Here is a 120,755-nt window from a genome sequence, read left to right on the forward strand (position 1 = left end):
CGGTGCCCACAGCTCAGTCCGGTCAAGGTAAGAATGCCGGAAGAAATGTATTAATAACAGAAACAAAAATATGAACTACAAAAGTATTTTTGAAACTTTTTATTAATTATTTTTGCAGTTATTTATTTTATTGAAGTCTCAGTAAACGTGATAGGAGCAACACAGGATGAGCAGGACATTATTGACTGGGTATGTGAATATAAATTACTCACATAAAAAAATATGAGAAATATTGTTGTGAAGTAATATTAATGTCATATTTCTCTCTTTAGCTTCAGCCAGTCTTCCAAAACGATCTACAAACTTGTAGTCCCTCTGTCTTTACTACAACTTCTGAACCCACTATTTCAACAAGTACATTTACAGCAAATACGACAATATTAACTACATCACAAACAAACACAACAAATACAGGCACGGCAAGTCACACAACTGCAAATGTTACTACAAGTATTCCTATAACAAGTACGAGTGCCAGTACTACTACTACTACTAATTCTACTACAACTCAAAGCTCAACTTCCACTACTGCTGTTAGTACTGCTACTACTCAGAATTTTACAACAACTCTTACTACACCTACAAGTACAAGTACAAGTACTGTTACTCCAAATACAACTGCAAGTACTGTTACTCCAAGTACAAGTGCAAGTACTGTTACTCCAAATACAACTGCAAGTACTGTTACTCCAAGTACAAGTGCAAGTACTGTTACTCCAAATACAACTGCAAGTACTGTTGCTCCAAGTACAAGTGCAAGTACTGTCACACCAAGTACAAGTGCAAGTACTGTTACTACAAGTACAACTACAAGTACTGTAACTCCAAGTGCAAGTACTGTCACACCAAGTACAGGTGCAAGTACTGTTACTACAAGTACAACTACTGTAACTCCAAGTACAACTGCAAGTACTGTTACTCCAAGTACAAGTGCAAGTACTGTTACTCCAAGTACAACTACAAGAACTGTTACTCCAAGTACAACTGCAAGTACTGTTACTACTCTGATGACTATTACTACCAGTACTACACCTCCAACTACTACAAGTCAAACTGCCACATTAACGACACCCAAAACACAACCCACAGCTGCAACAAATGTGAAACCAACAAAAACCAATTCCACCCCTGGAAAAAACCCACGCAAAGCTCGAGAAATAAGGAATAGGTCTGTCATGCTTCTTGTTTATTATTCAATTATTTCTTGGCTAGTGCTTTGTAATTATGACACACCTGTTTTTCTGTCTCACACAGTGTGAAAGCAACTGGAATTTTCACAGTAAGAACTTTTTTTTTTAAAATAAATTGCATATCGACAGCTCCATTAAAGTGTTTTATTTGTAGGGTTTTGAAGTTTCCTGTGTGGACAAAACTTCAATAAGGTAAGATTTCTCCGACACTATGTGAAGCGCTTTGGGTGACTTGAGTCATGTGAAAAGCGCTATACAAATAAGCTTTCATTCCATTTGAGTACACAGACTGTGCCAGTATTCTAGATTCAAACAAACCAAATGTAATATTTTCTTACTGCAGACAGACCACTTGCTTTGTGACTCTGACGCTGAAGGAGAGCGTGAATCCATGCTGCATCTTGAGGACTCTCTGCACGGCCAGTAAATCGTCCTCAAGCATCACTGTGACGGGAAAGAGAGCAGAAAGAGCAGGTGAATATACACAGAGGTTACAAAATTCAATTTTCTTTAAAGGGGCTAGATGCAAGTTGGCCATTTTATACTCACTACTGCCACCTCAGGTCATACGTGTAACTGCACCTTCTTAAGCTTGTGCATGACGGCAATTCGGAACCGAAGTAACATTTTTTGAGTGACAGTGCAGGATTTTAGAGGCAGTTGTGGTGAATAGGTCTGGGCTCATTCTACACATTAGGACATTGCAGGAACATGTAGGGGGAGGGACATTTTTAAACCCCGTATAGTCCCTTTAAATACATTTTTGCACACATTAGTGAAGTTATATTTTTTTTCACAAAAGTATTGACTATAATGCATTCACAATATTCAACTTAATCCATACTTTGTTTGATGATAATGATCTATAAAGCTGATCTCTTCTGTGCCAGGCCAACTCCAGCATGATGCCACTCAATGCGTTAATCCTTTAGAAGATGTCTGTGTTTATACAGGACCAACAGGCTCAACTTGGTAAGTTTCAATGTCCTGACTTCTCCGAACTTCTTCTTGAATGCAATTTTGTGATAATAGCTTTATGTTTTTAACAGTATTGAGTCAGGAACCGACTACTCAATTTCTACAAGTAACTCAACACAATGTGGTACAGGTAAGGGATAAGTGCCATTTTAAGGTTTTATTAAAAATCTCTTTTTAATTTCATGTAAATAACGGCTGTATTATTTCAGAGAACAAATGCAATTGCGCAACGTTCTGCAGTGAAACTGGTTGGTCTGTTTTTTTAACTACAGTCGAATAAGACAAAACTATGTAATGACCAACAACTGTCTATGTTCTTCAGATGCATATTACACCTTCAATATAACAACGGACAATCCCCTGATAACTGCAACACAGCTCACATCCCTGGTAAACATCTCAATGTTGTGTCTTTACAGTATGTCAAGGCACACAATAAGTAAAGTTCTTCTTTTATTCAGCTTTCTAACATAAACAGTGCATCGGACTGTCCTAGCTGTCCATCATCTGACATTGCATCGAAATACAAGGTTAGATTATTCAATATAGAGAATATTCAATAAAGCATAAAGTTACTATCTCATAACTTTTACACTGTAATGATTTCATTTTAGAGCAACAGCATATTCTGCACCAATAACTCGTAAGTTAAAAGATATCATTGCTTAAATGTGTGGTCGAATTACCCTGTCTACCCTTCCTATTTTCTTACAGACCTCTGACTTGCACAGTGGTTGTTGTGTTTACTGAGGGGGTTCCTATCTGTGGCTTGTCAGATTTACTTCTAACATTGCTGCATGCTCAAACCATCAATATGACGGGACAATTGACTCGGGCCGGTATGTGAGTGTTAAGTTACTGTAACTTGTGTTAAACTGAGTAAATGTCTAAAATGTATTTCTGTGTCACATAGCAATTTGTGGAAACACAGTGGAAAATATTGGTCTGCACACACTTGTTGATGTAAATCTAAACCCTGATCGGTTCTGCACGGCCACCCAGGAGATAAACCCATTCAGCTGGTTTGTTGTCCAATAGTCGACTCTGCTCAGTAGCTATACTAGAATGTACAAAGTGAACTAAATCTTTTTTCCTTTCATAGTCAACCCGAAGAAAGTGTCATTGTAATGCTGAATGAACGGTGTCATTTAGCAACAACAACGGTCACTCCAAATATGACCACTTTATTCCCCAACACTACTCAATCAGCGGACCCTTTAAATATGACCACTTTACAATCCAACACCACTCAATCAGCGGTCCCTTTAAATATGACCACTTTACAATCCAACACCACTCAATCAGCGGTCCCTTTAAATATGACCACTTTACAATCCAACACCACTCAATCAGCGGACCCTTTAAATATGACCACTTCTTTACAACCCAACACCACACTATCAGCAAATGAGACCATGACAGCTACGACGATGCTGAACACCACCTCCACTCCTGCGAATGACACTACGACGGAAGGTTTGTTATCCGTCTATCCTTGAAATCTTTATTCCATTTCATACACACAATGTATTTTAACTAACAACATTTCAGGTTAGTTTAAAGCAGTACTAAGTCACTTTTTTACCTTATCAAATCATTTTTGTAGTCCCTCTGGGGGTAATACAAGTGTTAATGGGATGATTGAGGGGTCTTTCATCTTCCCCTGGTGTCTCTGGCCAGAAAACCACACTTGCAATTTCACTGCCAACGGGTCAGGGCACCAGTACACACTAATGGAATCACGAAGAAGAAGCTAACAGGCTAGCGGGCAAAGCTAACTGCAGGCTAGCACCACTTAAACAGTATTTAAAGCCAAGTTTGAGTGAAAAAAAAAAAAATTCCATTGTGTAATTGGATGTACAATCACCCGCTCTCCCTCTGTCTTTTCTGTCAGCGTAGTAATTACTCTCAGGGACAATTAATGAGCAAAAAACCGTAACATGATACGACACCTGCAGTGGCGCTTATGGCCTCTAGGGGCACGAGTTACTTAGTACTGATTTAAGACCGCTAACTAACATTCCTGTACAACTACAATATTTTCACTACATGATCGTTCCATTATGGTCAAAAGTTCTTAAGCTGTCATTTGAGTCTACGGCTAAAACAATTGTACAGAGGACGGCTCAAGAACTTTTGTGCACGATTATTTTCATTGTGTTTAAGAGTTTTCAATTAAAATGAACTATGACAATGGTATACAACCTTCATGTCATGTTGTAGGGAACAGCTTGGAACAGGCTAATGCACTGCTGGAAATGACCAAAGATGCTTCTCAGCTGAACTCCAGCCAAGTGGAGCAACTGGTGTCAACGTTGGAAAATCTTTTGTCAGGCCCCTCTGTCAGTCTGGCTTTAGGAAACATCAGCATACAAATTGTCGGCAATCTTCTTAGCGCATCCCCTGAGGCATTGGCCAGTTCTTCAAACAGGTTGATCTATAATTAAGACACACACTGGCTGTAATTTCTACTTCACTGACATCTGTGCTGATGTTTATTTCACTTTTAGGATCATAGGAATAACTGACACAGTTGGTGATAAATTGGTCCTCACCAGCACTAAGTCCATCCTCAGTTCTCAGACCATCCTCACTCCTGATTTGGCTCTTGCTGTCCAACTGGCAGATGGGACAAACTTTAAGGAGACATCTTTCACCATCACAGATCCAAACAATGTGCAGGTACGTCCAAAAACCAATAACCTATAATAGAGTTCGGGAATGTGATGTCATATCGCTAAGCATTATGGGATTAGTAGCAATTGTAAACTAATGGAGATTTTAAAAAGGTCAAATACTGGAGTTATTGTTCACATTAAAACACTTGAACACCACGGTGTGTTAGAAGTATTTACCAGCAGTAACTCAGCAGCTAACGGAGTTGTTCCACAGCTTTTTTCTCCACTTTTTATACTATTTTTAGCTAATGTTAGTCAATGGAAATGTGTGCTAACGGCTACAAAGATGGCAGATCTCCATGGTAACTGTGGAATTTCCCGAACTCTTACAACTTGTTAGGTACATAATAAAATACAAATTATTTTCATTAATGAAGTGAAAAGGAAAGTCAAAAGTTAACAGCCATTAGCAAACCAAGCTAACCAACACAAAACACAAAACAAATGCAGGTAAAAGTTAGCTATCGCGACAGTACGCTACATAAAAAAGAGAGGGGAAAAAAACAAACAAAAAAAACGACTCACTAAGATCTCACTAAAGATCATAGATATAATAATTAGGGAAAACCTGCACTTTCTAATTAATAAGCCTAATCGCATTTGCCTATCGCCGTTCCTCATTTACTTCCGTCATTAGTGTCACATGACTGATATGAGCACCTGTCTTATCCACTGCAGATCGGGAGCTCCAGGGCCAGACGGGCAGTGAGAGAGGGGCCCTCTGTCCCACAGGGCTCTATCACACTACCCCCTACTTTAACTGAAAACCTCTCAGCTGAGCAACAACAGATGGTCTCCAGGGTCCAGTTCAACTTCTACCAGAAGAGCAGCCTATTTCAGGTTTACTGTTTCACTGCTGTTATTCCAAATAGGCTACTGGGGGATTTGTAATATAGTATAACAGTCCTCAAACTTTTTGCACAAGCACATAATGTGGGTAAATGTAAGGTATCAGATTCAATAAACAGTAAGTAAGTAAGTAAAAATAATGCACTAAATCAGATAAAAATACAGTCGTGCGTATTGTAATGCTTTCTTTTTTATATATCTACAGGACAAGGCTCTGGGAAATAAGTCACTTAACAGTGGAATACTAGGAGCAAGTGTCTCCAACATAACCATAACTGATCTAGTGGATGATGTTATTATTTACCTAAGAAACATACAGCCTGTTTCAGTAAGTGATTCTTTTATTATAATTATTATTTTGTCTCTACTGTTTGCAATACTATGATATTTGGCACCAGTTATAATCTCTCTGTAGTTTTACTTTATAAATAGCACACAAGTGACAGTCTGCCATGTTTACGCAATAGTTGCTTGCTGCTCAAATACATAAGCCTCTTTGGTAAACTTTGGTAGCCTATGTGTGTGTGTGGCGTTTGCGTATTATACACGAATTAATGCACTCATGTTTGTCATCTTATTTTTAGGCAAATCAAGTGGCTACATGCGTTTTTTGGGATTTCACATCGAATGGTAAAGTTTTAAGTTTACAGAGCATCAGTGGGCATACAAATACTGAAGAACATGATTTTTTTTTAATATATATTTTTGCCAGATGGATCAGGTGGCTGGAATCCAAAGGGATGCCATGTCCAAAACACCACAGACCACGAGACAATTTGTGGCTGCAACCATTTAACAAGTTTTGGAATACTTCTTGTAAGTTCAATCACACACAGTACATATAAGATTCTAAGTGAAATATATTAACACACATCTTTTTGTCTTAGGATCTCTCCAGGGAGCCCATTACCAGTCGTATCCAAGCCACTATCCTGACATTTATTACATACATTGGCTGTGGAGTCTCATCAATCTTCCTTGCTCTTACACTCCTCACATACATTGCCTTTGGGTGAGTGATATTTTCTTTTCTTTTCTTTTTTTAATATTAGAGTCTGACAATAACAGAACTAATTTTGTAATAAGCATATTCACATTGCATTATGATAAAAACTGGCCTCTGATGTTTGTTTTTTTTGCTCCACTTTGCAGGAAACTACGTAAAGACACCCCATCTAAAATCTTGATCCACTTGTGCTTTGCTTTACTTCTTCTGAATTTCGTCTTCCTCGTGGACGCTTGGCTGGCCCTCTACCCTGATGCCGTGGGGCTCTGTATCTCCACTGCTTGGTTCCTGCACTATTTCCTGCTGGTGGCCTTCACTTGGATGGGACTGGAGGCAGTTCACATGTACATCGCCCTTGTTAAAGTCTTCAACAGCCACATATCCCACTACATGCTCAAGTTTTCACTGGCTGGCTGGGGAATTCCTATGATTGTGGTCATTATTGTCATTGCAATTGACAAAGACAATTATGGCCTTGTGTCCTATGGAAAGTTTTCAGATGGCACTACAGATGAATTGTAAGTCTTTTGTAAAAAAAAAAATATATATATATATTTCGGCTATAATGGCATTTATAGATAAGTGGAATCATATAATTCGTTGACAAAAAACAAAGAGACAACTTAAATATGTCAAGTAAAAGATTAAACCTGTAATATGTATGCTCTTCTTTTTTTCTTTCTGTATTTCACAGCTGCTGGATAAAGAATGACGTGGCCTTCTATGTGGCTGTGGTGGCATATTTTTGCGCCATTTTCCTCTTCAACATGGTCATGTTCATTGTAGTGTTGGTGCAGCTGCGTCGATTGAAGAAGCAGAACCCACACAATCTACAGCATCGGTCAACCCTCCAGGACATCCGGAGTGTGTTGGGAATAACCCTACTACTCGGCCTAACGTGGGGCTTTGCATTTTTTGCTTGGGGCCCTCTTAATCTTCCATTTATGTACCTCTTTGCAATCTTTAACTCTTTGCAAGGTGAGTGCATTTAAAGTAAGCTTATTCTAATAATCTATTTTGACAATCTTATTTATCATTGCAAATGTTCTCTGGGTTGGATGGATTTGGATCCATATTCCAGGGGGAAAAAAGGGAATAAAGTTCAAGGCAGAAATTGAGATTGCTAAACAAGTTGTTTGCAATGCACTGATCACTATAAAAAAGTGCAGTGAGGCAGGACATCTAACAAACATTGTGTAACATATTGCTTACTGGTTTTGCTTTCCTGCAGGCTTCTTTATATTTATCTTTCACTGCGCTGTAAAAGAAAATGTGCGGAGACAGTGGAGGACCTATCTGTGCTGCGGACGAATGAGACTGGCAGAAAATTCAGGTGAGGATGGAATCATATGAGGAGACTCCATTTAACCTACCTCCATTTAACCTACCTCACAGACAGGACGTTCATGGTAAGTGTGGATACCTGGTCCTCTAAGGTCCATAGAATTACATGTGGTGTGCCCCAGGGTTCAATTTTAGGCCCAGTGCTTTTTAACCTGTATATGCTCCCTCTTGGTGATGTCATCAGGAGACACGGAGTCAACTTTCACAGTTATGCTGATGATACACAGCTATACATCTCCATGTCTCCTGATGACACCAGGCCAATAGATGCACTTTTTAACTGCATTTTAGATATCAATTTCTGGATGGCAGAAAACTTTCTCCAGCTTAACCAGGACAACACTGAAATGTTAATCATCAGCCCTGAGAGAGAGACTTCTACCCAAACTACAGTCACTGTCTATTAATCCTTCCTCGCAGGTGAAAAACCTGGGCGTGATTTTTGACTGAGCTGGAGTTTATTCCACACATTAAGAACATCACAAAGAAGTCCGCCCCATTCTCTCTCAGGCCAACACAGAGACGCTAATGCATGCTTTTATCACCAGTCGTATCGACTACTGTAATGCCCTGCTTTATGGTCTTCCCAAAAAGAGGATCTCAGGTTTACAACTATTACAAATTTCAGAAGCTTGTGTCCTGACGAAGACCAGGAGGCGGGACCACATTACACCAGTTTTAGAATCGCTGCATTGGCTCCCCGTGTGTTTCAGGATCAACTTTAAAGTTCTTTTATTGGTTTTTAAATGTCTTAATGGTCTTGGTCCTTCTTATCTTTCAGAACTGCTTTTACCTTATGAACCTTCACGGCCCCTTCCCTCCTCCTAGTTATTCCTAAAGTCATCAAAAAGACAATATTACGGCTGGAACGACCTACCGGAGGAGCTCAGGGCTGCAGAGAACGTTCATGTTTTTAAGAGCAGGCTCAATACCCACCTTTTAAGATTAGCTTTTAACTGACTAATCTATTTATTTAATCCTAATATATAAAACATATGTAAGGGAGGTTGTGCCAGGCGTATTGTTTTAAATGTTATAATCTGTAAAGCACTTTGTGATACCTTTCGGTATGAAAAGCGCTTTATAAATAAAGTTGGATTGATTGATTGATTAACCTAGTTATTTACATTGTCATTTCATTATTTCTTGCTCAGAGTGGAGCCGTACTGCAACACAGAAAACAACGAAAAAGTCTTCTGTGACCAGAATTACGTCCCTTCAGTCATCAAAATCCAACAATTCATCAAGTTCCTCCTCATATCTTGTTAGTGAGTCCTCTGACCAGACGAATGGCTTTGGTGAGTAAGGATTTCTGGTCCATCGATTGTGTTATACAAATTGTATTTCAAGATGTGGAAATGGGCTGTTGACAGTCGGACATCTGAACACCCTTTCACAGCTATTATGTGGATAAAATAGCTACGAGATTCTGTATTTGTGTAACATTCAAATGTTTAGATCAAGATTAAAACATCACCAGTATTTGCACCACAGTGCAACTAATGCTATTGTGTTTCAGGAAGTCCATTTTCTGACCGTATAATTACAGCTGATGAAGACCCCAGTACGGACGTGATACTCAATGAACTCAACAGTCAATACAGACGCCTCTAGGGTCGTTGCAAAATGTACAGCCTGTATATGGAAATAAATATTATTTTTGTACAATTTCATAAACAAATGTTTAACACTGAAATCACTTCATTAGGATGCACTTTAGTTTCATAAAAGAAAAGACATTTTGTTCATATTGAATAACATGATTAAATGTAATTTATTTTGATTTAAGTTGATTTTTATGTTTTCTTATGTTAAATATCAAGGTACAGATCTATTTATAATTATCTTATATTTATATTTTATTGACTCTTACATAGGCTATTGGACAACACTAACACTAATTTTTCATCACAACCGATGCTTACCAACAGGGTCAAATATGAGGATTACACATAATTTGCTAATGATTCAGTTTAAAATATTTCAAACTATTTTTCTACTTATTGTCAACAGATGGAGCAATTGTAACGTGCAAATCACAAAGGGCTGTGTTCAGCAACTCGGTCATGTGACTCCAAACTGCAGCCTTAAAATACACAGTTGGAAGGCTAGAAAGTGAAGCACTATTATGCTGTCAAACAACATAGTCTGCCAAATATGTGCAAACTTGTGTGATTCAAGGGCCACAAACTTTGGTGTTTACTCTTTTTACTTATTTTACTTTTAGCCAATGTATCGACTTTATTAGTGGTCATTTTCAGAGCTGAACAAGGCTAGTTTTTGTGGCCGGATTACAGCAATTACCTATTCATATTCTCCAACGTTCAGCAAATATCTACATTTACTATGACTAACAGTAGTTTTTTTTTTTTTTTTTAGATCAATACATATTGATATAAAAAAATAAAAAAATAAAAATAAAAAAAATACAACTGTTTCTCCCTCAAAATAGACTTTAATAGGCAATGGCCACTAAAGTGGGACAGACAACTTTTGGTGAAATCAGAAATAAATAAGATTATGTCCCACAAGGTTCATCATAATTGTGTCATGTTCTGTAGATGCCGCTACATTCACCGTCCTTTACATGCATCAATACAACCTTTAAAAAAAAAAAAAAAAAAAAAAAGAAAAACTAAAGGAGAAAAAGGTGCTCTTCAAATAAACATAAAACAGGACAAACACAAAGGTGGCTTTAAAGTGTGGAAACATTTCCCTTTTAAAACACATTCGAACATCAGTCTTTTTGGGCATTCTCATTTCTTCATCACTAGCAATCCCATGAGCACCTGTGACAACAGCTTAAAAGCCCACATCCCCTGGGTTAAAGGTTGCCCTATCAGACAACTCAGTCTTTTTTTTTTTTATAAGAAGCAATAAGTAAAAAAGTTAACACTGAGATGAGCTACATCGGTATCTTATCAGTGTTTATATGCAAGAGTACGTGTACATGCAAACGGACATTCGTTTATCATTGTAACAAAGTAAGCCAATAAGCTGCATCAAAATAAAATGACTAAAAACAAAGCAATAATGTTGGAAGCGTAATCCATACTGCATAAAAAGGATGACGGAGAGAGTCTAATTAAACTCCTTTAGCTTTCAAGGTGTGCTCAGACTGATTCAAAACTGACTTCTTCAGTGAACTAAAAAAACTAAATTGATTGTTGGGAATTCAGGAGTGCATTTCTTATTACCAATCTGCTGTTGAGTTTAGAGTAAATCTAGTTATGCATAAAACTCATAAAAGGGTTTACAACAGATGTTGCAAGATCAGTCTTTGGCAGTCTGAACATGCCTTTTCGATACAGCAGAAACAGGAACTTTCACATTTCAGCAACGGGGATTCAGGCAGATAAAATATTATTTCTTCCACACGGTGTAAAAAACCCATCTGAAGCACGCATTAAGGAAAACAATAGAACAGCTAATATGACTCTGTTTTCACAATCATATTCATGTTATTGAAAAGGATACAGCTCCAAGTATGAGGGCACACACACAACCTCTTTAGAGAAACCCACAGGACATGAGAGCTTCTCGAGCTGCTCCTCGTACAGATTCAGTGCTTCTGTCAGATTCACACTGTTACCCTGTTTAATAGATAGAGCACCATTTTATGAGGTGAACTTGAAACAAATACTTAACAGTTTGAGTAACGGGTTTGCTGATGACAAAGGTGACCTGTGTGAAATATTTTCCTGTGGGACGCAGGACTTTTATTGACAGATCTAAAATGAGACGCAGAAACTCCCATGTCGAATCTGCAGAAAACACGGCAAGTTGAAATATGTCAACATAAAAAGAATAAAAAAGTGAAAGCAATAGATGCAAACCTTCCTCTGGCTGTGTGGATATTGGAACTGCAGTAAGATCATTGATCACATAGTCAAATGTTTTTCCATCCTGCACATACTTCTTCAGCACAGGTACACAATCCTCTACTAATATCTGTAGGAAGAAAACAAATAACTTATAATATGATACACTCACACATAACGTATGCATATATAAATATACACACGCACAAGTCTAAATACAAAAGCCTGTAAGGCTGACCAAAATTACATGCCAAAATAAGTACTTACTTGGTAACAGTCTCCCTTCAAGTTGTCAAGAATATTGCCACAAGTCTTCCTCATGTGCATTTTGCACCCATCTATCACTTTCTGGTCAATGTTAATTTGATTAAGAAAAAAATAAGGTGAACACAGTATTAATTGCTTCAATAGAGCGGTTTGTTTGAGCTGAGCTGTCATTTAAAGGATATCTCAACCATTGTGACCATCTTTGGCTTTTGTTTCACTACTTCAGCAAGAATTCCCCCATCACCACCTCCTAAAATTAGCACCTCTTTTCCAGCATATTTCTCTTTTCCACTGCCCATAATGGCTTGGGTATATGCCAAATCGCTCTCGGCCAAGTCTGCAAGAAAAAATAAATACAACAATGAACAAACTATGGGGTAGATGTTAGCTTGGGGGCCCAAGTTAATGAGTCGGACGGCCGAGATATTTAAGTCGGGGGCATGAGACAGTCATCCTGCATTGGCACAACCTGTTGTACCCCAATCACCAGATTGGTGAGCCAATTAAGCTCTATTTCAACATTGGACTCTATTACAAGGACATTAAACGTTTGCTTACTTTTCAGCACAGTTATATAATTTCAGAAAGTTGCCATATTTGCAGGTGGATCACTGTTTGCTACACAAGTTCAGCCCGTGCCACAGATTTTAAGTTTAGTTTATTTAAATTATTTGACAGGGACCATGTACTGGAGCATTAATCAGCTTATGAAAAGATGCTTTGTACCAGACATTACTTTTCATGGAGCTAATTTCCATCTCCAGTCAGGCTCCCGACTCAGAGTTTTTGTCTCATGCCCCGACTTAGTGAATTGGGATCCTGACATTATTACCCCCTTTTTTAAATCTCACTCATGTCCCTTCCTGGGCTCCGTAACAAACAAACCAAACATAAAACATAGAAATAAATCTCATAGAGACAATATTAGCATTTAAAATGCACTTACTAACATCACCATTGAGGACCAGGATATTCCCAAACTGTTGTGAGTGTAGTATCTTTATGTTTTGGTACGGAGAATCCTCTTCATATATCACTCTGTCAATGTCATACTCTATGAGCCTGCCATCAGCAGTGGGCCAGTACCTGTCGACCTTTGCTCCTCGGATCAGGGGAGGGAGTCTTTAAGAAGTACAGCCTTATTAACACACCAAATATTTAACTCAGTCAAAGTGCTCTTCACGGGCTTACCTTTTAATTCTTTTAATATTTCCATCTAATAGAACCTTGAGTTTCTTTTCCAGTGCATTTAAAAGCTGCAGAGAAACATTGTCTTATATGACACTGTATAATAATAAAAAAGGTGCAATCAGACTGACGATACACTTACATTGTCTAGTTGCACAATGTTATCATCTTCATAACACTGCAGATCAATGGTGACCAAGCCTTGGGGGTGCACACGAAGTACGATAACTCTGCAGCAATGAAACAAATAAAACAAAATGTTAGTTATCTATTGCTGCTTGCTACAGTACTGTGTATTGATATAACAAAACTGTAACACTGTGCCCTTCATCGTCTTTCATTTTCAACAACAAAAATGACTCACCTGCCATTTTTCCCCACAAAAGTGGCGAGATAGCCATGTCCATCTGTGTCATGAACAGTTTCTGTCATTTCCTGCTCATGAAATATGGATAGGAGGCCGCAGACTGTGGAGGCACAGTCAACTGGGGGAAAGAAGACAAATGTGCATTATCTCGTGCTGTTACAGGTAAATGACACAAACGTCACAGTGACAACTGATTTCTGTTACATTAAACCAATATGATTAACTGAATTGCAAAAACAAAAGCAATAAGAAAACAGGCAAAGCCCCTATATAAAGCTGTGAGGTGCACATGTATTAACCTCGACTGAGACCGTAGTGTAACCATGACCTGCTGGGCTCTGCTACAGTAGGATGGTGGTGGTAGGATGTTGTCATAGTGTGGCCATCGTTGCTCCTCACAAAAAAGGACGCATTTTTATTTGTCATAGTTCTAAGGCCTAACGATAGATCCTTTTGACGTGCAATGCACTTAGCCGATCTATCAATACAACGATTTTGTTTTGAAGGACAGTGACACACTAGCATGTTATTAGCAGGCTAGTTAGCTTGTTAGCATGCTGTCCTGATGCAGCTCCTGTCTGCGGTCCTCAAATGTCCTACCTGGCGTGGAGAGACAGACGTCGAGCGTGTAGTGTCGCAGTGCCATTTCTGTGTGGAGCCGTCATCCATGCCTGGGACACACGGGCCGGGGAAAATGACTGGAGTCGTCCCTGAGGTGAGTTTGCCTCGCCTTTGAATGAACGAAGCCTAGGCGACTGCAGCAGGGGGCGGTGACAAAAACCCTGCAGTGAAACCCGAGCAGCAACAACAGCCTATCCACGCGCTGACAAGTGTCAGGAAGTCCCGTCACATCCACCACAAAGTCAATCCATTCATTTGGAAGTTCATTGAACAAATCCGTTTCCCCCTCGGGGTTTAAAACCAGTCCACTGACTAAACAAAACAAAAGAAAATAAGAGAACCGGGGAAATGAAGGAAATGTTCTCAAAGGCTGTAAATAAAGTGAAGGTGGGTTTATTTTTTATTTTATTTTCAAAGCCATTGCTGTAATTGCAATGCATTTTCCCAAGTGTGATCTCCAATTATTATCTTCCACTAAAAAGAGTAAATAGTGTTGATACTTTCTGTTAAAACGACATCATGAAGCCAACTACTTTGAACATTCAGTCCAGACAACACCAAATTAATTTTGTTACATCATGAGACTCAGCCTTAATTATATCAACCAGTGTGGCACTAAAAACTCAAAACTCACAAACAGAAAAGTTAAGAGGCCTGACCACTCACCGAATCTTGACTTAAGATCAAGTGAAGATTACTTTTCAACCTTGGTCATAAAATAGAGAAAAAACATTTTGGCTAGATCAAACTTGTAAACTACTGCATTCTCCCAACAAATTAGTGTTGGATAATTTTTAAAGTAGCCCAAAAGGCAAAAATTTGCTGATATCAAATCTTGAAACAATTCAGTAACAGTCCTTTAAACATACACAGCACAGGTGTCTCTATACTAAAATAAAACAAAAAGATAAAGCTAAATAGATGATAGAAAGATAAATATTGAAAAGATATTGAAGAAATTAAGCAAATAAATTGAAAGAAAAGTTCCCTGGGAAGGACTCACGGTTGATACCCACTGAACATAGTTCTGCGACCGACTTTTGGGTCCCGACCCACTATTTGAGAACCATTGGGCTCGAATAGCAAGTGACATTTAAACATCAATTGTATTTTAAACATTTAATAGGTTAGTAAAATGCCACAACAAATAGAAAGCCCTTATATTTAAAGTGAAATGTAAATGAAATACAAATCATCACATCACTAGAAAGTAAAACCCCCACAATCAAAGGCATCAAAGTCTGAATCAGTCATCTCAAAGTCGAAGCTGTTATAGTGTGGAGAGTCAAGTCCTGGGCTGCTGGAGGGGTACGTCCCGGTTGGGCCTATGCCAGAGAAATCTGAGTTGGGTGGCAAATCGGGAACTTGGGCCTCCAGATTAGAGGGGGAGCACGTGCCAAGGTAACCTAAAGCTGAGGAGGCAGCAGCCCCTCCCATCAGCAAATACACAGCCTTCATGGCCTGGGCATTGTTGATGGTGCCGTGACGCAGACACCCCACTGGATGGACTCCTCTGTACTGCTGAAAGCGGGGCACATTCCTCACTGTAACAAGAACAGCAATACTATTAAATCAAATTTGGAAAAGATAAAAAAGAAAAATCTGTTGACCCCACCTCCTTCTCTGGAGGATCCACCTGTGCCTGCTGCCGAGGAGGTGGCCTCAGTGTTGGGAGGACTCAGTGGACCTTTGTCTGGTATCTGCTCTGGAATCAGATCTTTGAGTGTGATGCGTGGTGGCACCTGATGTCTCATACAAGGAATTATAGTTGATGGCACACTCTGCAGGGAAAACAATAAGAGTTTAATATGAGTGTTCATTTATATTAGACAAGACAACTGGGCCTACCTGTTTCACTTTTTTCAATATATTCAACCATTGGCTTAAAGAGAGAAAAAACTTATGTTATTTAAGAAATAAACCTTTAAAAAAATATATATCACACATCAAGTGATACCTGCAATCTTCAGCCGAGTCTGCTAGGAGTAGCAGATATTTGTTCTGTGTGAGGATGAGAGCAAAACAGCAGCTCCGGCTTCCCCCTGGAGGTAACTTGGGCAAATCAAGAATGTCTTTGCCCTCTGCAATGGCCTCACAGTCATTTTGCAGGGACACCAGCTGATCAGGGGCAGACGTGGCATTGTGAGAGACCAGCAGGCTCCCCTCAGGGGTAAGGAGGAGAAACCTTTTCTTCCACTGCTTGAAGATGAAGCCACCTGAATGCCAAAACAATTTTTTAATTTATAGAGATAAAAGTGTCATCCTCAAACATCATTTATCGGAGCACATGGATTAGAAAGCAAACACTGAGCTATTCTATCATCCCCAAAGATTAAAGGCAGTCAGATGGATTGAAGATTAGATATGGGACTCGAGTAATGACACTGCGTAGTTCCATTCACACGTCTACATCTGCACACAAACTTTATACATTTTCATAAAATAAAATAAAAAACAGGGAAATATTAAAAACATGTAGGAAGAGGGATGTTCAATTTCTCTTATAGCAACGACATGCAAACCTTTTAGCAATATACTATATTACTTCCAAAAAATTCTACAATTCGTAATTCTGTTGGAATAAGTATGCTGTTTGCTATATAATGCTATATAATTTGCTATAGATCATAATAACTACACGTTCACTATAAAGTTGTAAATAAACAGATCATATTTTTATGAATTATGCCTTTAAATTTGTATTTCAATTTGAATAAATGGCCATAAAACTCACCATACATTCGGAGCATCCCCTGTTGTATCCCTATCGCGTTCATGCCTGCGGTGATACTCGAGTGGAGCGTGACAGTCAGAGTGAGCAAAACAGCACATGAGGCTCAATGTGAGTTTTAATGCCCGGTCTTAATCCTCATTTAGCTGGGATGTTCTACGGAAGCCACAGTTTAGCTGCTTGATACTATAAAAAATGGGTTAGAATAGTATTGTAGCTGGAATAGTGGTTTATGAATCATCTATATGCAGAATGCAGGAGATACAGTTAAACAATTAAATCTGGAAATCTTACATCGATATCTAGCGTGCAATACTGCATATCCCAATGATGACAATATAACTAAAAGCAAGTGAAGAATTAATATATGGGGTTGTTACCAAGTTTTGTCATCATTAAAGTCACTGACAGTTTTTTAATAAGTAACATTATTCACATAACCTTGATTGAATTCTTGATCTTACTCTAGTTATACAGTACAGTGGAAAGGACAGATGAAGGCGTTTTGTTAATACTATTTGTCTAAATGGTATAGGCCTGTTCTTGCTTTGAGGCAACTGCAGTAACAGGTTTAACAAGTAAAACGTATAAAACTTTATCTATTGCATCTAAAATGGGTTGAACTTTGCATCTAGTTGAGTAATAGCAGACTCAATTTTCAAAGTTACATTTATTCTCATACATTAATGATAGACATAAATTAATACATAACCTCTCTTTCTAAAACAGTTGGGGAAGTCCTGAATAAATAAAGTGGACTGACAAAACACATACAACTACAGATAGTGAGACAACAAGGCTATACTTATAGAAACTTAACTTTTGTCTCAAGAGTGTATTGACAATGTACAATCAAAGCCCATGACTGATACATTTATTATAGTATATGTGAAGAATCTATGTTTTCATGATGATGGGTTTGAAAATTTGAGGTGAATTCTTGATACAAAAAGGCCAGGAATGATGAACCAGTAAAACAAGTTTATCTCTAAAAAGTACCATCCGTCCGACTAAGAAAGCTGATCTTCATATTGTTTTCTGAAACAGTCTCCAGCAGGAAAGAAGTCCCAGCATCGCTCCTGGTACATCTTCCACACGTACGACTCCTTTAATACACAAATACACATAATATGGATTTCAGAGATGTAGATTAATAACAAAACAAAGTAGTTGGATTGAATATCATTTATAAATGAGACACAGCGGGTGATACTAATTTTCAAGTTTGGGCCGGTTTGGGTTCTTAACTTACAGACTTTCACATGGAAAGAAATGATCAAATGTAGAATATACATTGCGAGCTGTTTTTCTTTTCTTTCTTCCATACATTGATGTGGGAAGTTGTAACTTCAAAGGCAGTTGGACTGGTGTGATAAAACTGGAAGTGGGGGATAGTTAGTTTGTATCTTTATTTCTTCTATTTGTTTATTTAGCCATTTATTGAGCTTTCGACCTCCATAACAAGACAAAAATTAATTTGACACATATTTTATTCAGAAACTGGAGAGTTATTTAACAAATCCCATCATGAAAAAAATCTGTGTATCTATTTGGATAAAATTGCATTAAACAAATGCAAGTGCAATTTTTCCAACTAAAAATTCCTAATTTCCGTGTTAAAACATTAAGTTATATTTATGATGACGATATTTATGTCAGTAATCCAAAGCAAAAGTTTAACATCCATAAATCTAAATTTGTTTTTTCTCCAGCGAAAGACATTGAGACTCCTGCCTGATATTCATTTTCTTTCTCTGGGTTCTCTTAGGTTAATTCTACAACACATATCTCTATATTATTTTTTTAGATTATTCATATTATCCTACAGTGTCTCGCATTAAATCTGACTGACCTGGCCAGTGTGCTCCGTCTCGTCTTTGTTGATGAGGTACATTAAGAAAAACCTGTCAAAATAGAAATATAAAAACAATAAGTGCATAAACATACACCACATTTGCAACAAGAACAGTTGACTCACATGTAATTAGCCAGGTTGTGTTCATCAAAAGTGTGGGTTTCAAACCCGTGTGGCGTTGTGTCAAAATAGTCACTCCCAATGCCACATATAAAGCATTTTGTCTACCAAAAGAAACATAATATATGTTTTTGTGTGTACTACATAACATCATTTTAAGCAAGGATTATATACATTCTCATAAGGTTTTACCTCCATATCTTCTTTGACTTGCTCCTGCTGGTCTCTCAACTCTCCAAAAGCATCAATGATCAAACCTACAGTAATTGAAAAAAAGTGTATAAACGCATGCATTTATGGAAGTATAAATGTTTCTTCAGTCATCATTATTCGTGCTCTTACCTTGAATAATGGCCAACAGAATGACAATAACAAAGAAGAAGAAGGTGATATCAAAGACCACTCTGTACAACTCATATTCGTCTCCAGCAGGGTCCTCGATCTCATCCCCGATGCCGCCTCCAGCTCGCACCCCCACATACATGTGAAACAGGTAACACTGGAACAGACGGAGCACAGGAGGTTGCATTCAAATGAAGATACAGCAAAATATTTTCAAATAAACTGGGTTTGGGTTTCTAGAACTATAAAGGTACCTTTCATCTACTGCATTGTAAGTATGCATGATTTTTATTCATATGAAATCACTCACTGTCATCATGTCATCACATTTCATATCGGGCTCGTCTTCATCTTCACTTTTGTTGTAAAACTTTCTGAAGAAGTTGAAAGCGACCACTGTGTAAAGGTAGACAACTACGGCCAGTAAACCCACTGTCATCATGAGCTGTTCAAATACAGTAGATAACACAAGTTAGCAATGGCGTACATCATAATATAAGACGACCCTATTTTCAAGTGGTACCTGTTTGCCATTGTGTGTGACTGAAGACAGGATAGTACGCAGTGTTTTGACGCCCATTGCAATATCCAACAGGTGGCAGGCGAAAAAAAAGTTGTTGTAATGTCCAAGCAAAGACATCACCAGGTACCAGCAGAGGTAAAGAAAAGTCTAAAAGGGCAAACGACAAAATACTTTATCAATATTATAATTATTTTTATATAGACTTAGACATAGACTGTGCTTACCCCATCTGTGAATACTACACCGAATTTCCAAACCTGGTACTTGAGGTCAACAGAAGTCATCCTGAAATAATAAAAGACCAGTATTTAGTCATAGTGGTCAAAGAGACAGTATTCTGTATTATTAAAAAAAAAAAAAAAAAAAACAGTACCATGCGAAGACAGAGTTATCTGGTTCTTCTTGTTTCTTCCCATGTTGCTGACTCACATCAAGAGAAGCAAGATCTACTCCCAGGAGCTCAGCAATCCTCTCTCGGCCATAAATATCTCCATACTTGTCCAGGACCTTGATTTAAACAGAAGGTCTGAATACATTATACCCATAAGCCTAGAGTGCGATTGTAATTTCCATATATTTAATGCGGTTTTAGCACCACTGTGCTCCTCTAATGAACCAGACCAACCCCCATCATGGTTTTGTCATTAAAATTAGGCATTTTTACAAATATTTTTTCTACATTATAAATAACAATAAATAAAATAATAAAAGGACATAATATTATATCCTTAAAAATGATTATATCTTTCATATTAAAGTGTGTGTACTCTCTGAATATGCATGACCTCGCTCCATGGCTAAAACTGATAATCCGTAGCACGAGCAGTGACCTGCTCCATCTCTCGCCACAGACACAATAATCTGTGTCTAAGTCATCCCATACAGATAGCATTGTATCATTGTACAGGTGCTCGTCATACAATTAGAATATCATGAAAAATGTCATTTATTTCTGTAATTCAACTTAAAATGTGAAACTAATTTTAAAAATGTTTAATTTTAATTTTTTAATTTGGGTTTTTTTTACAAACTGAGCCATAATAATCCAAATTATAACAAATAAAGGCTATACATATCTCACTTTGCATGTAATCAGTCTATCTTATATTAGTTTCAAAGTTTAAGTTGAGTTACAGAAGTGAATGCACTTTTTCATGATATTGTACAGTAATTATATGACGAGCAGCTATGTTGTATATCAGTACTGCTCAATCTCGTCACTACTCACAATAAAACAGCAGATCACTTTTTATCTTTTTTGCGAATTGGCTTGTAAAATTTGTTCCGGTGGCCAAGTAAGATAAGCCTTTATTGATCTCACAATGGAGAAATTCACTTATAAAATCAGCTCTCAAGAAACACTCAAGGTGTGCAAAAAAGACAGGAGATGTGCAATCAATTAAATAGTAGATAGTGGTATCTTATATACAATGAATTTAAAAAAAAGCTTTAAGGGGGAAAAAGTACAAATAATAAAAATTAAGTTAGAGCAGACCACAAAAAAACTTTCAGTTTCAGTTCTAGTGCAGGTGGTTGATAAAGAGAAGTATCTATATTATGACATCAGATTTTTTGTGTCATTTCATTATAAGTCTTCCCAAAACCTTGGTCCTTCAAACATGGAAAATATCTTCTTCTAAAACCCATAGAACATGACTACACCAGATTCGTCGTCACTAAAGGCAAAGCATGAACACTGCAACAGAGCCCTTGGAGAAATCAAATAGCTTGAATACCTTTCGCTTGACAAACTTGTCCCAGTAATTGTTTGGGAAGGAGCTGAAAGATACAAATCCACATTATGAGTGTTTACACCATAGCTAATACGGGACAGAAGCTGATTCGAGTTGAGTGAGAACATACGGTGTGTTTAGAACCAGTCGGTCCCACTGGCCTTTGATGTCATCGTCCTCCGGCTGCTCTGTTATGTACAGACCATCAAACTCCAGCTTTCGGGCAAGTTCCTTCTCTCTTTTAAAAATCACCAGTGGAATCTGAAGGCATTTTTAAATCTATTTTAGTTCATAATTCCTGCGGTCAGTCCCAATAAATTAAAATGTGGGTGAAGCGTCTTCATTATTTTGCATGTACCTTGAGACAGTTGTATCCAATAATGCAGATGAAAGAGATAACAGTGTGCAGAATAGCGAGAAAGGACAGAGTGGGCTGCATGTAGCCGGTGCTCTCCTCTAAATAGAAATAAACTGGAACATCTTCCTCATCTTCTTCTCCATCACCCAATCCCGATCCCTCCATGTCATCTCCGGACCCCTCAAACAGCTCGGACCCTTCGAATAGACCGCTGCCCTCAGAGAACCCAGAGCCCTCCATATCCTCTCCATCGGGGGGACTTTCAGACACCTGCGAAATACAATCTTATTAAGACTAATGTGGGGCCAAAATGCAACTTGTCCAAGCAGTTAATATTAACCTTGTAGAAAAGAAGGATGAAGTTCAGTGCAAATGCAATAAAGAGAGCCAAGAAGCGAAGATTGTAGAAATTTCTCGACAGGTAGTTCTGCAGACAGAGAAAAATAATATTAATTTGTTTACAATTGTGTTGACAGCATTATGGCGTGACTAAATCCCAAACCATAAACTTGTTTCTCTGATTTTCCAGTTCACTCCAAATCTGAAAACCACTTCCTCGTTTTGTTTTCTTGTCTTTTTTGGCAGCATGTTTCTTTGGCTCTACAGGTTGTATTTCCTCCTTAACCGGAGTTTCCTTTTCTGCTTTTTCACCACTTTCAGCACTAAAATAAAGGAAAACAAAGTACAATAAGACCCACACATTTAAAAAACATGCAAATAGTTCTCATAGTGCGTCTTACTCAGCCTTTTCGGGCTCCGGAGGGGGCTCCTCGATTCGAGCAGGTTCGGGAGGTTTCTGACCACCATCCGCCTCCTCTGGTTGCTGAAAATAATATGGCAATATCTAACGTATTGTTTTTCAATCAAACAATAATCATATTCCATTGATTTGATTGTCATTCCATGGAAAGACTTACCATTTTCCTCTTGGTTATGGGGGTGCCTTCAGGTGTAGGGGGCTCCACTGTGGCCTCAATGCCCATATCTCCCAGCCCACCGGGAGCATCCATACCGGGGATCCTGCCACCTTCGTTCTCTTGAGTATCCTCCTCTTCTTCCTCTCCACTCCCCGTCTCCCCGGTGTCTGTAACCCCACCCGTGTCCTGCTCCTCTCCTGGACGCAGCTCTCCTGGACCGTCCCCGTGCACATCGTCCTGAGTCGGGTCTGGCATACTCGCAAGGATCTCAGTCACTGTGATATTTTTGGCTCCTTCGACAAGCCCGCCCCCGAACAGAGTTTGCCAGATGATCATGAAGATGCCTTTGCACACGCTGTAGATGAAGAGGAGGATACTCATGAGGATGGTCCAGAAGAAGACTGTCAGAGCCACCACAATCTCCTTTAGGGTCATTTTTCTGATCCTGCGATACTGACGCCGGAGGTTGCGGAAAGTGAAAATGCTCAAGAAGCTTAAAGTGCTGTTGATGAAGTCGGCAAAAGCGGAGCTGGACTCGGGCGGCGCCTCCTCTCCATTGCTCTCCTCTTCTCCGCCCCCGGCTCCTCCGCCCTGCCCTACCTCCGCCCCACCTTCCTCAAGCTCGTCATCCTCCTCACCCTTCTCCTCCTCCTCTTGCTCTGAGATCTGTGACGCGATGTTCATTTCAAAGATGGTGTCCTCGCAGAAGTTCACAAACATCTCCATCTTCTCGGACTCGCCGCCCTCGTTTACCACATCAAAGATGAACTGCCGCTTGGACTCTCGCACCTGTGGCATCTCCCACTGCTTACGGTTGACCTCGCTGATCTCAAAGTAGATGCGCTCAATCTTTCTGCTCGCTCCCATGATCTCAATACGGCCCAGAAAAGGCCTGAAATAGTTGAGCACGCTTTCAGCCTGCTCTAGGAAGTTCTGCAGTCTTGTGTCATGGGGAACGTGCTCGGACAGGTTGGTCAGCAAAACTGCGATGTTGAAGCCAATATCCTTTGCGGGCTCTTGGAAGCGGCTGGCAAACTCCTCGTAGTTGATCATATCGTTCTCATCTGCCTCTGAGCAGGACAAGAGGAACTGGATCTCTGAGGGGGAGTACTGCTTCTGACTGTCCATAGCTTTCTGGAAGTCCTTTTTGGATATGAGCCCACGTGGGTCGGTCACATAATCGCGGAAAGCGTCTGAAGCCACAATGTCTTTGAGTTTGAGGAACATGTCAAAGAACTTGAGGATCATCTCTACATTACTAGATGACTCGACCAGCATGTCCACCATCTGACGGGCTATTGTGCCATTCACCACATTTCCTGAAAAATAACTTATAGTTGAACGTTGAAAACAGCAAAATAGCTAAAATAGTTTAAATCAAACTTGTACCTTCTAACAGTGAGAGCAACATGACGACCATGTCTTTTTGAAGATCAAGAAGTTCCTTGAGCAAACCAATCTGACTTGAATCCTAATGAGAGAAAATCCCCTTATAGTGCATTCCAATACAAATAAAAAATTAAGAGAACTCTCATAAAGATGCAGTGGTCATTGGTCACATGGGATCGAGACTGTCGGGAAGTTGTGGTTATTACACCCTCATTTCAGCAAAAAAAAAAAAAAAAATCAATACAACATTTAATAGTTGATTTAGGATGTTGTGCTCAGGAAAAAACATTCACATTTAGGACAAGGGAGGATTTCAAATTCATGCTGGAAATACACCTGGAAAGCTTAAGTTTATTTAGAGCCTATAAAATAATAATAACAGAGAAACCTTTAAAGAATTTGAATGTGTACATATTTTGTGAAATAATATGGTAGTGCATCATCATGCACTGAGCATTCAGAGACGTTAAAGCACTTAACATGCTTTATTCTTATCCCTGTTACAACTGTGCAAAATGTTGTCTATGTTTATCTTATACTTTGGTTTTAAATGTGTGCAATATACATTACACTGGCACATTTATATAGTGTATACTACATCTAAAGCATCAGGCCATAAACAATCCACTACAAACAAAAGCACATTCATCGGCATTCGGTATTAGTCAAAGCTTAGTGAAGAGTAACTTAAGTTAAACACAGGGTGGTGTCAAATAATATTGTATTAAAGTGTTTACTCCAACTGACAGTGGAAGTTAAAAGTCAAACCCTTTCTCAGGGAGTTTTTCAGTCACCTGCTTCAGCTTCAAAGAAACTAATGGATATACTCAAAAAAACAACACAATTTAGGTGCTATTGTATTTGCTCAAGCTGTAGACAACTGTATATTTTCCTACAACATGTCAAAATATCAAATAATATAAAACCACTGCATCACTAAATCAATTACATGTTGGTTGCACGATGAGTGACACAAAAAGGATGCTCCTGACAACGTACGTTAAGTGCATCTTTCCAGCATAAAGCGCCATTTGATGAAGCAGGTGAGTTAAAACAGCCTGATAAGAGAAACCAACACTGGACTAGTAAACACATTATCACATCAATAGATAGTGAAATAGATACATACTTTACCCTGCAATGACCATGTGGAAGACAGTTTAGATAATTATTATTCAGCTTTTGAACATACATTTGAACATACAATTACCTTAATGACTAAATTTGTATATGACCTATGGTGTAAAGTGTGAACAGGTGGCGCTGGCTGAACTGTAGGCGTTGTGTTAGGCGTTTCTTGTGTTAAGAGTTTGCTGAGCGTGGGACTCTGGGATGCAGTAATGCTGCGCGCTACACTGTACACGGTTATACATGCAATACACGGAATCAGGCCTCAGTCATCCTGAAGAATGACTTCAGTCATGAGATACCCTCAAAGTATTTTTAACCTTTTATTTGTAACATGTTTCACCACATGGTCTGCAGTGGTTCCACACTTTTATATTGTATTTCTTCCCCTTAAGAAAACAATATAACATCATATACTAATTCAGTATTCATTTGTTCATTGTGTTTTTTAAAGGCTGTTCATTAAATATTAAAACAATAAAATGTGGAAGCACTTTTAAACCATACTGGCGGTACAAATAAACTGTGTGAATACTTCGTGGGATAAAGATGTGACCTTGTTCTGTCAGTAAGTATTTTGAATTCAATAAGAAGATTATATGCAAGTACACACATGTACTTTTTATTATTATTTAGAAAATATACTTGAGAAACCTGTCTGCTCTGTTCAAGCTGTGACTATAACCCTGTCCTTGCAAATAGGTCAACACTGAGATTATTACGTAAGAGATTTATTCTGCCAATACTCTATATTATCAAGATTATGTAATACTTGAGCACAGTCCTAACAGTGACCAAAGTAATTATAGAGGTTTTTATTTTTTATTTTAAAGCCACTCTATGTAACCTCAGTATGCATTCATTACCACTGTGGGATGTAAGCACATTAATGCTGCTGCAGCAGTCCGCTCATACTTAATACTTTACATTTAGTATTACTAAGCACCAGTAATTGAGTAGTAATCTGTTACCTTAATCTGTGGATCTATTTAGCTATTTATTTTTAAGTAGAAAAACAGTTAAAATAATGGTTTCTTTATTTATTTTTAAGATATTCATTGAAGCTTGATAAATGTTAAAATTCTCTTATGCTTAATAACGTAATGCTTTTTGTAACAGGACGACACATTGAATTTAGTTTACCAAAGGCCTAAACCTTTATGAATGTTAAACAGCACAAATATGATTGTGTGCAATGGAATGGGTCTGCAGTGGTAAATGGTTATTTTTAATAATGTTTGATTCCGAGTTATGAGTGTAGAATCTTTATTCATAGAAAATAAATGTACATGATTTGTATCAGCTTGCTGCATAATAAAACATAGAAGTAAAAATGGTCTGAAAACTTTCTGAAGCCACTGTATATTCATACAAACAAAAGGCAAAACAATGTAACTATGTCCTTACCTGAGCGAGCTTCATCATCATGTGAGCAAAAACATGAAGGAAGCCAACAATTGCATCCCAAAGTCTGCTGTGAGCCAGGGACTGCTGGTTGCCAGTGCACGGACCCTAAAACAACAGACTGTTAAAGCAGGACCAACATACAACGAACAAAAATGACAGTAATTCTCCTCAGACTCACCTGTATGTATTCTGTGAGGCTGTTGAAAATCTGTTTGGCCACAGTCATGGCTTTCGAGAAGTTCTTCTTTCCTGGTTCATCAATGACGTCTTTGCCAGAATAATACCAGTAGAAATCGCTGATGGACTCCTGAGAAAAGTTTTAGGTACAAAGATCGTGCCTTCATTCACACTAATAAAACATAGATCTCTGTTAAGTTAAAGGGGCTAGATGCAAGTTTGTGATTGTATACTCACTACTGCCATCTCAGGCCTTATGCGTAACTGCAGCTTCTATATTAAACTCGTGCATGACGGCATTTCGGACCCGAATTAACACCTTTTGAGTGACAGTGCAGGATTTTAGAGGCAGTTGTGGCTAATAGGTCTGGGCTCATTCTACACATTAGGACATGGCTGGAACATGTAGGGGGAGGAAAATACATAATTTTAACATTTTTAAACTCCGTATAGTCCCTTTAAGTTAAGATACACTTAGTTTGGTTCCAAAAGTGAAATGTGTTTTCTGGATATGACCTGTTCTGCCCTATACAGGGTCAATGTCAGGACTAAACAAAATCTCTGAATGCATGAAATTGATGGTAAATACTCAAGAACTGAATCATTTTGAAATGAAGAGCTTTGACACACTGGGAAGACGAGCTAAGTTAAGTATGCTTGAGGGTATCAGAATAATCTACAGAGGGCCCATTGTTTACCTTTCTGTAGTATAACTATGATTTTTTTTTTAATAATGCCAAACTAAACAACAATTGATGAAAAAAAACTTAACCTGCAGTCGAAGAAGGTAATCCACTGTGCAGATGATGATGTTGATTGTTGTTGTGCTGCCCGTTTGTGTCCGCAAATAGTTTTGAAAATCTGTAATGGCATAATGCAGACTTTTACTTGTTTTAATGCAGTTAAATGCTTAATTGACTTTTTTTTTGTGGACATTATTGCACCCACCATTATTATGACCCTCACAAAGCAACTGCAAAAAGCGGAAGAGGTCGCATGTGAATTCATCGTCAGCCATGACTTTTTCATCTAAAAAGAAAAGGAGAAAACTTTATATTCCCACTGAATTAGGTTAACACACTCTTACAAACAGTTCATGTTAATACGTGTAAATGAGTAATTGTGAGAAATGTAATTAAAAAAACAAAACATGAACTGTATAACTTACCATGAAATCTGATTGAGGTTTAGTAGTATGTGACACTGCAAACCCACACACCAGACCAAATGTATCTCATGAAAAGAAAATGATAAAATGAGTAACAATAGTTAGTATGTAATATTTCGGCAAGAAAAAAATGGAATGATATTTTAAAAAATTGTCATTATTTTGAAAGGTCTTCAAGTGAGTGTGTTCTTTTTCCTTTCTCTACTACTACTACTACTACTACTACTACTACTACTACTACTACTACTACTACTACTACTACTACTACTACTACTACTACTACTACTATCTCTCTGGATTGGAATACTGCGCTTTACAAGCCTGTATTGCCAATTTTCTCAAAGCGCTACACTGTCGTCATTATTCATTCACTCCATACTCGGTGGTGGTAAGCTACTGTTGTACTGTCACAGCTGCCCTTGGGGGAGACTGATGGAAGCGAGGCTACAAGTCTGTGCCATCGGCCCCTATGATCATCACCAGCCGCTCACTCACTGCATTCACCCAGGCTTCCTGATGTTCCCAAACAGTCTCGCATCCAAGTACAGACCAGGCCCTTCCTGCTTAGCTTCTGAGATCTGACAGGATCGGGCAGAGCGAAGGCGGTATGGCAAAACAGCAAAATAAATGTTAATATAAGTTGATCTAATATTAAAGTTTAAATCTAAAAATATGTAGCAACAATTTTAAAATATGTTGCACCTTGTTGCACAACTTCTATTCCTTTTTAAGGTGGTCATCTTACTCTAAGATTCAAAGTGCTCCATGATTGTAGTTAGCTCATGGAAAACATTGCATCCAAATTACGCTCACTTGAAGACTTCCAGACATTGTGAATGAAAAGAGAACTTGGACTATTGTGTACTCAGAAGTACAATTTTAAAATGATCATTCTCATGACTTCACGGACACACTTTTCATCAGAAACACCATGCACAAAAGACACTGATAGGACATGGCAACAGATATAAAATACAATACACAAATACTAAAAAGCAGAATGCACAGTTGTAGACATTTATACTGACACAGTGAACCTGGACAACTAGTCAAAGCAACTAGTCTAACCATTTCATGTGCATTAACAGCACACAGTATCTTCCAGGATCAATTTTTGCTTTTTGACCCTAACCAACGGCTGAGTAGGCAAAATGCATGCACAACCAAGATGATAAGAGAGACTGGGTCAGTGTCCATCAAACCATGATACATGACTAATTCATATCAGATCGAGTCACTGTGAAATCGTTGGTCACACAGTTTGATCTCGCTAGACTTAAAATGAGTGCACAGGAGTAAAAAAAAAAAAAAGAACAAAAAGAAGGTAAAACACCACCCATGGTTTTAGTGTTTTTAAATGAAATTAGACTATATTTTGTTTTTATCTTATTAAAAATGAAAGACGACAGGTTTTGCAGAAATGGAGATGAGAGATGGACAAGTGAGCCAGTCCTCTTTTGGCGTAACTAAAGTGTTAGAGCATATAGTGTAGAAGGAAGAAAATGGCAACATAGGGACAGCGGCCAGTGACAGAAAGAGAGACAGGTGGATAGAAATGTGATTTACCGCGCTCTCGGTTCATGTCTGAGGACCATGAAAGGTGGGACAAGGGAGAGGTGGCAGTGATCATGGGGAAGGGAGAGAGGATCAGTTTGTTGACAACAGAAGACGACTTGAGATGAGGACGAGGATTAACATCATTCCATGGAAATTTAAAAGAATTATCAATGGGCCTCCACAATTAGGTGACAAAATGGTTGATCAAGTTCGATCGAATCATATTTAGCTACAGTGTACAACAAAGCAAGCTATTACAGTGTTTTACTCTATGTTAATAGTATTTAAGGTTAGGAAACTTGACATTCAATTAAAACAATCCGTACCCGGTAAATATGACTATTATCAGTCCCTTGTTTTCTCAGTAATGGGTGATAGAAATCATTAAGCATATCTGAACCTCAGTCTACATCTTAAAGTGTGTACTGTACAATCAATAATGCAGTACTTCCTATCTTGTATAGTTCAACATCCAGCATCAGTGAAAAAATGTTGGATATAGAAACTGTTGCTTGGGTAAATTATTGCAGTCTGTGATTTTTTTTGTATGATCTAATGACCATATACTGTTTAGATAACTCGATAACGACATATAATCAGAAAGATGAAAAAGTATGGGGTATTGCAACTTACTGGTGCCTTCCTCTGAAACCATGCCGAGCCCCTCAGCCTTATTCTGTCTTTCAAAGGCATTTAGATCCAATACACTGCAAGAAAGCATTGAATGAAATACGGCAGATAGAGGTGTGCGTGTCAAAATAAAGCAAATGCAGAGCAAGAAAAAACAAATGAGGAGAAATTCTGCCATCTGCTATTTGACAATCATTATAATTTGTTCTGACACACTTTCTGTATGGAACAAAAACGATGCAAGAGCAACAACCTCAACAGATATGATACAATTAGTCTGTTGTAGAACTCACCAGCATGTCTGCATCAGAGACTGGACACTCAAAAAGAAGCCCACATCCTTCTTGTCTTTCAAGTACTCCAACATTTTCTATAAGGTAAGAAAAGTCTCAAAGGCACTTTCAATTATTTTCCAATTTCTAAGTGATGTAACTTAGAGACTTACTCGTTGAACTTCACAGTTACCTCCGTTCAGGATAGAAATACCTAACTTTAGAGTTGTTGATACCATCGGACCGGTTTCACCTAATTAAAATATGAATACACGTTCTATAACAAAAGTGTGAAAGATTAGATAGAGCAACAAAACGGCAGAAATCCAACCTTTGCAGGCACTGATCATCTGAAGGACCATCTCCGCTGCTCCACGGTTGTGAAGTCTTGACTGCTGATAAAGCAGCCTCTGTTTCTCCATTTCTTTTTCCTGAAGAGTGTGAACATAATATATATGAACATTTAACTCACGTAGAACCAAATTAAATATTAACACTTCTATTGCATACACAGACATCCAAAATGTTCAAATGTTTGCTGTATCTGAGACATAATCAAGTTACACAAATATCGTCCTTGTAGAGATTACTTACCTCGTCCAGCCCTGCAATGTAGTTAATATTTACACAGCAATCGCTACTCTTTCACACATTCAGCCCACTACCTTAGTTAATATGAAGTGTTTAGACTACTTTTCCACATTTGCTAAATCTAGCAAACGTTAGACTACAGAAAACGCCGCCAGCTAATGATCACTTATAATAATACACTTATGCATGATTCATACAGTATGTAGAAGACTTATAGTGTAATAAAAAGCTCATTCACTTCCCCATTCAGACACCCCACCTCCCACACCACCCAGCCTCCCTCCACCCACATAAGCCTGGCTGTGGTCTACCCGCTATGTGTGGTGCGCAGGGCTTCAGGCCTAACCTGTTAAACCTCTTCTTTCAGACTCATGTAGTGTATGCAGCACACGTATAGTACATGTAATGTGTGCGACTCTATATTTGTGGGGAGAACAGTTTATGTGCTATTCTGACTTTCTTCTCTGTAGTCTGTCAGTGGTGAGTGAAGAGAGACACTGAACAGTCCATGCCGTTATTTAACACTGTTATGATGGTGTAAGAAATGACATGGAAAGATGGAGAGAAAGACAGCTTAAACTGGGAGAAGGAATGGTACTTTTAATTTTATCTATTACACTGTGTTCCATTGAATATATTTAGGATTCACATGTCCAACTCCCAGTTTGATATAAATCCTTGGACGTGACTGAGGTTTTAATTATAACAGACAAGACAGTGGTGATAAACCGCTTTAGTACACTACCCTCAACTAAATTAATATACTGCCCTCCAAGTTGGTATGCTATCCTCCATGTCGAAGTATAGTAAATGCTAACAAGCCTTGCAACTTGCAGCATTGTGTGTCAACACAATCTGGGAGGGAATGGATCAAAGGCATGTGCCAACTAGAAATGGTAGCTTAGTGTCATAAAGTAACACACCCATAACTGTATTAACTGCAGAACACTCAAGAGTATTGGGATGTTCTATATATTATTCAAGCTGCAACCTAAGCTGATGCCTTTTTAGATATGTGTTTTTACTATTTATAAAACTTTTTTATGACTTGACCTGCTCTAAAGAAATGCACAAAAAATCCAATGTGCTTGTACTGTTTTGTACATGTGCAAATGGCTATAAATTCTATTCCATGAAAGTCTAAACCTGGCTTTATTGAGTGGGGCGTAAACGATTGTAAGTAGATTGTTTTGTTGTTAGTTTCTGTATTTAGTTATAATGCAAATATCATTCAGTTGGATCCAATCCAAGTTACTTCTGAGTTTAAATAAATATTTTTAAACTTTTGTAAAGATCTATATGACTGAAATTGTGGTATTAATCAGAATCACTACACATTTTTCAATATATATATTTACTATATTAACTGGATTGGACCAAATAATGCAAACAAAGACAAACGGAGGAAAAAGAGAAGGAGAGATGTGATTGTGAAGTGATGTCTGATGATGGATCACTCGTGCGTCGAGAGCTACCGCTGTGTCCTTGTCCCAGCCCCTCGCCGCCCATTACCAGTTCTGACTGTCGCACCTCAAAGGACATCTCATCCTCTGCACCTTCCATATCCTCTCCCCCTTCTTCTTCTTCGTCAATATGGCAACTCTATAAAAGTAAACAAAAACTGAGCAGCACATTTTTTGCTACATCTTACTCGACTGCAATCTTTATTCTAAAAGTGTGACTTACCTTTGCCATAATATCTGCATATGCCATGTAAAGATAGTCTGTGTCTAGTTTGCTGTAGCGCAAGAACAAAAAGATGAGATCGAATTACTAAAATGAATTCTTTGCCCATTGTGACAAAATGCATTTCCATAAACAACTTGGAACCTCTTTTCTGTTAAAGCAGTGCGACTGAAATGCAAAATGAGTTGATGAAGAGGATCAGGCTTCGACTCTCTTTCTTCCTCCTCTTCTACTTCTACTTCTTGCTCCAAAGCTTTCTGTAAAGAGGAAATATTAACAAAGGCAAATGGAATAACACAGACATATAAATGACTAAGATGGTGACACTCACGGACAAGTCATCGATCATTCGATCTTCAAAGGCATAACCTTCGGTGAAAAGCCAATTGCGCTTGTAGCCTTCAAGGAACATATTTGAAGCTCTGTGTCTTTAAGTGCACAAACAGTCAGTTCAATTTGCATATGTTTAAATGATAATTATCAGTTGTGCCTCCAGCGTAAATACCTTGGAATGTTGTACAAAGGCGTCATCCTGAAGCATGCAACAACAGCCCTGCGCCTCTGCTTGGACAGGAGCTTGTGCCACACCATCTTCTTTGACTTAAAGGGGTGCTCTGTCTATTTACAAGGTTTGAAAAAACACTTTTCAGTAACCCTGCAAATAATATAATAATACATAATAGACACTTACCAATTCGAGATGGTACAGGACAGCAGAAACCTCCTGTACTCTCTTCACAACTTTTACAGGAGCGTCTGCGTCTTCTGCCTTTCCTGCCATCTCTTTGTACAGGGCCATCTGCCAGCGCATGGAAGGATTGTCCACCTTTTTAAAAACATAGACACAAATCTGAAAACAACGCACTCTCGATTAGACGATTTACTTTTTTCAAATTTGATCATGCACCTTGCCCTGAAGATGGAGATTGTTCTGTAGAAATTCCCTCACTTCCTCATCTGTGTCCCTCTACAAAATACAGCAGTGCCAGGTTGAAATAATAAAGTAAGCATTGCATTAAAGTTGAAACATTTTTCTAAATTCTACCAGTGAGTATCGGATCTTGGCCAGGTTTATTAGCTCCTGGTCAGCGGGGGAGCACATATTGAGTCCAATGGGCAGCATCTTTTTGAGAGCAGCCACAATGAGGGACGTCTGCACAGAGTAGCGATCTCCTCGCTTCTTCTTCTTGGTTCGCTCTGCATCGGAGCCACCACCCTGAAATGCAGAGAGATGATCTAAAGAGCATTCAAGCTATCTCGTAATGTGCCAAAGAGGTGATACCAAGACCAACATTTTTTTTTTTTTTATCCGTTGAGAATGTGACAGAAAGCCAGGTAGTCACTGGGACAAATGTACAGCCCTTTTGCTGAACCTCTACACCCAGTTGACTAAAAACTGTCAGAATAACCCACTTATTGCGGGGTTTGCCTAAAGCTTACACTGCCATGGTTTAAGTTTATTACAGGAATAGGAAAAGGCCATGTTATGAGGGAATAACAGGAAACAGAATATTGAGGAAAGGAACAGGTTCAAAGGACAAAAGGCATGCAACACATATTTTTCAATCAAGTCGTTCACATAGCAAACACACTGAAGCAGTTTTGTAAAAAGTAAATCCATTTGTCTTAGGCAACTTATAGTGAGTACTAGTGATACTACTTCAGCATTAGCTGCATTACTTCTAATAATGAGGATGTTAATGCCAGCAAGCGACGGTATATGCTTTAAGTCCTCCTGTTATCTGCTCTTTCTATAGTCCTCCGAAATTAGCATGAACCATACACATGTCATACAGTGTATTTTAATTAAGTTAATGCAAGCAAGAAAACAATGCATATAAAATGTGTAAGGACAGCTATTGCATCAAGGATACAAGATATTTATAGACAACAAGTTTGTCACCTTATAATGTAAATTATATGTATTTTCTTACAATAAAAAAAATAGAGTAAATATTTTTGATAATATAACAATGGGAAAGTGAAAATATAGAAGTGTACAAGTGTAATTTCTTGGAATCTTGATGCCAGGTGTGTTTGTGTGATAGACAAAACAAGACATTTAGGGGATCATTTGTGTTTCACGACAAATCAATGTCTTGGTTAGATTTAGCAAATCTGAGCTGAAGAGGGAAATTAGCAAAGGTTATCTTACATATAAATGTTAGTGGGTGTGTTTATCAGGAACTTTGTAGGAAACTAAACCATGTTGAGCCATGGCATTTCCAGGGAGGAAAGAAGAAAGAGCACAGAGAAGACTAACATCACCCCCTAAAGGCAAAAAGCTGCATTACAAAAGCTACATTTCATCCAACCTTGGATAAGAAAAATACACAAGACATATTGAAAGAAAGACTCCGGCTATGTTCAAAAAAGAGCAAACTCAGTGTCTCTGGGTGATGGCACGGTGCTCTTGTGGCAGCAGATTGTCCAGCCTTGAACCCAGTGCCATGAGCCCAACTTTAGCTGAGTACTTTCATCAAGCGCCTCCAGACTCCCCCCCTTGCACACTGGCAGGACAGAGCAGCGGCCTCAGGGGGCAGCCCTCTGTCCACTTACGATATGTGTGTAATGTGGGGATGTTGGCTGTAGTATTAACTTCTGTGCTCAGCACAGGACAAGATAGTGGAGCACTAATGCCAGTGTAAGTGGATACAAACTGCATCTGCTGCTTCTCCGAAGTAAGGCTTGACTAGGATTTTTATCTTCTATTTATATATCTAAGAATAACACGATATACATATACAGCAATGGCACATTCTTAACTAGGCTTTTAGAGTTCATGACTAAGCAGATACACCTCTAAAAGGTTGTACTCAGTAAAAGCACTAAATTATCTCAAGTTTAAGCATGTGCCAATTATTTGAGTTATTTGCAATATGTGGATCAGTTGTGCCAGTGTGCTGGAGAGGTTGATGAAAAGCTCCCCCAAAGTGAGGTGCCATGCGATCAGCACAGCGGACGTGCAGAAACAAAGTCTAACCTCTGAGTCCCCGCCCTGGAAACCCAACAGAAGAGACAAGGGACAGTCAAAGAGAACATCATGTTAACACCCACTTCAACAGGTTTTAGCCTAAGTTAAAACATTTATACACACAGGGGGAAATATTTTTGTGACAATACACAAACAATAAGCAGAGATTTCACATTATAAAAACAAATAACAAACTGAATCTATTTTTGAAATGTAAAAAAAAACAAAGAAACAAAAAGACGAGTGGACGGACATAGAGCCTGTGATAAACTGACCTTGCTCATTTTGCTCTTGCTGTCAGCCGTCAGAAAAGACATGTTGTTGATCTCATTCATCACCACAAAGTTCTGCTCTTCTCTCTTGAAGTTCTGCACACACAGAGATCCACACATAAAAATGCAGTAAATTAATGACTGTATGCTAAAAAAAAAAAAAAAAAGTTCAAACTTACATGAGACTTAGACCAGAAGATGAAGACTTCTCCAACCATTCTGAAGAGCTCCTCCGCATCGGGGTCTGGACAGGTCAGCCACCTCGCTCTGAAAACGCAATATGACAAATATTTAGCTTAAACACAACCACCACTACCACTAATACTAAGATGATGTCTCACCTGTTGTTGTCCACATATCGGATAAGCAGAGGGTACAGAGCATATAGATCTCTACAGAGGACGGCAAACTCATCTCGTATGGTGCCATCTTCCTCGTCTCCCTCCGACTTTCCCTCCATTCTCAAATGGTCTTCCTCAGCCACTACTTTTGAAGTGCGTTTCTTCAGCTTTTCCATTGTTGGAATAAAGTGGGATTTGAGCATTTCCGGCTTCGCTCTGCTCACAATCGGCTGAGAAAACACTAAAAGAAAACATTAATTTCAAGGTTTATAGAGGCAAGTCAAATTTAAGCTTTTAAATGCAAACAATACATGTCTTGATCAGAATCAGAATCAGAAAAGTTTTTATTGCCATTGTTTGTAAACAGGTTCACAAGCAAGGATTTTTTCTCGGTGAGAGGTGCAATATTAAACATAGAAACATATAACACAGAGTTTAGATAAAAATAAGCTATACAACTTTAAACTATACGGCTTTAGGGGCATGCATAAGAATATTAAAATAAATAAGATCAAATATAAGAGGTAAAATATGGTAGACGACAACAATTGACATAGAACAACAACGGGATTGGATTTACATATTGTGAAGGTGTATAAAGTGATAAAGTGATATAAAGTGATACAGTTATAAGTGATAGCAGTGGATCTAAGTGCGGACATACCACATAGTGCAATAGAGCAGATTACAGTATATACTGAGTTATTAGTACAGTTATAAGACTTGCAACATTTCAAACAGAGGAAAGATAATTGGTATGGACAAAACGGGCAACTTTTAGGCAATAGAAAAAGGTCAATTTCAGACAGAAATGCAACAGAATATGTTCAGATAACATAATTTTGGTATTTCTAATCAACTTATACAGTAAAAATACTTGAGCAAAGTCATAATTTGCCAAGAAGTTTAGTAGAGTTAATGCCACCTTGAATCCAGTTTAATGCTTTAATGGCATGGCTTTGATTTTGGCACAATTAATTTCATGACTTTTAAACCCTAATTTTGAATTTGACGTCTTTTTACATGTAAGTCCAGTTGTTTTTGTTTGAATTTACATGATTGAATCAGCCACCTGGATGTCTGAGAATTTCTATTTAGTTTAATTTCATATTTTATAACTTAAAACAGCACTAAGTAACTCATGCCCCTAGAGGCCATAAGTGCCACTGCAGGTGTCGTAGCATGTTGCGTGTTTTACTTATTAATTGTCCGTGAGAGTAAATACTACGCTGACAGAAAAGATAAAGGGAGAGATGGATATTGTACATCCAATTACACACTGGAGATCATTTTTTTCATTCAAACTTGGCTGTAAATACTGTTTAAGTGGCACTAGCCCGCAGTTAGCTTTGCCCGTTAGCCTGTTAGCTTCTTCTTCGTGATGCTATTAATGTGTATTGCACCTCCAACCTGGAGGCAGCGAAGTTGCAATTGTGGTTTTCTGGCTAGAGACATCAGGGGGAGATGAAAGACTCCCCAATCATTCCATTAACACTTGTATTAGCCCCAGAGGGACTACGAAATGGATTTATTGAGGTTGTCATGTATTATGCTCATATACATGAGAACTGATCTTCAGCTTCCAAAGAGGGAGTGAAGAAGTTTGAATAAGGCTAAAAACAATGACTTTCTGCTAGCAAGTCAGGCTTTGTAAATGAGCCAGAGCAAGTCTGGTATTTTTTATTACAACATTATAACAAAGTTAAAGTACAGCCTGTGAAATTCCTACTCACCAGCCAGTCTCTTCATCCAAGAGGCCTCATCAATGCCTAGATTGTTAACGACTATTTTCATGATGCTTCCCAGCAGTTGGTTGAGATGCTCTGATGTAACGTCAGTGCAGATCTGGCCCTCCATCTCTGGGAAGTTTTCGGGACCCCTTTCCCACCAGCGCGGCAGGTAGTTACACAACATGGGCAACGTGATTTCGATCACGTGGGGCATCTCAGTGTACCGCGCGCCTGATTCTGCCAAGTCTCCGATCTCCTTCAATAAGGTGTCCAGTTCTGGGATGTCAGGGCACAGTTCTTGGACCTCATTTGGCAATCCCAAAACTTAACAAAAAGAGAAATGATTGTAGATATTTCTCAACCTTTATTATATCGTGCATTGGATCGTGTGAATGCTTACTGGCTCTTTCCCTTGGCGTTTTTGTGGTGTAGACAGAGAATGTATTGAACTCATTTAGGTGTGGCTCTAAATAGGCCACTGGCATAGCATTAGCGAGGTGGGCCAGACACTCCCCAAGAGCAGGCCTCTGTCTGTACATGCCGATTAAAAGCAAAGCAGTTAGCATTGGCATAGACAACTGTATATACACTCTGAATCAATTTAATAAGAAATAACAGTGACAATTCTGTATTAAAGGGATATTTCAGGATTTTTGACATAGGGCCTCATTTCCTAGTCCTTTTCTAGAGTGTTGTTGATTTCTGGAGATATTTGGCTAGTGCTAGGCTAGAATAAGTTATTTTAAATGCAAAATGGTTATATTAAAAAAAAAAAAATCAGTCAACACAGACATTTATATTGGCAGTCTGGTGTTAAAAGTGATTTTCCTTAGGTGCACTGTGCTTGGGTCAGATTTTTTTTATTGCAGGCTACTAGTTACCATCGACATACACTAGCCTAGCACTAGCCTAGCACCAACCACTAAACTCTTCAAATATAAGGACTGCATGAATTAACAATTTTTTTTATTTTAAATCTCCAGAAATCAACAACACTCTGGATGAATTGGAAATTAGGCCCTATGTCAAAAATCCTGAAATATCCCTTTAACTATAAATAATAACTATAGCCATTGACCAAACACCTGGAAAACATTACCTCTCAACATGAGGATTCTTCACTGTCCCCAAAGAGTAAATGCTGCACATAATACGATAACATGACATCTGCAGATCATCCACTGCAAACAACAAAACAGGGAGGTCATGCTGACTATATTAATCTCAATAGCATTTTAAATCGAACTTACACATAACATCATCCCCAAAACCATGTTGAGCGATGTGGTCGAACAGGGATGTGAGGACTGGCAACAGGGCGATGGTGGTGTAGTTGATGTTCTGGGACACGCCTTTCACTTGCTTTGAGGGAAAAATGTAAAGTAGGACTAGTTTACATGTCATACTCTTGGAAAACTATTAAGGCTTGGCAACTGTACTTACTTGGTTTCCTTTAGATACTTTTCCCAGTTTTAGATTCTCTACCATTTTCTCGATGTCATCAGCTGCGCTCTCGAAGAACGATCGCAACCCCGCCTTCACAATCTCTGGTCCCGATTTCATCACAGTCCTGAAAAACAAAACAATGAGAAAAGAACCAAGAGGGTTTGTACTAAACAAGCATTATTACCTTGCATCCAGTGACCGTGCCAGAATGTGAAGACAGTTGACAATGGCAGAGGCATCAGTGCCTGGCAATTTATGTATGTTTTAGCAAAAAGTCACAGCTAACACTTAATAATACATGAATAAATATCTTACCAAAGAGAGAGACTCTGTGTCTCACAAGTGCAGCCATTTTACAGAATATGCTGTAATTATAAAAAAAAGTGGACAAATTATTACATTAATTATTATGCTCCATAAGAAAATGTGTAAATTGTTACCTTGCAATCATTTCCTTTTCTTTGTTTGATGAGTGTCCACCACTGCCAAGTACCTTTGCAGGTGTGGACAAGAAGTAGAGGCAGTGGTTTTTGAAATACTGATTAATCAAAGGCATCAAGATCTGGCAAAGAAAGAATTAAGAGTTTACACAAACACACAAAATCACTGAGCTGCATGCGCCTATGTCTGCACAAAAAGCTTTACCTTGGCAAAGAACTTAATTTCTTGTTCATGAGGAGACTTCTCTACACGTCCACTGCTCACGACGGCCTCTGCATAAATACAAAACAACCTATAAACATTCAACTTATACTTGAAATGTAAAATGGTACAACAGGAGCGTTGGGTACCCAAATGTGCAATAAATTCCTGAGCAATTTCCATCCATTTCAGGAGCTTTTGCAGGAAACCATATGCAAATCTCTTCTCAATAGATGAAATATCAGACTCCATGTCTTTCAGACCCCTGGAACAAAATAGAGTCACATTGGCTTCACAAAGTTACACATCTTCAGTTTTGTATAAGTAATTCATAGTTGAACCTTGTGACAGCATATCCGTTGAGCTGCAGAAACTTCAGTAGTTCATAAGCCTTTTCTCTGTCTCGTGCTTTCTCCTTTGCAGTCAGAGTATCATAGGGCACCAGCAAAGGATGGGTTCCACCTCCTATAAAATACACACCGAAGCAAATTCAAATCTGAATTAATTAATCAACTACTTTGTCTTGATGTAGTAATGTGTTTTTTTTATCAGTTCTCTCAAACCTTTAGACTGTAGTTCCAGCTTCTTCTTTCGTCCCCATGTGTTGTGATAGTTCTCAGCCAGTTGCTCTGCCATCGACTGTGAATGCCGTATACTTTTGCTTAGTACAGTACAATAGGTTTCTTTGTGCTACAGACCCGTAAACATTCACTCATAAAATTGAGGTTGTTTTATGGTACCTGCAGATCTCTTGAGAGGGCCATGTGTGTGATGTCAATAGGCTGTGGGCTGTAGCCGTGGCTAGGGTCATATGTTGCCTAAAAAGAGAGAATTACTCACAAAGGTAACACACAACATACTAACGTTTTATACTTTTCATACCTGAGCAGTCTGGGAGATCTTGCGAGATGCGGCCTTCTTTTTCTCTGACTCTTCCTCTTCTCTTGCTTTGTCGATGGTCCACTCCCACGCGAGCATGGCTTTAACGGATTCCTTTATCGGCCAGCGGTAGATCTCTTTGTCCTGGTAAAAAACATGTCATGAAGTAAGCCGAAAACAAGCAAACATGCAGAAAACTGTTTTAAAGAATTGGATTACCTTTTCAGAGAATGTTTTATAAGGTCGAAGCATTGGGTGACTTTTTGCGTTTTCATCCAGCACCTCTCCATATGACCAGTTATTCTGAATCTACAGCACAGAAAAATGCAATGCAGTATTGTAGCATAACCTCAAAACACATGTAACACAATAGTACACACAAAGATGCTGTACCTTTTCAAAGGCCCACTTGTCATGTGTATATTCAGCATACTTGTTGATAAAAGCATCCAGACGCTCAGGGATTATAGTGCTATATTCAAAAACACATACATTTACAACATGGTAGGATGAGTAAGTACATCTCTGAGACATATTCTCACTTTGTGGTCTCCACTGGTTTGGGATCAAAGTTGCCTTCTGCATCCACTGAAGCTTTCTTCTCTGTTTTGGAAGAGTAGCTTGCATCAACATAGTCTGGGGGGATGGCCCCGGCTATGGCACAGATACAGGGCATAGAAATCTTGAAAATCTCAGCATCAAACTTCTGAAATGTACACAAAAAAAGACACATCAGCATTTAAATGGTACATTAACAAGACAGAATACAGGTGAAAAGTGTGTTTATTTCTGTAATTCAACTCAAAGTAACATATGCCCAGTGTTGGACAAGTTGCTTAAACATTTTAATATATTCTATATTAGTGATTAGCTTTAAAAATGTAATATGTTTGTATTACATAATATTACATAATACTGTTTCAATAATGTAGCTGAGTTACACTACTTTGAGTTACTTTTGGCAAAATATAAACTGAAAATAGTAATAAAGCTGCCGAGCAAAAGTGCAGTCAAAGATTTCCCTTTCCTTCACTTTCCCCCATTCTCTCATGTTTTGTTTTGATGACATTAATTACAGACTACAGATCTTACACCCCAGTTTCCAACTTGATTTGTTATGCTGCATTATATATTTGGTGGGATTTTGGCTTTTTTTTACATTACATACATTTATATGCACTTGTAACTCAAGTTACTTGAAATGTAATGACTAATATATTCCCATATTTTGTTTAAGTAATATGTTAAATTCCTTAGATACTGAAGAAAGTAATATATTTTTGTAACTCCTTACTTTTGTAATTCATTACCCCCAACACTGCATACGTCAAGCCTTTGTTTGTTATAATTTTGATGATTATGGCTTACAGTCCAGAGATTTTAAATTTGGGGTTTTTACAAGCTGAACCATAAAAATAAAAATTAGAACATATAAAGGCCAAACATATCTCACTTTGTTTGCAATGAGTCTATCATATATCAGTTTCACAGTTCAAGCCGAACTACAGAAACCGATGCACTTTTTAATAATATTCTAATTTTCCGAGTGTCACCTGTATGTAAAAAATCAAGTTCCATACCTTATGCTCCAAGGACTCAAAGATGCCCCAGAAGAGTTTGCGGGTCAGATGCAGCTCCTCCTCTGAAGCCACTCCGAAATTGGCCCAGCCATTGGGAAGGCAGTAATATTTCCAACAACGCTCATAGTGATTGGTCAAAAGCTGCATAAAAACATAACAAGGAAATTAAGTATTTCATATGTACTAACAGATAAACAACATTAACATAAGTTTTTTTTTTCACCTTGAGTGGCATTTTTGCGTACTCATTGAGTATGGGCACATCAAAAACAAGCCGCCTGAGCAGGTGCTGAAGCATTGACGGACGCAGATGTCTATAATTAAAAAATAAATTATCAGTCAACTTTTGAAACCCCATGTGAAACCACAGAAACTGTTTAATCTGACTCTGAACTGACTTGCATAACGCCATGAGACACTCTTCAATAATGTCTCTTTGGGCCTTGGTGAAAGCGCGGCCGCGGGACAGACGGTAGATCGTGTGCAACATGGAATCAATCATTATGGCTCTGTGGTCACTGCCAGCAAAGAGCGGGGCGCACTTGGTGATAAGAGGCAACACTGCAGAACAGAGGTAGCGGTTCAAAGCCAAGGCCATCTCTGTCGTGCTGAAGGCAGCCTATAAGATGAACAGCAATTTGTCTGTTGAGCCAGTGGGAAAATATTATGGATACATAGTTTACTGGTGTGCTGAAGACGTACTGTGTCCAGGGAGGCAGCAGCTCTCATGTCAGGCAGAAAGCCCACTTCAAGAACATGGAGCAGGAAGTCCTGATTGTCAATACCATACACTCTGTCCAAGAAGAGCACCATTGGGGCTTTGTGATCAGGGACAAAACTGGCTGACATCTTTGGTTCGATGATGCTGTTATCTAAAAACATTGCAGTAAATAGATGAAGAGATACTGGCAAAAGGTTCAATAATGGATGGATGGATGGATATTTAGCTACCTTTTCCAAAAGTGGGAATCTGAACAGGAAGGCTAACGACCCCGACAAGGTCTTCAATGGGCACCAACGACCTGAGGATGGCCCTGATACGGAGAGCCTCGCCTTTCCCGGCTTGAATCAGCTGTGGAAAGTAAATGATTGTTTCAGTATTTTTTGTCCATTTTCAGATTAATAGTTTATGGGTTTTTTTTGCTGTAAAGGAACTGTTCGACTTGCATGCATCTCAGGAGCACAGCGTCCCAACAAGTCAATGAGGGCAGAGTAGAAGGACATGATAGCGTTCCCAAGATGCACCCTGTTCTCCTCGTGTTGCTCCTCGCCCCCAAACCTACCACACAATCAAAATCTACTCTTAGTCGGGCGCAAACTAGAATCACTGAGCATTTGTGAATGATCAAAAGTGCTTACATTTGAAAGCGCCTGTCTTTCTTTACAGACGGCCCATCTCTCGCAGGATCCTCGGATATCTTGATGGCTTCTTCAATTGCAGCCAGTAAACCATTACCACCTTCCCCTCTCAGCGCTGGGCCAAAGCATTCAGGTCTTCGGATTAGCAAACGCACCACCACATTTGCATTCTCCTCCACGCTTTCCCCTAAGAGTTGAAACAGAAATATATATTTTTCAGACTATAAGTTGCACTTTATGTCATAGTTTGGGGGTGCGACTTATACTCAGAAGTGACTTATATATCAAAATATACCATTTCACATGTTTGCTATTTTCACACAGATAGCCGCGAGAGGGCGCTCTAGGATGTGTACCAGCATCTGCTACTCCTGTCCACTGAAGATTTACAGTATAAAACGGTAATCGAGCAGCAGAAAGAAAGTTTGGAGAGAGCAAGACATTTGTGAGGGACTGGCGAAAAGTGGAGGTTACTCTTACTGCAATGAAGAAAACAAAAAGAGCTAGATGGCCACAGCAAGAGGAACGAGTTTGCAAATGAGAGCTTGAACAATGTGATGCCGCAAGTGCAGTTACGCCTCCATGCCCAGGTAGTTGCCAAGGCTGGTGCGACTTATACTCCTAAGCGACTTATATATGTTTTTTTTCTTCTTCATTATGCATTTTTTGGCTGGTGCGACATATACTCCGGAGACTTATAGTCCGGAAAATACAGTATATAGTATATTTTTCCTACATGGCATAAATAGTCTGATTTTATGTTCAAAACTTGCACAAACCATTGACAAACACAGCAAATCGAAGGAAGTCGAGGTACTTCTCTCCACCGCAAGGATTCCAGCCAATATCTGGATACCCTTTAGCCAGAAGCATCGGGCAGCTTTGAAGTCCACATCCGGCCAAGTACTTCACCACCTGGAAAAAAACACGTGTTGGATTAACGCTTTATTTGAGGTTTTTGCGTTTCATGTCTCCTTTTTTACCATTTCTAAATCTTGTTCTTGCAACGCCAAAGCTAACTCGTTATTGTCAATGCAGGAAGCAGCAGCCACATCCAAGGGCGTCGATCCTCTCATTCCTGGCACAAATAAGGGTGGTAGAATTAGTGATTTCATTCCACTTATGCAGTAGGTTTACTTTAAGATACAGATATCACACTCACCGAGGCCTATGCCGCTGTTTTGTAAGAGATAGCTGAGATGATCGAACATGGATCTTTGGTTCTGGCGACTGATGCGGCAGAAGTAGCAAAGGAAGCGGCAGCAGTTTGTCACCACACGAGGGAATCTGATCTCCTGTTTGCGATGATAAAATGATGGAATATAAATCCTTGTAACGGTGACACAATGTGGTCGGATCTCAACGCATTACCTTTGAATCGCCACCACCGAGAACATTGACCATGACTTCCATCACCGTCTCATGCATGCCCAAAGCTCGCATCAGGTTTGGGTGTTGATAGAAGACCTTGTTACTCATGATGTTCCTATGTGTCAAGTCAAACAGTGTCAGGACCACTCTAGTCATTAGATTTTCTATTGTGACACGTCAATACAAACCCGATGCTTTGAATCATAAGCCGTTCCTCCTCTGGGCCCATCTGAACAATGAGCAGTGACCGTATCTGGCCCAAACACTCTAAAAGATCCATCGTGTCCCGAATCGACACTGCATTGATCGTGTAGGCCTTGGGCAGGGCGCGCATGAGCTCCCCCAGCCCGTCATATTGTCTGTGCAGGAGGCTGAACATCATCCGCACCAGCTCTGGGTTCTGGATAAAAGACTCCTGAGCCCAGTGGATCATGGTGTGAGAAATCAGCTCCTGGAGCGTGCCTGAGTAACGATGTACACCAAAGTTGAAATCGACAAACAAGGCAAAAAGATAGCAGCAGGTTTGTGACACCCACTTGGTTTTTTGTCTTCCTGTGGCTCAGGTTCTTTCTCCTCCTTTTTTTCGCGAATCCTTTTCACCTTCTCCACCAGACGAAACAGTCGACCTCTAAGGGAATTGTCCACTGCTTCCTCCTCTCCTTCCTCCTCAATATGTACACCTAACAAAGGATATTTTACTTCCCATGATATATCTGCCTTTCTACGCATACTGTATATATATTGACTTGTGTTCTGAATAGAAACTGACCACAGTGTGCAAGAACAGCACGGTGAAACATGCTCATGGCCTCTCGAACCACATCTGGGACAGGGGAATCCTCTTCTTCAGTGCAGTTTTTAAAGTTCATCAGCATGTTAACCTACCAAACATAATCACGTTGTTTTCCCCGCACAGTGCAATATTTCTATAATTCTTGTCTACCTGTTCCTGTGGTGGTGACCGAAATTCCCGGGTCTTGCGAGCGGTCTCGGCAGCACTCATGGTAAATGCCTGCATGAGGTCATTGTAGCGCTGCCTCTGATTGGACTGGATCTGATTCACAAACTGGTCTGAAAAGGCAATGATGGCTTCCACTCTGTGACGAAGCTCACAGTCACAGAAATACTGCAGCAGGGTACACATCTAAAGGACAAAGAGTATAATATTGTTACACATTGCACAACAGGAGGTTATTATGGTGGTATGCAGGATATTAAATGTATTAGTTAGTTACTTTGTAGCAGAAGGAGATCATTTTATATGTCACTGCAATCAAAATGTAAAATAGACAAATACAGTAATGTGGTATAATAAGGGGAAGGAGGAAATTAGTTGTAGTAAAATAAGTAAAGAAAAATCTTGTCAAAACTGTTGTGTGTAAAAATTAAGAAAGACTAAACAATCACTAAATAGTGGATGAATAACGGTCAATATAACATGTAAAACAACACGTTTTCATGTTTACATACAAAATGGATAACACTTCAGTCAGGCTGAAGGCAACAGCATTACTGCCATATTTTACTTTCTTTATATGCGGATGGTGTGTTTGCCCTATATTGCAATTACAATAATTTAACAATTTATTATGCATCTCGGAAACATTGTCGGACCAAACCTGTAATTTAACAGACTCCGGGAGCGTCATCTGGAAAAGCCCTTGTTCGAGCCCTTGTTCCACCTTATTTTCACTCTCTCCAGGTTTTGCCTCTTTCTCTGTTTCTTCTGCCCCTTTCTCTCCATTCACAGGCTCCGTCTCCTGCACCACCTCCGGCACAGGCTCTGGCTCCTCGACCTCCTCCTCTTCCTCATACTCCTCTTCTTCCTCACCGAGTCCATCATCTTCATATTCCTCCTCCTCCTCCACAGTTTCCTGCTGAGGTTCTGTCGCTGGTTTCGGAGGGGTTTTTTCTTCCTCTTTTTCCTTGGCATCATCTTCAACAGCCTCCTCCACTTTCTTGCCACTAAAGACCACGGGTTCAAGCATCCTCAAAATATGAGTGACATCTTCATCGTCAAACACGCCCATGATGAGGAGGGTGCTGATGAGCTTCAAAATGGGCACGAAATGAAACTCCACGCTGCCCCCTACGGGATCTCTCATGGCTTGACCGCCGTCTTGCACGGCCTCAGTCAACATGGTCAAAGCCTTGTTTTTTAATGCCTATTAGGAGAACAAAAGAAAAAAGTGTTATTACTGACAGACTACTAAATAGGTGATACTTAATTTAAATAACTCTAGTAATTCTAGTAATGAGGAACCTGTTAATAATTTCACAGTACTATGTTTATTGCCAGTGATTCTCAAACTGTGGTCCACTGCAATTTTAAACTTATTTAAACTTTATTGTAAGAAGATACAGTTGCTGCTGGTTGAATTCATTTCATGCTTTACTACCGCATCTAACTTGAGTATTTTCTTTTTTTTTAAACATGGTTTACGCCCAGTCAGTCATATTTTAGTCCAAATCAAGTATATTTTAACCCTCTTTTCAGCCGAGATTTTGTCATGGTCTGGTCTTGGGAGTAGAAAGCCAAATATTTATTGAGGTAATAGGCTTAATGCAGTAGTAGTAAAATAAATAATTAAAAACGCACCTCTAAAGGTATCACCGGGCTTAAGGTGTAGATGTCCTGATTCGTCCCTACAAACCCAATAGAGGAAAAATGCAGTTTGGGACGCAGGCAGGTAGTAAGGCCCACTCCGGGAAGAGTATTGGACTTGTCGAGATACAAGATGATACTGCGCGTCTCATCGGTCATAGGAACTATGAACTCCTTGTTGGTTCCCAGTCGGTTCCTCTTTGCCGACTCCAGGTGCATGCTGATGAGGAGGTCATAAGAGCCGCTTCTGATTGGTCCAGGGAGGTAGGTGTTTTCGATGGCGTAGAAGAGCTGGGATTCGTCCACGTGGCTGCAGAGGGCGTGAGCGACACGGTTGTTCCCCAGTGCACACACAGAGCCATAAAGCTTCAGCGTGTGATAGTGAAACTTCAGGAGGTCCATCCGCTCTGATAACTCCAGGACGTCAATGCACCTAAACAGCAAAGACAAATTTAATTGCTGTACTCAGACATTTTTAGACCATTTTTAGGAACCATATATTTCCAAAAATCACGCAGTTGCTGAAAGAATTAAGTAATTTTCCATGTGAATTATTTAATTCACACAGCTCCAGTCTTAAAGGCAGGGTCTTTTTAAAGGGACTAGACGGAGTTTAAAAATGTTAAAATGTATTTTCCTCCCCCTACATGTTACCACCAGTAATGTTCTAATGTGTAGAATGAGCTCAGACTGTTCACCACAACTGCCTCTAAAATCCTGCACTGTCACTCAAAAAGGTGTTAATTCGGGTTTGAATTGCTGTCATGCACGAGCTTAATGTAGAACTGTAGTTACACGTAAGACCTGCGGTGGCAGTAGCGAGTATGAAAAAGACCAACTTGCATCCAGTCCCTTTAAACCATGAAAAGGCGTTCCTTTTTTTTTGGTCTAATACAATAAGAATGTCCTTTTCATTGAGTCATAAAAATCATTATATTTCATAATAGACTTAACTAAACATAATATTTGTTCTTTTGGTAGAATGATACTGTATGTGTATCTTAAACCACCCCTGAACTGGAGTTTTTGACCAACTACTGAACTTTTATGAAAAAAATTTGAATCCTGAAAAAGAATACAAATGTAGTAATAAACGTATCCAACCTGCTTTCCTCTGGGATATGGAGCGCCATCATCGTGAGGGGCTCCTGACACTGCACCATCCACCCCATTCGCTCACTGACTCTTTTTGTCTCCGGAGCCAGGAAGTCGTTGGGCATGCGGCTCCAAATGACAGGGGTCAACATCTGGATGTCCAGTCGGGGCGGGCACTGGGGCACCGGGTTCTTGCGTTCACTCCGAAACATGGCGGCTGAGATTGGCATTATGTTCTGTAACAAAATAGTACGTACAATTAACATTAGCATTGGCAACGATTGACAGCAATAGGTGAGACTCTGACGTTTTCAATTCCAAAAAGTTATTTTTTCTTAATTTTTCCATGAAAACTTTTTAAAATTTCTATCCTTAAAGTCAGATATAGCCAACAGATAATACATTTCTATGATTTCAGTAACCCATCCATTGCGTCATAATACTATACAACCTAAACTAATAGAGATTTGAATGATGTTAATATCTTGTACCTTGAGTTTGCCGAGTTCAAACTGAATCATATTTTGACTTGAAGGGAGAACAAAAGCAGCAGGGAACAGTTTTGTGTTTGGCTCCACCTAAACAAAGCAGTTGCCGTTATTGACCAATCTAACAATTGTGTTAATTCCTGCACTATAAATTAAACATGTAATTTCTGACCTGATAAAAAGTGTTAATTTCTTTCCCGTTGGCGGTGAAGGTCATGAGCCCTGTGTCCAAATCGACCAGGCAGCCAATGATAAAGTCCTCCTGACTCACTCGCGTTTGCTGGGAGCTGCTGAACTCCCCTCCACAAACCATGTAGCAGTTACTCCGTTTTATACTGAGACAAATAAAACAAATGTCATTATTGCTATTTATGGATTTAGAGAAGTTGAGTAACATATTACATCGTCAGCGCACCTGTCGTGTATGTTGCCTTTGTCATCTCCCACCGTGACGGTAACGTTCCTCACTTTGTTCAGATCAAAATGGCCGTCATACTGGTGATAGTCAGGCGTGATCCATCCAACCCACACCCCGCCAAGCTCCTGGCCCGCAACAACTCGGACAGAGTAGTAATACTAAAGAAAACACAATAAAAATTCACTGCACATTCATCGTTTGAAATTGTTGCTTTGGTGTTATCATACTGTGGTGGTGTTGAGAATAATATCCACGTCATCACGATCGTCTGGCACCACGTCTTCAACGAGTCGAGGCATCGTAGGAACAACAGGCGGAGGTGTGATTAACGCAGCTTTCTTTGCTTTGAAGAGGAATCTGTACATGCAAAAACAATTGATCAGAAAATATCAACATGATTTCCCTTTTTAGATTTTTTTATTTGATACAATACCCTTTCTTCTTGCTTTTCTCAGTCGAAGCGTCCTTCTCATTTTCCCCATTTTTAACTGCAGGGGTTTCTTTGGGCACTGACGCCTCTTTTTTGTCTTCTTCCTGTTCTTTGCGCGAAGCCGACTTCTTAAGTATTTCAAAGTCTGAATCTGGGTCCACCTCGATCACCTCGTCTTCTGGGATGGTCAAGGCCCGTGTGAGGAGCGTGGTACCGGCAGGGACTTTGAATGTCTCATGGAATTCAATGGGCATGCTCAGTCGGAAGAACAGCAGGTCTGTGTTGGCGTTTTGAGATCCGTACGTCTTGTGGGTCACTTTCAGGCAAGGGGCACTGTCCACTGTCCCATCCACTCGGGACACCTAAAGGACAGAGGAGGGTATATGTATGTATCGAATAAGACTGGAACTGAGAATGATTTGAAGTAATTATTTGATTGAAGAAACAATGTATGAAAGCTGTTGCTGTGTGTTATCTCTAAACTACAAAACTAGGTTCATATTAATATGTTCATATCCAACAGTCCCGCGGTTACAGATGTGAAGTAGTGTTATAAATTGGCTATCTTTCCATGGAATTATGTTTTGGTCAATATGTTGCTGTGCACTCGAGCAACTTCAAAAGACTGACTAGTTAGGCAGTATTTTAGCAAACCATGAAATATCTTGTCTCCATTGTTGCATCTTCAAGCGGAACTAAGTAACTCATGCCCCTAGAGGCCATAAGCGCCACTGCCGGTGTCGTAGCAGGTTTCGTTTTTTTACTCATTAATTGTCCGTGAGAGTAAATACTACGCTGACAGGAAAGACAAAGGGAGAGAGGGATATTATACATCCAATTACACCATGGAGATAGTTTTTTTCACTAAAACTTGGCTGTAAATACTGTTTAAGTGGCGCTAGCCCACAGCTAGCTTTGCCCATTAGCCGGCTAGCTTCTTCTTCGTGATTCTATTAGTGTGTATTGTGGCCTCCGACCTGTAGGCAGCAATGTTGCAAGTGTGGTTTTCTGACTTTAATACCTTTAAAACCTACAAACCAATTTAATGTTTCCATTATGAAAGAAATGGAGTAGAAAGTAATAATACCTACAAACATATTTGAAAATGGAGTTTAGCCATTCATATTTCGGTCTTCTCTGTTAATGCTAATGCTCCTGAACATATTAACAATGTGAACAGCAAACTGAATCTTGATTTGGAACATATTTTAACTAATTCAATTAGCGTCCCCATAGGTGTCAGAAAAATCTCACATAGATACTTTACCAAAATCCAATGGTGCCTTGCCCCGTACATATAAAAGCTTAACATACCAAAAATGGCACCATCGTCCGAGGATTTCACGTACCTCAATATGGGGGTGGTCCGTTGGCACAGCGATGTACTGGGGTAAGCTCTTGCTGAACCACATAGTGATGTCTCTTTTCATGTTAATGGCAAAGGGTTCGAATCCCTCTTGCAGGCCACAGATGGTGAAGAATTTGAGGCTGCTGACGTTCTGACCGAGGTTTATTCGGCCAACCTGGGACATGCCCAGACTGCATACCGGTATAAAGCCTGTTTGAAAAGATTAGGCCAAAATCATAAGTTGATATAAGTGCTAAGTGCATATTAATAATGAACCTCACCCTCTCCTATCTCTATATCCTTGAAGGCCATCTCTGAGCCCGAGTCGCTGATAAGCATCTCTCCATTGAGTGTAAACAAGATGTTCATCTCAGTGAGGTCGATCATGCAGCCCACAACATCCCCCGACTGCCACTGACGGCCAAACGACTCATTACCGATGTGCCAACGCTGGGCCTGCAATACCAAAACCGCTAGTTTAGAGATTTGACAATCTGTGAAAATACAAATACTCAAATAAGATTTTCATGCACCTTGAATCCATTGAAGACATAAGCCAACTCATCTGCGCCAAGTTCAGTGTCAGCTCGAACACAGGGTCTCGCCCAACCCACTCTCATCTCCCCGACAGTCATCGCCTCGAACTCGAAGTACCACTTTCCCTGTGTCACTGCGTAGGATTTTTCCGCTCTGAACACTCGGATCTTGTCTCCGCGAGAAGATCCAGGTCCATCCCCACCTGAAAATGGAACAAGGCGATGATGCGTCTTTGCTCAACAACATTATAAATGCAGAAAGAGAAACAATGAATGACAAAAGTGAAGAACTTTCATTGTAATTTTGCATACAGTATCTTGTCAACAATTATTTCAATGTTATTAGGAAGATCATATATTGGCTCATCTCTATATTAAAAACTTCGACTTACTGCTTTCCTGATCAGGGGGTTCAATGTTGTATCCATAACCGATGAGTGTGCGGACAGCTGCGCAAACGCTGTCTCGGTTTGTCTTTTTTGTTTTTTCATCCAATAAGTTGTAAGGAACCAAACGTGGATTACGCTTGTTCAAAATATCCTAAAACAAGAAATCATAACCATTACGTACAAATTATCTAAAACAAAAAATATTTAGAAGGATTTGTTTGTCTCAAGGGACAAACCTGTATTAATAAAGGGGGGGGAATGCGAATAAAAGAGATGAATCATGGTAAAGTACCTGCACGATACTGTAAGTCCAGCCCTGGCGAACACGATCTCGGGCCCAAACGTTGTGCCCATTTTCTGCCAGTCTTTCCACCAGTGTGTTCTGGTTGGGAGTCAACTTCACGTGGTTCAGGTCCAAAGGGGCTGGTTTGTATCCATTACACTGAGTGTATCTGAGGACCAGTTAATAAAGAGATTTCAGTCATTTACTTGAGTTTTATTGACATTTATCACTCAACAATAATGTAATAATAATAAAAGTCAGCTACGTCTTGGGGAGCTTCATTTTCTTGAGATTCTCTTCAGCCTTTTCATCTCCCATTCCAACATGACAGCCGAGAGCCAGGAGAGTCCTTCCAAACAGAATACAGCATTATTATAATTCACTTGCAAAGTAACAACTAAAGCATAAGTTTACTCAGTTCTCTGACATACTTGAGTGTCTCTCCAGACATGGCTAAATTGTAGTTTTTCTCTGGTTCAGGTAGACTTTGGAAGTCCACAAGGCAAGGGTGCAACTTCTTGTTGTCATCACGAAACTTGAAATGAAAGAGTTGGAAATCATCAAATGCAAAAACAATGTTTGTATAATATTGTAAACTGTCAAACTACTCACTGCTCCAAAGGTCCAGCCTTGTTCAATACGTGTTACAGCCCATAACTCGTGGCTATTTTCAGCAAGCTTTTCTCGAATGCGCTCCAAATGAGGTGGAAGAACAATCTAAAATCATAAATCCGCATCATAAGTAATACATTTTAATAAAAAATGATAAATGTAATAAATACTGTGCGTAATTTTACCTGAATGGTGTCCACAGGGCAGGGAGTAAAAGCTGTATGCGACAAAGACACTGTGGGACCCAACAGGTTTCGAATGCCGTCAAAATCATGTTTATACTCTTTGATGGGCTCAATCCTTAAACGATCCCTTGGGAGCACGGCCTCGTAACACGGAGCGTATCCAGGAGGAGGAAGGAATTTGAAATCCCCATGGCGACCTCCCAGGAGAAATCGAAACCTTAGAAAAGAGAGAAAGTTCATAGTAGGCTTCTGATAAGTTTACTCTATGACGCTGTTTCATGTTTTCTTACTTGACACCGGCAGAAAAACTGACAACAGGGAAGAACAGGCCGTCCAGGTTGAAGTTTTCAAACATGCCCTGAACCGGGTGTCCATTGATTCGGAAAGAGATACTGGGAACGCTCAAGTCGAGGCAGCAGCTGACTACGTCCTCCGCGTTCAGGACATGCTGATTAGGCGTGGCCACGTGACGGGAAACACGTCCTGCAGAGAAATGTAAAGATAACAGATCTACAAAGCAGAGCATTTTTTTACTGCATTGTCCTGTATCTAGAGTAAATAAACTTCTCCTTAACACACAAACTGTCTTTTCATGTGCTTCAAAAACTTCCACGAAAGAGCTGATTTTAATGAGTAATATGCTTCCCGCACCTGACCACAGATGAAGCCCGTCAAAGGCGTAGGAGTAGAGGTCATCCCCGACCCCGTTGGCCCCCCAGCCCTCGCCTCCTCCGGGGTACGGACTGTAGCCCTCGGTCAGAGCCCAGCCCACGCGCAGGTGATAGGGCTGAGCGGTGAGGAACGGCTCCACATGGTCCACCATCACTTCAAAGTACCACTTCTTATACTGAGTCGAGCCTTCACACGTCCCCAGGAAAATGTTGGGTCTCATACTAAATAAGGACACACGAAAACATTACCTAACTTTTCTGCAAGCTGCATTTGTGGTTTATGTGTTCTACATTGTTTTACTGGATACTTTTGTACGTCTTTGTACAGAAGTATCCATAATGGTCCTGAAGAAAGCAGCTTTTTAAAAGTAAACAAAAAGCTGGCTTATCAGCAAAACCCATTTGAGACCTACAAATTTCCCCAAGAGCTCCCCCCACCCCCTGCAGCACAGTGGAGGTGTCGCAAGAGGCACTACAGGAAACAAGGAAGGGACAAATGAGGAGGTGTCCGGGCGAGACTCAACACATGCCTTCTATTGTTCTGTCTAATAGACATTAACTGGACAATAAAACAGATTAACTGCTAAGCTCTCTAAGAAGATGGTGAAAGACTGCACTGGAGGAAGAGGAAGGAAGAGGTGGAGGAGCTGACCAGTGCAGGACACCCTGCTCTGAAACAGTGGCTGAGGACTAACACCTGAACACTATTTCGTTGTACGGTTCTACAATGACAAATAAAGCACTTACTTACATACAATTCTAAGTTTTAACTATATACAGACTGTAAATGATCAGGAAACAACTAGTATTTGCCTTATAATAAAATGGCAGGGCATCCCTATTACTCCATGTTACCTCGCTATTTCCATCCCATTACAATGTCACTGCTGTGGTTTTAAGCCCACCGACAAAATTTCAAATGAACAACCTTGTTACATAGTTGATAATGTTGGTCTGCAGTAGGAGGTCACGTCCAGGAAGTAGATTCTCTGTGATGAGATTCTGGTTGGATCTTACAGCGACGCCATTGCACACACACAGTGAACAGAGCACATCCAAGACCTAATAATCATAATAAAAGGATGAATGAAATAACAACAGTGTGATATACATAAGGCACTGTCTCTTCATGGCATTTTCTTGCACCTTGTGATTGCGACCATGTTTGTCCAAAAGTGAGATGATGGATTTAATGTGGTTTTCCTGGATAATATTCAGCACCTCTGGACTTTCAATAAGGACACAGTACAGTACTTCCAGGATTCCTGTAAAATGAATGACAAAATGGATGTCACTCTGAAAGCTAACATAAGTGCTGTATTGTAACAGAAAGATCACATTTTTGACGCTCTTTTGCCACTTTTTATCTTTTAGATTTGGGTAGTGCCAAACAGGAATGGACTCAGTTCATGTTGGGGTTAAGAGGTTAAACTACCAAGTCCAGTTGACAGCTTGAGATTTGGCTGCATAAAAATAGCGTTTGTCTTCTACAGTTGAATTACCTGATGAAGCTTCCAAACGGTCCAGTTTACTGACGAGCCAGTCCAGGTTATCACAGAAGAGAGCACAGTTGGCGCGGTTACCTCTGATGAGAGAGGCTGCATAACAATATTAGGAAAAGTTACAATAGCAGGCTGTCCCAGTGGAATAAAAAAAAGACAACTTACCCAATAATTCATACAACAAATTAACAATTTCTTTCCACGAATCAGCCGCTTCTTCCCCGGCATACTCTGAGAAGTGAGCTGCTGTGTTGTAGACATTCAGTCGATCAACACAGTCCAGAACAAGTGTAATCATTCCCTATTTGAAAACAAAAAACAAACTTAATCAGCAATAAATAACCGGCTCACTTTGTTCTTTTCGGTGAGCACTGACCTCCTCCTGGAAGAGGTTTTGCCTGTTTTTCAGTGAACGAAGCTTGAACTGCTTGTCCTCGTGCTCCAGCTCGTCCTCCGGGGGGCGGAAATAAAAGATGAGATCTTGCAGTGAGAGAACCACAGCGTCCATTGGCAGTGACGGGGCATTGGCCGATTTGTTTTTCCCGCTTAGAGCATCAAGGCCTCTGTTGTTAGAGATAGGGCAGGATATTAGGTTTATTCTGTTATTTAACTGAATAAAACATGTATGATAGTTACTTGATGAATTGGCTGAAGAGTCCTGTTGTGCTGTAAATCATTCTGGCTGCTTGTGACTCTTCGGTTTGAGACCGAGCGACTGTGAGAGCGTCGTCCATGTGGCCTTCTTTGTGGAGAATGGCCTTTGAAAAAGCGAACACAGTTTAAACAGTGAACACTAATGTCATTTGAATGTTCCCCCAATGTGTTACCTTTCTCTTTAGAGGACCCAGTCGAGCTGATTTAGCATCCACGGCGGCGTATGTGAGCCAAAGTCCAGAAGAGGCATGTTGCACAAAACACATGGACTCTCCGTACTTAATCTCAGGTAAACCCATTCCCTCCACATCTCGCTTCTGGGTCACTTCAATTTTTTCCTGTAGATCAAGCATCAATATTGCACATTACCCAGGCTTTTTAAAAAATGAATGCTGACACCTTAATGTTGATATTTAATGCTTTATAACTTAAAATAATGTTTGGAAAATAAGCCTTAAGTTCTGCTCACACAATGGACAAATATAATCAACTCTCCTCTTGTTTTCAATGAAGGTTCTTGAGTCAGCTTCTGTACTGTAGTTGAAGTGTAGAACGTTTTGCGTTCATGAACGTTTCTCATCATGTTGGGGGAGAGGCGACAGCTCCGCCTCTCGCTGACGAAGCCTTTTGGATGAGAGGCAAAATGTTCTACAGTTCAACTACAGAGTACAGAAGATGACTCAAGAACCAACTCCTGTACGACTGAGAGCCTACACAGACATCTTCTCTTGTACACAGACGACTAATACTAAAGCAAAATGTGATTTTAATTGGAGACAGGCTCTTAACCTCCACCTGAACTGAGTTTGGCATTACCCAGATCTAAAAGCTTCTTGAAAAAAGTTTCAAAATAGCGAAAAAGACAAGGATAATAACCCATCAAAAGAGCGACAGAAACATACCAGAAAAGCAACAATAGCACAATAAAAAATGGACAAAAACACAACTAAAAAAGGACAAAAAGTGCAACAAAAAAAGTGTCAACAACATGAAAAAACTACAAAAAAGCACCAAAAAAGAGATGAAAACACAAACAAAAAACGCTTAAAAAATGTGACAACAAAGGGGTGAAAAAGTTACACTCAGTTTTGTAGGTCTTAGCTTTCAAATGAGGCACTATAGACTGCAAACTCCAGTCGAGAAGCTTTTAGATTTGGGTAAAACCGAACTGGAGAAAATGAGCTTGGTTAAGGCAGGGCTAAGAGGTTAATATGGCCAAACATGTTTTCAAACTGAAAAAGGTGGATTTAGCCATGTATTGTCCCTGTAGACACCCAAGCCTTAGATATATACATAAGCCAAACATTTCATTTGATGCAGCAGTGACCTTTGATATTCTGAAGCAGAAGGCGGACATCTTGGAATTTGCCTTCTCAGGGTCAACCAATAATAGCCCCTTCTCTTCGTCCAGACAGAGGTATCGGCCCGTGGTTATGTGGCGAACGCGGAACGACGTGCCCCATTTAATGTGACTGCCACTCCACCTAACAACAGCAGAGACCACGGTTTGAGTAGCAGAAAATGTTTCGTTTTTAAGCATGTAGACAAACTTACGCTATACGCAGGGGCTCAAGTCGCCACAAGGATCGGGCATGACTGCAGACAGCGCCGCCTTCGTAGTGAGCAACTCTGAGAAAAAGAAAAAGAAGGAAGTTCTAATAACATAAATTGGTATCTAGTGTTTATATCAGAGCTGTAAGTCACCGTCTTTGATCGTCCCCTTGGTCAGCCCCTGGGATGGCCAAGCACTCATCCATGTGTCCGTGAAACAGTCTGAGCACATACCCTCCAGTCAAGAACCCTGAAGAACACAGGGGCGAAATTGTTTGGGAAAAGCAACGGCGTATATGTTTATCTATTTGTTCAATGAGAGGAAAGAAAAAAAACACTACCTTCAGCGAGCTCACATCCGGACATCACAGGAGTCATCGTCCATAAGGTTTGCATGAAAGACGCATCCACCATCAGGTCGCCGCTCGCATAGGAGAGGTGCTTTGAAGAGGATGAACAACAATGTTAATTCCAATACAAGCAATCATGAAGATAAAGATAACGGGAATACCAAATATCTTTCTGAGGAAACGCTGACAAGGATAAGGTCGTCTCCCACTCGGACCTTCTCACCCTCAGATCTCTGTTTTGAGGCCGGATGGATGGTCCACCAGCAAGCCTCCCCTGCGAGAGAGTTTTAAACGTGACACATCAAACTTCGTAAACAACAGCACAACATTAGAAAACCAGACAAGATCACCTGTGGAGTCCTCCTGCAAGCCCACGTCAAAAGCTAATTTGTCAGTCAGGGAGCGCGACGTGGTCAAACAGCTCAGGTACTGCAAAAACACAATGACAACACAGGGTTTTGTTTCGGATGCCTAATTGGAAAGATTGGGCAGTGTCATCTCACCATGCTAGAATGCGTGTGTTTGAGGAGGATGGCGTGTCCGTACAGCAGTGTCCGATGTCCGCCACCTTGTGAAGACTGGCACAGGAAGTCAAAACAGTATCAGGTTATAATCTTTGGCCCGACCTGCTTTACTTGTGAACATAAAGGGAATGACTGTGAAGTGAAAGGTATTTTCTTGGTCATTATCATATCCATCTGTGGTCATAGGATATTACGGGATATTGTTCTTATTTTGTTTATCTTATGTCTTATTTTTCATTACATTTATGCTGCAGTGATAAATGTTATAGAAACAGAAATAATACAGAACCAACAAAAATGCGGAGAAGCAAAAAATATAGAAAATATGACAAAAAATATGTATATGTGACAAAAATACATTATGGGGGGGTTCAATGTAATTATGGTTCTAGCTATAGTAGACATGTTTATGAGGGAAAGAAAGAGTGCCAAAAAAAAGAGTTTTAGACACATTTGGCCTATCAGCGTGATGTTATGCTGTTCCCTGGAGGCCAATAGGGCTTCTTTGAAAGCTTGAAATATCCAAAACAAAAACAGTACGTCTACCACTTTTGGTTCTAAAGTTACCAGTGAAAGTCTGCAGGCAATTTCACTAAAAAGCATTTAGGAAGAACGCTTAATTTGTCAACCCTGAAAGTATTACTTAACCCTTACTAGAAGCTTCTCGAAAAATGCATCAAAATAGCGACAGAAAATGAGATGAGGACAGACATCAGGAAAGCGAGAGAAGCATGACAAAAAGATGAAGAAAGAAGAAGAAATCCATGGGAAAAGTCGCAAAAAAGTGACAAAATGGCGACGGAGAAAAAAAAAATCAGTGTTGTTGGTCTTAGCTTTCAAATGAGATGTTACACTAGCCTACAGTCAAGAAACTTTTAGATTTGGGTAAAGCCAAACTGGAGAAAAAGCACTCAGTTCAGGTGGGGGTTAAAGGGACATTTCCTAGTTATCCAGAGTGTTGTTGATTTCTAGAGATATATATATATTTTTAATTCATGCAGTCCTTATATTTGAAGAGTTTAGTGGTGCTAGGCTAGTGCTAGGCTAGTGGTAGGCTAGCGTATGTCTATGGTAGCTAGTAGTCTGCATTAAAAACCTCTTCAAAATCATTGGGTAGTCCTCCAAACGTTACCATATCTGATTTATAGAAAGCTCCTTTGTGAATTCTAGTAGGCCGCAGGTAAACAAACTACTGCAGATCCAGTAACCTAGCAGATCACTCCGCCAGTGCGGAACTTACAACCAAGAAGCTGATGCTGCACAAATATAAGTTTAAATGCAAAATGGTTATATATCAAAAATTGTTCAGTCAATACAGACATTTATATCGGTAGACTGGTGTTACAAGTAATTTGCCTCAGGTGCACTGTGCTTGGGTCAGGCTGTTTTTAAAGCAGGCTACTAGTTACCATAGATATGCACTAGCCTAGCACAAGCCTAGCACTAGCCTAGCACAAGCCTAGCATTAGCCTAGCACTAGCCTAGCACCACTAAACTTTCTAACTCTCTAAACTCCCTATGTCAAAAAATATCCCTTTAAGAGGTTAACCTGGCCAGCCTCTGGACTTACAGGATGCTCTACGGAGGATTTCCTGCTGGACAAGCCATATCAGTAACAGACATGGCGGCCACACTAGCTCTGCCACTGTGCTGCTGTTTTAGCAGCAGAAGAACATTTGGCTGCTTCAAAAGTTGTTTTTCTCCTTGCTCCTGGATATGGGATTTGTGCTGAAAGAAACATTTCTCTGACCTGTTTACCTTTCCCTCTTGACCTATAGATTACATTCAATGGAGGCAGTTCTGTCTTACTGTGTGGAATACATGGAGTAAGAATAAAGCAAACAAATTCAAACTTACCCATTTGTCCAGATCAACAGCCTGCAAACATAAAATGGAGACTCAAACACAGAGAAAAATCACATTTAATTTAGCTAAGTTTTAGTACTGTTATTTATTTACCTCGTCCACAGATGTGTTGGACAGCATCTCCTGTAAAGCTCGTACAGACAGAGATTGCTCCAAAATAAAAGTGCAAATAGCCAGGTCTGGAGGGACATTCTGAAATGAAACATCAATCATTACAGGGTAACAATAGTTATATAGTAGTAACTTGAGTATGTACCTGTGCATTGGAGGTGGTCTCAAGAAAACACAGCCTGTTTCCAAAGCCTTCACAAGACAAACACAGCTTGATCTGCTCTTTGAGGATGGACGCGGTGCACTGGAGCACCACATGGTCATCCTATGAAGAATCCAAGGATATATTACATGCAGAATGAGCTTGCAACTCAAATGAAGAAAGAAAAACAAAAAACAAATGTGGTCCTATTTGTTTGAATTGTCTCCAGGATGATCCTTGCTATATTTATGTATTGTATGATGTTCCCCTCTCGTCGTTTCTGATCTGTCTGCAGTCGGTATGTATGGAGAGTAGCTGTTGGGCTAATCATTATTATTTCTAAATTTTAATAAATTGATCCTTCATCTGCAATTATCTATCTTGGGAATGTGTCATTAGCTCTAAATAAATGAAAGGTTCTTGTTATAACAACTGAAATAATGCTGAAGCCATGCAGACAGCTGCTGTTCTCAAACAAAACAATGTGCCCTCCCTCTTGTGAGGCTGTATTTCTGTGGCCCGTGTCAGAGGCCCAGTGCTAATCTCCCTCTGCTCTGGCTCCGGGACACGGCCCACTCCTCCGGCCTCTATTTCAGTCCCCTGCACCTGCTGTTCACACATCCCCTTCTGGACGCAACCACATATTCAAGATTTAACAGCGAGAAATCAACGGCCCACAATGCACTGCCAACCTACTAACACAGTTAGTTACCACAATGACAAGACACATATAATCTTTACTTCATAAATCAACTCACCACTTTAAATTCAAACATGAGCACTCAGAAAACTAGTGAAGTTAAGAAACTGATGAAAAGAGCTATTTGATCATTCACTGCACGTGCTAAAACTGGGAACAGGCTTCAACTCTTACAATGTTTAAATCCAGGCTGAAAACAGTGCTTTTTAGAACTGTTTTCCAAAAAGTAAACTGTTCTTTTTAGGAAAGAACTGCTTCTTTTCTAAAAAAGCACCCTTTTTAAAAGGCTGCTTTTTAAAAGGGTGCTTTCTAAAAAGCACCTGTTAAATGGGTGTTTTTAATTAATCACATTAAAAGTACCCTTTGCTTTTAATGTAATCCATTTTTTATATTAATGTTTTTTTATGGATTGATTTGATCTGGTTCTTGTAATTGTATGTGGCTGTGTGAAGCACTTTGAATTACGTATGAATTTTGCTCTACAAATAAACTTTTCATAATATCCCTCCCTCAAATTCTCAGCCCTGACAACTGTGAGAGAAAAACTGCACCTAAGGCAGACAGACAGTCTGACTGACCGATAGAACAACAGGCCACATCAACAGAGAGATATAAATAAGTTACTTATACGAAAGAAACAAGATCAGATTTCCCACTTTGAAATCTGCCTTTTACTTCCTTTCTTTTCAAAAGTAAATTCAACCACTCAGCCCCATCTCAGACCTATCTTACATTATACATTTTCACTCAAGAGTAAAGACTGGAGAGCCAGCTGCGAACCTGTTAATCCTCAAATAGTAAAGATAGAAAGTGAACCAAGTCAAGACTGAACAACAAACTGTTGATGAAAGTTTGTAGATGTACACCATGGCCACAGACTCTCAATTTAACACAATATGAGATAAACACAAACGTCAGTACTGAGACCATGACATACTGTATTTGACTCGAGCAAACTAGTCCAGAGCCAGTGATATAAGTTTTGAAGAGTAGGTTAATGAAGTGACCAGGGTTTAGTGTCAGTCTTCTCTCCACACAAGCTCAAGTTACTTAAGAATATTAACAATAGCAAAGCATCAACACTGACTATTTAAACTGAAGGGTGTTGCATATAGTAGACTGCTGGAAGGCCACAATGCCCTTCCACTGCCTTTGGCGCAGACTTCTGAAGGAGGTAATCTGATCAGCTGTTCAGCAGCCACTTTCACCACTGAAATACACTCATTACAAATGTAACTGTAAAGATGGCGTGTGTGTGCGTTATATCTGATCATTAAAATGTTTAAATACATGTACAGAGAGGTGGTTTGAAACACTCTTTATGTGTAGGAAGTCAGATAATCTGTCTATATCACAGCCTGAATTGCTGAACATTTCCTCACCAGTACAGCACAGGGTCATATTTCCAATTACTATTCATTATTTTTAGTACTGGCATTTCTCCGCAGATAAATTTGGTCCTTCACTTTTTACAACTTCCATATGGTCAGAAAGCTTTTTAGTTGTCTCATTTCAGTGCATTCTCAGAGAATGTGCTTTATTCTAGGAACAGTATTGTTTACTCTGTTACCCAGGACTCATGTTGTGTCACCTGTCGCTAAGAGTTTTCCTCTCAGAGACGTAACAAAACATATCAAAACGCTGGGCTAAAAATAGACAACAATGCAGTCAAAAACCCCTGTCCTTGTCAATCATGTTTTAACTCACACACCCAACTAAAAGATCTGTAATCACCACAAGTAACATGAATTCAGTTTGTGTGTCATTGTTGTAACATAGCCCTGCCCATCAGCTGTCCATGAAATAAATACAGCATCAGCAACTCTTACCGTCCGCAGGAACTGGATCTCTTCTTCATCTGCACCTTCAGCCATCCTCCCAGAGACACAACCCTAAGACAACAAAGTTATCCAGTTAGGTTTCTTCAGTGCATCTATTATTCCCTCTTGTCCCTGGATGAGGAGTAGGGAGGTCTGGTTGCTCCTGTGCCTCCCTCTCCCTGTGTCAGGAGCCTCAGAGATGGACCACTTCAGCCGCCTGTATTACAGTATCACAATGGGGCGGAGTTAAGAGTGTCCTGATCTTTCTACACACAAGTCTGTAGCTCAGGCTTTAAGTCAGTGTTGCTATTGTCACCGTTTCAAAGTGTTTCCCCACTTTTATATTATTAATAGGGTTGCTATTTATAATTTTATTACAATTTTGTCTGTTGTCTTTTTTAATGTTTATGGCTTTGTCCTGACACATTTTGCTTTCACTCAAAACATTAAAAGTGCAATGACAGATTTTAATGCTTTTGAAAACTTACTTAGATGGATAACATCAGTTGCATTATTATCACTTTATCTCAGTGAAGTAGCAATTTTAATGAAGAAATTTTATTTTTATTTGATATTTTTAGCTGCCGATAGAAAGTGACATAGATAAAGGTAACGTTCCCATTGACTTAACATGGTTGGCACGGCAACAGTTTAAAATTGCCTTCATCTATGTCACTTCCTGTCGGTGTCCAATAAGGAAATGAAACTATAAACCACACCATAAATCACAAAAAATGTCAAACTAAAGAAAGCTGGGTAACATTTTTTTCTTTTTTTTGTGCAAAATCTTAAATATAATTGTGTTTACTGTTTTAGCAAAAAATGTGTATGTGGCATATGCACTTTAAAGAAGACAAAAAAAGGAAAAAAACTTTTACCGGGAGTTTCAATTAAAAGTAATTTTAACCCCTTTGATCACTTAGCATATATGCTAAAGATTCAGATTGTATTTTTGTAATGTTATCTAGCTAATATCTCACTGTAAATAGTCTGTACATAAATGCAGCATTAACGCAAAACACCATAAAACAAGCCTTAACAATGCCTACCAGTAGTTATCGGGATTGGAAAGAAAGAGCAGCCAATATAGACAATCGTGGCAGATTAACAAGCAACATAAACGATAATATTGTTGTTTCAGATCACAGATAGTTTGGTCAATCCAAATCCCTAAACCGTCTCACCTTTGACCAGCAGGGGGCAGTAACGGCGCCGGTTTTAACGTGACGAAGAAGAATGCGGTGTCACAGTGAAACAGTTCCCCCTTCAGCAAAAACATTTGGAGCAAAATGGATTTGTAGTTATATCTATCAAAAACCATCGAAAGGGTAAGTGTTATTATTGTACTAATGCAAATATTTCCATTTGAATCGCTTTACGCATTTCATTAAGTTGTTTTGCTCAAGTAGTCGGTAAAATGATACAACTTTCAACACAACAGTGAGGGTAAATTTTTGAAACCGACCCAATACAATCAAATAACCTTTTAAGAAGCTCAAACCTTGGACGTTGTTATGCTGTGCTTTAAACTGTGTAACTTAGTGAGAAATATAAAAGACTATGATAATTCCCGAAATTAACCCTGTGCTTGAATAGTATAAAATCCGTGACCATTGCTATTCATTTCACTTTCTTATAGTGTAGTAACCATAGGTGTTTTGTGCAGGGCAGAAGAATGGACTCCATCGATCACATGCTGGCGGATCCTCTTGACTCTAAAGAGGGAAACAACAGTAGTAACATCACAGAGGAGTGTCTCCTGGGAAACTGCAGAGTGAGCCTTCCCGAGGACCTTCTGGAAGATGTGAGTTATTGAAGTACACATAAGCATAAACGATGGATTTGGAATACTGTGTTTTGTTATAATGTTTTCTGCATTGTTGACAGCCTGAAATTTTCTTTTCCGTGCTGAGTGAAAACACTTGGGGGGAAGTTCTGTCAGATGCTCAGAGGCAGCACCTTCATCAGTTCTTGCCACAGTTTCCAGACAACAATACTGCAGAACAAGATCATACCGTCACTGCCTTATTCAATGACCAAAACTTTCACTTTGGAAATCCCCTTCACCTTGCGCAAAAGCTATTCAGAGGTGAGGTCATATAAAATGATATTTGCCAACAATCAAAGCAATGCAATTATTAATACTTTCCCTCTACAGATGGCTATTTCAACCCTGAAGTGGTCAAGTACAGACAACTGTGCGCCAAATCCCAGAAGAGGCGACGACTGTACTCTCTTCAGCAATATTACCACAAGCTCCTGAAAAAGATTCTTGTCTCTAGAAAGGTATTATTTTCCCACAACAACAACAATAAGTCAACCAATCAATAATTCAAATTAAATGTCACATTTGCCGATTTCGTAGGAGCTTCTGGATTATGCCGTTCACAATGGTCAGGACAGTCCACCAAAACGAAAAGCTCAGAGTAAAAATCATGCTGAAATGCGTGAGCCGAGGGTTAGAAGAAGACTCAACCGCATACTGAAGGAAGTTAAAGCAGAGTGTGGTGATAGCAATGCATCCTCTTCTGATGATGGTAAGGTACAGGGTAGACTCCACACACTTTATTATAGCAATAAGATATTTTAATATGGCTTTTTTCCCCCCTCCTCCTTGCAGAGTTGTGGACGTCAGCACCCGAGTCGCCCTCATCTCCCACACCCACCGTATCTTTAAGGGTTCTTCCAAGCCTGTCAACTCAAGACATGAAGACAACAGGTGAGTGTTGGTGAATAAAATGAAATCGCCATTTATCATATTGGGGTCGTGCTGGACTGACTGTACCTCCACATGAAGAGGAACAGGCCTAAACATACAGTGCCTGAGACGAGGCGCCTGAGATCCAAAGTTGTTAATGAATTAAAATATTTGTTCCTGTATAGAAAAAATGGAACTGGGAGAACAGGACTTGAAGAGAATGTTGCAGAATCACCGGGAGAAGCGGAAACGCCAGCCAGTAAGTTCAGTTTGAGTGAGAAATACGTGGCCTGATGGTGAAAACCAATTAATAGTATGTTTTGCAGGACCACCCAGACCTTGTAACTTCTGACATTCACGTTGGAGACGTACTGTCAAGAGCAAACATGGGAAGAAAAGGGCCAGTTCGTAAGTAAAGATACAAAAAAATGAGTGAGATGACATTAGTGGACCGAGAGACATGAAACAGGATGTGATACCTTGAGTGTTCTTATTTTCCCCACAGCGTTATTCGAGCTGGCTCTTCCTAAAAAGAAAATAAAAGAAGAAAGACGCAAGAAGAAAATGAGAACCATAAAAGTGGAGTGTGAGGATCCCTGCGACGCTCTTGGTCCAACAGACTCCACTTCAGCTCCCCCGGCAAACATTATAAACGCCCTACCAGACCCGCCCTCTTCTCCAATCCTCAACATCAAAGAAGAGTAAGCCTCAACCTGCTGTTATCTTGAGAATATTTTTATGAAATGCGTTATACTGAACTGACTGTGTTTCAGAATGGTGGAGGAGGGCGACACCAGCCCTGTGGCAGTTGAAGAAATTGCCATTAGTTTCTTCAGTTTGTTGGAGAGTATATTAAGAACAGAAGCCCTTGCCAGCACATTAGTGGTATGTGCAGGGTTCAGATCCATAAGATGATTTTTACACATGTAATCCTCCTGCTCAATTCATATCTTGTAGATTGAAGAGAAAATCCAGCAGTGGCAGTCCTCTCCAGCCAGCTCCCTGAATGTTTGGTTTTCCTCGGCGTCTTGTTGGTCCGATCTGGTTCTTCAAGCGCTTCAGTTTCTTGCAGGAGAGACTAAAGGTAGCAAGTAGTTGGAGTTTGTAAAATAGTAATTGCTTTACTACAGTATTGGCTTCTCATTAATTAGATGGTCGCATGGCACTACCCAGTGGTTTCTCACCATTTGTGGAGTTTTCTGATGAGACGCAACAGTGGAGATGGATTGGTAAGAATCTTGTTTTGTTTTTGTTTTTACATAGCTTTGTTCATGCTATTAATATTTGCAATCAACCCTAATGTTTCAGGCCCCACTCAAGACACAGAGAAAGACCTCAGTGCTTTATGTCAACTGTGGCTGGACTCAAAGGATTTGGTCATAAAAACAGAAAATGAGGAAATACTAGAAATGACATCGCCCACACCGAGAGTGTAAGACATATATTATGATACTATGAAGTAAATGTGTTGCATTATTACATTTTTTTTTTTTTTCATGCCACAGATCAACTGATTATGTGGTTCGACCAAGTACTGGAGATGAAAAACAACTTTTTCAAATACAAGTAGGTTTTTGTCAAGGAGTAGATTTCTTATTACTAATTAAAGTCTGTCAACTGTTCTGTTCTCATTTACAGGAACAGCAAAGATATAACCAGCCTCATAAAGCCTTCACCTTCCGGATGCACGGATTTGAGTCTGTGGTGGGGCCTGTCAAAGGAGTGTTTGACAAAGAGATGTCCCTCAACAAAGCCAGAGAACACACACTGCTGCGCTCAGACAGGCCTCCATACGTGACGATACTGTCTCTGGGTTAGAAATGGGTTCTGTTTTACTGAACATGTTTTGTGGTGAAGGTATATCTTAAAATAATTTATTAATGATCATATGTGCAGTGAGGGATGCTGCAGCCAGATTACCGAATGGAGAGGGGACAAGGGCAGAGATTTGTGAGCTGCTGAAGGACTCCCAGTTTCTTGCACCAGAAGTCACAAGTGCACAGGTCCTAAAACCAAACCTTTTTTGTTTTTTCAATTTGAAAAATCCAAAATAAAATATGAATTGTAAAGAATGATTTGTTTTGTCATTTAGGTAAACACAGTAGTGAGTGGAGCTCTGGACCGACTTCACTACGAAAAAGACCCTTGTGTCAAATATGATATTGGCCGCAAACTGTGGATATATCTACATCGCAGCCGGAGCCAGGAAGAATTTGGTAAGCAATACACATAATGCATACCCTTACTGTGTGAACATAAATACATACATTGCGTACAAAACATTTGATTGTCTTGTCCAGAGCGAATCCATCAGGCTCAAGCTGCAGCAGCCAAAGCAAGAAAAGCTTTACAGCAGAAGCCCAAACCAGTTCCAAAGCTGGTGAGTTTGCCCTAAAAAATGGTCCCGAAATGAAATTGTGACACACATTATTTATCTTATCTTGTTGTGTTGTAGAAATCTGGCTGTAAAGAGGGACTAGTCAAACCTGGATGTTTGGAAGGAGGCGTAGACATAGTTACCACCCCCATGTCGCCAACTCCCACAACCCCAAACACGCCGGGAACGCCGAAGTCACCTCTGACCTCCACAGTCACTACTCCAACTAAATCAGTGGTACCCGACTCTGTTAAAACAAACCCTGGGTGGGTACAGCAACACAACCGCAACATTTTATTTTATTTTTTTACCTTCATTGGTACTCAAAAGTCTGATATGGATTTAAAACAATACACCAATTAATACTTCTCATTCTGTTTTTCTTTTTAGCATCCTTCTTGTCTCTCCTCCAACCTTGCCTCAGTTGGGAGCCATCTTGCCCACGAGTCAGGCAGCCGCTCAGGTTTCACAGGCCGTTACGCCCCAGCATGCGGCTCGTATCGTGAGCCACCTCGCCGCAGGTTCTCTTCCTCAGGTCCGCGTTGTTTCTGCTCAGCCTGGTCTCGCTACTGCCCAAGGAGGTCACCAGGCCACTCTAGTTCACCAAACACCCCACCAGATCCGAATGCCCGTCTCTGTGGCCGCAAAAGGCCTCTCACAGGTACGCACAAGTGAATCATCTTGTCTTAAAACCTACCTGGATGTTTTCGCTCTGCGTTGTTTGATATAAACAACACTGATTTTGTACAGGCTGTGGTGTCCGTGCCATTGAGGAGCCAGACCAGTGGTAGTCCAGTCCAGGTGCCCACCACTCTGTCTGTGTCCACTGTAACGGTCAATAAACCACAGGCAGGGTCTCCTGGTAGTCCTTCAAATGCTCCCACTTCCCCCGCTGTGCTTCAGGGAGTCAGCAGCCCAAACATCAAACAGGTGAGGTTGAACATCAGTAAGTAAATAGGCAGATGAGATTGAATATCTAAGAAATAATTCATATATTCATGTTCTGTTTTTTTGTTTGTTTTCTGTTTCCTTTGAAGGTGTCCATTACTGGTCAGTTGGGTGTTAAGACTGCAGGTGGAGCGGGAATCCCTATAACTGCGACAAACCTGCGCATCCAGGGCAAAGATGTGCTCCGCCTTCCTCCGTCGTCCATCACCACAGACGCTAAAGGCCAAACTGTCCTGAGGATCACTCCGGACATGATGGCAACTCTGACCAAGTCTCCGGTAGCGACTGTCAAACTCACCCCAGAGTTTTTGGGACAAGCTGCTGCTGCTGGTAGCAAGAGTATATCAGCAACTCTTCATGTGACTCCCACCCACCCTTCAACCACCGCAGCCTCCAGTTCTGCCCCAGGCCCTGGAGAGATACCCACCAGTAAAGCCACTAGCACTGCCTTGTTAAAAGCTACAGGAGACACTGCCATCCGTCTGATGCCCACTTTAGCAGTCACTATGGCTGATCAGAAAGCAAGGACTTTTACTACCGTCTCCTCCCCTGAAAAGAGCAGCGCCACTATTCGCATAATGCCTGGACTTGGTCTGATTCCTCCCAAACAGACTCAAACCATCACTATGGCGCCCTCTACAGGCAGTAAAACTTCAGCCGCCTCTTCGTGCGCCACTATGGTCACAATGGCTGCCAATATGGTGACCGGAGCGAAAGGACTCACTGTAGCCTCAGCCGCCTCGAGTTCATCCTTCACTTTAGGAACGGCAACAGCGACTGTGAGGCAGGTCCCGGCGACAATGGTCTCCACACAAACGGTAAGAATGATCTTTACATTGCATAAGACTGTAAGGCCTATGAGGACTTACAAAACAAAGCAATGTCTTGACATGTCATTTTGAATTATAAATTATTCTTTTTTGCCACATAGGGAAAGTTGCCTGCCCGGATCACTGTTCCTCTCTCTGTACTGAATCAACCACTTAAGAGCAAAAGTGTGGTGACAACACCTCTTGTGAAAGGAAGCCTCAACGCAAAGTAAGTGTAGGCCCCATACTCTCTGTGGTGTTATCAGCCCCACTTAAAGGAATAGGCCACTGTTTTTACATACTGAGATATGCTCTTACCTCACTTTAGCCAAGTTAATATATCCCCGTCTGGTATTTGTCCGTGCGCTCTGCCAGGCACACGGAGCACATACGCAGCCTCTCCCACATGTCACATAGCTCCAAAAAAGCTCACGATAGAAGCTACCAAGCTCTTCCACGTGTTCCCTATTTAAATAAAGTTACGTGAAGTGTTTTCATGCGAAGTATATTTACACAGAAATGTAACATGTCGATTTTATAAGCAAATAAAAAGGGGGACTATATTGTGAGGCGTAATGATACGAGGAGCAAAACGTCCGCGCAGTAACTCCTAAAGACTTCCCCCGCTCACTTCCGTCAATAACCTTTAGGAGTTACTGCGCGGACGTTTTACTCCTCGTATCATTACGCCTCACAATATAGTCCCCCTTTTTATCTGCTTATAAAATCGACACGTTACATTTCTGTGTAAATATACTTCGCATGAAAACACTTCACGTAACTTTATTTAAATAGGGAACACGTGGAAGAGCTTGGTAGCTTCTATCGTGAGCTTTTTTGGAGCTATGTGACATGTGGGAGAGGCTGCGTATGTGCTCCGTTTGCGTGACAGAGCGCACGGACAAAGACCAGACGGGGATATATTAACTTGGCTAAAGTGAGGTAAGAACATATCTCAGTATGTAAAAACGGTGGCCTATTCCTTTAAAAGGACCACCTGTTGTCTATGTGCGTTAAAGTAAACAATGTCTCCATGTGCAGTATTAGTAGCCTGGGGAGGAACATCATACTGACCACGATGCCGGCCGGGACGAAGCTGATCGCGGGAAATAAACCAGTCAGCTTTGTCACTGCTCAACAGTTTCAGCAGCTGCAGCAGCAGGGCCAGGCCACTCAGGTGAGGCCACTTTGCATGTTACATAAGTGCAGAGCGTATCTCATGCAGCTCAGTCTATACAGTACAGTATCTCCCCATGGATATTCCTCACTCACTTCTTTCTATTGTAGGTTCGAATCCAGACGGTGCCGGCGCCGCAGCTGCAGCAGCACATGGCAGCCGCTGGATCCCCCAAGTCTGTCTCTACTGTAGTCGTCACAGCTACTTCACCTAAATGCCCCCCTGACCCTCCCCCTGCCCCACCACAGTAAACACACGCTAGAAATTAACAGTCCTATATACCTGTTGTGTTTTGTGATCTGTCACAATGAAATGTAGTTACCAGCTGGTTCCTTTACTGTATTAACATTTCCATGTGGTGTCATTTAAATATGTAAAATGTCGTAACCTCATTCAATACAAACATGGCTCTATTTGAACTATTCTTTACTTTCAAAAAATTAACATTTGTTTTACAACATGTACAAAATGTTCATAAATACATAGATATTGTGTCGGTAGTTTTGTTTGTGAGACTTTCTTTTATACTTGAATAACAGTGAAATATAATAGTGAGTTTTACAGCCCATAACAAATGAATCCAACTGAACTGTAAAATGAAACCTTCAGCATGTGCCTATTCCTCCTCTGATTCTTGAAGCAAAGACTTCTGGGAACTAGATTCTGACGAAGTGTTCCTCATTCCAATCTCAATGTCTTGTCCATTTGCCGAGAATCTCCTCAATGTGCTTTACACAAGAGAGAAACACATTTTACACATCTTAAACAAGCTTCCACCACAGTCTATTGGCTGCATTAAAGTTATTTTTATAATGAATACAATGCACTCAAGTTTACTTACAGCCAAACCACACAGGACGTAGTAGTCACCAGGAGCACGGCGACGGCTAAATGCCAACAGAAGCACATTGTGACGAACATGACGTTGCCGTGCTGCTCCAACTCCCACTGTGGCCCACTCAGTGGGTACAGGACAAAACCAATCTGAAAAGACAAACATACAAATTCTATCCATAAGTACAATTTAAGGAATAAGCCAATAGAAGCTACCAAGCTCTTCCACGTTTTCCTTGTTTACATACAGTTACGTGAGTTACACAATCCAAGTATAGTTACACAATATTAAACATGTCGATTTTCTAATCAGATAAAAAGGGGTACTATATTGTAAGGTGTAATGACACCTTAGGCTAAAGTCGAAGTGTTATTACGCCTTACAACATAGTACCCCTTTATATCGACATGTTTAATTTTGTGTAACTATACTTGGATTGTGTAACTTTTCATGTAACTGTATTTAAATAGGGAAAATGTGTAACTTCACCCCAGTTTGGAGCTATAGGAATATGCTGGGAGAGGCTAAATGCTAACAATGTCTATGGTCTATATGCGTGACTGAGCGCACGCACAAAGACCAGACAAGTACGTATCAACTCGTAGTGTAAGTAAGAACTATCTCAGTATGTAAAAACAGTGGCCTATTTCTTTAAAAGTGGTGTTTTACGGGGGTGGGGGTAATGTACCTTGCCAAAACCTGATAAATTATACTGTTAAGTTTAAATAAATAATGTTGTGGTAGTAGTAGTTGATGCTGAGCCATTGTCATTTTAAAGCATTGAGTTGCATGTTTTCGCTGCCACTGGACCGAATCATTGAGGAGTTCAATTACAGGATTTATAACAAAGGACGTTTTAATGCATTTTTGTCGCGTGACAGTTTCTGACCTGGTAGAACCACGTTCCCTGCAGGATGAAGAGCCCCGCCCCCAGAAGCTCGAGGACGACGTTGTGCCTTATAAAGACCTCCAACATGGAGCAGGCCGCGCCCCCGAACACAGCCACCAGCAGCAGAGTGTGGATGTGGGCATCCAGGTGAGGACGCATGTTTACGTGATAGTAAAACAGAAACCCTGCACACACAGGACAACACTCAGCCACTCAGTATTATCATATTTGACTTCATTATACAACTTACCTTCAACAAACAAAGCCATGGACATAGAGAGGCGGTCCACACCAGCAGGCACCAGTCTGACGGTAGTGCAGGCGATCAGTGCGAACCCTGCAATCCCAAAGAACAGGTACATGGTGCTGTGCTGCCAGTTCATCAGCTTCACCCACGAACCGGCTGTGACCAGGTGAGCGTGAGGACCATCAGGTACAAACTGCTCCACCATTATACCTTTAATATAGAAAACCCCATGCTTGAGTGATGACGATCCAAGTCTGTGACAAGGATAATGTCAGCAGACCAAACAACTGACCAACAAAAGCAGCAAACATTTGGAAACCTCCTTCAAAGTAATGAATTTTCTTCAGGAAAGGAGGTGCTGTTTGTCTGCGTTTGGGCTGGTTCATCCTCCAGTAGTGACAGAGGATGTACTTCACTGTCAGCCAGATACCGAGCAGAAAGAAGAAAGAGCCTGGAATGGCATGTCCTCCAAAGTTGGCCATTTTCAGGGCTATGAAGACAACATACAACTCATTACAGCACATCATTTTAAATAGAAACTGCTGACTAAGGATTTGTTGCTTTATTTTAGTTATAATAAGCAATGAGCAACCCATTAACAACCAATCAGTATACAATAGAATTACTGCACATTTGCTTTCATAGATTTCTGTTCATTTTCTTTGTTTTATTTTGGTACATCTGTTGCCTATTTAATTCTATATTGTATGTTAACAGGATCTCTCTTACAAAAATTCTGTAATTGGGCAAATTATAAGACTTAGTCGACGATGACATAAATCCTTTACATGAAGTACCTGGTCAGTACCTGACGGTTTCTGCTGATCACCTCATTTGTTTTGCAAAGACAATATTCAGTGATGTAGGGCATAAATTCAAAGCACCGTGTAATGTGATACATTCGCTTGTCCATTGTAATATCGGTGAATTCATAGACTTTGAAGGAACGTGAGCGTTTTATCTACTGTTTTCAGTACATTCTTCATTATCATGCGCCTTTACGTTACGTCCTCGTCGGTCAGACAAGTTTTTCTTGATTTGCCCAGTTTGACTTCATGCTGCTCTTGTGGCCTTTGTGGCTTCCTTTCACCGTATAGCCATGCTCTGTTAAAACATGACTGTACCTGATTAGTTTGAAGACATTTCTATCTTAATAGGTAGATTTTATGTCCATTGGTGATTTATATTGGTTATATTACATAATTATAATATTAATTATTATTAAAAAAGGTCTAAATACACAGATTACTTGGCAACTACGTAGAATACAAACGTCAAGTCAAAGTCATACCTTATTCAGTCCTTCCGAGTTCCCAAAGCTTGTGCAAAATTGGGGGAAATGGTGTGATCTTTGCTGGGATCAGCTGTCAGTGAGGCGCGCTGCGTAAACTGTTTACACCTGTTGCACAGACCTGCTCCAAGGCAATGGCCCCACCCATCGCCGTGCACGAGCTCCACACACCTGCACGGAGCGAGAAGCCCGCACGGAAACAGCACAACAGGCGTTCATAAGCACCATATGTTTATATCACCTAGAGCTGTGAGGAATATAGTCTATGGAAATTGAAAGTTGTTGAAGCCAATACTTTGAACTGACCAAAGGCCTTCTCTTCTGTACTGGTGAGTGCATAAGGAAAGGTATGCACAACAAAGAGATTGATTGGCTAAAAATGTGCAAGCAGGTTAATAATAAACATACGTCAGCTGTGTGCAGAGGGAGGGAGGCACAGTTCAGGCAATAAAACAGACCTTTGTACTACATGAAGAAAAAAAAAGTTTATTGCCATCTATTTAATCCTATTTTTTCAAAGTTAAATGAGTTAAACATCAATATGGAACTTTTTATTGTGCTAAATATTATTTAAAACAACAATATTTAATCATTCAATATGACACATGTGTTTTTAAGGACGTATGGATGGTTTGGATTTACAGTATGACACAGAATAATTTCTTCTCTCTAAAGGGGTTTTCAGAGGAAGGGACAGGAGTCACCAGAGGATCCTCTTTGGCGTGATTTTCGCAGTAGGCCATGAGTTCAGCAGCAGCTTTAGACACCTGCAAACAGCACACACAAAAAATTTACAACTCCTTCATCTTAAAATCAAATACAAACTTTCTACACATTTTTGAATGTGAGAGAACAAGGTTGCCAAATTCCAATAAACTTCTGAATTTCACATGGCACTAAAACCTATTTTTGAGGCACAGTGTTATTTATGTGTTTTTTTTTTCCTGGGGCCTCCCCTAAAAACTTGAACTATTATTGCATTCTGTTGCATTTCAGGCCTTGTACAGTATTTTCTGCTGGCTTATAAGACCCCAGTCTGTTTAAATCCATATGACTCACCCAAATCGTTCATATATTCAAAAGCAAAAATATGCTTCTTTAGTTTTTAGTTAGTGTTATAAAGCCAAGCAAGTCCCAAATAAAGAGAATCCTTGATTGCATTTTTGAGTTCACTGAGCTTCACTTATGAATAAAACCACATCCCCTTTCTCTGCACTTGTGTTGTCTCACCAAGTCTGAACTGAATTTGAATGTGAGATACTAATGAAGGTACTTTTTGATTGGACATGTTTAATGGACGGAACATGTATATGGCTTACCATCATCCTCTCTATGTTGACCTCCAGCTTTAGTTGCTCCACTGTCTTTCGGGCATCTGCAATCTTGGCCATATTGTTCGACATCCTACACGCCCCTGATGTCAAAGAGCGACCATGAAAAAAAAACTATAAAAAAAACAATGTAATTATATATTAAACCGTAAGACATAGGCATCATCAGTTTTGTGAGAGTGGTACATGAAGAAGATAAGAGGCAGACTTGCTGAAGAAGAGGTGAGGATTATTTTTTATCAGAAATGAGAGAGATCAAGAGGAGGAAATCTACTCAGACATGGGGAGAACGGCCAACTCCACACAGAAAGGCACTGCAAGGCCAGGCATGTGAATTCATTGGTACAACATGCAGATATTATAGCTGACAGACAGGGGTTTATAAAGAGGAGATTGTGGATTTGCCACTTCCTATTACAGAACAAGAATCCTGTGCATTGTTCTGAAAGAAGGAACTGTAACAATCCCTAATTTTCTGAACTGTTTCCACGATGAGAATATTGCCCAGTGATTGCAGGTGACTATCCTGTTTGACTCGATTCTGTTTCAGTTTGGCTCCTTATTAATTGTGCTCTGTGGGTCTCAGCTGCAAGTGGCAGAGGCTGGTCTCAGAGGAGGGGCGAGGAGAGGGAGGGGTCCTCCGGAGGGAACCATAAGCACTGCAGAGTGTAAATACAGTTATCCCTACATTAACACTTTGCAACTCTTTCCAGCAATATTGTGTACACACTTTTACTATGTTACATACTTCTAATAACCACTACATTTTCAAGGGTGCGTTTACACTGAAGTGACTCGACATGTGAAAATCCTAAAGTTCCACATGAAACTTCAAAATAACAAATGTCTAATTGCTGATGTAATTTTGTTTGCAAAGCATGGAAAAAAATATGGGTAATAGATATAAGTATTGCGTGCCTTGTAGTAGAAATACATGTACAAGTAAAATTAATCAACATGCTTATCATGGGAGGACTAAATCACACGTCAAATATGAAAAAAAACAAAAAACATTATAAATACAGCATTAAACTCACCTGAAGGCCAGCGTAAATGTCTACTGATGTGATTCAGGTCTTGACCCGGTCCGGTTACAGCATCAGCCTGGTGTTGGTGAATGGAGTGATGAGGAGGAGTCGGTGGGTCTTCAGTACGTTCCACCTTCACATAATGAGGTGTGGTTCAGCCTCCACAGCTCAGTGCTTTCAGGCGGCATGTGGCGTGTGACCTTCATGTGCTTAGGTCTCAGCTCACTCATCTTAAACTTGCAATAGACATAGAAAATGTTACTGATTAAGAGCACATGTAGATGTATATGCTATACTGTACTGCACCAGTAAAGTGGTGGATCCATGGAGCAGTGGTAATTGATAAGTGATGTTTTTAAGTGATGTGGCTTCGAGACCTTCCACCTATGTATATCATGACCACGATCCAAATGGAAATATCAACCATTATGACTTGGAAACAGGCAGCAACCCACTGAAAACAGTCCAACCACTGACTTTTGAGTCCCCACCACTTGAGAAGCACTGCTATGGACTGATGTTCCCTGTTGGTAAGTGATTATAAAAACTACGCTTTTAACATGAACAATGAAGTGACTGATTATGAATTAATAGCAACAATAATAATAAAATAATAGTATAATAAATGAACCAATAATGATATAATAGCACAAAATATAAAATAAATTACATTTATTAATAAATCATATAATGTGGGCGTAAATAACATAATCAATAATATTGTGTCCATTAAAAGTACTTAACTTAAAACAATAAACAACAAGGAACAAATTTTGGTGACTCGTTGTTATTGGCAGTGATGGGTATTTGTAATTATTGAGTTTTCTTTCCCTGTCTTGGAACCAGCAGAATGTTGTAACATAAATATTGATGATTGTATAGTCACTGGAATATGATAAAATGACTATATGTCATATCTTCTTTGTGCATAGTTAATGAATGTATCTATTTCTTAAGTACGAAAGGGGGTAGGCTCTAACAAGCTGAAGCTTCTGCCTACTCCTTTTGAGCATCATATCCACGTTATTTATTTATCTATTTGGCTATTCACCTACGCATGTATCTTTCTTTTGCTTGATTACTGTGCTGAACTCTGCTCCTATAAAGAACTTTGTGGAGCTCAGATGCTCAAATAAAAAAGATGAATTAAATTGAATTGAATTGAACATTGTACCCAAAGTTTCCATAAATGAATCTCATCCCCGACTTGCTCAAAGTGATAAGCAACAAACTAACTAATGACATTTGAAATTTCCAACAAAGCAACATAAGACAAGATTACCTTTATTTGTCCCACTGTGGGGAAATTGTATGGTTGCAACAGCGAAGGAGAAAAGAGCAGCATTTGAATAAGAAGGAAACAAGTGGAAACACCCATCCTAGTCCTTGTAATAGCCTAATTAAGATATCCAACACTCTTCCTCAGAGATGTAAGTATTTAAATATCTTGGCTTCAGTTCAGCTCTTCATGTTCACCTCTCCTGTAGAGCAGACAGCAGTAGGAGGTAAAGCGAAATGTCAGGCGCATCATTAGCATTTGTTTCTCTGTGGTAATTGATCTCACTCAGTGCAGCGCTGGTGCCAGTCAATATCACTACACAGAGCCACAGGTGTGTTAGACAATTTCAAGGATATTTAAGACCGGTGAAGACAAGTGGTTGGTTATTCGTGTAACAAACCAATTATTATACTAAAATAAGTCAAGTAAAGTAAGGAGGGGAAAAAAGCGCTCTGTGGAGTATGGCAAGAAAAACACACCCACAGAGAGGACTTCAAAACAGGAATGTTTCCCTCAGCGCCATCTGCAAGCAAACGAATAGTTCTGTATGTCTTATGTGCATATTGAGAATGATTCACTCACTATTTCAATGGAGGTAGGCTTCCAGATGTGACTCAGGGGACATGAACAATCCATGTTTACTGAATACGACACAAAGAGGCTAAAGGCTCTGCTTCTGGGCTTCCTAGTTTAACAATCTGGTTTATCAGCATTAATCATTAAGTCTATCCATTGAAGCTTTTAGAGATAGGCTTGCTAAACAGAGTGTATAGTAGTTGATAGGTCATAAAGCTGTGGTTCATTTCAACATTTCAAACAAAGAACCACTTCATTTAAATGTGCACTATGCATGTTTATGTTCAGTTTTTAAAGTTACAAAGAAAAGTTAATATTAGTGCGTATTGGGCCTTTCAGTGACACAGTGGCTGTATGGGTGGTCACCTTGGCGCCTTTGCTTTCCATTGATGCTTCAGGCTCAATTTCATTTCATTTTTAGGATTTCTGGTTTTCGAAATGGAATGTATGTGTAACCATGGAAACGGTTCAATCAGCAGTGAAAACATAAACAACAAACGATCCTGGAGCGTCCTACAGGTCATGGGGATGACCGCTGGGTCACTGAAAGGACAAATCTGCACTAGTAGTAGCATAGTGCGCCTTTAAAAAAGAAAACCCTGCCTTTCCAGGTGTAAGTGAGAAGCACTGTCGTAATGTTGTAATGATATAATATAAATACATTGTTTACATTTAACTTGAACAACTTGTGAACACTGTAAAGCAGCACTGTAATGATGAACCACTCACATCTGAAAATGAGGACGTTAAATGCCCAAATGGAGAGGCTTTCCATGAAGGACAATGTGAGTGGCCTTTTTTGTTTCTTAACCTAAACTATGATATTTTCATTATAGGCTATTTCTGTGGTTCTAAAACTTTTCACAAGAAGCAGAGCAATTCTGGACGAAAATGTCAAAAATGGACCTGAATTGAACTACATGCTTTAACTGGATCTAAACCATGTCTAAACCATCAAACTTAAATGTATTACTAAAGCATAAACAATACTTCAGTTTGAACACCTCTTGGCTGCTTGACTACTTTTTAGGACGGGTAACTATGGATTAAGCAAATACTTACCTGTGGGGAAAAGGTTTTGTGCATTTCCAATGGCAAGTTATATTTGTTGCAAAAAAACAACATATGCGGTGCAATGAAATACACTTGTTTATATTATTTTACAGCGCCCTCAAAGGAACATAGTAGTCGAGGAGGAGATCGTGCCACTGCCTTTCTACTCCAGAAAACCCTCATCCACCTCAGAGATGACCAGAGCATCAAAAGGCGACGACAAACACATTTTACCACCACTGCTGGAAAACATGAAGAGCATAACAACTTCTAATGCATTCAAGCTACCCCCTGTAGCTCCAAATGGGTTCAAACTGCCACCACTAAAAAAAAGAAATGATGCCGGGATGGAGCTTTTTACAGGAGGAACAGAGAAGGAAATTATAATCGCAGGCAAAAACAAAAGCATCATAGCTAAAAAGTGGGCACCTGGAGAAAGGAAGACGCAGTGCCCTTTAATAGCAACTCCGACACCCCCTTCGACCCCTCGACCGCTTACTCCACGCAGCATGAGACAGCCCAATGATTCAAGGGGTGAGTAGTAATGCAATATGAGTGGGTACGACTGAATTTACCATGCCATGTGATTGAAAAAAGCATAATACCCCCTTTTTAATGTCCCTTCCCTGAATATACTGTTGATTTTTGGACATAACTAAGTAAAGCAAAGGCTACATCTGTAATTTTGCGGGTTTGTATTCTCTCGGTAATAGTATAGCTACTCTGGATGATGGTCAGCTTTTAATATTTTTGCAGAAGTAAGTGTTTTCAACTCTTACCTACTGAATGATTCTGTTTTTCCCCACCAAAGGCAAAAGGCTCCACTCAAGACAGGGGCTGTAGGGACGGGACAGCAGCTTCAAGTACTTGGCATCCTTCACATGAAAATAAAGACATGATAATAGCTAAGTTGGGATTTATTGACTTACAATTTTATGATCAAATGATATATTAAGCCCCATTCACACATGCACACATGATATAACATTGAGGCTACATTGTAACATTTCATAAGTCCACCTAAAAACAAATCCAGGAGAGACACTGCAGGTAAATCATTTGAGATATCGACATGAAGCTTTTGCTGTAGATTACGCTAAATATGAGAAAACAATGTATTACGAGTATTTGGTGATTTTATGTTTTCATATAAAAATAAGGCCTTTTATGCCTAAAAAACGGCCAAAACATTCCACATATTTTTGGTGGCAAAATCTGAATCATGGATGGATGGTTTAAATGTATGGTTTTATTATGTTGACATATTACGAAGACTTTTTCAGAGGGGATTTTGGATTTCTTGTTTAGTTTAAAAATAAGATGTTATTTAATGGAAAAATCTGACAAAACCTTCAAAATATTGTAAAGTCCAAGACTGGAAAGTTGGAGATACCGTCGCCGCAATGTGAGAAAATGTATTTTGAGAAAATGGCTCTTGAGATGACAGTTTTCCATATAAACCTATGGAGAAACAGTGCAATCATTAACATGTTATTGTGAAGATGAGGTATTTTGTTTGTTTTCATGTTCAAGTTTATCTGTTGAGTAAACAAATTGGCCCTAGACCTGAAAATGGAAAAAATGACTTTTGCCTGCAGTGTCTCCCCTCTTTCCCAGGGGTACAGGGACAGGAGTACGAGAGCCGAGCGTTTGGCATGACAATATTTCAGTTCAAAAAGAAGATGAAACTGAATTGCATTCCAATATGACTTTAAAAGAAAAGTACATTTTAGTGATATTTTCCTGCCAAAGGTTTCAATTAAAGAGAGTTTCAAGCCTTATTTCAAACATAACACACAACCTAAATAATCTACTAATAAATCTGAGTTTAGTTGATCATTTAGCTACTAAGTAATTGGTGGCACCCTGGAGATAAAATAAGTAGAAATGACAAAAAAGGTTGGGAACTTAATCTAGACCATAGAATGTAGATTATAGAGGCTACATTTTGTATGCTAATAAATGTATTACATCATAATTAACCTGAGGGATTGTCAGTCACCAGAAGCTGTTCAATTTGCATAGGTCTACACATACGTGACAGTGTGGATTTGCATGTTAACATCATAATTAGTGCTCGACCGAGGAGAGGAGGCGGTTTGGATTGTAGCGTCCGCGTGCATCTTTTTTTGCAACAAAGTAGTGGAGCTGAACGCGGCCCCTTCAGCGCACTCTTACATCCTCCTCTGTAATCAAGCCTCAACAACGTCATCGTATGGTGTCTTAAAATATTTACCCATTACTTTGTTCAGAAACCAGGCTAGTTTAGCACGGTGGGCAAAGCAACAGCGCAGCATTGTGACTTGTGAGTCAGACTGAGTGCGCGAGGTGGGCGTGTAGACGCACCGCGCGGAGTGGACCGATGAATGACGTGCGTAAGTACCGAGAGCGAAACGTCTCTTTGGGCTGTCACTTCACCTCCGGGCTTAGCTGTGACGAGGAGGGTTTACCAACGCACAAGGCAATGAGAAGGTCTTTTACCACAGAAGAAGAGATTTGGGGGTGTGTGAGCTAGCGGGTAGCGTTAATCCTGAAATTACCAGCAGCTAATACCCAGTCAGTGAGAGTACGGCGGCGTGCGCTCAATGGTCAAGTACAGAGCTCCCCATTGAGACATCATCTGAGCCAGCCTTGTGCGCAGCTCCCGACAGCTACAACTCTGTCTCAACCAAGATGCATTCGGGATCTGGATGACAACAAGATGGCTAGTGGCATTGGAAGTAAGTAACAGTACAGATGCATGGATCATGGCATGCTATCCGCTACTAGCAGCACATCGCTGTGTTGTAATGTTACCAACTTCCTGCATGGCTGCCTCTGCCTCCACTCCCCGCGTGAAGCCTGGACTGAGCCGGGCATCACTGTGGAGGCTTTGTTTACCCATAATCAGCACAAGAAACACGTTTGACCTGTGACAGCTGACTCTACTTGGTAATTACTGGATAATTACAACAAGCCCAGGTGCAGACGTGCGCAACCGATCTGGAAGATTTTCAGATTTTTATAAGGCCTATTATTTTCTTAATCAGCTTTCCCTCATGTGTCATTACAGTCTCGATACAGTATCATCCTCTATACTTGGGTGTGATTTCTTGTTGTGATTCTTATAACTTGTTGACCCTGTGTAATTAACGTGAGTGAAAGCTGTGCAGAAGACTGTAATTAAACAATCCTGAAGCTGGATTTATTCAGTCTTCACTGTCTTCACTCATCCCAGACACACAGTCCAATAAATGTTTCTTATTGTCTTTTTGCAGAACACAAGTTACTTGTCATTGGCCCAACGGAGCCATGGTCAGTGAGAGAAAAGTTATGTTTGGCTACATCGGTGATGAAAAGCGGAGACCAAAACTGGTACAGTATTTTCATGTACATCTGTTATTGTTGTCAGTGGGGGGCCCTTGTGAAACATTCTTGCCCCGGGCCCCAGCAAGTCTGACAACGGCCCGGTCGCACTCATGCTCTGAGGGACTGACAGTGTGAACATTCAGAAGCTAGTTACATTTTTAAGACAATATTATAAGCACTATACGCTACATCTTTCAATTCATTTGGTGGTAAAAATCAATGTAAGCATAAGCATTTTCTTTGCCAGTGCTTTTCTGTAACTAATTGCTGAACATTTAATATTTTAAACGATTCAGTAGGTTGTAGTAATTTGCAACCACTTTGTCATGTTCTATTCACTTTCCTTTAGCGTTACTCTTGTAGAAACGATGTGAAGATTCTTGTGAAAGCATGTTGTACTAATTTTGTTGCCAAAAGTAGATTGACTGAGCTTGACATTTTCTTTTTTCTTACTTTTCAGGGTTTCTGTTAGTCGTGCGATCAAACCATTTGCCGAACCTGGAAGACCACCTGACTGGTTCTCTCAAAAGGTGTGGTATATTTAATGGTATATTCAGAATATTAATAGATGTTTGTATGTGACTCTGTATTTTACTTTTTGTGTGCTTGATGTTTATTTCATAGCATTGTGCATCAAAATACTCTGAGCTCCTAGAAACAACAGAGGCCCCAAAGTAAGTGTGCCTGCTTTAAATGTACTGGATGGGCAAAACAATGGTTGACACTTTATCTGATATTAATAGACGAAAGCGTGGAGAGAAAGGTGAGATTGTGGAAACTGTGGAGGATGTGATTGTTCGTAGACTGACGGCAGAGAGGATTGATGAGCTTAAAAGACTGATTAAAGAAACACAGGAGAATCACAGGTAGGAAAAACCAAGATAATATGTATATAATGCATTTATGGTGCATATATGTTGAATATCCATCAAAATCATGTATTTTCTGTTTTCATAGGAAGCTGAAAAGAGAGGCAGAGCTTATCCAGGCAGGGCACCTTGATTCAAAGCTAGAGAATTTGTGGGAAGACATCCAGCAGTAAAAAATATAGATATATATTTTTCTACAGCTAGGCATTTTGAGGTGTAAAAGTAAGTTTACACTTATATCTATTTACAGGAAGAAAAAAGTGGAAGCGGAGGCAGCTGAGTTAAAAAGAAAGACCACCGATGCGGCATACCAAGGTAGTTTACACATATAAATTACACAAATACTTTTGTTTAATGTGAAACTATATAGATATTCATATGAGCATTCACTTATGTGATTTTAGTGTACATTTTTGTAGAAAAACAACCAAATGTCCAATGTTGCAAATTACGGTAACACAAAAGGCTACCTAATAAACTAGGCTTTTCTATAATGCATATGTGTTAGTAACTTAAAAACAATATTTGAATATGCCAAGTTAACTTTTACATTTTTGAAAAGGAGTGAGTAGACGTCGTTTTTCTTAGACCGCTCTGGGTGACCTTACCCAGACACAAATGCATTAATGTTGTGCTTTTGTCCTGCTTTTTCAGCCAGACTGGCATTAAAGTTAGCTCCTAAGCGAATCCCTGGTGTTTCCATAAATTCACCCACAGGCGGTGGCTCTCCAAGCCAGGAGTTATCACCAGGAGACCCTCTGGAATGCTTGACTTCAGAACTGGTGTCTCCAAAAAGTGTAAGTTTGTGACCAGGGGATATTAGTCCCTTTTCAAGTCTATATTATGGATCTTTGAAATCAAGTCTGTGTTATTATTCTGTTTCTATGTTCAGAGTTTGGGATCATCTCAGTTGATCACACTGGGTTGCTCTGGACCTGGTGCAGACGAGGGCTGCCATGTTTCAGTTCTGGATGACTCACAAAAGAAGCTCTTGACTCAAAAGGCCACACCACCACCTTCCCCTCTGCTGTCTGAGCTGCTGAAGAAGGGCAGCATCTTGCCCACAAATGCCAGATTGGTAGTTGAATTTGAAGATAATAAACATACTAACCAGCTAGTTTTTGTCTACACATAATACAATGACATGTACATTTATGTTTGTTTTGAAGATTGGAGATGGGGAGCTCTCAGCTATTCACATGGTAGATGCTGGAACACCACCTGGTCTCACGGCACCTCAGCCCCCTGGTACATTATTCTTAAAATACAGTGTATGATTAGCTATTAAATGTATACTTTATGGTGTGTTGACCTCTAATATCCCAGTAATAATAACTGACCTATATGTTAAGTGTGATAATGTATGTTACATGGCAGGTGCACCAATGCTGTCTCGTCTGTTGGAGGCAGGGCCCACTCAGTTTTCAGCCCCATTAGGTTTTATGGTCAGCGGAGACACAGCCCTCTCTAGAGTCTCTCCTGTTACAGAGGACACAGATGCTTCAGCATGTGCAGGTCTGGTCATGCACTTTGTAGAGCACACATACTATGCATAACTGCGTTATGAGTGATCAGCATGAATGGACAGACCATTTATGCACTCTTAAACACCATTGTGTTTTGTGCAGTGAAAAATGCAATGACGTCACCGGGCTCTGGGTGCATGGGGGTCCCTCCTGAAGATAAAGAGTCTGAGCTGAGCGAGGAGGATGTGAATGTGGCATATATAGGAGATGAACTGGATTTAAAGACGGTCGGGGATATCATTGCCATTATTGAGGACAAGGTTTTAACATTTTCGTCAACTCCGTTCTACATAATGTATATCAGAGTCACTGCTTCAGGTCACCTTATATTGTTTGACTTACAGGCAGACGAGAGTGCAGAGGCTCTGGATGCAGCAGCAGTGGAAGCTGCTCTGTCTCTTTGCGAGGAGAGTGGACATACTCTAGGTGCTGCTTGGGCCTCAGGGCCTTTCCAGCCTCAGGACAGTGGCCATACAGTAGCCCCCATAGTGGGTCCAGGAGCCCCACAGTGTCCGTCTCATCAGAGCAGCCCAGTGCCAAAAACAGAGTTACCAGCACATAGAGAACGTTCTCTGTACAATAGTCAAGATAATTGTCTTGGAGTTTTACCTAGAGGACTGAAATCCCTATCGACAACATCCTTGCCTTCATGCAACTCCGCTCTGGAGGCCTGCCCCTCCAGAGCACCCTCACATTGTGGATCACTGAGAAAGTCTGCAGATGATGGGCAACAGGTCAATCAAATTACAACAAAAATAACTTTAAAATGTGAGAGTGACAAGTGGACACACCACAGACTCGACAAAGGACACAGAGGTTGGTGCATCACCACCAGAATAAATATTACATTTTCACCAGCTTCACATTGCATGTTTCAGAGAAGTTTACATAATATTATTATTATTATTTTGTTTATTTGCTTTTTTTGTTTTGTTTGCTATTGTTCATCTTTACTACCTTGGCAGACTCCGTATTAGAAGATAGCCCACTGACGGAAAGGAGTCTCAAGGTATAGCACCCATTCAGGATAGAGCATTACATTTGTTGTACTCTCTCAATTGCATGGTGTAAGATCGGTGGTTTCAATGAATCATAAATCTTTTAATATTCTTGTGTGTCTCATCTGCAAATTTGCAGGACATAAAGATAAAAGATGAACCAGACATTGACGCAGCACAAACAGACTGTGAGAGTTCTGGTGCTGAAAACTGTGGCGTCAAAGTGGAAGAGGATGATGCCTTTCTGTCAGAGCTAGAGGGCGACATGGAGCTGGAGCCTGCAGCCAGTGAGAGTGAGGATGGATACAGTCTGCACACCGCCTCCTCCTCGCTCCACCTCAACACAACAGCTGACTCCATCCCCAGTAGCCCCGCCTCCTCTCAGTTGTGAGTGAAAAGCCCCGCCCACAAAACAGGCAAATGTAAAAATGTTTAAAATAGCGTTTGCGTATTACATAAAATAGACATAACATTATGACCATCCCCAATACAGCTTTATAAAAACTGCTGTTAGGTATTAGGGCTACAAATTGCTCTGACTGAAATGATTTAGGAACGACAGTATCCTTCACTAACAACAAATATCAAGGCTTCATTTTTAAAACCTGCAAACCTACAAGCATGTAATGAAATCTGTGTGATAGTTTTAGTTTAGCAGTTCATATTTCAGTCTTCCCTTACTTGTTAATATTCATATACTATATACTCTAATCTGTACTCTTGCAGTATCATAGACCACTCTTATTTCTCTCTTCTATCTTTTACTGGTCATAATGTCATGTCTGTTATGCCTGTATATATTTGCTAGACCATAGCAGTGTAACAGGTCTCACATTACGCTTTATTAAAAAAAATACTGTGCTCAGCTGTTCCTGTTCATATTGTTACAGTTCAATGTGCAGTGAGGATCAGGAGGCTTTGCAAGCGCACAAGATTTGGAAGAAAGCCATTATGTTAGTGTGGCGTGCAGCAGCCAATCACAGGTCTGAACAATTTTTAATATGACCCCAGACATGTTTTAGAGATCAAATGAAATTGTTTGTATGTCATAGGTACGCCAATGTTTTCCTGCAGCCAGTTACAGATGAAATAGCACCTGGATACCATAGCATTGTGCACAGGTAGGACATGTTGAATTGTGCATATCACTGAACTCATTATTCATTCAGCAATAAATATAATGGTGCAGTAGGTTCGGGAAGCTTTTTTTATTATGTTGTTTGGACCTGTAAAGGTTAGTGAAAAATGCTACATTTTCCTTTTTTCCAGAACCGTATATATAATATATAAATATATTATGTAGAATAGCCATTCCCAAAGCCACTCCCTCACCCTAACAGAAGAAATCACTATTATTCTTATACTATTGCTATTATAACTTTTATACAGTTGACACACAGACAACACAAGCCCACACAGTTACACTAGCTGTTTGGTTTTGAAGGCCCATGGATCTCGCCACCATCAAGAAGAACATTGAGACCGGCTTGATCCGCACCACGGCCGAGTTCCAGCGGGACATAATGCTGATGTTCCAGAACGCAGTCATGTACAACAGCCTGGACCACGACGTGTACCACATGGCCCTGGAGATGCAGCGGGACGTCCTGGAGCAAGTGCAGCAGTTCTTGGCCACACAGCTCATCATGGAGACCAGCGAGTCCGGCATCAGTGCCAAAAGCCTGAGGGGCCGGGACAGCACACGCAGACAGGACTCCACTGACAAGGTGCTGAGAAGGGCTCACCACCACTAAGTATGGAGTGAATGATGACTAGAGGGTAGCACTTTGAGAAACTTGGCAATACAGGCTTGTAAAGGGCAATACGAGTGTAAGCTATTATTATGAAGGAACGCAAGTGAGGAAGCAGTGTGTGAAAAGCATGGGATGTGAGGAAATATGCATTAATTTGTTAAAGGGCATCTGTTATTGTTCTTCGTTCCTCCTATTGGAGCTTGGTTTATTACAGTTCTGCCTCCCAGTAGTAAAATTCTATATCCTTATAAAAATGTTGAACTAAACATTTCACATTAGGTTTCAGCAATAACCTGAAAAATGATTTGGGTAGTCAGTGCTTAATCACGAGACTTTGGATTTATGGACATTTCTTGGAAAAGGATCGGCAAATGTGTAAAAATGTAAACATTGGTTTGAAATGGGCAGCTAACTGAGCCACCTTTGCTTTATTTCCTTTTCATTTCTGAGTCTAACTCTGATGTGTGTCATTTTGCACTTACAGGACTCTGTCTCCATGTCCTCTCCTGCCTTTCTCCTTTCTCTTTTTGTAAGTACCCTGTTCTCCTGGCGCTATACGTTTCTTCTCCATCATCCTTTATATACACTGGGGCAGAAATACATTTTGGACTCTGCTTTTGTGCAGGACGGAGGCACTAGGGGGCGACGTTGTGCCATGGAAGCTGACCTCAAGATGAAGAAATGAATTCTGGGAAATGTTGGCTCAGCTTGACAACATCGAGCTGTGAATAGTGCTGCATGGATGCTCCTTTTAATGCAGTTATTGTAACATGGCGTCTTATCAATGATTTGCACTCTATGGATAGACTATAAATGTGTCATTTGGGTCGTCCACGGACAGGGCTTAACAATTAAAGGTTACAAATGGGCATTTACGTACTAAATGTTTAACAAAGCTATAAATGAATTTCTTAGGCCTCTATAAAATGTGCGTGAGTTAAACAGAAGAGGCCAAAGAACATATGCTTATAAAATACAAATAAAACCTTTATCAGTATCTGCCTATATGCACTGTGGTACCAAGTATTTGAGATATTTTTGTCACTCGTTATGTTTGTCTGTTAACCTGTAGGTAAACTCTGTCAAGTGCTTCAATATATTTATTTTCAGTGTTACTTGATCCCAGCCTGTACTAATCTGTGCTCTCGATTTCAAATAAACGTCAACCTACAATCAATAGGTACAACGCTTCACTCAGTGCTTAATTTGTAAATTAGTATTTTCAGGAACACTTTTGGTCTGATGTGATGGATTGGGGGAACAGGCCAACACATTTGCCGGAACACTCTCATTAGACACCATTGTATCAGATACATTTTTTGCCAGATCCTCCAAAATGTTTCCCGGATCCATTACACTGAAAAAAATTGAATTGGGGGAATGCGTTCCCCCAAACGGGGGATCAAATTAAGCACTGGCTTCACTCATGGTTTTGGATTGTAAGACAACATGCTCAAAGCACTTTATCACACACAAAAACAGCAGTCGAACTATAGTGAACATTTTTAATACTCTTTGAACGTTGGCCGTGAACCACTGGTTGCCTCGTCTTCATTCCACAGTAATGAAGCGATTATCTGAGGTCTTGAACTACTAATAAGGAGTTGAGCTTCCATGAAATACATAAATCATGACATTGGACATTTATGCATGCAACAAGAACAATAAATAAATAAATTAACTTAAATTCAAACAAATGCTTCAACTAAAGTGCTTGAAACAGCCTTTGTGTGGGCTTGATAGCTTCAGAAAACAAAACAAAACTTCTTCAAATTATTGTCAACAAATCCAATAAAATCAAAGGAAGGTCTTGTTAATGACCAGTATCCAATTTTCAAGACATCTTTCCACATTCTCATCCCCAAAATGAACAAGGGTATTGCATCTTTCAAGAAATTGAGACACTGTCTACAAACACGTTTAAGGGTAAAATGTCATGTTTTTGTACATTATAAAATGAATATAAAATGTGACCATTTTGTAACATTTTGAAATTCATCTTTATAAAATGTGTAAGCAGTAAGCGTGGGACTAATGATTTAAGGTGGGTATAAAATGTACATATTTGGCAGATAAAACAATTTAGGCTCCCACCTGATTGCAGAGGGACACATGGTTTTACTAGTGTATTTTTTAAATTTGGTTTGTCCTTACAGATAAAAACAATAGTTCAGTTTTTGATTTCACAGTAGATAATCAGTTAATTGACTACCACATAAAACCTCATGTAACATTCACATTTTAAACTACAAAAAAAATACTGTATACAAATATGCGCACTGACAGAAAACCTGTCTAGTTACATAGAAAGCTAAAGATCTTAAATGTGCCGACTGCTTTTAAGCCCCCTGATCAAACCACACACTGTGCAATTTCTATAAGAAGTGTTGCGTCTCCAGGGACTCGGACACCATAACTTGCTGCGTCCATCGTCAGTGCTGGCTGCCAACATGCGAACCCCATTTCCTACCATTCAAGAGAAGGCACATTATTACCAGTGGCGTTGCCTCCCACTGCAGCATACCCCAATTCTTCTCGAAAAGCCGCCAGATTGGTAGAACTACACCAACAAATGTGTAGTTCAAGATCAGTCAGAGACGGTTCCTTCTTTCAAACAGTCCTTATTTGCCTCTTTGTCTTTGCACCAGTCGATGTAGTTTGTCACAGTTGTCCAGCCTCATTGTTTCAGCCTTCTGCTTTAAACGCTCGTCTCGATAAAGCTGACCCAGATTTGCCAAGTCTGACTCTGGGGAAAGAAAAAAAAAAAAGAGACAATGAGTACTGACAAAAAAGTATGTCATTGTAAGCTACAAAGCCATCTAACAAATACAGGTGGCATAATGCTGGGTGCAGTGAAAGGGAGTGGAGGCGGGGCCCTGCTGGTTGACAGGCCTCCTATTGTAATATCTTCTTATTCAAACCTTTCACACCAAGTGGCACCCAAGTGAAAAGGAGCTCTCTGAATGCCACCAGATCTAAGCCTGTTCTTAATAGAACTATACCAGGTCAAAGATAGGTCTGGATCAGGACTACCTGTGCCATATCTTGAAAAACACTGTCCAAGCACACAAGCTTGAGGCAAAGAATGGTTTGTAATGAATGACCAATGTCTTAATAGAGAATATCCCGCCCAGTAACACATGCCATCCACAATGAAGAGATAATTGGTGACTATCACTTTGGTTATTTTTTGCCTGATTCGTGTCTTTCATTTCTTTACTTACTTTGCTGTTTCTCCTTCCAGCAGCTGCTTTGAAGATGCTCAATATAGTCACTTTCTATAGTCTTCTCCAGCTCATCCAGTGCAGCTCCGCGGTATTCCTTCTCAAAACTTTTATCGACATAATACGGGACTCCCATGTGCTGAGTCTCCCTGGATACCACAAGCCCCAAAGCCCTGGAAACCAGAGACTTGATTCAAATTAACCAATTAAAACACAGCTGTCAATGGTGCATATAGGCTGGTTACGCAACAGACTTACGGTTTGTAGAAGAGGCTGTAGGGCGGGTTCGTGGCCATCATCTGGGTAAACACTGATATGAGGATTAGGACCAGCACAGGGAGGAGCTGGAGCATAGCAGTGAAGGTGTTCTGAGATAAAATCAGCAGCACAGACGGGACAGATCAGGTTACGGAGACACGCAGACATATCTATGACTTTAGAGCAACATATGAGGTATTTACAACAGCAGAATATGAAATAAACACAAGTCATGTCTAATTGACCTGCTGATGTTCCTGGACGGTTCACAGTTTCCTACCTGACTCTGGTTTTCCTCCACAACTTCCTCACGTCTTTCATAAGCTCGGCGTCGGCGAGGCTGGTAGAACTGAGAGTAGGAGGCTCCTTGGTTCGTGTACACATGAATGTTTCCTGCATAATGAGAAAAACGGGTGAGTGATTCCTAGATGTTTGAGTGCTTAATGTAGGTGGAAAAGCGGGGTGAAGAAAGACATCCAGCAAACTGAGTCATGACGAGACGCCCATCCAAAAACGCGGCTCCCACAAATGCATCAAAATATAAAAATAGTGGCCTACAAGTGTTTTCTGCACATGTAGTCCTTTTCGCTGTCATAAGAATAATCCTTTTTTTACCATTAAATTTGCTCAAACAAAATCATATAACCTGAACATTTGACCAGAGAAGTCCCAATGCACTAGACTAGACTACCAGGTGTATCACAAGTAGGGGATTTGAAATTATTAATTTTAAGGGACTCGTTTTGATGTAATTTAAAATTCTGTTACACCGTTACATTGTTTGTGCTGCATGTTACACAGACACAAGGATATTTTTCCACAATTCGTGATTTCAGACATATGAAATTGAAATGATTGTGACTCGTACGATGATGACTACACACCTCCCGTTTTTTGTAAAGATTTGCATCAGCGTGAAGAGAAACGTGATCAAATGTGAGGTCAGGACCCAAACAACCAACATGAAACATGATACTACATTTTATGCTTCGTATCTGCAGGAACAACATGTGCAGTTAAAATCTTGCTTTTAAAAAGGTACCATAGGAGCCATTATGTTAGTGTGATGTGCAGCAGTCAATCACAGGTCTGAACAATCCAGCTTTCTCGCTTCAGCGCAAGCAAGTTGGAGGCTGTGACGTATAATAAATAATATAATAGTAGCTTACCGGGTCACACCTCCCCAAACTCAAGGGGAGGCAAATCCTGCTCAAAATCGATCGTGTCCCCAGCTTCACTAAAGTTTGACCAAACAATAATTACACACTGCACTATACCTGTGGGGAATCTTCCTCCAAAGAAAATGTTGAAGAGCTCCTCGGGTGAGATGTCAGCCTCAAAGTCTCGATGGAAGCTACGGTAGTGTCTGTGTTGGGCGTGAGTGGAGTGCTGAGGAGCAGCTGTGGACTGGTCTCCAAACTGATCATATTGTTGCCTCTTGTCTGGGTTACTCAACACAGCATATGCATTTCCTATTGCTGCAAAACAGAACGGAGATGTGTATGACTTCAGGATGTGACAATGACAGATAGTTCATTTGTTTAAACAATCTCAAACATTATTTGAGTAGGCACTGGTAGCTATGAATATTACATATAAAATATGAACAATGCTTATAATGTGTGTGTGATCCTGTGAGTCTATTCCTAAACCTTATGTTTTGTCACATATAATATAGGATACATGATACAATCAAACAATGCTTCCCGTGTGAAACAGGCAAATTCTGACCAAAGTACCTTTGAAAGCATCTGTTGCTCCGGGAGCACAGTTTTTATCGGGGTGAAATTTTAGGGCCAGTTTCCTGTAGGCCTTCTTCAAATCTTCTTCACTTGCATTTTTGGAAACACCAAGAATCTCATAGAAGTCTTTGCAATTCTTTATCCTGTAACAAAATTATTAAATGTAGCCTTGGTGACTAGAAAAGTAACAACCAGCCAATATGTGAGGGGCAAAAGGTAATTCAAGTACAAGTGTAGAGCGTCTACCTGAGGACAGATTGCCGTTGATCTTCTGTGAAGTTGTGCTTATCATCACTACTTGTATTATGATTCACATGATTCGTATTGGTTGCTTCGTTGTGTCCAACATCTTCATCCCTCCAGCCTGATGGAGGTGGGACATGGTTTGGCTCTGAATCAAAGGAGCCTCCACTTCTGAGTATGGCGTCAATAAGCACTGCAAAAACACACAGCTCAGCATGTTTTCAGTCTATATTTGAAATGGGTGAGTAATCACAACACCCCCAAAACACAATAGATGTCGTTTTACATGTAGGAATAAAAATAATTCAATAGTTTACTCAACAACTCTTTGGGATTATATTCAATCGCATTTAAAAGTCATTTATTAGGCCAACACATGAAAACATACTGTCAACCTGCAGCACTCTCGTTGTACCTGCTCATGTGGCCCTGCAGGATTGCGTTAGTGGCATATTGCCATTGCTAAATTTACCTCTGGCCCTGGTACTCGGGTAAATGCTTTGGGCTTCGTGCAGCAGCTGCAGCGCCCTTTCCTTCCGTCCAGACCGTAAACATAGCTTGGCCTTTTCTATTAGCCGGTCCGCTTCTTCTTTGTCCATTTCTGCAATTCCTACGTCAGTTTTGCAAGGTCTGTCGCTATTTCAGTCGGCAAAATCTGCGTCCGCGTATCATATGTCGGGACGGCCAACTGCGGCTAAGCCCGTGCGCTTGTCAGCTGCTGCTGCTGCGCACAGTTAGCACCGCGCGCTAACAAACCGACCTCGCTGTCAGAAGCAACGCGCGCGTGGCTGTCGTCAGATTGCATGAAAAATTAAAAGTGGACATTTTTAGACAGCAGGCTGCAGATGTCCATTTTGCCACTTTCACAGATATAATCCTAATTTAACGGTGTTGTTAGCAGAAAGTAACCCCTCAGTGGGCTCGTCGAGCGGTGGGGGAGGAACCTTCCGGGTAATGTCATATCCGGTCAAAATGCAGAAAATGAAAATATTATAAACACTATTAATGTATCCATGTTTAAATCGCTTTTTACACACGTGCGTATTTAAGGCTTTCTTTGACTTAACAATTCAATTACCAACAAAAGCACTGGGGATAAGTGTCAAAGCTGCTAAATTTAGGATATTATAATAGCTATTTTGTCATATGTTGCAAAAAGCTCTTTTGTTTTTGATTATCCCCATTTAATTTATTTTGTAAATATTCACGTTTCACTTGTACTATCAGGAGCAGAATGTGAAGATGAGAGAAGTAAATCACAGTGCACTGTATGTTCATGCATATTTTATTCAAGAGTAAAAAAATGTGATTTGTCCCATAGGGCATGCTTACAATGTGTGTATCATTTAAAGTCAAATGCCAAAACATACTGTATTTCCAGAGATAATAAAAAATGTTGCAAGATAAAGTCCATTATACCAGTTTGTTGAAATATGCATGTCGACCATACAAGAACCAGAAACAAAGGAAAATAACCATAAGCTTAATTGTAACAATAATCATATCAGCAGTAAATAGAATCAGTACAATGTTTCCTGTTTAAACGTGTGACACATGATTTCAACTGTGTCCAATTCATTTACATCTGAAAACCATGCTATCATGCTTTGGCAGCCTGAAAGTTGCTTTTCACTGAGATTATATTCATTCACACTATATAACATTTTCTGTACATTTTCAGTACAACAGAAAGTAACACAAGGCTTCACACCTCAGAAAGAAGGGCACCTCTGCATAACAACAAATCAATATAAAATAAAATCAGCAGTTGTAATAAATAACAGAATCAAAATTAAGTTTTGACAAAACGATTAAAGGAAGCCTATTTATAAAAATGTATAAAACAAGACAAATCAAACTACAAATATATCTCCAAAAGAAAATAGTTCAAGTTTACTATTTGAAACACAACTATCACAATTATAATCTCACATAACAATTAGGAACTTAATTGCATGCATTGATGCGTTCCGTACCATAATGCTGTGTTAAAAATCACTGTATTTGCCCATCCTTAAGTCACGTACCATTAGGATTAAATAGAAAGATGAAACTTGAGTAGAAAAAATAGTTATGTATATAAGATGTAATAAAGGAAATTCTAGAAATGCCTTTTAAATGCATTAGGGCTTTCCAAATAATTGATAATCTAAATTTACATCCAGTTAACATTAATCCAGTGCAAAAGTGATACAAATGGTCGGATCATTCAATATATATATATACTAACGATATAGCTTTACGCATAATGTGTACTTATTTGTCTTCCCCAATTAGTAGTTTCCTTTTCATGTTGATATAGGTCTTTCTGTAAGAAATCACATGGAGTTTGCAGCATAGCAAAGTGTGCAAAAACAAAGGGTGCTCATGTACCTCATAGTGAATGAATAGTTTATATTTCTCTCAACAAGCAAGTGAGCAATACTAAGGTTACGGACAGCAGGTTAACTATGTGGCACTCATTCTCTGTCTCGGATTTATTACAAAATTACTAGCATTCAGGCGCATGTCATGATTGTTAGTCTTTGTGAGGTATAGCTTTGTCAAGTGTTAGATCGACGTGAAGAAAATAATTCTGAAAATTAGTTGGCATGGACTTCCCTCTCAGAGATTTCTGAGTTGTTTTGGGGGACTTTTTTATGATTTTACATGATTGTGATTCCTCATAGATAATATATTCATATTTCCCACATGCTCAATTGCTCCCTGACTTATGCTCCTCATCCCCTCCAAGTGTGGCTTGCTAGGTGACGACTGATGCTCAGAAAGTAAAAGAGCACTATTGGAGAAATACATAACTGTCTACAAGCTAAAGTTTAAACTGAACAAGCATTTCTGAGCAGCCTGAATGTTGTTTGTCCTTTACAGGATTGCATCTTACCTCAAATCAGTCAATAAAGCCCACAGCAAGTAAAATTGCAAGTTGAAAGAGGTACTTTTTTAAGCTTATTTTTTGCGTCCATTCTTTTTGCATGTGTTGTAACCTGGTAATACTATCAAACCATGTTGGTAAACAAGCGCATATCCCACATAAGGTGAATTTAAATGTGATCCTTCATAAACACTTTAGAAAATAGTCAAATGTGGCATGGATACTGCAATTAAATCGTCTCTCTGATAAAAGGAGCAGGTATTTTGCCAGCAATCATAAAATGCACAACTTTCTTCAAAAATCAGTCCGTAATTGAACAGGCAGAGACAACTTGAGCCAAGCTGCAGCCAGCTGTCCACTCCTCATCCTCAATTTTCCCCCAAAACTGTGCAATGACACAATGTCAAGAAAAAATGAGCCTTTAAACACCCCTTTAGGATTAGCTGCAGGTTTTCATTTGTCTGTCTGTGGGCCTGTTAGATTTCGATGACGGGAGGCCTGAATTTCCCATTTTGGCAAAGTGTTGCGGCACAAGGGGCAGCAGCAGCATGGTCCCGAGACTCGTGCGGCGAAATCACTGGATGTTGCTGTTGTCATCCGTCCCGTTGGCCTCAGACATGTTCATCTTGCCCATGGAGTGCCCCACATGGTTCACACCATCTTTACGAGGGGGCATGCGTTCGTTGATGCGGTCCAAGCCTTTAGCCTCCGCGAAGCTGCTGATCTTGTGCTGAGGGGAAAAGCCACGGATCGCTGGAGAAAACGCACAATAAGAAAATTAAAGACTCACAAACAGTATAGGAAAAGTGTTATCAACAAACCTCTGTGAGCTTAAAACCAATAAGTGCAATTATTAAGGAATTAACCAATTTCTTAACCCTTAACCAATCTCAAAATACAGATCATTTATATTTTAAGTTGGATGAAGAGAAAATGTAAGAATCCCTCGACCGCAAGTCAAGGCTTTTTTTGTGCTTTCGCAAAGTGGGCAGAAAATAGTTGTAGTAGCAAATAATACTTACTAACTTAGAGTAGAAGTGGTGTTAATGTTTGTAGCTGTAGCAACAATAACTGTAAAACTATCCATGGTTACTCAAAAAAAAAAAGTATGCACATATTTCCACTGCTTTATTCAAATAACTAAACCTATTAGATTTCAACATGTGCAGCACTTTGGAAGCATTTTATTTGTAAAGAGTTCTATAGAAATAAAGCGATTTGGATAATATTGGAGCATCTTTAATCTAGTACCTATTTCAAGTATTATAATTTCTGGTCTATTGCAACTCTCTGCAATGAAATCAACTATGTGGGCTCACAATAATTACTCACAGTCTAAATTAGCAATTATGGATATGTAAATTTACTTCAAAATTGCATTTCCCTGCCACAAATCCATACAAACACTTTCTCACAGCCCCGTATTTTCCCGACATCTTAGTTTTCTGCCATATGCCAGTTCTCACTCTCCCAGAGAAACTAAAAATATATCAGCTTAACAAAGATGTACATAAAATCCCTGTAATCCCCTTGTTTCGGCAATACCCAAGAAACACATACGGTGACAGTTTGCTGCCAAGAAATCTTTGTAGAGATATTCTACACACAACAAATGTTTAGCTTTGAGTGAACTTCATCAAATAACCTGGACTAGATAAAGCTTCACATTGAATCGCTGTGTCACTTTTGAATTATCTTAGACGGTTCACAGAAACGGAGGGCTGGAAATGCATATTTGATGGGAATGCTGTTTTGTTGCTTGTTCTTGTGCGTGCAGTGCATTTTAGAACCAGATGGGGGCCATTTGTGAGCCAAACCTAGAACAATGAAGCACGTTAATCATGTATCTCTAAGCTGCACTTGACTTCTCAGTGTTTTATTTATTATGAGCGTGTCTTGACGGCGCAGAGAGCACTTTCATTTGTTCCACTTTCAGTTTAGTTTTCTCTTCTAGTCTGGTGAAAATGGAGGCTGCAAAGAACCACTATGCTCTTTGAATTCAGATGACATAAGAATATAAGAATATACGATAGGTTTTGTTAAGATGCAGAATGATAAATTATGTTTTGAGAATTAAAACTTTTCGGATGCTGTCAAAAAGTGGTTTGTGTCTGAAAGAGGCAAATATGATCAAGAACACATAAATGTACCCCATGACAATTCAAAATACTTTCTATACGATAAAAATGAGTCATCAAAAATATAGTAAATAATTAAGAGAAATTTGACCTTGGGCAATGTTCATGACCATAATTTGGTAACTTAATTAAAGTAAACGTTATAATGTATAGATGAGTTTTATCAAAACAACAAAAAATTTCAAGGAAGTTTGTTTCATGCAAGCACTGCTCCAGTGTCTCCACAATGCATGCTGCAAGAAATAACCCAATACTTAAAGTGATATATCAACATAGTCTTCTACAGGGCAGCTTAATGCATTGGCCACTTAGGCAGTATATAAGGCTGTTGTGCCGCCAAAGCATGAGATCTGGAGGTGGACTTGTGCACAGTTACCTTCTCTGTCCTCCTCATTCGTCTCGACGGCTTCAATGGCCTCAATGGTGGCTGGAGGGAGGGAGGGGAGCATGTTACTCCTGACAAAGCCATGCAAATGAAAGAATAGCAGCCCCAAACTCAAAATAAAATAAGGCAGCTCATGTTGGTTACAGGTTGAGGCCAGATGAGTTAAACTGTTGTTTAGTTACATGCTACGTCACTGCAGCCATCATGCATGCACGGCCTGGAGACGTCAATCACAGGGTAATGGGTAAAGTATATAGTTTAAATCAGGCTTAAGAGAGTACAGAAGTATAAAAGAGATAATATGCTTTTATACAAGTACTGTATAAGCAAAACTGTTAAAGGGGCATATATATTTCTAAAGTATAGTTAAAACAAGAAACAGGAAATGAAAAAACAGATGGACGACAACAAAAAAATGTTTTGGATTCTTACACAACATACTATTGGTCTTGTGAACCATTTTTGGATTAGTGAGATAGAGTTTAGTGTTTTGTTTTTGTTAAACGTGTTTTGACATGTGTGAGCCTGTATTCAAAATTGGTGAACCTTTATCAGGTGCTCAAAGTACTTCCTATAAATAAATTACACTGAAAATCAAAGGAAAAAAAGATTTTTCAATCAATAAAAAAAAAAAAAATCAATTTAGATTTATAATAAAAACAAAACAAAAAGCATTGAGCAATAAATAGGTTGAAACATTTGCACCTGAGCGATAAACAGAGATATTTGTAGACAGACAGCAGCAGGACTGAGATGGAGGAACAGGGAAATGGGTGTGTGTGGGAGAGAGGCTGAGGGAGGGACTCACCGCTCTGCAGAGTCTGTCTGCCTCCAGAGAGGACTCCACTGGGCAGCATGCCAGTGGGCGTCAGGCCCTTCAGCGTCAACACGTTCTCACTCTCCTCTCTGCAGGACACACCGCACAGCTCAGGGCACAGCTCCACCCAACATCCATACACAGACAACACATTTTCTCTGACTATAGTCAATATACTCTTTAATGTTGTATAATTACTGTAAGAGTCAAAAGAACTGATTGGAAAACTATGCTCCAATCCTTATTAAGGATGATGCCGTAGCTATCAACTACAGAAAACAATGCATAGTTTCTTACTATGACAAAAGTGTTGTTTTTTTAATATAAAACAAATCACTTCAAGTTGCATAATAATTTATAATGCAGCATACCTGAGGACTGAGAACATCTTAGCCATCTTGCCAATGGCACGAATCTTGTTCTTGATAACTTCTTTGCGAGCTGCAGCTGCATTGGCTACAAAGAAAGAGACGCAATGTGAACATTTCACTTAATGTAGATCTTCTGGTTAATTATCAAGCATCATGCATGCATTATGATTTACTGGAGCAAAGCGCTACAACACACGTATCTTCCTTATGCGCTGGATCTGACTATGTCCCACAAGATCACTCAGTTATAAAAGTGGACAGATGTGACACCGAGTGAATGAAAAACGTTTCTTACCATCAAATATTTCATCTTCATCTGCCATGAGCTCATCGTCAGAGCAGATACTCAGCACATTCACCAGCATTTCTGTCACTATGGAGAGAGAGAAAAAACACACACATTTCAGACCCATTTACAATCAGACTGGTATGAAAAGTGCGGTATCAGTGGTACCTTTCTCTCCCACGAAGGGCAGAGACCAGGTGAAGACGTCCATGAAGTTGGGCAGCCAGTACGGGTGTGGAGAGCAGTTGAACTGCCGAATGTTCATCACATTATTCTCATACTTCAGGACTGCAGCTGCAGCAGTAAAAAAAAGAACATTTCAAACCCAAAATGTTGCATAAACTCATAAAAAGATAATTTAATTCAGAATGGGATATGTAAGAATAACATGAGAGAAGTCAATGATTTGTGACAAGAAAATGTTCCTTAGTTGGATAAAAGCCTTATGTAAAAGGTTGTGTAATATTAAACCTTATACATATTAATACATGATACAAACTAGAATTATGGACCATAGGATGTTCCATTTACATCATAAAGCACAAACCTTGCAGTGAAGATGAAGTGAAGGCTCAGAACATAATGAACTGATCACACAATATTGTATACATACATTGGTCCTACATTAAAGCTAAAACAACATTAAGCTGACGCTCACCACTAGATGGCCCCACTAAGACCTGGGATGCTGACACTGTTACATCAAGAGGAATAAGGCCACATGGAGAGTCAGTGATGCCGACAGTCCCTCCCACGCTCCCTACAGCCGCAGCCCATGGCAACGAGGCACACATGTCCACAAAACAAACGGGCTACGGGCTCCCTGATGGATTCAAGCCTGCACTAAAGCTCCACACTATTCGATTTACACACACTTTAGGTTGTGATGCAAAGTCAGGGCAGCCCATATAATCATTCTATCACCCAACTCTTGGCACCATAATGGAGGGGGAAAAAAACTGTACCTTTATTGTTGTAGACATCCAGGTAGTTTGGTGCAGAGAAGATGGTAATGAGTGACGGGAACCCAGTGGTCTGACTCTTGCGATACATCCGGTAACTTCAGGGAGATAAAACATATAACTAAATAGTAAAAGTAATAAACAGTACTGTGCGCAAATGTTAACACTAGGTTATAAATGGAAGCCATACCCCGCGTCTTGCGCTTCATGGGCCCGGATAATTGATAATAGGTTATTGCTCTGTAGGAACTCGCACACAGCTGGGTAACTGGAGAAACAAAGAGAAAACATGAAAGTTTTCAGTGATCTGCAGCAATACTAAAGGTCCAACAAGGCAATGCAGGTCACTTCTTCCCAATCTGCTCTCACTCAGAATCAAATGACACAATAAAGATCATAAATGCATTAATGAAAGCACTGCTGGAGATGATGCAAGTGGGTGAAAAGCCGCCCGACAGCGATCTGTAGCAGCACACAAACCAAAGGGACCCAGGGAGCATCCCAAAGATTCCTGCCCACCAGATTTACCCCATGTTGCTAGTGTTATGTGCCAAGCAATAATGGCATTACCCCACGAAATAATACCTTAAAGCAGAACTAAGTAACTCATGCCCCTAGAGGCCACAAGCGCTACTGTAGGTGTCATAGCATGTTGCGTTTTTTTTTACTCATTAAATGAAGAGGAAGAAGATCTTTATTTATATAGCGCCTTTCACAGACATATAGTCACAAAGCTCTTTACATGAGACAATTGTACATGCACTCCATACTTGGTGGTGGTAAACTACGTTTGTAGCGTAGAAGCGCTTTCGCGACTGCACACGTCTGCGCCAACAGTCCCTCTGACCACCACCACACATTCACTCACACACATCATTCATCCTGGCCTATTGTACATGTTTTTAGTGGTAGGGGAAACCGGAGCACCCGGAGGAAACCTACGCAGACACGGGGAGAACATGCAAACTCCACACAGAAAGGCCCCGTCCTGGTGGGAATCTAGCTGTGAAGCGAGAGCGCTAACCACTGCGCTATCGTGCCGTTGAGAGTAAATGCTACACTGATAGAAAAGACAAAGGGAGAGAGAGATATTGTACATTGTGCCACAACTCAATTACACAATGGACATAATTTTTTTTCACTCAAACATTGGCTGTAGACACTGCTAAAGTGGCGCTAGCCTGCAGCTAGCTTTGCCCATTTGCCTGTTAGCTTCTTCTTTGTGATTCCATTAGTGTGTATTGCGCCTCTGATCCAGAGGCATGGAAGTTGCAAGGGTGGTTTTCTGGACAGGGACACCAGGGGGAGATGAGAGACCACCCAATCATCCCATTACTTGTATTACCTCCAGAGGGACTACGAAAAGGTAAACAAGTTACTGAGTTCACTGTAACTGTATTTTAGCTTTTGTTGATTATGTAGTGAATATTAAGTATGATCTTGCTTTGTCCTGTGCATATTTATACAAGGCATGAAGGATGCTGTTAACCATAAGCAGCTTTCTTCTCATAGGAAAAGATAAAAGACTTTATTCATGTTAGCGTGGATCCAAATTTCAGTTTAGATTTATGTTTGATGTGCATTTTCCCCTGAGCAAGAAAAACGTACGTCTCACTTTTCATATCTACAACTTTTTCCACAATTAACGCATGGTCACAACTACAGGCGGATTGTAAACAAGATCCCGAAAAAAAAAATGTACAAATGCTGTTATTCAGTTCATGGTTTCAAAATATTGTTTTCTGTCCCGGGACCGCATGCTGGGGTGGGCCTCTGTGTTTTGGTGGCCAGATGGACAATGAGCTGTCCCACGGAGAGATGACAAAACCACATGACTTCCAATGTGACAGTTTCAGAAAGCACCTACTGAATAGTTCCCCTATGGTATGTTTGTGTACGGTGTAATAGCTAAAGCGAGTGAAGCTGAGGGGACAGTGATTAAAAGGCAGACACTTCCAGCTGCAGTGTGAAGAGCAGAACATTTAGCAGCTCTCACATCGGCTTATATAATACCTCCAAGGTTGTGTTATGTCACTCAGACTGTAGCAACCATTCAAACCAGGTCTTCAAGGCTTCGGGGGAAGAAGAAAGCAAATGATAACCCTGTCTTTACCCACCACATTAATTTGTACTAACAGATACTTCATGCTTCACTGTGACCTACTTGGCACATTACAAACACTTTTGAGCGTCTCAGGGTTACAACAAAGTCGCCAATCTTCATTAAATCTTCCAAAACAATCAGTGAAATTGGAATCATTTTCTGTGTGTCTGAAATGAGATCCTATTGTGTACTATTGCAAAATAAGGTCGAGGATACTCCAGCTACAAGATATAATAGTAAATAAATAAATGATTTGTGTTAATGGGTCATTTAATGGTGAGATCATTGTGGGTTGATCAACGGAGATTGAATCCGTGAACAAGAACGCTTATCGTATTACAATATTATCTGTGTTTCAAAATCAAGATTCCGTTTAGTGCTAATTTGACACACGTTTAGAAGCAGACTGAAGAAGAAGACTGAAATTTGAAAGCAAAACTAATAAAAGCATGCTTATAGGAGTTTAACTACAGGGTTAGCTGGTTTGATACATGATTAACCCTTATGGAGAGTTTTCAGATATGATTATACAGCATGCTGGCTGTCTTTGCAATTTACTAATAGCGTCCAAAGTGTTGTTTTGATTGTGATGATTGTGCAGCCCAACACTGTGAGAAAAAAAATAAAGTAAATACAATCTAAAGAAACAGAAAACTAAGGTCCATATAAATGTCCACTACACAATACTAAATAATATATAATTTTTTTATTCGTACATGTGCAGGTAAACATCCCCTCTACTATCTCCATCACACTGTCCACGACGCTATCAAACTTCACAGTTGTGTAAAATATTAAAACGCACAGTAAAACCAGGAGACCGCTGTGTCCTCAGTACCTGGAGGAAGTGTGCCATCCTCTTATAAACTATCTAGGTCACATGGCCGAGATTCCCTCGGTGGCCAACATATAAAACGACAGGAAAAGGTTTGTGCACAGTAAATTGATCTATAATGTTTGCTGTTAAGGCTGTGGCTGACAATGCATTCTTATCCTGGCCAGTATATGATGATAACAGCAACACAGGTTAGGTCTGTAAATATCGCTGCACATTTGTGATATTCTGTGTTGCACTAACATAGCTCTAAACTTAGTTTCTGCCCAATCCTAGCTCTAAATTTATTTTCTGCCCAAACCATGCTGTGGATATTGATTACTGTTGGTGGACGTTAGACTGTGGCCTGCAGCTCCCTCTTCTCCTCTTTGTGAAAACACTCCGTTATGTGTTGGTGAATCTGTCAGTGAGAATGAGCAAGAAATCTGTTAACTATGAGCCAAAGACACAGAGAGAGATGGGAGCAAAGTGTTATCCAGCATCTTATTGTGATGTTTTTGTCAACAACTGTACTATACCTGTGATATTAATGTGCTAATTTGCTTTGCTTCGTTGCCGTAAAATATGCTCTGTAACTTTTTTGTAACTTGAAATGCTAACTCAAGAAAAGCTCAACACTTGGTCAATATTTAAAATAAACTACCTCTTCATATTAGAATCTATTTGCAAATCATAATCTTTGGCAAAATCAGGTTATTTTAACCGTAGTGCACATTGTAACAAATTGAAGTGAACAGTAATCGGACATTTGCTGGCCAGTGTGCTTGCACAGAGATAATAAGAAAGGCATCTTGAAACTTGGGTTAAATTTAACACTGTAACGTTTTAGAGCTGAGCCAAACACCAAACATTCACATGGCATTTGCACTGTGTAAATAAAAACATTGTGATCAAATCTATTGTAAATCTCAAATACGGCATGGTGCAGCAGGTCTGTAGCCAGTCTGGGATAGTAAAAGCTCATTGTTTTAGACAGCTGCTACTTTGAGCAAAATCTTTTCCAAAGAAAAAAAAATAACAGCTGAAAAATCATACATCACCGCATCCATGTGTTACTTCTGAATCATGCTGAAGTCTGATTAAGGACACATCATTTATTTCCTAGTTAAAAATATGACCCTCATCTCAGATCAAGACGGTCAATTTCAAGGAAAGATGCCTAGTATTTTCTTGGTACTATCGGAAACAGGGCTGATACTTGCTGAAATTCACGGTCTCTTAATGTTACATATATACAAACACCGCTCCTGCTAACGAACGCATACCTATATTGACACCTCCACAGACTCCCACACACAAGCGCAAGCCGGGCTAATCTCTCAGGACATATCCAAGATGTTTCAGTATTCACACCGTGTAAAGAAGTCTACTTGAAATCCAATGATCATGCCCAATTTGAAATGCAATGCCACAAAACAAATGAAGACGGGGATTATTAGATTATTAGGCAATCCTCTCCACTTAATTGTTCAGACCCAAAAGTGAGGGTATCTCATGGTGCGATGTGACATGGGTCGATTTCACATGCATAGTTAAGACCTTTACACATATGTTCTGAAATACACATGATTTTTGTACAAGTTCCTGGATATAATCAGGATAATCTTGATTTTAAAACATTACAATTGCAACTCGTCTTTTCTTTCCAACACACGAAAGTATCCAACGGTGCAAAGTGACATTATAGATTTTGCATTTATCAAGTGCAGACATTACTGCTGTTTCGTCCATCTTATACATCTCTGCAGTATAGATATCTAAGGATTATGATGTTGAGGTGAGTTTTTTCCAGTCAAAGATTTACAGCGAGGTAAGTCAGAACAAATCCACGAGGGAGATCCGTGACTCTTATAGCAGCAGCATCCTCCACACATCTCCGCAGTAATCCTCTTTAAGCTCCAATTCGCGGCATGTGAGGCTAAAGGATGGCATCTTGGGGGCCATTTAACAAGAGTGGAGGATGAGTTTAGACCCTATCAGCTATTCCTCTTACTGTGTATATATAATGTTATTAGATATAGGTACAGAGAAGCAGCGTGTTGTGAACAGTGCACACTAGAAGTGCAAGGCTTTCTTTCTCCAACCATGCGATGCAAAAACATCTGATGCAAGTTTGATATAATGTCAACTGACAACACAGCAAAATATGTGGTTATGATGTTATGTAAAACTCTAAAACACATTAGGAGACAGAGAAAAATACAAATTATGTAATTTTACAAGAAACTGCTTCTTTCGTGTAGAGGCCAGCATCCTTTTTGAACTATCAACAACATAGCAAGTCTATCTAGTATTCCACACTACAAATATTCAATACAAATCTAAAATGTCTTCCAATAAAAAGCGAAAAATGATAATAATCAAAAACATGTTTTTTCAGTACAGTCTTGAAAAATACATGTCTGTTAGCATTTAACAAACGGCCAATTATAAATAACACATTATTCCCCAGTTTTGTGAGCAACAGGGATGACAAAAATGTCTAGCCAGTGCAGCTGCAGAGTAGGAAAAGGGTCACCTACCTGTAGAAGTAGGAGCAGCCGCGTACTGAGTTGTGGCTGAAATATTCCTGGGTTTTCTCATTCCCAAAGTCCTCCAGAGGGTCGGACCAGAGCAGGTCGCACATGGGGCCGAAGGCTGGTGGTTCCTTAAACCGATCCAACTGAAATACAAGGCATCAAACAGTGGGTTCAGAAAGTTTCCAATTTTAGCATTTTATTATGGAACAATCATTGTATCCACAGCTATGAAGCACTGGCTACATTACAGTAATACATACAAAATAGAAATGTAAGTTTACAAAATAAATTACCTAAAATGTCATAGTCATTAGAGCGGTCTGTACCATATTTTCCGAACTATAAGTCACACTTTTTTTCATAGTTGCCTTGGTGTGCGACTTATACTCAGGTGCGACTTACTGTATATGTCAAAATATACACTCTCACAATGTTTGTTATTTTCACACTGACAGCCACTAGAGGGCGCTCCAGGCTTGTGTGTATCTGCTACTCCTGTACCACTGAAGAAGAAAAACGGCAATTGAGCAGCAGAAAGAAAAATTGGAGTGAGCGAGAAACTTGTGTGAGGGACAGGTGAAAAGCGGAGGCTGCTCTTACTGCTACGAAGAAAACAAAAAAAGCTAATGGCGGGCTAAAAGCTCGATGGCCACAGCTAAAGGGACGGGTTCGCAAATGGGTGCTTGAACAACGTGCTGCCGGAAGAGGCTTTTCAACAGTGCAGTTTACACCTCCCCAGGTAGTTGCCAAGGCTGGTGTGACTTATAGTCCGGAAAATACGTTAATCAAACCGCTGCACAAATATCTATAACCTTAGATTTGATAAAGAGAAGAAGTCACCTTTTTAATGTCATCTAAAGTGTGAATTTCCGGGGAGAGCCCGCCGTGGACGCACAGAAACTGCTGGTTCATGAGGGCAGCCAGAGGAAGGCAGTCAAATGCATCCATACACGAGTCGTACACCTGCTCCGAGTACTTGATTTTACCTGACCGCAAAAAGTGCAGCATTGGTATAACATGTATTGTACCATTCTAAACTGAAATAGCTTCCCTTTTGAGCTGTCATGGGGCATTAACAAGAACCTACAAAGTCTAGTCAGCCTAGTGCATTATTTATAATCATTACTAAAAATATCTAGGGCCACACGTGATATTAAAAATACAATCTTACATAGGGAAGTACTCACATTCTTGTTTGAAGGTAAAATATTCTGTCAAATGTCTACATTCATGATTTCCACGAAGTAAAAATAGTGTCTTTGGATAGAGGATTTTCAGCGACCAAAGGTATAAAACACACTGCGAGAACAAAAAGACATTATTTTTAGTATGAATAAAATTAAAATCTGGGTTGTTGTGGACCATTCGCATTTTGAAACCTCAATACTGAAGTAGCCACGGTCAACGTAGTCCCCAAGAAACAGGTATCGCGTTGTGGCTGGTGATCCTCCCACTTCAAACAGCTTCATGAGATCAAAGAACTGCCCATGGATGTCCCCGCACACTGAAAAACAACACACGCCAAGCCACATAACAGCTGCAGTATTCTTATCAGCATTTCATGGCACACACATACATTTACAGAGGAACCTTGCACATAATAACAACATGTTAGTAAATGTCAGATACTGTAGGAAACAAACACACTGGTGCAGAGCAGATTCTCCAACCTGCAGCAATTGGTACATACTGTACCAAAAATGTGGTCAGTGCATGTAGTGGCTTGGCCTCGTAAAAAGACAATGTGTAATACAATACTATAACATGCCACAGTTTAGTGAAAAAAATGCTATCTATATCACACCATCTAACATGCACACCCACACCCACACACATTATAATGTAAAACACAAAATTGTGACAAGGATACTTAACTATTTGCTGTGACTACTCAATCATACGTTACTACGCCATGCATTGCTTGTCTGGTCCGAGGGTCAAGGCATAAGGGACATTATTTGAGTAAATAATATGGTAAAAAAAAACATCACATATAACAAACTATTTGTTCAGAATCATTAACAAACTACTCTACTGTACTACACTTTGCTATGCTATGCTATAAGTTTAGTCCTTGTGCCAAATCCAAGCCCACATAAAATGTGAGTGTGAAGTCTGAAAGGACATCTAGCTCAAGACCAATGGCACATCCATATGCAATATTCTGCCTGCTCGGAGGCGGATCACCTCAGAATGAAGCGGGTTAAAGCCTCATTGCTTCTTATTAAACCTTTCACCACACCATATGCTCTGCCATTAACTAATGAGTGGCTAACACTTATTTTAAGAAAAGAACATTCACTGGTGTGTACTACTGAATGGCAATGTATAGTGGAATAACATTATATAAAATTATCCAAGCAGCTAGTGAAATTAATGTGTTCAGGGTGCGAAGTATGACTTAACCAAATATGGCAATTCCAATAAGATATCTTTATGTTCTTAGCTGAAAGGCCTGTTTCCTTCGCTAAAACAGAGAAACCCCACAAAGAGCTTAAGCCCCGGGGAGACACAGACTTTTTTCATAGTGAACAGTTTGGTTCGGGAGTGCAAACCTACATCTCATTTCCTCACTGTCTTCAATTTTTCATTATCATCTTCCTGTGTTTCCTTCTCTCCTACTCATCCTCCCTCTCCTCTCTCCTCTCTGTCTCCCCTATCAGCTCCACAGTGGCCTTCGCCCACTCAAAGCTTAGAGCAATGTGAGTGGGAGACTGCTTGTGTGACTAAAGCAATCAAACACATAGACACACACACTTGCACAACGAACCAACAACACATCGGCGCAAGGAGCCGCTCTCCTGTGCTTAAACGCCTCATAATATATGAATGCACATACAGGGGCAGCAGAGACATTTAAACATGTCGGATAAACAGACCTCCACACACCAACACAGAGCTGAGGACAACATCCATATTTCATGGTCAAGTCAAAGCAGTTAACAATATTCCTTGATCCACTCAGCACCTCTACCAGCGATGACACTCCTGACACGTTCAGGAGCAATTAAGTTACAACTAAAGTAGTGTCTTAGCAAAACAAGCAATGAATGGAATATTTACAATTTGGAAAACACATATAGAGATTCACAGAGAGAACCATTATGTTTACATACACTTCATAAAAACATTCACATTTGCATTTTTGTTTAATGAACCTTTATTTTTCTTATGTCAATTAGAATTCCAGAAGAATGAGAGACAGAATTTTCTACACAAATGTTTATTACTTTTTACAAAACCAAACATTTCCATACATTTCATTAATATTTGGTAGAATTTCCTTTAAACTGGAATTCTGGTCCATTCCTCCAAAGAGAACTGGTGTAACTGAGCCAGATTTGTTGGCCACCTTGCGTGCACAAGCCTTTTCAGCTCTGCCCAAACATTTTCAACTGGATTGAGATCAGGACTTAGTGATGACCACTTCAAAACATTGACTCTGTTATCATTAAGCCACTTTGTATTATTTATTTTTTTCGTCAGACCACAGGAAATGTTTCCAAATATTAAAGTGTTTATTCCTTTTTCATTTGAAAACTCCATTTTAGCTTCTTTTTCTTTTGGAGTAAGGGCTTGTTTCACCCTGCATAATGACAAACTCTAACCAGGTTCAGCATCTTCACCAGGTCTTTTGCATCTGTTCTTGGATTAATATTCACATTTCAGACACAGCACGTTCATCTCTGGGACACAGAACCAGCCTTCTTTCTGATCTGTATGATGACTGGTCATTTCCATCATTGTTTTGAAAAATGAACCCGACACCTTCAAGTGTCTTGAAATTGTTTAAAGGTATAGTAATCTTAGTGTATCTAAACTTTTAGTTTTGTAAAAAGTAATAAAAGATTGTATAGAAAATTCAATCGCTCATTCTTCTGGAATTTGATAAATAGAAATTTGTGTTAAAATTCTTGACCTAAGAAAAATAAAAGTTAATTCTCGTTTCATGTCTGACAGTGAGAAAAAATGCAAATGTGTCTTTTCATGAAGTGTATAAGCATGTGGTTCTCACTGTACTATACAGTAATATTATTTCACTTGTCAACTAGGTTATTTTTAATCAACAAGTTATGAAATTGACTCAATTTTCCGGTACGTTAGGATAAAAGAGAGAATTTTGTGCATTTATTTCCTATTGTGATGTCAGATTATTGACCATGGCGAGAACTTTGTGACTCTCAACCAATCTTAATGACAGATACCGAATACATGTCTGACATTACATACCATTTTGCCTCCAGTGTGAACTCACCTGTGACCGGCGCCTCGATGTCCAGGATGGTCTTCTCCTGGCGCAGAATGGCCGCTCCTTCATTGACAATGCGCAGCGCCACAGCCTCCTCCACCCGGCCCTCTTTGGTCAGGTGGGCTTTGAGCAGATCCACACGAGGCTTCCCTTCACAGTCAAACACTTCCTTCATGGTAAGGCGGTGGCTCAGGGGGAACGGGACAGCTGTGGACATGCACAATGGACAAGATCAGTAATATACAATGTTTATTCAAGTGCAGCAGTAGTTCTCAAGAAGGTTCCGGGTTGAGTGGAGTTTACATTTTCTTTCCATGTGTGCCTTGGTTTCCTAGCAATGTTATGCCTTGCAATCAGGCGTAACATATTTACATGCATGAGTGTCACATGTTCTTCTACTGTCCCACCAAATAAACAATAAACAAACAACAGTTCAACCTGGATAGGTTGAGACAAAAGCAGCGGTAAGAAAGATTTATTGACATATATATTTTTGGCTATCAGCCCCCGACAGTAGACATCGATATAATGATTATAGTTAGTATGGATGGGTTAGCGTTAGGGATGTCCTCCCCGGAGCCTGGACACTGGTGGAATAGGAGAATGGTGAAGGATGTAGCAGGTAGCATGTAGGGCGAAGCTGTGGATGGAAGAGGCAGTGATGGGGTGGAGGTGGGTCATAGTACAGGTGTGAGGCGGACGAGCCATGACGCTGGAGGCTTAAACGCAGAACCAAGGAGGATGATTGGCTGCGACAAAGGTGTGGCTCTGCACTGATTGGCTGAGGTGGAGGTGTGACCTTCGCAGATGCAATCAGTGCCTGGAAGTAGGTGACGCCGAAATCAGTCTTCCAGGTTGAGATTTACGCCAAGGCTTCATTTATTAATTACTATTAAAATGTATTTGATTAATGTTAAGCATTATCATATGCAATATGTCTAGAATGGATGCCGTCACATACTCCAGCATTTTCCCAGAAATATCCCACCCCATTGTAGCATCTCACATGACCGGAATATAGATTTTTGTTGTTGTTGGACTAACTATCAAAAGCCCATTGCATACAATACAAGGCGCATGAAGCTCTTCCACTGAGTCCCTGTAAAACGAATGTAGAGTGTAGACGTAGACACAGAAGATACCACTCAAGCAGTAACCCCATTTGTGAATTCCCTTAGCATGTTCTGCCTTCAGGTCTTGTTTTGCGATGTTGACTTATATGTGCATCTTTGTCATGAAAACACATAATTTAATGCACAAGCCAAATCCAGTGGGGGAGGAATATGTATCTTAGTTTTAATATAATCAGATATTTAAATATAAAAACAAGAGCGTTGATTAAATATTTAACAGGTAAAATAAAGTGCTGGGGGGTGCTTCAGTAGACTCTCTGATGAAGAATGTCAGATAATACGTATAATGGATCTCAATGAGTACTGGTCTTATGTAGTGATTTGCACAGTTGACTTTGAATTTTGCTATTTGAAGTTAGGTTTGTTCAGGAATAATAAAGTCAAGTTACATAGCCAAAGCTAATCCAGTACCATAAGCAAACCATTCAGATAATGTATTTAGCAAATAGTGAGCTGTCAGGTCAGGCTTTTATTCAACCACATCTTGCTGAAATATCCCAAAATAGCCACAATAACACATTTTATGATAAAAGATCTATTTGTTGTATGCTGTGGTCACAGCGGCGCTCACAGGAGATCAGCCACTGAAGTAGATTAACACAAAACACTGTCGCTTAATAACACATAGTGCAGATGTTTGGTTCTGTGCTAAGTATTTACTGGATAAAACTAACCTCTAAGTGGAGACCATTCATCAAGCACTCACCATGGATTGCTAAACCGTTAGGCCATTAAGATGTACCAGTCACCTAGCCTAGTATACTCTGTCTATGAAACTGCGAAATCCCAGCGTGGATCTATTACTAGCGCTGCACCAAAGGTTATTTATTAGATCAGCTGCACTTGATCCTTGTGCGCTTTCAGGGGCAGTGCATCCAAGTTAATCTATGGGTCATCTGGCTTAACACAGAAAACTCTTGCGCAATGTCTGAGCAGTAAATAATTTTGATGATTAAAGAAAACAAATAATAAACAAATGTACAGTCTAGAGGTGTAGCTTGCTTGCTCAGAAAATATATAAAGTCAGCAATAGTGGAGAGAGTAAGGCTGGCTGCCAGATTTGTGCAGCGAATAGCAAGAAGGCCACTCAGCAGCAGTAGTGCCAAGCCTAAAGAAAGACAAAGAAGGGAGTCTCTGTGCTTAAGGCTTTAAATGAACATGATCAACATGCTCTTTAATAATGAATGCTTCACCAGAGGAATCTGGGGCCATGTGCCGCTCCTGTATAATGAGGCGAGCCCCTGTGAGTGTTTCTAATAGGAGTTTAATCTTCACAGTGCGCAGTGTGTATCTGTGATGATGGCACTGCCGTGTGTTTGACACTCTTCCAGCCAGTACAAACTCAGCTCAGTCACTGCATGCAAGTTTTCTCAAGTTTGAGTCAGGCTGACCATCAAATTTTGTAACATGCTCTCACAACAAGTGCAATACATTTCTGTATAAGGCTACAACCCCACAAACACAGTCTAAAATCATAAGTAAAATGTTTCTTGACACAATAGGTAAACAGAATAAAAAGGTGTATTTTGAATTTAATATAATAATAAATAATCATATATAATATAATATTATAATATAATAATCAATTTGCAGTGGTAACTGTAGCCTATTATACACCAGCCCAAATTACCAGCCCAACTGGTAACTGACTCTTTCAATAGCACTCACAACTCACTACAGGGCCTATAAAGAAGTTATTCAATATTTGTGGTTGATACTTATTTTCAAGTTACAGCAGCTTTAGAGGGATTCTTGTATATCACCAACGGCCACTTTCCACAGCCTTCACAGCCATAGTTTGTAAAATTGAGCTGTAACACTCAGCATTTTCAATTCTAGCAGCACAAATGTTATACACCTCATCCAAAACAACATAATAAACAGTAGCAGTGTAGTAGTCTGGCTTGGAAATCATCTGACGGGTTGCATTTGTACTCAAAGACCTCCAGTGCTGAAACATAGCCGTTTGAAGGAACTCAGATCGAGTCCAGAGTTGAACTATGAAATACTGTATGTTGCCGGGCAACAGCAGCAGCAGCAGCAGCAGTTCACTGTCGGTGTACAGCCAGTGCCAACACAAAACTGCAATCTGCACTGAGGAGAACGCTGCTGCACGTTCACAGACAGAAAGTACAGCCGCCATAATAAAACTGCGTGCATTCTTATGGCTTTAGATGAAGTATTATGTATTTTTTGGCCTGGAGGCTTCACTGGATAGGACAGCCCAGGGTGAAAGGCGGGGAAGAGCTGTGAGAGACACTCAGCATCAGCAAAGAACAGGAAAATGCTCCCCCATATGTGCAGCAGCCCCAACCACTAGACTATTGGCTGCACTGCTTCAGATCAGTGTTTCTCAGCTGTTGGGTCGGGACCCAAAAGTGTGAGACGGAACCCTTTTCAGTGGCCCGCGAGCCTTTCCCAGAAAACATTTAATTCAAAAATATCTACCGGTACTTAATATGACAGTGACTTGATTACTTTTGTCATGATTTTGGCTAATTAAAGGCTTATTAAACAATCATTTGTAAAGAAAATATACTATTTTACACTATATATAACAAATTAAATTCTGTTTTGGGTCACAGCTTGTGATTTTATGGTGATTGTGGGTCCCGACATCAGACCAGTTGAGAACCACTGCTTTAGATCATTTTATTCAATGGTCACGAGAAATGGGCTACAGAAAAGACAGAGAAATTAAATGAACGAAGAATTAAAAAATAATACTAATTATTAACTGAGTAATGCTTTAAATTATAGCCGTCAGATTAGATAAATGGGGTATTCAAAGCAAATGGGCTGCAGTACAAAGGAAAGAAAATGCAATTATACTAGATATAAACAAAGACACACATTGCTACATCAAATTATCTGTACAAATTCAGTTGTTGTTTTATGTTTACAACATACACTACACAAAGGTTAGCAATTTGTGTCATCAATACATTTTTTCACCCTCTGCACATATTTTAGTGAAGCTTTTTCTAATTTTAACTACTGTCATCTATGTCCTTTACCAAGCGTTTGCTCACGTGCAAAAAGAGTAGCATGTGCAAAAGTGGATCAGCAGCAGAGTCATTCGCTCGTTTTAAACTCACATGGCATTCTCTCATTAACATATCGAATTTGGGGCCCTTATACTGTAATACACATAATTTCAAATAGTAAATTAGGTGCAACATGGCCACAAATAGCTATATCGTATTTTCCAGCTTGCACCTTTCTTAATAACTGACTCCCCAGGTGTGAACTCTCAAAGGAGGTGAATCAGGTTATATCTTATCAGCCAATAGGTCACGGCTACTACCTGTAATGTGACAGGAAAATCCAATGGACAAATGCTTCTATTAGGGACACACAACAATGCAAACCATATTTTAAATGACTATAATATCACAAGTCAAGGAGAAAGGGGGGGTGGGGGGGGGGGGGGGTGGGGGGTGGTGAAGATCTGGACATACAGTAAGTCGGTGTATATAGTTCCTATCCCAACCCTGTGCAAATGGAGGGTGTCAACTTTATTGTGCCAAATTATACACCGAATGTAAGACACCATAAATAAGGTGCGATAGTATTGGACGAAGGTTAGAAGATCTGTGCAAAATGTTTACAAATCTATTGGAGTACTGTACACCCTCACACACTGCATAAAGCTCAGGCATTTACTACAGAAACACATCTGTAGATGTATATCACAGTCTCACTAAGGTGCTTTTCTTAGTAACAAAGTAAGATGAGTTCACACCTGTACCAAAGGGCTCCTCCCTAAAATAGCTGACCTGAATCTGCCTTTCCAAGCCCATGTAGCTCTTTCTCTCTCTTCCTCACTGACAATGCTGTAACAAACTGCATAGACCAGCGGATATTGGGTTTCTTTAGATATATACTGTCGGGGTAAAATATGTTAGCGAGACCTGTCACTATGGTTAAAAAAATATCCCAGGAGTGGTTTCAGGTATCATTACAAAGGATAAGTCTGTGAAGGCTCCAGTGTCTCGGTGGCTTTCTTTGATAAAAAAAAAAAAAAGGATGAAGTGTGGGTTTTGCATATACTGTATCTTGCCGTTTTTCTAATATGGAGTAGGCCTATTTTCAATACGATTACCTTGACCATTTGATATCTAGAGCGCTATACAATGGAAAAAAGCAATGGAAATAGAAGTCAAAATCATAGTCATAAAATGCATTGTTAACAAAAATATACTTTGTCTGTTTTAAGCACGTTTATGTTGGCTTACCATTGTGCAAATACCAAAATTAAGTAATTCTCAATAATAAGTTGTGAACAATAATGCAAACAAGATGCCAAAGATTTTGAAACTGGGTCACTTAGATATAAATGCACTATGCTGTCCTTTAATAGGCCAACATTTGAGATATTTAAGGTAATACCGGCGACCCTTTCCTTGTGTGGCTATGCACAGCCACATAGGTAGGCCTGTCTAAACCTGGAACTACAAACTTTGCAAGCCTCAAATTCTAGTAGTGAGGAAACACTTCCTTCACAGGCCAATCTCACTGAATGAGGGGAAGCCTATTGGAGAGTCAGGTAAGTATTAGGCTAAATAGGACAGATCAAGCCTTATTATAGTGTGTCCCCCAAAGACCTGTAGTGTTAGTGGTGAGGAATCTAGCCCATTGCCATTTTCATACAGTAATATAGGCCTGCTGAAAGTAAATGCAGCAAGGCACTGGGAGCAGCCCCATAGAGAAAATGAAGAGGGCTAAATGAGTTATGCCACAACTGTGAGCTCTTCATCGCCTTCCATTGATCCAAGTTGCATTCCCACATAGAGCCCCCCCTACAATATGACTACTCCACCATCTCCTGATTCAGCTTTGGGATTCCACTAATGAAATTACAGAAGATGACTCACTCACTCCCGGTAACATACACCCCATTAAATGTCAATTTGACCATCTCCCACTGGCCCTGCCACTGAAATCCTGCTGCATCACTGCCCCAGCTCTGAGCTCGGCAATTCAGCTCTTTCCCCCCCTTCTCTGCGCCGAAGTCGATCTGAGACCAACACCAGTCGTGACAGCTAGGGCCCCGACATCAATAAATCAGCAGAATTTTGTAAAAAATGCATACCATCGCCACCGTGTGAACACTGCCCGGTTTTAACATGGAGGATGAGGAGCAAAGATTGTTTATCAACATCAAAGGCGCCCACAACTTGACGGCAGAATGTAGGCTATAGAGCCGCACAGAGCCAACGCACGACATCACAAGAAACGAAGGCGAAAGGCCACGACACTCCAGATGTTATATAATATGGAGAAAGGTTCGCTCACTTACATTTGACCACCCGATCGGCGGCGTTTAAGACGATGTCAGCGTTAGACATCTTCATGAGCGGGAGCTGTCTTCGAGGCTGAAGCGGTTTTTTCCCCTCTCTCTACACCCTTTTTTTTCTTTTCTCCCGGATGCGCTCTCAGAGGTGGCTGCTGCGAAGATGCGAGAGGAGCTGTGGCATCACTCGGACGCCGGGGTAGGACTGCTCTCCCGCTCAGGAGGAGACGGGATACGGGGGATGCTGGATGCAGGGAGATGATGCTGCTGCTGTTGCTGTGCTAAGCTTTTAATGTGGGGGAGGACGCAGTCACACGCACACGCACGCAGAGGGGTGGAGGGACGTGCGCTATCCCGATATGGCGGTGGAAAAAACGGGGAACTCCCACGCAAATTTGTTGCACGGGACAGCCTTCAGACGAGACCCTGGGCGCGCGGGTTGTCCCCACGCACATGGCATGTTACGGCGATCTCGAATGTCACCGGGTGAGGGCAGGCCCGGAGGCCGTTTGTGGGATGTGTGGTCGCGTTCGCAGGTTGCGGGATCGAGTTAGACGCACAAGCAAAAACAGAACAATGGCAGCGGATTTCCACTTGAGGGCGACAGAGCGACAGGAAAGGAAAGCGACTAGTCTGAATGCTGCTCAGGAGACAAGGCGCAAAACTACTGCGATATCAGTCAAAGATGCCCACTGCCACCATGTCTAATAATATATAATCATAATCATAAATCATAATAATAATGTTGCGCCTGGTTTAGCCTACACCTGGATGCTGAGGCGCAGTTTTCTAGTTTGTTTACAGTTTTGAAATCATTGCACATTTTGTTAATCTATGCACACGTTTGAATTCAGTGACCTGCCACTTTGCAACTTGACCACTAGAGGACGCTCTCGCCTTGATTATCAAAACAACATCAGGAACATGTGTAATAGGAGGCAGTGTTGAGCGTCATTGTTCGATTTATACTAGGATTTGATATTGTTTTCAGGATTTTGTATTTACTGACAGACCTATTCACCACAGTCTTTTCAAAAGGCTAGAGATCTATAGATTAACAAAATAATCCTCAAATTAGAGCTCTTTACTTTCCTGTTCATGGTATTGGAAAATTGTGAACACTGTAACTATGTGTAGACTTGCATGTCTTTAATTGCTGGTAAATGTGGTGGCAGGTGATGTCAGCATCTGTGGTATTGTAAAGGAAGTGACATCATCTGGAGGCAAAGTGCAGCCAATGGGAGGGGAGAGTCCAGTATCCCATGAATGATATAATGTCCCACAAAAAGAGGAGTAGGCTACATTGTACCCTGGGATTGCAGTGAAGTTTTACTTTTAACTTGTAGTGAAATGTAGTGTTTAAGTGTCGTTGCTTTCCCTTTTGCATCTCTTGTGGGACATGTTCAGGGGCTTTCCTTCAGCGTTAGTCATGCGTGCAGCTGAGAATGAAGCCCGCCCGCTCTAATCCTCCTCTTGGTTCAGGAAAGTACCCTGACTCCCTGCACACAAGGGAACAACAAAGAGCTGAGTGTGGCTCCAGCCTGCAGGACCAAAGAACCAGGACAAGTCCAAGGGACAACTTCGGCTCACTTCCATAGATGACACTCAAAAGAGAAATGGAAGTTGAATAAACATAACATGAACAACTAAGCTTTTGTAAGTTTTACAGAGAGTGAACACAGAAGGCCATGTAACTATCCAGGTCAAAGAGTATTTACTTCTTACTTGTGTAGAAGAGATACAATAGGACACCCCTGCACTTTTTCCGGACGTCTAATTAACAAATAATTATATGAGCATTAAGGTCTATTCAGATTCATTATTAAATTTAACCAACAGGCCTAACAATAGCCTTCTGGTCAGTTCTGCTTAAGTTTTCAATAAGACTAAAGAAAACCTTTACCATTCCACAGTTTGCACACTAGGCCTACAGGGATCATTCAAAATGCCACATTTGAACACAAATTGCACCAAAATAGGTAGGCCAATATTAACCAAGATGCAAAAGTAATGTAACCTAATGATGGAAATCACCAACTTTTGCCCATATGATGATTTACTGCAGTAGCACAGATATATATGATCCTCAGGACTTGAGATGCCAGAGGTCGTGTTTGTGTTTGTCTAGACGTGTGAAGCGGGAGTCCCGTGCGGAGCGTTTGACTTAAGTATTTACTAAGTGAGTGTCATATTTACGAGTAGCAGAGAATATTTGTTTACAGAGGCTGCATGCCTGACTACTGCCCCTCTCTCTCCCCTCCTCTCCCGACTCGTTCTGCTTTGCCGCCGCGATATTTTCCAGCTCTGGTGCCTCTACCGCGCAGCTCGATCGATTCGCATTGATTGTCCCTGACGAGCTGCTCCACTTTCTAGCCAATGTCAGCCAGTCTGCGATCGGGAAGGAGAGAAATGAAGGAAAATCTCTGCCGCCCTGGCGGTGTCATTTCCACACACTTGGGTTGGCCGCCTGCCAGCAGACAGGAGGGCGTCAAGAGACGGACTGGAGTCTGTAAGGATTATG

The 120,755-nt window shown here is 40.1% G+C and overlaps 9 protein-coding genes across 12 annotated transcripts; 3 read left to right on the forward strand and 6 right to left on the reverse strand.

The window, feature by feature from the left end:
• Positions 1–3,583: 3,583 nt before the first annotated feature.
• On the forward strand, positions 3,584–9,749 carry LOC306970758 (adhesion G-protein coupled receptor G2-like; the record flags this gene model as incomplete). The annotated part of the gene is made up of 13 exons (XM_079566786.1): positions 3,584–3,644; positions 4,392–4,599; positions 4,679–4,850; positions 5,525–5,686; positions 5,901–6,023; positions 6,280–6,325; positions 6,408–6,511; positions 6,583–6,707; positions 6,848–7,219; positions 7,396–7,679; positions 7,933–8,034; positions 9,200–9,343; positions 9,565–9,749. 13 exons carry the CDS (start codon positions 3,584–3,586, stop codon positions 9,657–9,659), a joined length of 1,998 nt encoding a protein of 665 aa, XP_079422912.1. The 3' UTR covers positions 9,660–9,749.
• Positions 9,750–10,480: 731 nt separating this feature from the next.
• Positions 10,481–14,510, reverse strand: sms (spermine synthase). Its single transcript, XM_079566413.1, has 11 exons — positions 14,289–14,510; positions 13,686–13,806; positions 13,464–13,551; positions 13,325–13,389; positions 13,080–13,255; positions 12,314–12,470; positions 12,134–12,221; positions 11,882–11,996; positions 11,730–11,809; positions 11,523–11,638; positions 10,481–11,439 (listed from the first exon to the last, which is right to left on the reverse strand). The coding sequence occupies exons 1-11, from the start codon at positions 14,332–14,334 to the stop codon at positions 11,409–11,411; spliced, it is 1,083 nt and encodes a 360-aa protein (XP_079422539.1). The 5' UTR covers positions 14,335–14,510; the 3' UTR covers positions 10,481–11,408.
• Positions 14,511–18,050: 3,540 nt separating this feature from the next.
• Positions 18,051–63,821, reverse strand: LOC306970759 (ryanodine receptor 1-like; the record flags this gene model as incomplete). Its single annotated transcript, XM_079566787.1, has 106 exons — positions 18,051–18,146; positions 18,893–18,944; positions 19,019–19,119; positions 19,208–19,272; positions 19,358–19,514; positions 19,668–19,802; positions 19,881–20,027; positions 20,105–20,165; positions 20,254–20,387; positions 21,617–21,659; positions 21,744–21,874; positions 21,972–22,241; positions 22,312–22,398; positions 22,474–22,633; positions 22,712–22,794; positions 22,889–24,207; positions 24,278–24,359; positions 26,813–26,917; positions 26,991–27,119; positions 27,762–27,850; positions 27,938–28,018; positions 29,724–29,741; positions 30,348–30,421; positions 30,638–30,714; positions 30,790–30,869; positions 30,948–31,047; positions 32,720–32,809; positions 32,894–32,945; positions 33,038–33,150; positions 33,225–33,321; positions 33,399–33,511; positions 33,585–33,719; positions 33,801–33,860; positions 33,939–34,109; positions 36,143–36,235; positions 36,319–36,406; positions 36,481–36,721; positions 38,214–38,534; positions 38,611–38,741; positions 39,310–39,391; positions 39,461–39,572; positions 39,654–39,780; positions 39,841–39,901; positions 39,972–40,021; positions 40,097–40,218; positions 40,302–40,369; positions 40,448–40,563; positions 40,640–40,763; positions 40,862–40,937; positions 41,039–41,116; positions 41,181–41,321; positions 41,397–41,486; positions 41,571–41,649; positions 41,720–41,883; positions 42,758–42,898; positions 42,981–43,071; positions 43,132–43,376; positions 43,460–43,629; positions 43,709–43,829; positions 43,925–44,036; positions 44,117–44,303; positions 44,896–45,031; positions 45,100–45,194; positions 45,279–45,411; positions 45,488–45,602; positions 45,676–45,949; positions 46,024–46,167; positions 46,257–46,368; positions 46,431–46,631; positions 47,107–47,652; positions 48,087–48,525; positions 49,197–49,423; positions 49,679–49,765; positions 49,848–50,010; positions 50,091–50,251; positions 50,321–50,450; positions 50,527–50,885; positions 51,873–52,081; positions 52,153–52,327; positions 52,405–52,610; positions 52,800–52,947; positions 53,089–53,248; positions 53,345–53,428; positions 53,511–53,614; positions 53,692–53,796; positions 53,877–54,093; positions 54,167–54,359; positions 54,528–54,769; positions 55,476–55,609; positions 55,694–55,812; positions 56,050–56,145; positions 56,215–56,350; positions 56,426–56,612; positions 56,686–56,807; positions 56,877–57,041; positions 58,031–58,187; positions 58,258–58,332; positions 58,408–58,504; positions 58,596–58,695; positions 58,766–58,878; positions 58,955–59,033; positions 59,108–59,182; positions 60,986–61,006; positions 61,088–61,186; positions 61,251–61,370; positions 63,777–63,821. The coding sequence occupies 106 exons, from the start codon at positions 63,819–63,821 to the stop codon at positions 18,051–18,053; spliced, it is 15,243 nt and encodes a 5,080-aa protein (XP_079422913.1).
• A 1,173-nt stretch (positions 63,822–64,994) lies between these two features.
• Positions 64,995–72,051, forward strand: nfrkb (nuclear factor related to kappaB binding protein). Its single transcript, XM_079566842.1, has 25 exons — positions 64,995–65,095; positions 65,434–65,571; positions 65,655–65,856; positions 65,926–66,053; positions 66,133–66,304; positions 66,388–66,486; positions 66,651–66,724; positions 66,792–66,873; positions 66,971–67,166; positions 67,239–67,350; positions 67,423–67,549; positions 67,617–67,694; positions 67,774–67,897; positions 67,971–68,031; positions 68,104–68,278; positions 68,362–68,468; positions 68,558–68,681; positions 68,766–68,845; positions 68,921–69,108; positions 69,233–69,503; positions 69,593–69,772; positions 69,880–70,608; positions 70,722–70,828; positions 71,641–71,776; positions 71,887–72,051. The coding sequence occupies exons 2-25, from the start codon at positions 65,443–65,445 to the stop codon at positions 72,025–72,027; spliced, it is 3,822 nt and encodes a 1,273-aa protein (XP_079422968.1). The 5' UTR covers positions 64,995–65,095; positions 65,434–65,442; the 3' UTR covers positions 72,028–72,051.
• A 341-nt stretch (positions 72,052–72,392) lies between these two features.
• tmem45b (transmembrane protein 45B) lies at positions 72,393–74,824 on the reverse strand (the record flags this gene model as incomplete). The annotated part of the gene is made up of 6 exons (XM_079566219.1): positions 74,725–74,824; positions 74,040–74,237; positions 73,751–73,957; positions 73,501–73,685; positions 72,618–72,760; positions 72,393–72,504 (listed from the first exon to the last, which is right to left on the reverse strand). Exons 2-6 carry the CDS (start codon positions 74,227–74,229, stop codon positions 72,393–72,395), a joined length of 837 nt encoding a protein of 278 aa, XP_079422345.1. The 5' UTR covers positions 74,230–74,237; positions 74,725–74,824.
• A 729-nt stretch (positions 74,825–75,553) lies between these two features.
• Positions 75,554–77,556, reverse strand: gng8 (guanine nucleotide binding protein (G protein), gamma 8). Of its 2 annotated transcripts, none has more exons than XM_079566471.1 (3): positions 77,407–77,556; positions 76,358–76,452; positions 75,554–75,805 (listed from the first exon to the last, which is right to left on the reverse strand). In XM_079566471.1, the coding sequence occupies exons 2-3, from the start codon at positions 76,439–76,441 to the stop codon at positions 75,677–75,679; spliced, it is 213 nt and encodes a 70-aa protein (XP_079422597.1). In that variant the 5' UTR covers positions 76,442–76,452; positions 77,407–77,556; the 3' UTR covers positions 75,554–75,676. The 2 variants fall into 2 exon arrangements, with proteins under 2 accessions (XP_079422597.1, XP_079422596.1); XM_079566470.1 differs by having other exon boundaries at positions 76,358–76,483; positions 77,403–77,549.
• Positions 77,557–82,527: 4,971 nt separating this feature from the next.
• On the forward strand, positions 82,528–89,953 carry LOC306970277 (bromodomain-containing protein 8-like). Of its 2 annotated transcripts, none has more exons than XM_079566192.1 (20): positions 82,528–83,025; positions 83,563–83,659; positions 84,114–84,183; positions 84,278–84,327; positions 84,397–84,519; positions 84,611–84,691; positions 84,773–84,837; positions 85,177–85,304; positions 85,415–85,600; positions 85,692–85,770; positions 85,900–86,037; positions 86,151–86,308; positions 86,393–86,864; positions 87,014–87,057; positions 87,186–87,433; positions 87,937–88,029; positions 88,099–88,167; positions 88,491–88,773; positions 89,285–89,329; positions 89,426–89,953. In XM_079566192.1, the coding sequence occupies exons 1-20, from the start codon at positions 83,007–83,009 to the stop codon at positions 89,483–89,485; spliced, it is 2,508 nt and encodes an 835-aa protein (XP_079422318.1). In that variant the 5' UTR covers positions 82,528–83,006; the 3' UTR covers positions 89,486–89,953. The 2 variants fall into 2 exon arrangements, with proteins under 2 accessions (XP_079422318.1, XP_079422317.1); XM_079566191.1 differs by having other exon boundaries at positions 82,535–83,025; positions 85,177–85,319; positions 89,426–89,952.
• A 339-nt stretch (positions 89,954–90,292) lies between these two features.
• Positions 90,293–95,221, reverse strand: dnajc18 (DnaJ (Hsp40) homolog, subfamily C, member 18). The gene is made up of 8 exons (XM_079566062.1): positions 94,740–95,221; positions 94,271–94,460; positions 94,022–94,167; positions 93,560–93,760; positions 92,563–92,675; positions 92,283–92,392; positions 92,025–92,197; positions 90,293–91,546 (listed from the first exon to the last, which is right to left on the reverse strand). Exons 1-8 carry the CDS (start codon positions 94,864–94,866, stop codon positions 91,422–91,424), a joined length of 1,185 nt encoding a protein of 394 aa, XP_079422188.1. The 5' UTR covers positions 94,867–95,221; the 3' UTR covers positions 90,293–91,421.
• A 345-nt stretch (positions 95,222–95,566) lies between these two features.
• Positions 95,567–118,568, reverse strand: ppp3ca (protein phosphatase 3, catalytic subunit, alpha isozyme). 2 transcript variants are annotated; one of them, XM_079566621.1, is made up of 14 exons: positions 118,241–118,565; positions 111,812–112,012; positions 108,936–109,060; positions 108,744–108,855; positions 108,397–108,542; positions 107,560–107,699; positions 102,289–102,366; positions 102,102–102,196; positions 101,305–101,430; positions 101,146–101,223; positions 100,851–100,935; positions 100,471–100,568; positions 99,654–99,704; positions 95,568–97,892 (listed from the first exon to the last, which is right to left on the reverse strand). In XM_079566621.1, the coding sequence occupies exons 1-14, from the start codon at positions 118,293–118,295 to the stop codon at positions 97,714–97,716; spliced, it is 1,569 nt and encodes a 522-aa protein (XP_079422747.1). In that variant the 5' UTR covers positions 118,296–118,565; the 3' UTR covers positions 95,568–97,713. The 2 variants fall into 2 exon arrangements, with proteins under 2 accessions (XP_079422748.1, XP_079422747.1); XM_079566622.1 differs by lacking the exon at positions 99,654–99,704 and having other exon boundaries at positions 95,567–97,892; positions 118,241–118,568.
• Positions 118,569–120,755: the final 2,187 nt, after the last annotated feature.

This window comes from Gobius niger (assembly GCF_951799975.1).
Source record: "Gobius niger genome assembly, chromosome: 11".
NCBI lineage: Eukaryota > Metazoa > Chordata > Actinopteri > Gobiiformes > Gobiidae > Gobius > Gobius niger.

Excerpts from the sequence above, each read along its gene's own strand:
- sms (XM_079566413.1), bottom strand. The coding sequence starts at position 14,334 with ATGGCACTGCGACACTACACGCTCGACGTCTGTCTCTCCACGCCAG. Across the intron at positions 11,810-11,881 it reads ATCCACACAGCCAGAGGAAG|ATTCGACATGGGAGTTTCTG; the intron begins GTTTGCATCTAT and ends TGTTTTCTGCAG. Across the intron at positions 11,440-11,522 it reads GTGCCCTCATACTTGGAGCT|ATGGGTTTTTTACACCGTGT; the intron begins GTATCCTTTTCA and ends TGCGTGCTTCAG.
- nfrkb (XM_079566842.1), top strand. The coding sequence starts at position 65,443 with ATGGACTCCATCGATCACATGCTGGCGGATCCTCTTGACTCTAAAGAG. Across the intron at positions 66,305-66,387 it reads TGCATCCTCTTCTGATGATG|AGTTGTGGACGTCAGCACCC; the intron begins GTAAGGTACAGG and ends TCCTCCTTGCAG. Across the intron at positions 70,609-70,721 it reads CAATGGTCTCCACACAAACG|GGAAAGTTGCCTGCCCGGAT; the intron begins GTAAGAATGATC and ends TTTGCCACATAG.
- gng8 (XM_079566471.1), bottom strand. The coding sequence starts at position 76,441 with ATGTCGAACAATATGGCCAAGATTGCAGATGCCCGAAAGACAGTGGAG. Across the intron at positions 75,806-76,357 it reads TCAACATAGAGAGGATGATG|GTGTCTAAAGCTGCTGCTGA; the intron begins GTAAGCCATATA and ends TGCTGTTTGCAG.
- LOC306970277 (XM_079566191.1), top strand. Across the intron at positions 86,865-87,013 it reads ACTCGACAAAGGACACAGAG|ACTCCGTATTAGAAGATAGC; the intron begins GTTGGTGCATCA and ends CTACCTTGGCAG. Across the intron at positions 89,330-89,425 it reads CCTTTCTCCTTTCTCTTTTT|GACGGAGGCACTAGGGGGCG; the intron begins GTAAGTACCCTG and ends GCTTTTGTGCAG.
- dnajc18 (XM_079566062.1), bottom strand. The coding sequence starts at position 94,866 with ATGGACAAAGAAGAAGCGGACCGGCTAATAGAAAAGGCCAAGCTATGT. Across the intron at positions 94,461-94,739 it reads CCCGAGTACCAGGGCCAGAG|TGCTTATTGACGCCATACTC; the intron begins GTAAATTTAGCA and ends GTGTTTTTGCAG. Across the intron at positions 94,168-94,270 it reads CAACGGCAATCTGTCCTCAG|GATAAAGAATTGCAAAGACT; the intron begins GTAGACGCTCTA and ends ATTTTGTTACAG.
- ppp3ca (XM_079566621.1), bottom strand. The coding sequence starts at position 118,295 with ATGAAGATGTCTAACGCTGACATCGTCTTAAACGCCGCCGATCGGGTG. Across the intron at positions 102,367-107,559 it reads GGCTGCTCCTACTTCTACAG|TTACCCAGCTGTGTGCGAGT; the intron begins GTAGGTGACCCT and ends TTGTTTCTCCAG. Across the intron at positions 97,893-99,653 it reads GAATGAGGAGGACAGAGAAG|CGATCCGTGGCTTTTCCCCT; the intron begins GTAACTGTGCAC and ends CGTTTTCTCCAG.